This window comes from Alnus glutinosa, chromosome 7, assembly GCF_958979055.1.
Source record: "Alnus glutinosa chromosome 7, dhAlnGlut1.1, whole genome shotgun sequence".
Classification (NCBI taxonomy): Eukaryota; Viridiplantae; Streptophyta; class Magnoliopsida; order Fagales; family Betulaceae; genus Alnus; species Alnus glutinosa.
The window spans coordinates 1,661,188-1,805,366 of record NC_084892.1 but is presented as its reverse complement, the minus strand read 5'-3'; the positions used below and the strand labels follow the sequence as shown (position 1 = coordinate 1,805,366).

General features: G+C 35.9%; 10 protein-coding genes, 2 long non-coding RNA genes and 3 pseudogenes across 14 annotated transcripts; 4 read left to right on the top strand and 11 right to left on the bottom strand.

Annotated features, from left to right (window-relative positions):
- Window positions 1-3,654: 3,654 nt before the first annotated feature.
- Window positions 3,655-4,365, bottom strand: LOC133872604 (uncharacterized). The gene has a single exon (XM_062310173.1). The coding sequence runs from the start codon at window positions 4,363-4,365 to the stop codon at window positions 3,655-3,657; it is 711 nt and encodes a 236-aa protein (XP_062166157.1).
- Window positions 4,366-6,393: 2,028 nt separating this feature from the next.
- On the bottom strand, window positions 6,394-9,544 carry LOC133873910 (iridoid oxidase-like). Its single transcript, XM_062311713.1, has 3 exons — window positions 8,960-9,544; window positions 8,388-8,860; window positions 6,394-7,378 (listed from the first exon to the last, which is right to left on the bottom strand). Exons 1-3 carry the CDS (start codon window positions 9,411-9,413, stop codon window positions 6,749-6,751), a joined length of 1,557 nt encoding a protein of 518 aa, XP_062167697.1. The 5' UTR covers window positions 9,414-9,544; the 3' UTR covers window positions 6,394-6,748.
- Window positions 9,545-12,825: 3,281 nt separating this feature from the next.
- On the top strand, window positions 12,826-15,573 carry LOC133874376 (uncharacterized). The gene is made up of 3 exons (XR_009901255.1): window positions 12,826-13,040; window positions 13,126-13,260; window positions 15,280-15,573. It is a non-coding gene; the product is annotated as an uncharacterized LOC133874376 (long non-coding RNA).
- An 11,723-nt stretch (window positions 15,574-27,296) lies between these two features.
- On the bottom strand, window positions 27,297-30,373 carry LOC133872367 (cytochrome P450 76A1-like; annotated as a pseudogene).
- Window positions 30,374-42,440: 12,067 nt separating this feature from the next.
- On the bottom strand, window positions 42,441-45,507 carry LOC133873973 (cytochrome P450 76A1-like; annotated as a pseudogene).
- A 3,432-nt stretch (window positions 45,508-48,939) lies between these two features.
- LOC133873631 (cytochrome P450 76A1-like) lies at window positions 48,940-52,016 on the bottom strand (annotated as a pseudogene).
- An 8,639-nt stretch (window positions 52,017-60,655) lies between these two features.
- On the bottom strand, window positions 60,656-64,353 carry LOC133873719 (iridoid oxidase-like). Its single transcript, XM_062311465.1, has 4 exons — window positions 63,766-64,353; window positions 63,194-63,666; window positions 61,536-62,161; window positions 60,656-60,731 (listed from the first exon to the last, which is right to left on the bottom strand). Exons 1-4 carry the CDS (start codon window positions 64,223-64,225, stop codon window positions 60,671-60,673), a joined length of 1,620 nt encoding a protein of 539 aa, XP_062167449.1. The 5' UTR covers window positions 64,226-64,353; the 3' UTR covers window positions 60,656-60,670.
- A 7,902-nt stretch (window positions 64,354-72,255) lies between these two features.
- Window positions 72,256-72,777, bottom strand: LOC133872601 (uncharacterized mitochondrial protein AtMg00810-like). The gene has a single exon (XM_062310157.1). It carries the CDS (start codon window positions 72,775-72,777, stop codon window positions 72,256-72,258), a length of 522 nt encoding a protein of 173 aa, XP_062166141.1.
- A 5,254-nt stretch (window positions 72,778-78,031) lies between these two features.
- Window positions 78,032-84,662, bottom strand: LOC133874089 (uncharacterized). 2 transcript variants are annotated; one of them, XR_009901204.1, is made up of 3 exons: window positions 84,380-84,662; window positions 82,210-82,281; window positions 78,032-79,092 (listed from the first exon to the last, which is right to left on the bottom strand). It is a non-coding gene; the product is annotated as an uncharacterized LOC133874089 (long non-coding RNA). The 2 variants fall into 2 exon arrangements; XR_009901203.1 differs by lacking the exon at window positions 78,032-79,092 and adding an exon at window positions 79,324-80,425.
- Window positions 84,663-92,079: 7,417 nt separating this feature from the next.
- On the bottom strand, window positions 92,080-94,929 carry LOC133873957 (iridoid oxidase-like). Its single transcript, XM_062311768.1, has 3 exons — window positions 94,445-94,929; window positions 93,871-94,343; window positions 92,080-92,847 (listed from the first exon to the last, which is right to left on the bottom strand). Exons 1-3 carry the CDS (start codon window positions 94,905-94,907, stop codon window positions 92,206-92,208), a joined length of 1,578 nt encoding a protein of 525 aa, XP_062167752.1. The 5' UTR covers window positions 94,908-94,929; the 3' UTR covers window positions 92,080-92,205.
- Window positions 94,930-99,182: 4,253 nt separating this feature from the next.
- Window positions 99,183-108,947, top strand: LOC133872341 (probable 3-deoxy-D-manno-octulosonic acid transferase, mitochondrial). The gene is made up of 14 exons (XM_062309831.1): window positions 99,183-99,526; window positions 99,617-99,710; window positions 99,791-99,833; window positions 99,915-100,037; window positions 100,853-100,972; window positions 101,899-101,977; window positions 102,227-102,343; window positions 103,037-103,134; window positions 104,321-104,411; window positions 105,092-105,211; window positions 105,331-105,401; window positions 106,327-106,582; window positions 107,152-107,248; window positions 108,112-108,947. Exons 1-12 carry the CDS (start codon window positions 99,325-99,327, stop codon window positions 106,507-106,509), a joined length of 1,341 nt encoding a protein of 446 aa, XP_062165815.1. The 5' UTR covers window positions 99,183-99,324; the 3' UTR covers window positions 106,510-106,582; window positions 107,152-107,248; window positions 108,112-108,947.
- A 10,045-nt stretch (window positions 108,948-118,992) lies between these two features.
- LOC133873052 (leucine-rich repeat receptor-like protein kinase PXC1) lies at window positions 118,993-121,630 on the top strand. Its single transcript, XM_062310765.1, has 2 exons — window positions 118,993-120,452; window positions 120,653-121,630. Exons 1-2 carry the CDS (start codon window positions 119,099-119,101, stop codon window positions 121,324-121,326), a joined length of 2,028 nt encoding a protein of 675 aa, XP_062166749.1. The 5' UTR covers window positions 118,993-119,098; the 3' UTR covers window positions 121,327-121,630.
- A 531-nt stretch (window positions 121,631-122,161) lies between these two features.
- Window positions 122,162-128,361, bottom strand: LOC133873076 (uncharacterized). Its single transcript, XM_062310794.1, has 7 exons — window positions 127,375-128,361; window positions 125,593-125,737; window positions 125,394-125,447; window positions 125,207-125,298; window positions 123,910-124,145; window positions 123,478-123,648; window positions 122,162-122,762 (listed from the first exon to the last, which is right to left on the bottom strand). Exons 1-7 carry the CDS (start codon window positions 128,208-128,210, stop codon window positions 122,665-122,667), a joined length of 1,632 nt encoding a protein of 543 aa, XP_062166778.1. The 5' UTR covers window positions 128,211-128,361; the 3' UTR covers window positions 122,162-122,664.
- Window positions 128,362-133,203: 4,842 nt separating this feature from the next.
- Window positions 133,204-141,464, top strand: LOC133872792 (pyruvate kinase 1, cytosolic). 2 transcript variants are annotated; one of them, XM_062310396.1, is made up of 17 exons: window positions 133,204-133,435; window positions 133,638-133,734; window positions 133,853-133,950; window positions 134,785-134,940; window positions 135,262-135,339; window positions 135,488-135,619; window positions 135,727-135,807; window positions 135,939-136,010; window positions 136,129-136,218; window positions 137,017-137,161; window positions 137,413-137,501; window positions 138,853-138,948; window positions 139,136-139,203; window positions 139,466-139,565; window positions 139,998-140,057; window positions 140,384-140,443; window positions 140,918-141,464. In XM_062310396.1, exons 1-17 carry the CDS (start codon window positions 133,367-133,369, stop codon window positions 141,068-141,070), a joined length of 1,644 nt encoding a protein of 547 aa, XP_062166380.1. In that variant the 5' UTR covers window positions 133,204-133,366; the 3' UTR covers window positions 141,071-141,464. The 2 variants fall into 2 exon arrangements, with proteins under 2 accessions (XP_062166380.1, XP_062166381.1); XM_062310397.1 differs by lacking the exon at window positions 139,998-140,057 and having other exon boundaries at window positions 133,206-133,435.
- A 377-nt stretch (window positions 141,465-141,841) lies between these two features.
- On the bottom strand, window positions 141,842-143,812 carry LOC133874100 (uncharacterized). Its single transcript, XM_062311932.1, has one exon. It carries the CDS (start codon window positions 143,329-143,331, stop codon window positions 141,982-141,984), a length of 1,350 nt encoding a protein of 449 aa, XP_062167916.1. The 5' UTR covers window positions 143,332-143,812; the 3' UTR covers window positions 141,842-141,981.
- Between the last annotated feature and the right edge of the window lie 367 nt (window positions 143,813-144,179).

Below are 144,179 nucleotides of genomic sequence, written 5' to 3'. Positions count from 1 at the left end.
ATTTTAATCTTCTCCCCATTCCCTACTCTCCACATTAGACCTTCCTCCAACAAAGATCTTGCATGCCAAATACTTCTCCACGCAAACGAAGGCCTCTTCCCCAGATCTGAACCCATAAAATCAACCCCCGGATAATACTTATCTCTCATAACACGAGCTAACAGAGAATCAGGAAACTTGAGTAGACGCCAACATTGTTTAGCCAACAAAGCCACATTAAAACAATTAAGTTCCCTAAATCCCAAACCCCCAACATCCTTTTTCCGGCCCATATGCTTCCATGAAACCCAAGAAATCTTAGTAAAATTTTCTTTAAAACTCCACCAAAATTTTCTCATCATGGAGTTTATATCCTTGATCAAAGTTTTTGGAAGCCGGAAAACACTCATAGTGTAATTAGGGATAGCTTGGATAACGCTTTTCAAAAGGATTTCCTTCCCTGCATGAGTAAGGAACTTCTCCTTCCAACCATTAAGCTTTGCCCAGATTCTACCCTTAATGAAATTGAAGGAGGATTTCCTAGAGCGCCCTATTAAGGCCGGAAGCCCTAAGTACTTCTCAAATTGACTAACAGCTACAACATTCGCCTCCTGAAGAAGAACATCCTGAACCTCCTGCTTGGTATTTTTGCTAAAAAAGATTAAAGATTTGTCCTTATTAATCTTTTGTCCCGAAGCCACTTCATAAATTTCCAGAAGTTCTTGAATACACCTCCATTCTCTCAGGTTCGCTCTACAAAAAAGAATGCTATCATCAGCAAAAAACAAATGATCTACATGAACCCCCCTTCTGGAAATAGGAACACCGGAAATTCTACCTTCACTTCCAGCATTTTTGATCAAGGAACTTAAAGCCTCAGCACATAAGATAAAAAGATAAGGTGACAAAGGGTCACCTTGTCTCAATCCTCGGGAAGGGACAATATGCCCATAAGGCCGGCCATTTACCAAAATAGAATAGGTTACCATTCTAACGCACTGCATCACCAGGTTAATCCACCTGTGGGCAAAGCCAAGTTTTCGAAGCATAGCCTCCAAAAAATCCCACTCTAATCTATCATAAGCTTTAGACATATCAAGCTTTAAAGCCATATAACCTTCCTTCCCAAAGAATCTAGTAGTCATAGAATGGAGGGATTCAAAAGCTACCAAGACATTATCAGTGATTAATCTACCCGGAACAAAAGCACTTTGCTCCGGGGAAATAATATGGGGAAGGAAAATTTTCAGACGATTAGCTAAGACTTTTGAAATGATCTTATACAAAACATTGCAAAGGCTGATGGGCCGAAAATCAGTAAGATTTGAAGGAGAAGTCACCTTGGGAATTAGAACTATGTTCGTGACATTTAGGCTCGCATCAAACTGACCACCATTGAGGAACTCCAGCACTGCCTTGCACACATCCCCTCCCACCGTATCCCAATTCTTTTGATAGAAATTCGCAGGGAAGCCATCCGGACCAGGAGATTTGAGAGGAGCCATTTGAAAAAGAGCAGTCCGCACTTCCTCCTCTGTAAACGTGCTAAGGAGCCTGCTATTCATCTCGTCAGTGACCCTAGGAAGCACCTTACTAATACATTCCTCCACTCGGGAAGGGCCTTGGGAAGAGAAAATTATACTAAAATAATCCAAAAAAAATCCTGCAAATATCCCTTTTCTTCCTCCAAACCCGCCCCTGCTCATCACAAATACTCCGGATGTAGTTAATCTTCCTTTTATGCTGCGTCCATGAGTGAAAATAACCTGTATTTCGATCTCCATAACGAAGCCAATGTTGTTTAGCTCTTTGCTTCCAACGCACCTCTTCCTTTTCAAGAAGCCCTTCAATTTCCTGCTGGAGATGCTTGATTTGGCTTGCCACAGTCGGAGAATTAATATTTTGAAGAGACAGCAGATTTGCTGATTTTTCCTTAATTAGGTCCTCCATTCTACCATATTTACGGTGACTCCATCCCACTAAAGCTCTTTGGCAAGCAGACAACCGGGCCTAGACCCCTGCCATAGATCCTCCTTCTGGACAATCAGCCTCCCAGGAAGACTTTATGACATTTGTACACTCTGCATCCTGCTCCCACCAAGCTTCATATTTAAATCCCCTTCTATGTGAAGACCCCTCAGAATTTCTCCCAAAGAAAGACACTATTAACGGATTATGATCTGAGGCTCTAGCAGGCAACACCAACACTGACACTTTTGGGAAAATAGCACACCATTCAGGATTTGCCACAGCTCGGTCAAGTCTTTCTTTAGTAAACGAATGATCCATCCTTTGATTACACCAAGTAAAACGTGGGCCAATAAAACCCAAATCTCCTAGCTGACAGAATTCAAGCACTTCACGAAAAGGTTTCATCTAGGAATCCCTCTTCGTTAAAAGAACCCTCCTTCTCAGCTTGCTCCACAATTTCATTAAAGTCTCCCACACAAATCCAAGGGGCCGGTTGTAAAGAACTCAAGAACCGAAGAATAGCCCAAGATTCCTCTCTTTTGTTGCAATCCGGATGACCGTAGAAACCGGTCAATTTCCAAAGGGTCTGCCCCTCCCTATTATTAATCACTGCATGAATATGCCTACTGGAGAAATTATAAATTTCCAACTTATCGTTATCTTTCCAAAAAAGAGCCAGTCCCCCACTCCTCCCAACATGGTCCACCACAAACATATTGTCAAACTGTAGCTTAATTCTAATGCGTTCCATATACTGTTTCGAACACAATGTTTCCATTAGGAAAACAAAATTGAGCCTTCTTTCTTTCACCATTTGGTGAAGATCACGAACTGTCTGGGGGTTCCCAAGCCCCCGGCAGTTCCAACTTAATAGAATCATTGTAATTGGCGGGGCTGGGGACCAGCCACCGCCTTGACTTCATCAGTAGGATCCTCTACCTCCATTCTTCCCTTTTTCACATGCCTTTTAGTGCTCACCCCTTCTGCATATGCCACCTCATCATGCCCTCTTTTCCCCACCTGGACTATATTCTGACTTGGGCTCAAGTTTCTAGCCCTACGTGTCCACTTACGTGGAGCAACACTAACATTACTAGTATCCAGCACATCTTCCACTTCTTCTGATAGTAGAGTCATAGGGCATATGCTTTTTTGCATAGGGGTAGACCCATGTGGCAAAGCTTTTCCTTCCAAAAAGTTGATTTCTGAAGCATCCTGCCTAATTCTTTCATCCTGCTCCACCACGGGTTCCCCTCCTTTATCGCCCTGACAGATATCACCTTTGGATCCCACTAAATCTGGAAAATGACCTTCTGCCAAACCAGAATTTAATGAGACCATTAATTGCATGGGAACACTTTCCTGAATTACCCACTGGTCTTTGCCAATCTCCACTTTATCTCCCTGAAAGTTATCACCCGCTTGCTGGTCTTGTCCCAACTCCTCACTAAATTTGCTCCTGAAAGTCCGGTTTACATTAAAACTCCCCATAGTAGGTGTACTTCCTACCCTGACACATTCCTGCTTTTGCGTGGACAACTCATCTTCTCTAGTAACACTGTTCCGGACTTCCACCACCTTTCCACCACCGGTAGCTACCCCATCAAGATGAGACTTCATTTCTGGCTTCCGTCCGCCCCTCCACCCCCCTGGTGAATAACTTCCTGATGGATATCGATCATCTTCCGCCCGGAGCCACTCACCCTATGGCTTCAATGACCCCGTTACTTCCTGCCTAGCCCCCGAACTTCCACTGCATGGCATTTTATCATGAAAGATCCTTCCACAATTAAAGCAAAAATGGGGCAACTTTTCATATCTAAAAGACACCCAAACTTGCTTCCCGTTAAACTTCAAAACACGGCCACGCTCCAACGGTTTTGTTAAGTCCACTTGAACCCGCACCCTCAATCCTCGACTCCAACCCCCTCCATCCCCTGAAACTTTTACATCTTCAACCTCTCCAATAGAAGCTCCTATTTTAAGCCCCACTTCTCGGTTCATGCAAACAAGAGGCAAATCATGAATCTGAATCCAAAAGGGGGATTTAGAAAAATCCATCTGAAGAGGAGAAATATTTTCATCCACTTCCTTCAGCACAAGAACACTTCTGTCAAAAAGCCAAGGACTCCCTTCTTGAACTCTTTTCTTATCAGAAGTAGTAGAGAACTCTAACAACCAAATATTATCATATAATTCCTTGAAGACTACCTCACCTTCCATCCTCCAGAGACGAGCCATAAGAGTACATAAAGCTTCCTTCCGGATCTTCCTGTCAGACATGAGGCACCCTATAAGACAACGGCCACTTTTTAGACTTAAATCCGCTATGTCTTCCTCTGTAATTAATATTCCAGTCTGTTCCCCCTCCGAAAGTTTCATACTACCCTCCAAACTTTCTATTAACTCCTCCATTCCTTACCTTAAGACAAACGTACAACTGTCGAGGCCACAGATCAGACACTAAACAATAAAGACTAACATACACTCCTTGTTGACAAAAGCCAACCAGGGACTTCCACACACTCACCTCTTAAGCTTCCCAGGAGAGAAAACTTCAGAGAGAGGACTTGTTTTCTTTTTAAAACATATATGTATTAAATTGATATCGTTCCTAAGGAACACGTAATTTTAAAGTTTATTTATTTATTTATTTTAAATGCATTTAGTTTACCATAAAATTTTGTTCAAAAACTGTCATATAATGGTGGGGGGCTTAGCATGGATGCTATCCCCCTTTTTTTTTTTTTTTTCCTAAGCAAATAAGGAAGAGTATAATATGTTGTGACAAAAAATTAATGTCCAATTTTCACTGTCACATCATTATAATTATATGTAAATCGTATGAGAATCTTTTTCTTTTTTTGTTCAAAAACTATGTCATACAATTATGCGTAATTGTAATAAGTAGTTTGTTTTGTTCTTTTATTATAGATGTGACAATATAACAAATCACTTCTATTTGTAACTTTAACCATTTATAATCTCTTTGTATAAATGAAATACTATGATGATTTACAGTACTCCATGTACTCCAATATTACATACTTATCATTTCTTTTAAGCCAATAGTTGTTTCAAAATATTGTTTAAATGGAAATTTTAATCTAATATGTTATGAATATTGGATGATACCTCTTCTTTTATTTTTATTTATTTTTAATTTTCTTGAGCTTGGGTTATGATACCTCTTCACATGTTCTTTTATGTAAGTTTTCTAATATAGTTATAGTTAACTTTCACCAAAAGTCACATATTATTGGCATAAAAATCTATTGGAAAACCTTTATGCTCCTAGCCAAAGACATTCCTTGAACCAATATATAGTTATTTTACTAGAATATTGTCTTATATATTTCCAAAAGCTACAATTATTTTTTATAATTCTTTTTGAATAAGTTTATATTTCAAGGGTCTTAAGCTATTTAACTTTGATAACGATTCAATTTGAAATCTAAATAAGAGAATTTTTAGAGCGGGAAAAATATGATGGCTAGGAAACATATGATAAAACTTCAGCCGGTGATGATTGAGTTGATTATCCCCATAATACTCGAAGTCTATGCTAATGACCTTATCCTTCTTTCTCCTACTCCCACTCTACTACCAACTAGCCTTCAACGACCTTTTCAACTTGATCACGAGGAAATAACTTATATCCATCGTTGCCTTGAATTCACACTTAAAATGTGTGAAGCATCAAGACATATGGAGTTTTGTATTTCTACTAATCTTCTTAAATGTCTTTTTAATGACTCAATGCATCCAAAAGATTATGCCACCAGACTTTCCATTGCTACGATAAAGTGCGCTAATCTTTGTTCCCGGAAATTGAAACTTGTTGGCATCGCTCATGCAACATGTATAGTCGACTGCTATGAAAAGTTAATGAAAAAGCATTAAATATCAACATCTAGAATATATCATGAGCTCCAAGTTTGGTAAAATGTTCCCAACTACTCTCTCTCTTCAGGGATCATCATGAGTTGCTAGGCTAATCAATCGGTTAATTGGCTATGGCCAAAATATATTGTACGTCTCCATTGATCCTACCCTGTTGATCTCCATATTTCGTGCTAATCCACACTCCATATTTTTTGCTCAGAAAAAAAGAAAGAAAGAAAAAAAAGACTTCGTTCATACAAATATTGTTGTACTTTTCCTTTAACATTGTTGTCAATCCCATTCGTCAGTCAAGGAATGTCCACGTACTAGCTACTCTGTATTTGGTTTCTTATATATTTTCCAATATATACCACTGATCATGCATGCGATTTGATTTTATTGTTGTAGCTTGGACTAATCCCTTGAATAATAGGATGGGTCATAGCAACAAAACTACGTACAAAAGAAAGTTTAAGAAAAAGAAAATTCTATATTTACAAAGTCAATCATTTCATCAAGGTTTCTAGCTAGTTTAAGATTTTTTCACTACAAGATTCAAATTTCAAAGTCCCATTTTATTGTCCATATATAAATGATACCTGTTTGGGGATGACAATTGACAAGAGATCATAGCCACGATATATATTACAATCTCCACACTTTGTAAATCAGATCATTATATAGAATATATAGTTAAGATGGGTGATTGGTGCACCACTCTAGAGACATGAGATGAGTCTCACGTGAGATCTATGTGGTGGAACTCACTACATGAGACCTACTTCATGTCTCTAAGACCTTGCACAACAGTTGCACAAGAGTTATTTTTCTATAATTAATTAAAGGTCTGACTGATTGACAATCGGCAGTTACAGAAAAAAGCAGTAAAAGTTGTTTAACACACATGAACTTCTTACCAACACGTACGGTGTTGTTTGAAAGGTATTGGCACAACCTTCAATGGGACAGCTTTCCTGAGCGTTAGCCCCATCCTTTCGGCCATGTCCATCTTCACTGTCTTAAGCCCGTCGGCCAACTCCCAGTCAAACAAGTGCAGGAGAGTCCCTAGAGCCAGTGAAATCACACGGGAGGCTAGTGGCATGGCTGGGCACATGCGTCGCCCAGATCCAAAGGGTATGAACTCAAAATGGTGCCCCTTGAAATCCACCACTTTTGGCTCCAAGAACCTCTCCGGCTTGAAAACCAAAGGGTCGTCCCAAGTCTTGGGGTCTCGTCCAATCGCCCAAACGTTAACTAGGATTTGTGTTTCTTTTGGAATAGAGTAGCCGAGCATGTTGCAGGAGTCCATGGACATGTGGGGGAATAGGAAAGGGAGAGGTGGGTGTAGCCTTAGCGTTTCCTTTATGACAGCTCTGAGGTACGGGAGGTTCTCGATGTCCTTCTCTTCGAGCTTCTTGTTTGGGCTTATGGCGATCCTCAGCTCCGTCTGGACTTTTTTCAAAGTTTCAGGACTGTGGAGAAGCTCAGCCATTGCCCACTCTAGTGTGCTCGTCGTTGTGTCCGTCCCCGCCATAAACATCTCCTGAAACGTCCATAATCTCATTTTGACACCAGATGCGATATACATTTTTCGACAGTTTCTTTTTAAAAGCGAGAGAAGGAGAGAAAGACAGGAGAAAGGACGAATCCTCTTTTGACACTCTTGAGTTGTCTTAAAATAAAGCAAAACATTTTTTTTTAATGATAAAAAAGCTCGCCAAAGCAAGGCTCTTTGGACGAACTAATGCTATAAAAAGAACTAGAGTTATTTTTATGTCATCTCAAATGTTATGTGGCTTTAAAATTATCATTAGATCAAACTCCAATAATGATTATCTCAAATTCAATTGAAATTTTAAAAAGCATATGACATTTGAAAAGACATAAGAATAGAATTATTCCTTCAAACCTCACCTGTCAGAAGTACCATATACCAAATAATTTGGAAAAACTCCTAGTACATAATAAGACTCAAAATGTCTGACTCTACAACTCATCCCAAATCCGTCCTTTGACCGCTTGACTGCACCACGGTAGATATTATAAACAATACGACACTCCTCTAAATTAGGTTAGAATCTTGACATACATGTACTCTTAAAGGATGTAATTTCTCATATGCAATTTAAAACTTTTAATGAAAGATGTTACTTATCTTGTTCTAAGGACACTTGTCAATTTATTAGATGATTCTATTAAAAATGCGCGTAAGTAAAAATCACAAATTTTAAGAAAATATATTAGTCTAATATAGACTAAATTAAAGAAACTTTCTCTGACTCAATTTGGAAGAAAATTTTATCATAAATTATATATATTTCAGTGGATCTTAATTAATGGTATGGAGAGTAAAATTATATATAATATATTTTTTAAAACAAAAATTGAAAAAAATATAGATATTTTTATTTTTAAGAACTTTCGTCAATTTTAGAATATATAGTTTTAAAAGAAAACATATCATATGTGGCAACACCAAGAGATTTGCGTGGATATATGGTGTGCTAGCTGTGTGTGGAAGCTGCAAAAGATGGAAAGAAAAGATGGCTTACAAGCACTGCGACGTTGATAGCTCTTGAAGAAAGCCTTAAGGGTTCCTCCACACCATCACCACGAAACTCCAAAAGCACATCCAAGTAGTCCTTTCTCTTGATTTCTTCACCATTATGACCATTTTCCATGCTCTCCATCCTCTCTGCAATGAACCCCCCTGCGATTTCAAAGGCTCGTTCGCCATGGAACTGGGTCTTTCTTCTTATACCTTGTGGGTCAAGCCACCTAAGAATTGGCAAGAAATCCGCCACGTTTGGCTTCCCTGCCAACTCCATCACCTTGCCTGCATGGTAGAAGAACTTGGCCCCTCTCTCTGATTTGGGGTCCAGCAGGTCTTTTGAAAACATAAGGTTTCCTAAAAGATTGAAAGCCATCAAGAAGAAGAACCTCCCAACATCGATGCCGTTGGTACCAGATGCACTAGCGTCTTCTATGTACTGCACCATTTCATCGATGCACCTCCCACGAACACCTGTTTCAACATATATCAACAGTAAATTACAATGTTCTATATATAGCTAAAAGTTTATCAAAAATAAACATCGATCATGACTTGAAGGAATACCAGTACCTCTCATGGCTTCCAGACGGCTTGAGACGAAAAACTCCGAGGTGCACAAGCGCCTCAACATTCGCCAGTGAGATCCATATTGAGCAGTAATGATGGAACCCTCATTGCCATAGTCCCCCTTCAAGGCCTCGTAGATCTTCCTACCGGCAAGAACCACATCATGGTTCTTGAACATGTCTCGGGCCACTTCTTTGGACGAGATGACCACCGTGCTCATTGACCCTAGCCAAAGGGTCATGATGGGACCGTGCCGTCGAGCCAGCTTTGCAAAGGACTCGTGGGGTGCCCAACCCAACTGGAAAATGTTTCCAACCACTGGCCACGATCTAGGCCCTGGTGGGAGCTGATCACCTTGCTCCTCCAATCGAACGTGTCGGTCGCGGCGCTGTATAATTATTACCCATGCAACCCATAGCAATAGAGCTAGAATCAACCCCAGAGCCTCGTACTCCATGTTCTAATTATGTTGGGTTTTTTGGTTTGTTTGCTGGCTTGCAATTACTCTAGCTCCGGGGTCGGTTTTTATAGCGATTAATTCTGTCGCCTAGATAATGTGACAAATCTTGCGGAAAAAAATTGACAAAGTATCGTATAAAGCAATATTCTTCTTTGCAAGGACCCTTGGATAAGATATCATGGGTCTCTATTTATATAAAATTTTATATTTAAATTAGAATAACTTTACTTATAATCTTAATCTTTTATCACTTTTTAAATAAGATACTCAAATCTTAAAAAGTTTCAATTTAGGGTATCAATTTTTTAATTTTTGTCAATTTCAACCATCTGTTAAAATTTTTCATTAAATTCTATTAACATTTCTAAAATAGTCATGTGTTTTGTTTTAAAAAAAATTATAACTTTTTTTTTAAAGATTTAGGCATGAGTATTTTTGTAAATTCTATTAAATTCTGACCAACACCTAAATTCTTACAAATTTTTTTTTTCTTTTCCTAAAAAAAGGAGGGTTATTTAGGAAATTTTTATAGGGTGGAGAGTTGAAATTGAAAAAAATTGAAAGATAAAAGATTGATACCTTATATTGATACTTTTTAAAGTTTAAGTACTTTATTTCAAAAGTGATAAAAGATTAGGGCTTATAAGTGAAGTTTTGGCCCAGTAATAGATCCGCTACTGTGTACGATTTTAACAAGATTTTTCTTGAATCTAATTGGATTTGGATCTCCAGCAATTTGCCATTTCGATAGTTAAAGTGGGATCGATACACATGCCCAAAAATGTCAGCGGATTACTCGAGACTTACTTGAAGATTTGAATCTAATAAGACCTATTTCACATTTGTTGTCCAGATTACTATCTAGTAAATCGGGCAGAAAAATTCCGAAAATCTCTATCCGACCCAGCTACAAATTAATGTTTGACTTTTTTTTTTTTTTTTTTTCTCAACTAAAATTCGGAAAATGTATTATAGTTTTTAACTTTCTAGCACAATATCCTTACAAGCTTATATCTTAATAATAAAAAAAAGTTAAGTAATAAAATTTGATAGGTAAATTTCATTATTTAGTTACAAATGTTACAAGTGCCACATGTACTACCCTATCAATTTGTAAGAGACTTGTAGTAATAGCTGTAAAAGATTCTTACAATTTTAGAGTTACTAATTAACATGTGAGTAATTTGACCATCATATCCCATAAAAAGAGGGCACGTCTCCGAGTCATTCAATAAGCTAACTTACATCATATAGATTCTTCAGGGCGTGGTTTACAGGGATGAGGAATGCTGAAAATGGACTAGATGCATCAAACAAGACAGGTCCCTTGAGCATATTTGCCTAGTACTTATGAATTCGAGACTTGATGTTGAAAAAAAAAAAATATGAATGAATCCTGAAGGGAGGTGTTTATTTGTTCATTAAATTTAGTTGGGAGCTAGAAACAGGAAATGAAACTCCATCTTCTATTTATGATAATGTCTTTGTGTGTTTGTGGGTTTAAGTGTCTATACGATTACTTAAAATATAATTAGGACTCTATGTTTGCCCATCTTTTTGCGAATTTTCTTTTTTCTAATCTTCCAAGACACTAGTGCTTGTCTCCAAAATATATGCTTATTAGAGGCGCTATGGGATGATTTTTTTTTTTTTTTTTTGAAGCACACATCTTAGCATCGCTATAGCTGCTCAGATTTACCCAGGTAGAGTGGTTTTGGGTGTTTAATTTGAAGCTTTTCCTAACCCAGCACAAAGTTGAAAAGTTTCGTACTTGCTTAAAGTGCAAAAAAAAAAAAAAAAAAAAAAAAAAAAAAAAGAACCTGGGCAATACACGGAGACCAGTGCTAATACTTGGCCTAGTTTATATATTATTAAGTATCTGGATTAATTTGGGACAGGAAGATGGATTGCAATCCAAGAATACGACTGCTATGCCATAATGGAATTTCAATTTTTAATAGATCCGATTGGATCCCATTATTATATTAATCCACCACCTTTGGCTTTGAGCATGCTCTCAAAAAATCAACTGTTGTAATTATTGACCGAAGATGTTAAAAGCAATTAAGTACGTACCGGCCGGCACACATACGTGACATTAATAGTTTTGAAAATATACCTCTAGGCTTTTGACTTCTTGGGAGGGCGCCGGCAGTTAATTAAGGGCCTCTCTACCCTGAAGCTTTGGTTAAATTAATATTTGCTGCTCTCTCATTCAAAAGAAAAGTTGGCATCTGTCCTTCCTCTTCGACTAGCTTGCTTCACTTCATTTGTCCCTCCTCTAATCTTTTGCCTCCTAAAACACCCCGGAAGTTTAAAACAAAAATAAAAAAAGACTGCTTTTTGATTTTGCCTCGATCGTGTCCTTTAACGAAGTAGATCGAATTATATGAAAACGAGGTGAAAAGTCATCCTTTAAGGGTTTGTGTTTGGAACGACTTTAAGGTGTATAATTGGAGGAAAATCTGAACCTCCTCCCTCCTCTCTCGTCTATCATATATTTCTAAGATTCTTACCGGTTAGTTTGGCAAACCATTTTAAATCTCTATCTATTTATTTTCACTTCTCTAAAAAAATCAAGTAAAAAACATTCTAATTTTTTTACATTTGGTATGTCACATCAATAATGTTTTATTACTATTCCAATAAAAAAACTTATTACAAAACAAAACTTTTTCACCTTTTTATAGATCTTTTTCAAATTTTATATCACATCAATCACTTTTTACTACTATTCAAACAAATATTCCACAACACAATTACTTACCTAATAAACTCGTACAATTTTAGATTTACTAATTAACATGGCAGTAATTTGACCACATATACAATAAAAAGAGGACACGTACGTTTCCAAATCATTCAATAAGCTAACTTGCATCATATACATGCTATGCTAGACTACCGGCCAATCTAAATTTTAAAAACAATACTTAAAAAAAAAAAAAAAAACTGGCCAGTCTAATTTTTTTTTTTTGTTTTTTTTTGTGTCGTTTACAACAAGCGACATTAATTTTTGAGTTAGCATCTTTTCTTTAAAAACGACATAATTTTTACGTCCTTTACTTTTAAAAGACACAAAATTTAAAAATTTAGCGTCATTTTTCTATAAACGTCATGAACTAAATAAATTAGAACGTTTCGAACAACAAATGACATGAATAAAAACGTGAATTTACGTCCCTTCTTAAAAAATGACGTGAATTCACATCACTCTTAAAAGAGATGTGGATTCACGTCGTTTATTTGGAAAACGACGTGAATTATTTACGTCCTTCAATATAAAGGACAGGAATTCAGGTCGTTTGTTTAGCAAACGACGTGAATTCACGTCACTTTGAAAGCGTCATAATTTCACGTTCTTTCTATAAAAGGACGCCCGCGTTGCTTTCCCACGTTCACAGCACGTACAATCCCTTTAATTTAGTAAATATTCACTAGTAGTCTACTTCTAGTTAGGTTATTCACAATCTCCCCAACTCTCTCTCACTTTTCACAAGCTCGCACAATCTCTCACAAACTCCATCTAGGATCGTCTCTTTCACAGCTCAAGGGCGTACCGCGTCTATCCATCTCTAGCCGGCAGCCGCTCTCTTCGTCACTCTAGAGGATAACATTTTGCAGGTAACCCTCGATCTCTTCTCTCCCATTTGTTAATTCCCCTATTTTTGTTCTGGGATTGAAAACCCATTGTTTTCCTTATGAAAAGGAAAAAAATCAGTAAATCCCAAGTCGTCGAGGGCGATGGTTTAAAAACAGAGGCATTAGCCACGTTATGATTGCGCAATATATATGGCAATGTCCAGAGCAAACAGAAATCTAAGGCAAGGTGGTTTGGCCTATGGTAAGTATTCTGTAGAGAATTTTACCCACATTTTTAAACATATATTTTAGTAGGAGTTGAAAATTCAGACCAGTTATACAATACTATTGGAAATAGAAGCTGTAGACTTTGTAAGATGGAAAATAGATTTGTATATAAATAATTTTTACCAAAAATTGGCCCCCACTATAACCATTATCATCGAGACAGAAAAATAGAACAAAAAGAACAAATTTCTACTTTTGCTTCAACTCTGAAATTCACACTGCTGCTTCCTTTATGTCTAGAACCTGTTGTCTTTTTTTGAATCAGTTTGTGGTCTTCCAGTGAGTGATTTTTGGATTAATTTGTCAAATTGTCATGAGAAAATCCCATAGAGAATTTTGCCTATCATATGTTTGATGAAATGTTTGCAAACAAGACGCAATGGGAAAGATTTGCATATCATATGTTCAACTGAGTAGGAAGGAGGATACTTTGTTTATTGGATCTGGGTTGGAGTTTCAGACTTGAAAATTGCTAATCCGTCTCTTTTTTCATGAATATCTGAATATCATGTTTGTGCAAAAATTCTGCAGCTAGCAGAGATTCGAGAAACCTCTTGGCCTACATATTTTATTAGAATGTGTGGAAATGTTTCTTGGCCTACATATATTATTAGTAATATATGCACTAGTTGTAGTACATGTCGTGAAGGAGACAGAAGTAGCAGGGAATGTTTCTTATCCCGGAGACTAGAGACATGCATTATGTTTCTGGTCCATGAACTCATGTTTTTCTCATAATATCAGTTATTAAAGTTAAGAGGGGTTTTCTTAACCAATAATCTCTCAAGGTGACTTGTTCAAATTCAAAAGGTAGACTTAGACAAAAAGACACCAAAAGAGGGATTAAAGAGAGGTAAATGATACTATAACTTTAAATTAATTAATATTGCTAGTACCCCTCATGTTTGGAATTTTGTTGTCATTTGATCATCTACCGTTTTATGTTATATTAAAGCACTAGAGTAGGTTAGTCCATTGGTTGAAGTGTACCTTCTGATTCATTTTTGTTCCTTGTGTTTTCACATGCTAATTAAGAAACCATTTGTTTTTCTTTTTCTTTTCTTTTTTCTATGAATAAGATTCACTTTACTAACCAACAAATCAGAGTACAAACAAACTCTATATAAAATTGGAACTTAATTAGCTTAAAACAATAGCACAACTCAAACTCTAAATATCTACTATTTACGCTACAACCAAGACCAGCCCAACTACACCAAACCAACTTTTTTTAGCTGAATTGGTTTTGATTTGTTGTTTGTTAAGTTATGTGCGTAGTGCTTCTTGCATCTATGTGAAGTTCTCATCACGTACGTAAGGAAGTACTGTAAATAGTTTCCTTTAATTTCTAGCCAACAATTATCATGATTTTGAGAAACAAATTAAGAGGAGGGGAATGAAATAGTACTCATTCAACCCCTTAATTAATTCCCTCATCTCGATCTCAACAAGTTTGCATTTTGCTCTTGTTCTAGTATGTGCATGTATAGCCATTGCCCACATGGAACTAGAAATAAATAGAAAGGAAAGTAAGGGAGCTTCTTCCTGTTTTATTAAAATTACTGTGCCTGAGTTTTCTTTCTTCGATTTTGATAACAGATAGGTTATGCAATTTGTCTTCTGGTCTATTTTTTCACTTTTACAGTTCTAGCTCTTCTTGGTTTAGGTTAAGTACTTGTTGTTTATGAAACCTGGAAGCAATTACCCTTTTCCGTTTACTCGTTTCTTTGTGGGCTTGAAGCAATATTCATTAGATGAACTACAGAGATTTGAAGATTGTTTGTTTATACTTGTTCCACCCATGCATAGGCATCAAAACCAAAATGTTCCTTAGAACACACAGACAAATTAAAACGCTTACAATGGTTGTATGAAATAAAGATAGTGTCCATATATGTTAAGTTTGATGTCTAGTTGTAATGTTTTGACTACTAGTACTAATTTATTTGACTACTATATGGATGACCCTAACATTTTGTTCCCCTGATTGTAGGATTTAGAGCAATTGTTGAATTTCAATGGTGCAGAACAAGGCTTATATATATACAACATGATGTCAAGCAGAACATGCAATATGATGTTTTTTTTTTTTTTGTTTTTTTTTGTTTTTTTTTTTTTAAAGTATTTTGTGATTAAGGAATTGAAGCAATGGTACTACGAGTACATTGCTTTTAGGTGTTTGCTTATTTTGAAACAATGGTACTATGCATTGCTTTTAGTTGTTTGCTTATTTTGAAACAATGGTGCAATATATATATGACTACATTGTTGGCAATCTAATGATATATAGTATTTTGCCTATATGATTTTGTTTTCGATTAAGTTATTTTGCAGATGTTTTATGAGGTAAAAACAGATTTAAAAAATGAGGAAATTTCATATGATAATCAATTTGTTTTTATTTTTTTAAAAACAATTAGTTTGTAGAATGTTTATGACTTTTATCGAGTAAACGACATAATTTTGTGACACTTACCCAAAAAATGACATAAAATTTTAACGTCCTTTATACATTAGGCGTCACCAAATAATGACGTTTCATACATAAGTGTCATAAAATTATAAGCTACTTTATACCCTAGGTGTCACAAAATAATGACGTTTACTGTGTAAGTGTCACAAAAAAATGCGTCATTTACAAAAAAGCGACATTATTTATAATTTATGACGCTTACAGAAAAAATGTCATTAAAAAATAATTTATGACGCTTGCGGAAGAAGCGTCATGAATTTATGATGCTTCCGAAAGAAGTGTCGTGAAAAAAATTTCCAGACCTGTGAGCGGCAACACTTAGCAAACGACGCAGAATAAATGACACCAAGTGATTGGTGACGGTTTTTTGGTGAATAGTGACGTTTAAAAAGCGTCGCCAAAGGCCGGTTTTTTTGTAGTATATATCATGGGTCTCTATTTATATAAATTTTTATATTTAAATTAGAAGAACTTCACTTATAATCTTGATCTTTTATCACTTTTGAAATAAGATACTCAAATTTTAAAAAGTTTCAATTTAGGGTATCAATTTTTCAGTTTTTGTCAATTTCAACCATCTGTTAAAATTTTCCATTAAATTCTATTAAAATTTCTAAAATACTCATGTGTTTTGCTTTTAAAAAAATTATAACTTTTTTTTCAAAGATTTAGGTATGAGTATTTTTGTAAATTCTATTAAATTCTGACCATCACCTAAATCCTTACAATTTTTTTTTTTCTTTTCGTAAAAAAAGGAGGGGTATTTAGGAAATTTTTATAGGGTTTAACGAAAAATTCTAATGGAGAGTTGAAATTGAAAAACATTGAAAGATAAAAGATTGATACCCTACATTGACACTTTTTAAAGTTTAAGCACCTTATTTCAAAAGTGATAAAAGATTAGGGCTTATAAGTGAAGTTCTTCCTATTTTTTCGCAGGGGCCCAATAATAGATCCGCTACTGTGTATGTTTTTAACAAGATTTTTCTTGAATCTAACTGGATTCGGATCTTCAACAATTTGCCATCTCGATAGTTATCGATACCAATGCCCAAAAATGTCAGCGGACTACTCGAGACTTACTCGAACATTTGAATCTCATAAGACCTATTTCACATTTGTTGTTAAGATTACTAGTAAATCGGGCAGAAAAATACCGAAAATATCTATCTGACCCAGCTAGAAATGTTTGACTTTTTTTTTTTTTTCTTCTTAACTAAAATTTGGAAAATGTATTATAGTTTTGAACTTTCTAGCCCAATATCCTTACAAGCTTATATCTTAATAATAAAAAAAGTTAAGTAATAAAATGTGATAGGTAAATTTCATTATTTAGTTACAAATGTTACAAGTGCGACATGTACCACCGTATCAATTTGTAAGAGACTTGTAGTAATAACTGTAAAAGATTCTTACAATTTTAGAGTTACTAATTAACATGCGAGTAATTTGACCGGCCATCATATCCAATAAAAAGAGGACATGTCTCCAAATCATTCAATAAGCTAACTTGCATCATATAGATTCTTCAGGGCGTGGTTTACAGGCCGGCCGGGATGAGGAATGCTGAAAATGGACTAGATGCATCAAACAAGACAGGTCCCTTGAGCATATTTGCCTAGTACTTATGAATTCGAGACTTGATGTTGAAAAAAAAAATATGAATGAATCCTGAAGGGAGATGTTTATTTGTTCATTAAATTTAGTTGGGAGCTAGAAACAGGAAATGAAACTCCATCTTCTATTTATGGTAATGTCTTTGTGTGTTTGTGGGTTTAAGTGTCTATACGTTTACTTAAAATATAATTTGGACTCTATATTTGCCCTGAATCCATCTTTTTGCGAGTTTTCTTTTTTCTTATCTTCCAAGACACTAGTGTTTGTCTCCAAAATATATGCTTATTAGAGGCGCTATGTGAAGATTTTTTTTTTTTTTTTGAAGCACACATCTTAGCATCCCTATAACTGCTCAGATTTACCCAGTTAGAGTGGTTTTGGGTGTTTAATTTGAAGCTTTTCCTAACCCACCACAAAGTTGAAAAGTTTCGTACTTGCTTAAAGTGCAAAAAAAAAACAAAAACAAAAACAAAAAAAAAACATATGAACCTGGGCAATACACGGAGACCAGTGCTAATACTTGGCCTAGTTTATATATTATTATGTATCTGGATTAATTTGGGACAGGAGGATGGATTGCAATCCAAGAATACGACTGCTATGCCATAATGGAATTTCAATTTTTAATAGATCCGATTGGATCCCATTATTATATTAATCCACCACCTTTGGCATTGAGCATGCTCTCAAAAAATCAACTGTTGTAATTATAGACCGAAGATGTTAAAAGCAAGTACGTACCGCCACACATACGTGACATTAATAGTTTTGAAAATATACCCTAGGCTTTTGACTTCATGGGAGGGCGCCGGCAGTTAATTAAGGGCCTCTCTACCCTGAAGCTTTGGTTAAATTAATATTTGCTACTCTCTCATTCAAAAGAAAAGTTGGCATTTGTCCCTCCTCTTCGACTTGCTTCACTAGTTCACATCATTTGTCCCACCTCTAATATTTTGCCTCCTAAAACACCCCGGAAGTTTAAAACAAAAAACAAAAAAGACTGCTTTTTTATTTTGCCTCGATCGTGTCCTTTAACGAAGTAGATCGAATTATATGAAAACTAGATGAAAAGTCATTCTCTAAGTGCATTAGTAGCAGATGCCCTATAAGTAGTTCTATTCCTTAAAATAGGAAAAATTTGAAAAAAATTGCAAAAAACAAGCCACAGCAATTGCCTTATTTTAGGGCTCCATGCTTGGGTAACTACAGTACTACCCAATCCCTTATTTTAATAAAAAAAATCTCTCTCTCTCTCCTCTCTCCTCTCTGGCTCTATCCTTCATGCAGTGGAACTTGACTTCGACTTGAACAACTTTTGTTTAAGAACGATGTTCCCTGTTGCACTCTTCCTCTTCTTGCTCCTCTCTCTCCGCCTCTCTATCCTCCTGACTGCGTGTCTATTGTATTCACTGTTCTCTGCCGCATCTCAGCCTCCAAATCTGACGTGTTCCTCTTTCAACAATGGTAGAAACCATATTAGTGCTGAGATGGGTTTGGAAGCTGGGATTTAGGCAAATTGGGGTTCGGGATGAACTGGACCTGGGAGAAAAAGAAATAGCCGCGATTTTGAGCGAGAGAAATTGAGAAGAAGATGAAGAAGGGGTGTTGTGTTGAAGAAGAAGATGAAGAATGGGTGTTGGAAGGGACAAACAGGACGTTGATGAGAGAGAAATTGAGAAAGAAAAAAAAGAGTGAAAAGTAAAAAAATATTATTTTAATATATAGGGAAATATAAAGGGAAACTGTTGTGAAGTGTTTTTATATAGGGAGAAAAAAAGTAGTTTGATTCCCTAAATTTTCCCTAAAATAGGGAAAATGGTTGGGAACCTGCTGTTAGTACTCTAACGTTTTGTGTTTGGAACGACTTTAAGCTGTATAATTGGAGGAAAATCTGAACCTCCTCCCTCCTCCCTCGTCTATCATATATCTCTAAGATTCTTACGAGTTAGTTTGGCAAACCATTTTAAGTCTCTATCTATTCATTTTCACTTCTCCCAAAAAAATCAAATAAACAACATTCTAAATTTTTTACACTTTGTATATCACATCAATAATTTTTTTTATTACTATTCAAATAAAAAAACTTATTACAAAACAAATTTTTTTTACTTTTTTATAGATCATTCTCAAATTTTATATCACATCAAAAAATTCTTATTACTATTCAAACAAATATTCCACAATACAATTATTTACCAAATAAGCTCGTACAATTTTAGAGTTACTAATTAACATGGCAGTAATTTGACCATCATATACAATAAAAAGAGGACACGTTTCCAAATCATTCAATAAGCTAACTTGCATCATATACATGCTACGCTAGACTACCAGTCAATCTAAATTTTAAAAACAATAAAAAATAATAATAAAATAAAAAACGAGACTTTTCAATAAGAGCATTCCCAGCAGCTTCTGAACCATTTTCCCTAAAACTATTTTTTACTTGCCTATCAAAAAACACTCCACAGCAGCTTCCCTTCATTTTTTCTATATCATTAAATTTTTTTTTTTTTTTTTTTTTACTTTTACTTTAATTAAAAGTAGGAAATAGAAGATAAAGTAGGAAAGAGATAATATATTTTGTAAATAAACAATTGAATAGGAAGTGAATAGTGCTTCCTAATGCATTGGAAAGCACTATTCACTTTCCAAGGAAACAAAAATTTTAGCGAAACTGCTGTGGAATGGTTTTTGTAACTTTCTTGAAATTTTTCTTAAATTTTAGAGAACAGACATCTTTTAAAGACGTTGTTGTGAATACCCTAAGAGAATAATGGGCTCCACAAGGATGGGTAAAAATGGGGTAATTACCTTTTCCCCCCATGAACTACCGGCCTGTGTCATTTTGCCCTCACGAACTACCACTTCGACCAAAAGAGAGCATCAAACTACCATTTTTACACATTTTGCCCCCTTCTGTCAGTCTAATTCATGCAAAGACTTAAATGCCCTAACTCAATTTCAAAAATGACATAAATACCCTCATCTTAAAAAAAAACAAAAAAAAAAAAAAAACAAAAACCTGAAGGAAAAGGGGTGGCGGCAGCCGGGTGGCCGTGCGGTCTTTTCTAGGGTGGCCGTGCGGCCACCCCAGAGGCCGTGGGTGGCCCGCGAGCCACCCCTAAAGGTGGCTCCGGCCACCCCGGAAGCTGGGTGGCCGCGCGGCCACCATAGAAATGACCTAGGGTGGCCGTGCGGCCACCCCAGGTTCTGGGGAGGCTGTGCGGCCACCCCAGGTTCTGGGGAGGCCGTGCGGCCACCCCTTAGGCCGGGGTGGGCCGCGAGCCACCCGGCCACCTCAGGGTGGCGGCAGCCACCTCTTTTCCTTCAGGTTTTTGTTTTTTTTTTTTAATATATTAATTTTAATATTTTTTATTAATTACTGTAGAGGGTATTTTGGTTTTAAAATCAAAATTAACGGTAAAAAATGGTATATTCCATCCAAATTAACGGAATTCCTGACGGAATGGGCCAAAGTGTGTAAAAATGGTAGTTTGATGCTCTCTTTTGGTCGAAGTGGTAGTTCGTGGGGCCAAAATGACACAGGCCGGTAGTTCATGAGGGGAAAAAGGTAATTACCCCATATATTTTGTAAATAAACAATTGAATAGGAAGTGAATAGTGCTTCCCAATGCATTGGAAATCACTATTCACTTTCCAGGGAAACAAAAATTTTAGTGAAATTGCTGTGGAAGGTTTTTGTAACTTTCTTGAAATTTTTGTTAAATTTTAGAGAACAGACCTTTTTTAAAGAAGCTGTTGTGAATACCCTAAGAGAATGATGGGCTCCACAAGGGGCTGAGCGCACCAACCCTAGAACCTAACCACCAAGTACTAATAGCACCATGCAGAAGGGATGACAGTACTCACGAATCACGATGAAAACTAATTGCAAAGCAACCAGTAATTAAAGCCTAATTACATTCTCCGTGCGATATAATTAAATTCTAGTCCAACTAATCAGAAGAGAATATCAAAGAATACATTAATAATAATATTTACGAATCTATCCCTACATAATCTAGAGTTTCTCAAGTCAAATAACATACACAACAACTACCCAATTTTTAAGTTTTAATTTTGGTAGATTTAAATATTGTTTAGTGGAAAATGTAATAAGTCTCACATGTAAGTATTACCATATTAATTTGTAAAAAATTTATAATAATAATTAGGAAAAATTGTTTAAGTGGCCATTGAAATTTCACATTTGATCAAATTCTTCCTTCAAATTTAAAAATTTCAAATGACTTCTTAAAGTTAGAAAGGTATCAGTTAATTTTTTAAAGATAATTTAAGTAGCATCCAATATAAAGAAGACGCTTACCAATTTTTGTTTTTCTTAAACGTTGATTCTCAAATGATGTGTCAATTATCGATGAGATCTATTATTTTGAAAAATGTGTCATCATCTCATAGGATGGTGACACACCATTTGAGAACCACTTTTGGAAATGAAAATTTGGAAAATAGAGCATTTTCCAAATAAGACACTCACCTAATATGTTGTGACAAAACTAATTTTAGGGATTACTTAAGAAGCAAAAAATGACAGAATATAAAATAACACAATCACACAAGACTTCAAGATTTAAATGATTCCGCTTAATAAGCCTACATCTTTTGGTGGAGACGACCCGAAAGAAATTTACTCTCAAAATAGTGGAGTACAAAAAGTAGTACAAAGAAAACCACTCATATCCAAAAGCTCCAACATACTCAAATCTTACTTTCACACAAAAAAGAATTCAGAATTAAATACAAAAGATAAAAATAATCTCTTAATTCTCTAAGCCTTTCGGCACTTCGAACGTGAGATAACTCTTAAGTCTCTCTCTTTTTGGTTTTTTCTCTACTGAGTACTGCCCAAGGCCCCGAAGTTCCTGCCTCTCACTACTCTTCTTTTTATAAATTACCCAATATGTTAAGTCTTGTAAATAACTTAAATAAGTGAGTTGAGGTGAAGTGTTACGAAAACTTCTCCCCACAGGTGAGACAAAAGAAGTGAAAAAGATAAATAATAATAAAGGGAATGATACATATACCCACTATCACAAGGCACGTTAATGGGGTGGAACCCAATGTGTAGGCTCCACTCCATTGTGCCTTTTGGTAGTGCACTTGTTGGGCACTATAAGTATTTTGAGCATTTCTCTAATAATAATAAATAATAAAAACTGGAGCCCACCTCAAGACTTGTAAAATACAAGTCATCAACCTGTACACCTTAACTTAGAGTAATGTTTTTCCTTACAATTCCCACACAACTCTCACATAACCCCTTTTCATATTGTGTGCAAGGGCGGAGCTACCCTAGGCCTTGTCCCCCAAAGCCTAAGGTTTTACCCCCCAAAAAAAAAAAATATTCCTGAAAAAAAATAAAAAAATTTACCCATAAATTTTTTTATTTTTTTAGTTTTGGCCCCCCCATTTTTATTTTTATTTTTTAATTTGACCCCCCCAAATCTTAAATCTTAGCTCCGTCCCTAACTGTGTGGGTCCCACACGTAGGACATACATGCATGAGACCCACACAATGTAAGAGGGGTTGTATGAAAGTTGTGTGGGAGAAGTTGTGAGGGAATCACTCCCCCCTAATTAACTTATAGGGACATGATCCTTACATAACACACTACACAATTTTTACACAATACACTTACATGAGGTGAGACCTATGTGGTGAGTTCCATTCACATGAGTCCCATCTCATATAAGTGTGTTGTGTAAAAATTGTGTAGTGTGTGTTGTGTAAATATACTTTTCCTAACTTATATCATACGTTTGTTGATGGTTCTTTTATATAATAAGATATTTAAATATAAGTTAATGGTACGATCGTCTTAAGGAAACATAACCGACTGAAAACGTACATATAAAATAATTGAATTGGAGCTCAAATCGTATTTTATTTGGATAAACACATTCACAAAGAAAAAAAAATAAAGAAAAATTAATTATTCGAACAAGCAGGATCATACAAAAATATAAATACTTGATGATAACGACAAACACTTGTAGTGAAACATGCCAAGTGGAGAGAGATTTATTTGATTGTCAATATTTTATGTTATTTTATTTAACGGTATTTGTATGGTGTCCATATCACAAAACAAATTATTTTCATTTAAGATATCTTAATTCAGCAATTTATCGGTGTCAAATCAAATTTAAGCTCCGTTAAAAAATAAACGTAAGATGTTTTTTGTTGGGAGATATTTTCAACAATTTTTTTAAAAAAATTCTCTAAAAATATTTTTGGTGATTGGTTTGTACGTAAAACGATAAAAACATGGCCCAATTTTTGTTCTTTCTTTTTTATTTTGGGTTTAATTCTTGTAGAATAAAAATATGATTTATAACTTTATATATCATTTCTCTTTGTAAAATGATTGAGAATATATATGTTTGGCACGTGAAATGACTACCTACTACATCTTTAATTATCCTATGCAGAATTCCTCCGGCCATAGAAATATTGAAATGGATAATTTATTCACAAACATGTCTCTTTAAATATAGTATTCCATTAGATCTGAGAGAAGGAGGGAGCAGATCTACTCCCTCCTCTTCTCACTTTCCATTTCTATTCCTCACTCTAACCCTCCCCATTCCATTCTAGTTTTTTATTTTGTTTGTAGGTGTCCTCCGACCAGATTAGTAATTTTAGCATCTCCGTTATGCATTCGTCCATCTAACTCCGTGCTGTGCCATTCATTTCCTCCCTGGTCGTTGCTGCTGTTTGCTAGTTATGTTTTTGCTTTGAATATATAAGAGTTTTATTCTCTTTAGATCTGCCCGCATGGGTGATCTATGTGATGAAGATTAGTCAAATGTAAGAGGTTATCTCTCAAGGCCGGTTTTTTTTAAATATATATATATATATATATATATATATATATATATATATATATATATATATATATATATAGGGAGAGGGAGAGAGAGAGAGAGAGAGAGAGAGAGAGAGGGATATTTGGCTACCATTGTCTTAGATCTAGTCTCCTCGGAGCAGATATGCTCTTTAACTATTTTTGTACATGGGTTAGCGGAAGATGAAAGTCAGGTATAGTACTTTATTGTAAGAATTTTGTTTGTATCTATGATTATGTAATTTTATAGCATGTGTCTATGATTTTGTAGAGCTTTATGCTTTATGATGTAAGAGTTTTATGCTCGTGATCTTTGATCGATGAAATACTCAAATCTTTTTGTTAAAAAAAAAAAAAAAATAGTATTCCATTATTACCTTAGAAATAAATGGTAACGCCAACATTATTATTTTTAATCGATTGCGGCTCTCATCTTGCATGAATTAGGGAATCAATGAAATAAAATATAGCATAAGTATTACGTACGGGTTGACTACTATTTTAGTGATTCGTAGGGGTGGGCAAATTATCTGCCTACTACCTACCGACCGTTTATTGAACCAAACCGAAATTGACCGCCTACCGACTCTACTGACTAATTTCGGTTTAGTAGTCGGTATAAAATTTTGTTCATAAAGCCGGTTCGGTAACCGAACCGCATTTTATTCTGACCGATTAACCGAGCCGACATAAAATGAAATGGCATCGTTTTAGGAAGAACGAAACGTTTGATCTTCTTTTTCTTTTTTTTTTTAAAAATCAATACGACATCGTTTCCTTACCCATGTTAACCAAATGTTAACTGATTTAACTGATTTAACCGAAATAAATTCACCGACTGCATTCCGACAAAAGTCGGTTAACCGACCGAATTAACCACCTACCGAACCGATGCCCACCCCTAGATTTGACTAGCTATATAGGCATATCCTTATATAAAGAGAACATTATTATTTGAAATATATATATATATATATATTAAAAAAAAAAAAAAAAAAAAGAAAAAAGAAAAAGAAAAAGGAGATGGCTACTGTGTACATAACATCTATGAGTACTTTGGGCTCAACTGCATGTGAACCCATATGCTCGACCGATTTCTCCTCCAACTTTAACCTTTTTCAAGACAGCACAGGATATATATATATATATATATGATATCGTTCCTAAGGAACACGTGATTTCAAAGTGTTTTTTATTTTTATTTTTTTAAATGCATTGAGTTTAATTACCAGAAAATTTTGTTCAAAAACTATGTCATATAATGGTGGGGGGCTTAGCATGGACCGCTATCCCTTTTTTTTTTTTTTTTTCCTTAGCAAATAAGGAAGAGTATAATATGTTGTGAAAAAAAATTAATGTCTAATTTTAACTATCACATCATTATAATTATATTAAAATCGTATGAGAATCTTTTTCTTTTTTTGTTAAAAAACTATGTCATACAATTATGCATAATTGTAATAATTAGTTTGTTTTGTTCTTTTATTATAGATGTGACAATATAACAAATCACTTCTATTTGTAACTTTAACCATTTATAATATCTTTGTATAAATGAAATACTATGATGATTTACAGTACTCCATGCACTCCAATATTACATACTTATCATTTCTTTTAAGCCAATAGTTGTTTCAAAATATTGTTTAAATGGAGATTTTAATCTAATATGTTATGAATATTTGATGATACATCTTCTTTTATGTAAGTTTTCTAATATAGTTATAGTTAACTTTCACCAAAAGTCACATATTATTTGCATAAAAATCTATTGGAAAACCTTTATGCTCCTAGCCAAAGACATTACTTGAACCAATATATAGTTATTTTAATAGAATATTGTCTTATATATTTCCAAAAGCTGCAATTAATTTTTATAACTCTTTTTGAATAAGTTTATATTTCAATGGTCTCAAGCAATTTAACTTTGATAACGATTCAATTTGACGTCCAAATAAGAGAATTTTTAGAGCGGGAGAAATATGTCGGCTAGGAAACATATGATAAAACTTCAGCCGGTGATTATCATTGAGTTGATTATCCTCATAATACTCGAAGTATATGTTAATGACCTTAATTATCCCTCTTTCTCCTACTCCCACCCTACTACCAACTAGCCTTCAACTACCTTTTCAACTTGATCTTGAGGAAATGACTTATATCCATCGTTGCCTTGAATTCACACTTAAAATGTGTGAAGCATCAAGACATATGGAGTTTTGTATTTCTACTAATCTTCTTAAATGTCTTTTTAATGACTCAATGCATCCAAAAGATTATGCCACCAGACTTTCCATTGCTACGATAAAGTGCACTAATCTTTGTTCCCGGAAATTGAAACTTGTTGGCATCGCTCATGCAACATGTATAGTCGACTGCTATGAAAAGTTAATGAAAAAGCATTAAATATCAACATCTAGAATATATCATGAGCTCCAAGTTTGGTAAAATGTTCCCAACTACTCTCTCTCTTCATGGATCATCATGAGTTGCTAGGCTAATCAATCGGTTAATTGGCTATGGCCAAAATATATAAATTGTACGTCTCCATTGATCCTACCCTGTTGATCTCCATATTTCGTGCTAATCCACACTCCATATTTCTTGCTCAGAAAAAAAGAAGAAAGAAAAAAACGACTTCGTTCATACAAATATTGTTGTACTTTTCCTTTAACATTGTTGTCAATCCCATTCGTCAGTCAAGGAATGTCCACGTACTAGCTACTTTGTATTTGGTTTCTTATATATTTTCCAATATATACCACTGATCATGCATGCGATTTGATTTTATTGTTGTAGCTTGGACTAATCCCTTGAATAATAAGATGGATCATAGCAACAAAACTACGTACAAAAGAAAGTTTAAGAAAAAGAAAATTCTATATTTACAAAGTCAATCATTTCATCAAGGTTTCTAGCTAGTTTAAGATTTTTTCACTACAAGATTCAAATTTCAAAGTCCCATTTTATTGTCCATATATAAATGATACCTGTTTGGGGAAGACAGTTGACAAGAGATCATAGCCACGATATATTACAATCTCCACATGCTGTAAATCAGATCATTATATAGAATATATAATTAAGATGGGTGATTGGTGCACTACTCGATCTAGAGACATGGGATGAGTCCCACGTGAGATCCATGTGGTGGAACTCACTACATGAGACTCACTCCACGTCTCTAAGACTTTGCACAACAGTTGCATAAGAATTATTTTCCTATAATTAATTAAAGGTCTGACTGGTTGACAATAGGCAGTTACAGAAAAAAGCAGTAAAAGTTGTTTAACACACATGAACTTCTTAGCAACACGTACGGTGTTGTTTGAAAGGTATTGGCACAACCTTCAATGGGACAGCTTTCCTGAGTGTTAGCCCCATCCTTTCGGCCATGTCCATCTTCTCCGCCTTAAGCCCGTCGGCCAACTCCCAGTCAAACAAGTGCAGGAGAGACCCTAGAGCCAGCGAAAGCACACGGGAGGCTAGCGGCATGGCTGGGCACATGCGTCGCCCAGATCCAAAGGGTATGAACTCAAAATGGTGCCCCTTGAAATCCACCACTTTTGGCTCCAAGAACCTCTCCGGCTGAAAACAAAAGGGTCGTCCCAAGTCTTGGGGTCTCGTCCAATCGCCCAAACGTTAACTAGGATTTGTGTTTCTTTTGGAATAGAGTAGCCGAGCATGTTGCAGGAGTCCATGGACATGTGGGGGAATAGGAAAGGGAGAGGTGGGTGTAGCCTTAGCGTTTCCTTTATGACAGCTCTAAGGTATGGGAGGTTCTCGATGTCCTTCTCTTCGAGCTTCTTGTTTGGGCTTATAGCGATCCTCAGCTCCGTCTGGACTTTTTTCAAAGTTTCAGGATTGTGGAGAAGCTCAGCCATTGCCCACTCTAGTGTGCTCGTCGTTGTGTCCGTCCCCGCCATAAACATCTCCTGAAACGTCCATAATCTCATTTTGACACCAGATGCGATATACATCTTTCGATAGTTTCCTTTTAAAAGTGAGAGGATGAGAGAAAGACAGGAGAAATGACGAATCCTCTTTTGACACTCTTGAGCTTTCTTAAAATAAAGTAAAACATTTTTTTTTTAATGATAAAAAAGCTCGCCAAAGCAAGGCTCTTCGGACCGACTAATGCTATAAAAAGGACTAGAGTCGTTTTTGTGTCATCTCAAATGTCATGTGGCTTTAAAATTATCATCGGATCAAACTCCAATAAGGATTATCTCAAATTGAATTGTAATTTTAAAAGCCACTTAACATTTGGAAGGACATAAGGATAGAATTACTCCTTCAAACCTCACCTATCAGAAGAACCGTATACCAAATAATTTGGGAAAACTCCTAGTACATAATAAGACTCAAAATGTCTGACTCTACAACTCATCCCAAATTCATCCTTTAACCACTTGACTGCACCACAGTAGATATTATAAACAATACGACATTCCTCTAAGTTAGGTTAGAATCTTGACATACATGTACTCTTAAAGGATGTAATTTCTCATATGCAATTTAAAACTTTTAATGAAAGATGTTACTTATTTTGTTCTATGGACACTTGTCAATTTATTAGATGATTCTATTAAAAATGCGCGCAAGTAAGAATCACAAGTTCTAAGAAAATATATTAGTTTAATATAGACTAAATTAAAGAAACTTTCTCTTACTCAATTTGGAAGAAAATTTTATCACAAATTATATATATTTCAATGGATCTTAATTAATGGTATGGAGAATAAAATTATATATAATATATTTTTTAAAACAAAAATTGAAAAAGATTTAGATATTTTTATTTTTAAGAACTTTCGTCAATTTTAGAATATATAGTTTTAAAAGAAAACATATCATATGTGGCAACACCAAGAGATTTGCGTGGATATATGGTGTGCTAGCTGTGTGTGGAAGCTGCAAAAGATGGAAAGTAAAGATGGCTTACAAGCACTGCGACGTTGATAGCTCTTGAAGAAAGCCTTAAGGGTTCCTCCACACCATCACCACGAAACTCCAAAAGCACATCCAAGTAGTCCTTTCTCTTGATTTCTTCACCATTATGACCATTTTCCATGCTCTCCATCCTCTCTGCAATGAACCCCCCTGCGATTTCAAAGGCTCGTTCGCCATGGAACTGGGTCTTTCTTCTTATACCTTGTGGGTCAAGCCACCTAAGAATTGGCAAGAAATCCGCGACGTTCGGCTTCCCTGCCAACTCCATCACCTTGCCTGCATGGTTGAAGAACTTGGCCCCTCTCTCTGATTTGGGGTCCAGCAGGTCTTTTGAAAACATAAGGTTTCCTAAAAGATTGAAAGCCATCAAGAAGAAGAACCTCCCAACATCGATGCCGTTGGTACCAGATGCACTAGCGTCTTCTATGTACTGCACCATTTCATCGATGCACCTCCCACGAACACCTGTTTCAACATATATCAACAGTAAATTACAATGTTCTATATATATCTAAAAGTTTATCAATAATAAACATCGATCATGACTTGAAGGAATACCAGTACCTCTCATGGCTTACAGACGGCTTGAGACGAAAAACTCCGAGGTGCACAAGCGCCTCAACATTCGCCAGTGAGATCCATATTGAGCAGTAATGATGGAACCCTCATTGCCATAGTCCCCCTTCATGGCCTCGTAGATCTTCCTACCGGCAAGAACCACATCATGGTTCTTGAACATGTCTCGGGCCACTTCTTTGGACGAGATGACCACCGTGCTCATTGACCCTAGCCAAAGGGTCATGATGGGACCGTGCCGTCGAGCCAGCTTTGCAAAGGACTCGTGGGGTACAGGTGCCCAACCCAACGGGAAAATGTTTCCAACCACTGGCCACGATCTAGGCCCTGGTGGGAGCTGATCACCTTGCTCCTCCAGTCGAACGTGTCGGTCGCGGCGCTGTATAATTATTACCCATGCAACCCATAGCAATAGAGCTAGAATCAACCCCAGAGCCTCGTACTCCATGTTCTAATTATGTTGGGTTTTTTGGTTTGTTTGCTGGCTTGCAATTACTCTAGCTCCGGGGTCGGTTTTTATAGCGATTAATTCTGTCGCCTAGATAATGTGACAAATCTTGCGGAAAAAAATTGACAAAGTATCGTATAAAGCAATATTCTTCTTTGCAAGGACCCTTGGATAAGATATCATGGGTCTCTATTTATATAAAATTTTATATTTAAATTAGAATAACTTTACTTATAATCTTAATCTTTTATCACTTTTTAAATAAGATACTCAAATCTTAAAAAGTTTTAATTTAGGGTATCAATTTTTTAATTTTTGTCAATTTCAACCATCTGTTAAAATTTTTCATTAAATTCTATTAAAATTTCTAAAACAGTCATGTGTTTTGTTTTAAAAAAAATTATAACTTTTTTTTCAAAGATTTAGGCATGAGTATTTTTGTAAATTCTATTAAATTCTGACCAACACCTAAATCCTTACAATTTTTTTTTTCTTTTCCTAAAAAAAGGAGGGTTATTTAGGAAATTTTTATAGGGTGGAGAGTTGAAATTGAAAAAAATTGAAAGATAAAAGATTGATACCCTACATTGACACTTTTTAAAGTTTAAGTACTTTATTTCAAAAATGATAAAAGATTAGGGCTTATAAGTGAAGTTCTGGCCCAGTAATAGATCCGCTACTGTGTACGATTTTAACAAGATTTTTCTTGAATCTAATTGGATTTGGATCTCCAGCAATTTGCCATTTCGATAGTTAAAGTGGGATCGATACACATGCCCAAAAATGTCAGCGGATTACTCGAGACTTACTTGAAGATTTGAATATAATAAGACCTATTTCACATTTGTTGTTCAGATTACTAGTAAATCGGGCAGAAAAATACCGAAAATATCTATCCGACCCAGCTAGAAATGTTCGACTTTTTTTTTTTTTTTTCTTCTTAACTAAAATTTGGAAAATGTATTATAGTTTTTAACTTTCTAGCACAATATCCTTACAAGCTTATATCTTAATAATAAAAAAAGTTAAGTAATAAAATTTGATAGGTAAATTTCATTATTTAGTTACAATGTTACAAGTGCCACATGTACCACCGTATCAATTTGTAAGAGACTTGTAATAATAGCTGTAAAAGATTCTTACAATTTTAGAGTTACTAATTAACAAGCGAGTAATTTGACCGGCCATCATATCCAATAAAAAGAGGACACGTCTCCAAATCATTCAATAAGCTAACTTGCATCATATAGATTCTTCAGGGCGTGGTTTACAGGCCGGCCGGGATGAGGAATGCTGAAAATGGACTAGATGCATCAAACAAGACAGGTCCCTTGAGCATATTTGCCTAGTACTTAAGAATTCGAGACTTGATGTTGAAAAAAAAAAATATGAATGAATCCTGAAGGGAGGTGTTTATTTGTTCATTAAATTTAGTTGGGAGCTAGAAACAGGAAATGAAACTCCATCTTCTATTTATGGTAATGTCTTTGTGTGTTTTTGGGTTTAAGTGTCTATACGTTTACTTAAAATATAATTAGGACTTTATGTTTGCCCTGAATCCATCTTTTTGCGAATTTTCTTTTTTCTAATCTTCCAAGACACTAGTGCTTGTCTCCAAAATATATGCTTATTAGAGGCACTATGGGATGATTTTTTATTTTTTTTTGAAGCACACATCTTAGCATCCCTATAGCTGCTCAGATTTACCCAGTTAGAGTGGTTTTGGGTGTTTAATTTGAAGCTTTTCCTAACCCACCACAAAGTTGAAAAGTTTCGTACTTGCTTAAAGTGCAAAAAAAAAAAAAAAACAAAAACAAAAAAAAAAACATATGAACCTGGGCAATACACGGAGACCAGTGCTAATACTTGGCCTAGTTTATATATTATTATGTATCTGGATTAATTTGGGACAGGAGGATGGATTGCAATCCAAGAATACGACTGCTATGCCATAATGGAATTTCAATTTTTAATAGATCCGATTGGATCCCATTATTATATTAATCCACCACCTTTGGCATTGAGCATGCTCTCAAAAAATCAACTGTTGTAATTATAGACCGAAGATGTTAAAAGCAAGTACGTACCGCCACACATACGTGACATTAATAGTTTTGAAAATATACCTCTAGGCTTTTGACTTCATGGGAGGGCGCCGGCAGTTAATTAAGGGCCTCTCTACCCTGAAGCTTTGGTTAAATTAATATTTGCTACTCTCTCATTCAAAAGAAAAGTTGGCATTTGTCCCTCCTCTTCGACTTGCTTCACTAGTTCACATCATTTGTCCCACCTCTAATATTTTGCCTCCTAAAACACCCCGGAAGTTTAAAACAAAAAACAAAAAAGACTGCTTTTTTATTTTGCCTCGATCGTGTCCTTTAACGAAGTAGATCGAATTATATGAAAACGAGATGAAAAGTCATTCTCTAAGTGCATTAGTAGCAGATGACCTATAAGTAGTTCTATTCCTTAAAATAGGAAAAATTTGAAAAAAATTGCAAAAAACAAGCCACAGCAATTGCCTTATTTTAGGGCTCCATGCTTGGGTAACTACAGTGCTACCCAATCCCTTATTTTAATAAAAAAAATCTCTCTCTCTCTCCTCTCTCCTCTCTGGCTCTATCCTTCACGCAGAGGAACTTGACTTCGACTTGAACAACTTTTGTCCAAGAATGATGTTCCCTGTTGCACTCTTCCTCTTCTTGCTCCTCTCTCTCCGCCTCTCTATCCTCCTGACTGCGTGTCTGTTGTATTCACTGTTCTCTGCCGCGTCTCAGCCTCCAAATCTGACGTGTTCCTCTTTCAACAATGGTAGAAACCATATTAGTGCTGAGATGGGTTTGGAAGCTGGGATTTAGGCAAATTGGGGTCCGGGATGGACTGGACCTGGGAGAAAAAGACAAAGCCGCGATTTTGAGAGAGAGAAATTGAGAAGAAGATGAAGAATGGGTGTTGGAAGGGACAAACAGGACGTTGATGAGAGAGAAATTGAGAAAAAAAAAAAGAAAAAAAAAAAGAAAGAAAAAGTACCAGGTAAAAAAATATTATTTTAATATATAGGGAAAGATAAAGGGAAACTGTTGTGAAGTGTTTTTATATAGGAAGAAAAAAAGTGGTTTGATTCCCTAAATTTTTCCTAAAATAGGGAAAATGGTTGGGAACCTGCTGTTAGTACTCTAACGGTTTGTGTTTGGAACGACTTTAAGGTGTATAATTGGAGGAAAATCTGAACCTCCTCCCTCCTCCCTCGTCTATCATATATCTCTAAGATTCTTACGAGTTAGTTTGGCAAACCATTTTAAGTCTCTATCTATTCATTTTCACTTCTCTCAAAAAAATCAAATAAACAACATTCTAAATTTTTTACATTTTGTATATCACATCAATAATTTTTTTATTACTATTCAAATAAAAAAACCTTTTACAAAACAAAACTCTTTTATTTTTTTATAGATCATTCTCAAATTTTATATCACATCAATCACTTCTTACTACTATTCAAACAAATATTCCGTAACACAATTACTTACCAAATAAGCTCGTACAATTTTAGAGTTACTAATTAACATGGCAGTAATTTGACCATCATATACAATAAAAAGAGGACACATTTCCAAATCATTCAATAAGCTAACTTGCATCATATACATGCTACGCTAGACTACCGGTCAATCTAAATTTTAAAAACAATAAAAAAAATAATAAAATAAAAAACGAGACTTTTCAATAAGAGCATTCCCAGCAGCTTCCGAACCATTTTCCCTAAAACTACTTTTTACTTGCCTATAAAAAAACACCCCACAGCAGCTTCCCTTCATTTTTTCCTATACCATTAAAATATTATTTTTTTTACTTTTACTTTAATTAAAAGTAGGAAAAAGAAGATAAAGTAGGAGAGAGATAATATATTTTGTAAATAAACAATTGAATAGTAAGTGAATAGTGCCTACCAATGCATTGGAAATCACTATTCACTTTCCAGGGAAACAAAAATTTTAGCAAAACTGCTGTGGAATGGTTTTTGTAACTTTCTTGAAATTTTTCTTAAATTTTAGAGAACAGACCCATTTTAAAGAAGCTGTTGTGAATACCCTAAGAGAAGGTAGCGCTCCACAAGGGGCTGAGCGCACCAACCGTAGAACCTAACCACCAAGTACTAATAGCACCATGCAGAAGGGATGACAGTACTCACGAATCACGATAAAAACTAATTGCAAAGCAACCAGTAATTAAAGCCTAATTACATTCTCCGTGCGATATAATTAAATTCTAGTCCAACTAATCAGAAGAGAATATCAAAGAATACATTAATAATAATATTTACGAATCTATCCCTACATAATCTAGAGTTTCTCAAGTCAAATAACATACACAACAACTGCCCAATTTTTAAGTTTTAATTTAGGTAGATTTAAATATTGTTTAGTGGAAAATGTAATAAGTCTCACATGTAAGTATTACCATATTAATTTGTAATAAATTTATAATAATAATTAGGAAAAATTGTTTAAGTGGCCATTGAAATTTCACATTTGATCAAATTCATCCTTCAAATTTAAAAATTTCAAATGACTTCTTAAAGTTAGAAAGGTATCAGTTAATTTTTTAAAGATAATTTAAGTAGCATCCAATATTAAGAAGACGCTTACCAATTTTTGTTTTTCTTAAAAGTTAATTCTCAAATGATGCGTCAATTATCGATGAGATCTATTATTTTGAAAAATGTGTCATCATCTCATGGGATGATGACACACCATTTGAGAACCACTTTTGGAGATGAAAATTTGAAAAATAGAGCATTTTCCAAATAAGACACTCACCTAATGTTGTGACAAAACTAATTTTAGGGATTACTTAAGAAGCAAAAAATGGCAGAATATAAAATAACACAATCACACAAGACATCAAGATTTAAGTGGTTTCGCTTAATAAGCCTACATCTATTTGCGGAGACGACCTAAAAGAAATTTACTATCAAAATAGTGGAGTACAAAAGTAGTACAAAGAAAACCACTCATATCCAAAAGCTCCAACACACTCAAATCTTACTTTCACACAAAAGAGAATTCAGAATTAAATACAAAAGATAAAAATAATCTCTTAATTCTCTAAGCCTTTCGGCACTCCGAACGTGAGATAACTCTTAAGTCTCTCTCTTTTTGGTTTTCTCTCCACTGAGTACTGCCTAAGGCCCCGAAGTTCCTGCCTCTCACTACTCTTCTTTTTATAAATTACCCAATATGTTAAGTCTTGTAAATAACTTAAACAAGTGAGTTGAGGTGAAGTGTTACGAAAACTTCTCCCCACAGGTGAGACAAAAGAAGTGAAAAAGATAAATAATAATAAGGGGAATGATACGTATACTCACTATCACAAAGCACGTTAATGGGGTGGAACCCAATGTGTGGGAATCACTCCCCCCTAATTAACTTATAGGGACATGATCCTTACATAACACACTACACAATTTTTACACAATACACTCACATGAGGTGAGACCTATGTGGTGGGTTCCATTCACATGAGTCCCATCTCATATAAGTGTGTTGTGTAAAAATTGTGTAGTGTGTGTTGTGTAAATATACTTTTCCTAACTTATATCATACGTTTGTTGATGGTTCTTTTATATAATAAGATATTTAAATATAAGTTAATGGTACGATCGTCTTAAGGAAACATAACCGACTGAAAACGTACATATAAAATAATTGAATTGGAGCTCAAATCGTATTTTATTTGGATAAACACATTCACAAAGAAAAAAAAAATAAAGAAAAATTAATTATTCGAACAAGCAGGATCATACAAAAATATAAATACTTGATGATAATGACAAACACTTGTAGTGAAACATGCCAAGTGGAGAGAGATTTATTTGATTGTCAATATTTTATGTTATTTTATTTAACGGTATTTGTATGGTGTCCATATCACAAAACAAATTATTTTCATTTAAGATATCTTAATTCAGCAATTTATCGGTGTCAAATCAAATTTAAGCTCCGTTAAAAAATAAACGTAAGATGTTTTTTGTTGGGAGATATTTTCAACAATTTTTTAAAAAACATTTCTCTAAAAATATTTTTGGTGATTGGTTTGTACGTAAAACGATAAAAATATGGCCCAATTTTTCTTCTTTCTATTTGATTTTGGGTTTAATTCATGTAGAATAAAAATATGATTTATAACTTTATATATCATTTCTCTTTATAAAATGATTGAGAATATATATGTTTGGCACGTGAAATGACTACCTACTACATCTTTAATTATCCTATGCAGAATTCCTCCGGCCATAGAAATACTGGAATGGATAATTTATTCACAAACATGTCTCTTTAAATATAGTATTCCATTAGATCTGAGAGAAGGAGGGAGTAGATCTGCTCCCTCCTCTTCTCACTTTCCCTTTCTATTCCTCGCTCTAACCCTCCCCATTCCATTCTGGTTTTTTATTTTGTTTGTAGGTGTCCTCTGACCAGATTAGTAATTTTAGCATCTCCGTTATGTATTCGTCCATCTAACTCCGTGCTGTGCCATTCATTTCCTCCCTGGTCGCTGCTGCTATTTGCTAGTTGTGTTTTTGCTTTGAATATATAAGAGTTTTATTCTCTTTAAATCTGCCCGCATGGGTGATCTATGTGATGAAGATTAGTCAAATGTAAGAGATTATCTCTCACGGCCGGTTTTTTTAAGATATATATATATATATATATATATATATATATATATATATATATAGAGAGAGAGAGAGAGAGAGAGAGAATATTTGGCTACCATTGTCTTAGATCTAGTCTCCTCGGAGCAGATATGCTCTTTAATTATTTTTGTACATGGGTTAGCGGAAGATGAAAGTCAGGTATAATACTTTATTGTAAGAATTTTGTTTGTATCTATGACTATGTAATTTTATAGCATGTGTCTATGATTTTGTAGAGCTTTATGTTTTATGATGTAAGAGTTTTATGCTCATGATCTTTGATCGATGAAATACTCAAATCTTTTTGTTAAAAAAAAAAAATAGTATTCTATTATTACCTCAGAAATAAATGGTAACGCCAACGTTATTATTTTTAATCGATTGCGGCTCTCATCATGCATGAATTAGGGAATCAATGAAATAAAATATGGCATAAGTAGTACGTACGGGTTGACTACTATTTTAGTGATTCGTAGGGGTGGGCAAATTATCTGCCAACCACCTACCGACCGTTTACCGAACCAAACCGAAATTGACCGCCTACCGACTCTACTGACTAATTTCGATTTAGTAGTCGGTATAAAATTTTGTTCATAAAGCCGGTTCGGTAACCGAACCGCATTTTATTCCGACCAATTAACCTAGCCGACATAAAATGAAATGACGTCGTTTTAGTAAGAACAAAACGTTTGATCTTTTTTTTTTTTTTTTTTTTTTTTTTTTTTTTTTTAAATCAAAACGACGTCGTTTCCTTACCCATGTTAACCAAATGTTAACTGATTTAACCGACTTAACCAAAATAAATTCAATGATTGCATTCCGACAAAAGTCGATTAATCGATTGAATTAACCGACTACTGAACCGATGCCCACCACTAGATTTGACTAGCTATATAGGCATATCCTTATATAAAGAGAACATTATTATTTGAAATATATATATATATATTAAAAAAAAAGAAAAGAAAAAGGAGATGGCTACTGTGTACATAACATCTATGAGTACTTTGGGCTCAACTGCATGTGAACCCATACGCTCGACCGATTTCTCCTCCAACTCTAACCTTTTTCAAGACAGCACAGGATATACATATAATTGATATCGTTCCTAAGGAACACGTAATTTTAAAGTGTTTTTTTTTTGTAATTTTTTTTTTAAATGCATTGAGTTTAATTACCAGAAAATTTTGTTCAAAAACTATGTCATATAATGGTGGGGGGCTTAGCATGGACCACTATCCCTTTTTTTTTTTTTTTTTTTCTTTTTTTCTTTTTTTTTTCTTTTTTTTTTTCCCCTTAGCAAATAAGGAAGAGTATAATATGTTGTGAAAAAAAAATTAATGTCTAATTTTAACTGTCACATCATTATAATTATATTAAAATCGTATGAGAATTTTTTTTTTTTTTTTGTTCAAAAACTGTCATACAATTATGCTTGCATAATTGTAATAATTAGTTTGTTTTGTTCTTTTATTATAGATGTGACAATATAACAAATCACTTCTATTTGGAACTTTAACCATTTATAATCTCTTTGTATAAATGAAATACTATGATGATTTACAGTACTCCATGCACTCCAATTTTACATACTTATCATTTCTTTTAAGCCAATAGTTGTTTCAAAATATTGTTTAAATGGAGATTTTAATCTAATATGTTATGAATATTGGATGATAAATCTTCTTCTTCTTTTTTTTCTTTTTTTTTTTTTTTAATATTCTTGAGCTTGGGTTATGATACCTCTATCTTCACATGTTCTTTTATGTAAGTTTTCTAATATAGTTAACTTTCACCAAGAGTCATATATTATTTGCATAAAAATCTATTGGAAAACTTTTACGCTCCTAGCCAAAGACATTACTTGAACCAATATAAAGTTATTTTACTAAAATATTCTCTTATATATTTCTAAAAGCTACAATTAATTCTTATAACTCTTTTTGAATAAGTTTATATAATGGGATGGAGCCAAACATTTTAATGGGAGGGGGCCAAATAATTTTTTTTCTTAAGTAGGGGTTAAAGTATATATATAAAGGCAAATTTTAAGTAAATTAAACATAATCCAGTTTTGATATTTTTATTATTCCATTCAAATTAAAAATCAATAAGCAAAAGTGAAAAGAGTTTTTAGAAAAAAAAAAAAAGAAAAAAGAAAAAAGTAAAGAAAACCGCTGTCCAAAGATTCAGAAAATAAAAAATAAAAATAAAAAAGGTCTTAGTAATTTTTTCCACACATTCTTAGGAAATCAAGCTTGGTCAAGCTTGTGACTCCTCAAATCTACACCTGTCTTCTTCCAATGCACTACTTGACTAAACCCTTTTCCTTTACTTTGAACAAAGCATCTACAACTTTGTAAAGATCATTCCATTGTTACCTTCTCAGGCATGTTCATTGCTACCCGTGAAATTTTAAAGAAAAAAGTTTTGACAATAGTTGAACGGATGATAAAAAGGGAAGGGGCCAAGGAAAAAAAAAAATCTTGCTAGGGCTAATAGGCAAAAAAAAAAAAAAAAAAACCTTTATTTGATTCATCTAAAAAAAAAATACCCTTTTTTTTTTTTTTTTTTTTTGTTTTACCTTAATTAATTAATTTATTTTCTTAAGAGTTGAGGGGGGGCCATGGCCCCCACCCGCCCCCCCCTCTCTCCGTCATTGTTTATATTTCAATGGTCTCAAGCTATTTAACTTTGATAACGATTCAATTTGACATCCAAATAAGAGAATTTTTAGAGCGGGAGAAATATGATGGCTAGGAAACATATGATAAAACTTCAGCCGGTGATTATCATTGAGTTGATTATCCTCATAATACTCGAAGTCTATGCTAATGACTTTATCCCTCTTTCTCCTACTCCCACTCTACTACCAACTAGCCTTCAACGACCTTTTCAACTTGATTTTGAGGAAATGACTTATATCCATCGTTGCCTTGAATTCACACTTATGCTCCGTTTGTTTCGGCGTAAAATGATTTCTGAAAAATGGTTTCGGTATTTTTCGGTGTTAGGTAGGGGCAAAAATAATGATCAACCGGAAAATGATTTTCGTTTGACCAAAAATGCTTAATAAATTTCGGAAAATGATTTACGCTTTTTCCGTAGATGGTAGATACAGTTGACTTTCTTTTAAACAACGCAGTCAACCTTTACGTTCAAGCAGTTGATCATTGCTGAATTTCGACAAGTTAGATTCCGACTTCAGTCGATGCCGGAATTCAACAAATTAAGCCGGAATCCGGCGACGTCCGGCAGATGTCGCTGGATTTCGAGGATACCATTCCAGATTCCGGTCATACTGGCCGGAATCTGGCCAGAGCGGCCGGATCTCCGGCTATCTCGCCGGATCCCGGCACGGATCCGGCCAGAACGTCGGATCACCGGCCATCTGGCCTGAACGGCCGGACCCCCTGCATCTGGCCGGATCTGGCTGTTCTGGCTGAATCTCAGACCAGCTGGCCGGAAATTGGGCAGGACGGCCTGCTTCCGGTCAACTAGCTGGGATCTGGCCGTTTTGTGCGGATTCCTGCAAAGATCGCCAGAATCCGGCAAAAATGGCCGGATTCTGGCAACTTTTGCCGGAATATGTATATGTCAAATATAAAAAAATATTTTTATATTATTTTATATTAATATTTTTTATTTTGTGAATAAATTTGATTTTTTAAAATTAATATGATTAAATTAAAATATAAAAAATTTTGTAATTTTCTGTACGTGCCAAACACCGAAAAATGATTTCGACGGAAAATATTTTTCTGAAAAATGATTTTCCTGAAACTATTTTACGACGGAAACCATTTTACACTGAAACAAACGGAGCATTAAAATATGTGAAGCGTCAAGAAATATGGAGTTTTATATTTCTACTAATCTTCTTAAATGTCTTTTTAATGACTCAATGCATCCAAAAGATTATGCCACCAGACTTTCCAATGCTACAATAAAGTGCGCTAATCTTTGTTCCCGGAAATTGAAACTTGTTGGCATCGCTCATGCAACATGTATAGTCGAATGCTATGAAAAGTTAATGAAAAAGCATTAAATATCAACATCTAGAATATATCATGAGCTCCAAGTTTGGTAAAATGTTCCCAACTACTCTCTCTCTTCATGGATCATCATGACTTGCTAGTCCAATCAATCGGTTAATTGGCTATGGCCAAAATATATATATTGTACGTCTCCATTGATCCTACCCCGTTGATCTCCATATTTCGTGCTAATCCACACTCCATATTTCTTGCTCAGAAAAAAAAAAAAAAGAAAGAAAAAAAAGACTTCGTTCATACAAATATTGTTGTACTTTTCCTTTAACATTGTTGTCAATCCCATTCGTCAGTCAAGGAATGTCCACGTACTAGCTACTCTGTATTTGGTTTCTTATATATTTTCCAATATATACCACTGATCATGCATGCGATTTGATTTTATTGTTGTAGCTTGGACTAATCCCTTGAATAATAGGATGGATCATAGCAACAAGAGAAATGCTAGGGGTACTTACAAACCTTTACAAAGAGAAGCTTACAAACTCACGTGGCATCCTACATGGAATAAATGTTAAATCACAAAAATGCCCTTCTCTCCTCCAACCATCGTTCTCCCCCTCCAGTCGCCGTTCCAGACGCTGTTCTCCCCTCCAGTCACCGGCCGTCAACTTCCATGTCCTATTCTTGAGCTCCAGTCGCCGGCCGGCCGTTTGGACCAACAAAAACTACCGGATCTCGGTTTCTGAATGATCTCTTAGTAAATCATCTCACCGAAGCATCTGGATTTCCGAAAACCACATCGGCTAGATCTCTTAACCCAAAAAAACCCACGTCGATCTGGGTTTGCTGTTCGGATCTCTCCACCAAACAAAACCCATACCAGATCTGGGTTTCCCGGCCGGATCTCTCAAACAAACAAAACCCACGCCGGATCTGGGTTTCCTGACTAGATCTGGGTTTCCGGCCAAACCAACCAACCCGACGCCGGTGTGCATGGGTATCCGGTAGGATCTCTGGCCGGAAACCCACGCACACCGGCGTGGGTTTGGTGGAAGCCGAAAAGTCCCGACCCCGACCACGGGCTGCTTGCATGCAGTCCTCTCCCGGGATCTCTCCCCTCTTGCCGGTCGTCCATCTGTCCCAACCTCCCATCGTCGGCCGTTCATCTGTCCCAACCTCCCATTGCCGGCCGGCCATGTATGGCCTTCGGGAATGGAAGCCATGGACAGGCAAGTCAGCTTGTGAAATCCAACCTTCCACCTGGATTTAGTGTGGACGTGGAATCCTAGTGTTTAATTTTTTTAGTTAATAAAATGCCACATGTATGCCAGGTCAGTTTGTAAACTCTTTTGGTAAGAGTTTGTAAGTACCCCTAGCATTTCTCTAGCAACAAAACTACGTACAAAAGAAAGTTTAAGAAAAAGAAAATTCTATATTTACAAAGTCAATCATTTCATCAAGGTTTCTAGCTAGTTTAAGATTTTTTCCCTACAAGATTCAAATTTCAAAGTCCCATTTTATTGTCCATATATAAATGATACCTGTTTGGGGAAGACAATTGACAAGAGATCATAGCCATGATATATATTACAATCTCCACACGTTGTAAATTAGATCATTATATAGAATATATAATTAAGATGGGTGATTGGTGCACTACTCTAGAGACATGGGATGAGTTCCACGTGAGATCCATGTGGTGGAACTCACTACATGAGACTCACTCCACGTCTCTAAGACCTTGCATAACAGTTACACAAGAATTATTTTTCTATAATTAATTAAAGGTCTGACTGATTGACAATAGGCAGTTACAGAAAAAAGCAGTAAAATTTGTTTAACACACATGAACTTTTTACCAACACGTACGGTGTTGTTTGAAAGGTATTGGCACAACCTTCAATGGGACAGCTTTCCTGAGCGTTAGCCCCATCCTTTCGGCCATGTCCATCTTCTCCGCCTTAAGCCCGTCGGCCAACTCCCAGTCAAACAAGTGCAGGAGAGACCCCTAGAGCCAGCAAAAGCACACGGGAGGCTAGCGGCATGGCTGGGCACATGCGTCGCCCAGATCCAAAGGGTATGAACTCAAAATGGTGCCCCTTGAAATCCACCACTTTTGGCTCCAAGAACCTCTCCGGCTTGAAAACCAAAGGGTCGTCCCAAGTCTTGGGGTCTCGTCCAAGCGCCCAAACGTTAACTAGGATTTGTGTTTCTTTTGGAATAGAGTAGCCGAGCATGTTGCAGGAGTCCATGGACATGTGGGGGAATAGGAAAGGGAGAGGTGGGTGTAGCCTTAGCGTTTCCTTTATGACAGCTCTGAGGTACAGGAGGTTCTCGATGTCCTTCTCTTCGAGCTTCTTGTTTGGGCTTATGGCGATCCTCAGCTCCGTCTGGACTTTTTTCAAAGTTGCAGGATTGTGGAGAAGCTCAGCCATTGCCCACTCTAGTGTGCTAGTCGTTGTGTCCGTCCCCGCCATAAACATCTCTTGAAACGTCCATAATCTCATTTTGACACCAGATGCGATATACATCTTTCGATAGTTTCTTTTTAAAAGTGAGAGGATGAGAGAAAGACAGGAGAAATGACGAATCCTCTTTTGACACTCTTGAGCTGTCTTAAAATAAAGCAAAACATTTTTTTTTTAATGATAAAAAAGCTCGCCAAAGCAAGGCTCTTCGGACCGACTAATGCTAAAAAAAGGACTAGAGTCGTTTTTGTGTCATCTCAAATGTCATGTGGCTTTAAAATTATCATCGGATCAAACTCCAATAATAATTATCTCAAATTCAGTTGTAATTTTAAAAGCCATTTAACATTTAAAAGGACATAAGGATAGAATTACTCCTTCAAACCTCACATGTCAGAAGAACCGTATACCAAATAATTTGGGAAAACTCCTAGTACATAATAAGTCTCAAAATGTTTGACTCTACAACTCATCCCAAATCCGTCCTTTGAGCACTTGCCTGCACCACGGTAGATATTATAAACAATACAACATTCCTCTAAATTAGGTTAGAATCTTGACATACATGTACTCTTAAAGGATATAATTTCTCATATATATGCAATTTAAAACTTTTAATGAAAGATGTTACTTATTTTGTTCTATGGACACTTGTCAATTTATTAGATGATTCTATTAAAAATGCGCGCAAGTAAGAATCACAAGTTCTAAGAAAATATATTAGTTTAATATAGACTAAATTAAAAAAACTTTCTCTAACTCAATTTGGAAGAAAATTTTATCACAAATTATATATATTTCAATGGATCTTAATTAATGGTATGGAGAATAAAATTATATATAATATATTTTTTAAAACAAAAATTGAAAAAGATTTAGATATTTTTATTTTTAAGAACTTTCGTCAATTTTAGAATATATAGTTTTAAAAGAAAACATATATATCATATGTGGCAACACCAAGAGATTTGCGTGGATATATGGTGTGCTAGCTTTGTGTGGAAGCAGCAAAAGATGGAAAGAAAAGATGGCTTACAAGCACTGCGACGTTGATAGCTCTTGAAGAAAGCCTTAAGGGTTCCTCCACACCATCACCACGAAACTCCAAAAGCACATCCAAGTAGTCCTTTCTCTTGATTTCTTCACCATTATGACCATTTTCCATGCTCTCCATCCTCTCTGCAATGAACCCCCCTGCGATTCAAAGGCTCGTTCGCCATGGAACTGGGTCTTTCTTCTTATACCTTGTGGGTCAAGCCACCTAAGAATTGGCAAGAAATCCGCGACGTTCGGCTTCCCTGCCAACTCCATCACCTTGCCTGCATGGTAGAAGAACTTGGCCCCTCTCTCTGATTTGGCGTCCAGCAGGTCTTTTGAAAACATAAGGTTTCCTAAAAGATTGAAAGCCGTCAAGAAGAAGAACCTCCCAACATCGATGCCTTTGGTACCAGATGCACTAGCGTCTTCTATGTACTGCACCATTTCATCGATGCACCTCCCACGAACACCTGTTTCAACATATATCAACAGTAAATTACACTGTTCTATATATAGCTAAAAGTTTATCAAAAATAAACATCGATCATGACTTGAAGGAATAACAGTACCTCTCATGGCTTCCAGACGGCTTGAGACGAAAAACTCCGAGGTGCACAAGCGCCTCAACATTCGCCAGTGAGATCCATATTGAGCAGTAATGATGGAACCCTCATTGCCATAGTCCCCCTTCATGGCCTCGTAGATCTTCCTACCGGCAAGAACCACATCATGGTTCTTGAACATGTCTCGGGCCACTTCTTTGGACGAGATGACCACCGTGCTCATTGACCCTAGCCAAAGGGTCATGATGGGACCGTGCCGTCGTGCCAGCTTTGCAAAGGACTCGTGGGGTACAGGTGCCCAACCCAACCGGAAAATGTTTCCAACCACTGGCCACGATCTAGGCCCTGGTGGGAGCTGATCACCTTGCTCCTCCAGTCGAACGTGTCGGTCGCGGCGCTGTATAATTATTACCCATGCAACCCATAGCAATAGAGCTAGGATCAACCCCAGAGCCTCGTACTCCATGTTCTAATTATGTTGGGTTTTTTGGTTTGTTTGCTGGCTTGCAATTACTCTAGCTCCGGGTCGGTTTTTATAGCGTTTAATTCTGTCGCCTAGTCAACTGTTGTAATTATTGACCGAAGATGTTAAAAGCAAGTACGTACCGCCACACATACGTGACATTAATAGTTTTGAAAATATACCTCTCGGCTTTTGACTTCATGGGAGGGCGCCGGCAGTTAATTAAGGGCCTCTCTACCCCGAAGCTTTGGTTAAATTAATATTTGCTACTCTCTCATTCAAAAGAAAAGTTGGCTTTGAATATATAAGAGTTTTATTCTCTTTAGATCTGCCCGCATGGGTGATCTATGTGATGAAGATTAGTCAAATGTAAGAGGTTATCTCTCAAGGCCGGTTTTTTTTTAAATATATATATATATATATATATATATATATATATATATATATATATATATATATATATATATATATATATATATAGGGAGAAAGAGAGAGAGAGAGAGAGAGAGAGGGATATTTGGCTACCATTGTCTTAGATCTAGTCTCCTCGGAGCAGATATGCTCTTTAACTATTTTTGTACATGGGTTAGCGGAAGATGAAAGTCAGGTATAGTACTTTATTGTAAGAATTTTGTTTGTATCTATGATTATGTAATTTTATAGCATGTGTCTATGATTTTGTAGAGCTTTATGCTTTATGATGTAAGAGTTTTATGCTCGTGATCTTTGATCGATGAAATACTCAAATCTTTTTGTTAAAAAAAAAAAAAAAATAGTATTCCATTATTACCTTAGAAATAAATGGTAACGCCAACATTATTATTTTTAATCGATTGCGGCTCTCATCTTGCATGAATTAGGGAATCAATGAAATAAAATATAGCATAAGTATTACGTACGGGTTGACTACTATTTTAGTGATTCGTAGGGGTGGGCAAATTATCTGCCTACTACCTACCGACCGTTTATTGAACCAAACCGAAATTGACCGCCTACCGACTCTACTGACTAATTTCGGTTTAGTAGTCGGTATAAAATTTTGTTCATAAAGCCGGTTCGGTAACCGAACCGCATTTTATTCTGACCGATTAACCGAGCCGACATAAAATGAAATGGCATCGTTTTAGGAAGAACGAAACGTTTGATCTTCTTTTTCTTTTTTTTTTCTTTTTTTTTTAAAAAATCAATACGACGTCGTTTCCTTACCCATGTTAACCAAATGTTAACTGATTTAACTGATTTAACCGAAATAAATTCACCGACTGCATTCCGACAAAAGTCGGTTAACCGACCGAATTAACCACCTACCGAACCGATGCCCACCCCTAGATTTGACTAGCTATATAGGCATATCCTTATATAAAGAGAACATTATTATTTGAAATATATATATATATATATATATATATATATATTAAAAAAAAAAAAAAAAAAAAAAAAAGAAAAAGAAAAAGGAGATGGCTACTGTGTACATAACATCTATGAGTACTTTGGGCTCAACTGCATGTGAACCCATATGCTCGACCGATTTCTCCTCCAACTTTAACCTTTTTCAAGACAGCACAGGATATATATATATATATATATATATGATATCGTTCCTAAGGAACACGTGATTTCAAAGTGTTTTTTATTTTTATTTTTTTAAATGCATTGAGTTTAATTACCAGAAAATTTTGTTCAAAAACTATGTCATATAATGGTGGGGGGCTTAGCATGGACCGCTATCCCTTTTTTTTTTTTTTTTCCTTAGCAAATAAGGAAGAGTATAATATGTTGTGAAAAAAAATTAATGTCTAATTTTAACTATCACATCATTATAATTATATTAAAATCGTATGAGAATCTTTTTCTTTTTTTGTTAAAAAACTATGTCATACAATTATGCATAATTGTAATAATTAGTTTGTTTTGTTCTTTTATTATAGATGTGACAATATAACAAATCACTTCTATTTGTAACTTTAACCATTTATAATATCTTTGTATAAATGAAATACTATGATGATTTACAGTACTCCATGCACTCCAATATTACATACTTATCATTTCTTTTAAGCCAATAGTTGTTTCAAAATATTGTTTAAATGGAGATTTTAATCTAATATGTTATGAATATTTGATGATACATCTTCTTTTATGTAAGTTTTCTAATATAGTTATAGTTAACTTTCACCAAAAGTCACATATTATTTGCATAAAAATCTATTGGAAAACCTTTATGCTCCTAGCCAAAGACATTACTTGAACCAATATATAGTTATTTTAATAGAATATTGTCTTATATATTTCCAAAAGCTGCAATTAATTTTTATAACTCTTTTTGAATAAGTTTATATTTCAATGGTCTCAAGCAATTTAACTTTGATAACGATTCAATTTGACGTCCAAATAAGAGAATTTTTAGAGCGGGAGAAATATGTCGGCTAGGAAACATATGATAAAACTTCAGCCGGTGATTATCATTGAGTTGATTATCCTCATAATACTCGAAGTATATGCTAATGACCTTAATTATCCCTCTTTCTCCTACTCCCACCCTACTACCAACTAGCCTTCAACTACCTTTTCAACTTGATCTTGAGGAAATGACTTATATCCATCGTTGCCTTGAATTCACACTTAAAATGTGTGAAGCATCAAGACATATGGAGTTTTGTATTTCTACTAATCTTCTTAAATGTCTTTTTAATGACTCAATGCATCCAAAAGATTATGCCACCAGACTTTCCATTGCTACGATAAAGTGCGCTAATCTTTGTTCCCGGAAATTGAAACTTGTTGGCATCGCTCATGCAACATGTATAGTCGACTGCTATGAAAAGTTAATGAAAAAGCATTAAATATCAACATCTAGAATATATCATGAGCTCCAAGTTTGGTAAAATGTTCCCAACTACTCTCTCTCTTCATGGATCATCATGAGTTGCTAGGCTAATCAATCGGTTAATTGGCTATGGCCAAAATATATAAATTGTACGTCTCCATTGATCCTACCCTGTTGATCTCCATATTTCGTGCTAATCCACACTCCATATTTCTTGCTCAGAAAAAAAGAAGAAAGAAAAAAACGACTTCGTTCATACAAATATTGTTGTACTTTTCCTTTAACATTGTTGTCAATCCCATTCGTCAGTCAAGGAATGTCCACGTACTAGCTACTTTGTATTTGGTTTCTTATATATTTTCCAATATATACCACTGATCATGCATGCGATTTGATTTTATTGTTGTAGCTTGGACTAATCCCTTGAATAATAAGATGGATCATAGCAACAAAACTACGTACAAAAGAAAGTTTAAGAAAAAGAAAATTCTATATTTACAAAGTCAATCATTTCATCAAGGTTTCTAGCTAGTTTAAGATTTTTTCACTACAAGATTCAAATTTCAAAGTCCCATTTTATTGTCCATATATAAATGATACCTGTTTGGGGAAGACAGTTGACAAGAGATCATAGCCGCGATATATATTACAATCTCCACATGCTGTAAATCAGATCATTATATAGAATATATAATTAAGATGGGTGATTGGTGCACTACTCGATCTAGAGACATGGGATGAGTCCCACGTGAGATCCATGTGGTGGAACTCACTACATGAGACTCACTCCACGTCTCTAAGACTTTGCACAACAGTTGCATAAGAATTATTTTCCTATAATTAATTAAAGGTCTGACTGGTTGACAATAGGCAGTTACAGAAAAAAGCAGTAAAAGTTGTTTAACACACATGGACTTCTTAGCAACACGTACGGTGTTGTTTGAAAGGTATTGGCACAACCTTCAATGGGACAGCTTTCCTGAGCGTTAGCCCCATCCTTTCGGCCATGTCCATCTTCTCCGCCTTAAGCCCATCGGCCAACTCCCAGTCAAACAAGTGCAGGAGAGACCCTAGAGCCAGCGAAAGCACACGGGAGGCTAGCGGCATGGCTGGGCACATGCGTCGCCCAGATCCAAAGGGTATGAACTCAAAATGGTGCCCCTTGAAATCCACCACTTTTGGCTCCAAGAACCTCTCCGGCTGAAAACAAAAGGGTCGTCCCAAGTCTTGGGGTCTCGTCCAATCGCCCAAACGTTAACTAGGATTTGTGTTTCTTTTGGAATAGAGTAGCCGAGCATGTTGCAGGAGTCCATGGACATGTGGGGGAATAGGAAAGGGAGAGGTGGGTGTAGCCTTAGCGTTTCCTTTATGACAGCTCTAAGGTATGGGAGGTTCTCGATGTCCTTCTCTTCGAGCTTCTTGTTTGGGCTTATAGCGATCCTCAGCTCCGTCTGGACTTTTTTCAAAGTTTCAGGGATTGTGGAGAAGCTCAGCCATTGCCCACTCTAGTGTGCTCGTCGTTGTGTCCGTCCCCGCCATAAACATCTCCTGAAACGTCCATAATCTCATTTTGACACCAGATGCGATATACATCTTTCGATAGTTTCCTTTTAAAAGTGAGAGGATGAGAGAAAGACAGGAGAAATGACGAATCCTCTTTTGACACTCTTGAGCTGTCTTAAAATAAAGTAAAACATTTTTTTTTAATGATAAAAAAGCTCGCCAAAGCAAGGCTCTTCGAACCGACTAATGCTATAAAAAGGACTAGAGTCGTTTTTGTGTCATCTCAAATGTCATGTGGCTTTAAAATTATCATCGGATCAAACTCCAATAAGGATTATCTCAAATTGAATTGTAATTTTAAAAGCCACTTAACATTTGGAAGGACATAAGGATAGAATTACTCCTTCAAACCTCACCTATCAGAAGAACCGTATACCAAATAATTTGGGAAAACTCCTAGTACATAATAAGACTCAAAATGTCTGACTCTACAACTCATCCCAAATTCGTCCTTTAACCACTTGATTGCACCACAGTAGATATTATAAACAATACGACATTCCTCTAAGTTAGGTTAGAATCTTGACATACATGTACTCTTAAAGGATGTAATTTCTCATATGCAATTTAAAACTTTTAATGAAAGATGTTACTTATTTTGTTCTATGGACACTTGTCAATTTATTAGATGATTCTATTAAAAATGCGCGCAAGTAAGAATCACAAGTTCTAAGAAAATATATTAGTTTAATATAGACTAAATTAAAGAAACTTTCTCTTACTCAATTTGGAAGAAAATTTTATCACAAATTATATATATTTCAATGGATCTTAATTAATGGTATGGAGAATAAAATTATATATAATATATTTTTTAAAACAAAAATTGAAAAAGATTTAGATATTTTTATTTTTAAGAACTTTCGTCAATTTTAGAATATATAGTTTTAAAAGAAAACATATCATATGTGGCAACACCAAGAGATTTGCGTGGATATATGGTGTGCTAGCTGTGTGTGGAAGCTGCAAAAGATGGAAAGTAAAGATGGCTTACAAGCACTGCGACGTTGATAGCTCTTGAAGAAAGCCTTAAGGGTTCCTCCACACCATCACCACGAAACTCCAAAAGCACATCCAAGTAGTCCTTTCTCTTGATTTCTTCACCATTATGACCATTTTCCATGCTCTCCATCCTCTCTGCAATGAACCCCCCTGCGATTTCAAAGGCTCGTTCGCCATGGAACTGGGTCTTTCTTCTTATACCTTGTGGGTCAAGCCACCTAAGAATTGGCAAGAAATCCGCGACGTTCGGCTTCCCTGCCAACTCCATCACCTTGCCTGCATGGTTGAAGAACTTGGCCCCTCTCTCTGATTTGGGGTCCAGCAGGTCTTTTGAAAACATAAGGTTTCCTAAAAGATTGAAAGCCATCAAGAAGAAGAACCTCCCAACATCGATGCCGTTGGTACCAGATGCACTAGCGTCTTCTATGTACTGCACCATTTCATCGATGCACCTCCCACGAACACCTGTTTCAACATATATCAACAGTAAATTACAATGTTCTATATATATCTAAAAGTTTATCAATAATAAACATCGATCATGACTTGAAGGAATACCAGTACCTCTCATGGCTTACAGACGGCTTGAGACGAAAAACTCCGAGGTGCACAAGCGCCTCAACATTCGCCAGTGAGATCCATATTGAGCAGTAATGATGGAACCCTCATTGCCATAGTCCCCCTTCATGGCCTCGTAGATCTTCCTACCGGCAAGAACCACATCATGGTTCTTGAACATGTCTCGGGCCACTTCTTTGGACGAGATGACCACCGTGCTCATTGACCCTAGCCAAAGGGTCATGATGGGACCGTGCCGTCGAGCCAGCTTTGCAAAGGACTCGTGGGGTACAGGTGCCCAACCCAACGGGAAAATGTTTCCAACCACTGGCCACGATCTAGGCCCTGGTGGGAGCTGATCACCTTGCTCCTCCAGTCGAACGTGTCGGTCGCGGCGCTGTATAATTATTACCCATGCAACCCATAGCAATAGAGCTAGAATCAACCCCAGAGCCTCGTACTCCATGTTCTAATTATGTTGGGTTTTTTGGTTTGTTTGCTGGCTTGCAATTACTCTAGCTCCGGGGTCGGTTTTTATAGCGATTAATTCTGTCGCCTAGATAATGTGACAAATCTTGCGGAAAAAAATTGACAAAGTATCGTATAAAGCAATATTCTTCTTTGCAAGGACCCTTGGATAAGATATCATGGGTCTCTATTTATATAAAATTTTATATTTAAATTAGAATAACTTTACTTATAATCTTAATCTTTTATCACTTTTTAAATAAGATACTCAAATCTTAAAAAGTTTTAATTTAGGGTATCAATTTTTTAATTTTTGTCAATTTCAACCATCTGTTAAAATTTTTCATTAAATTCTATTAAAATTTCTAAAACAGTCATGTGTTTTGTTTTAAAAAAAATTATAACTTTTTTTTCAAAGATTTAGGCATGAGTATTTTTGTAAATTCTATTAAATTCTGACCAACACCTAAGTCCTTACAATTTTTTTTTTTCTTTTCCTAAAAAAAGGAGGGTTATTTAGGAAATTTTTATAGGGTGGAGAGTTGAAATTGAAAAAAATTGAAAGATAAAAGATTGATACCCTACATTGACACTTTTTAAAATTTAAGTACTTTATTTCAAAAATGATAAAAGATTAGGGCTTATAAGTGAAGTTCTGGCCCAGTAATAGATCCGCTACTGTGTACGATTTTAACAAGATTTTTCTTGAATCTAATTGGATTTGGATCTCCAGCAATTTGCCATTTCGATAGTTAAAGTGGGATCGATACACATGCCCAAAAATGTCAGCGGATTACTCGAGACTTACTTGAAGATTTGAATATAATAAGACCTATTTCACATTTGTTGTTCAGATTACTAGTAAATCGGGCAGAAAAATACCGAAAATATCTATCCGACCCAGCTAGAAATGTTCGACTTTTTTTTTTTTTTTTTCTTCTTAACTAAAATTTGGAAAATGTATTATAGTTTTTAACTTTCTAGCACAATATCCTTACAAGCTTATATCTTAATAATAAAAAAAGTTAAGTAATAAAATTTGATAGGTAAATTTCATTATTTAGTTACAATGTTACAAGTGCCACATGTACCACCGTATCAATTTGTAAGAGACTTGTAATAATAGCTGTAAAAGATTCTTACAATTTTAGAGTTACTAATTAACATGCGAGTAATTTGACCGGCCATCATATCCAATAAAAAGAGGACACGTCTCCAAATCATTCAATAAGCTAACTTGCATCATATAGATTCTTCAGGGCGTGGTTTACAGGCCGGCCGGGATGAGGAATGCTGTAAATGGACTAGATGCATCAAACAAGACAGGTCCCTTGAGCATATTTGCCTAGTACTTAAGAATTCGAGACTTGATGTTGAAAAAAAAAAATATGAATGAATCCTGAAGGGAGGTGTTTATTTGTTCATTAAATTTAGTTGGGAGCTAGAAACAGGAAATGAAACTCCATCTTCTATTTATGGTAATGTCTTTGTGTGTTTTTGGGTTTAAGTGTCTATACGTTTACTTAAAATATAATTAGGACTTTATGTTTGCCCTGAATCCATCTTTTTGCGAATTTTCTTTTTTCTAATCTTCCAAGACACTAGTGCTTGTCTCCAAAATATATGCTTATTAGAGGCACTATGGGATGATTTTTTTTTTTTTTTTTGAAGCACACATCTTAGCATCCCTATAGCTGCTCAGATTTACCCAGTTAGAGTGGTTTTGGGTGTTTAATTTGAAGCTTTTCCTAACCCAGCACAAAGTTGAAAAGTTTCGTACTTGCTTAAAGTGCAAAAAAAAAAAAAAAAAAAAAAAAAACATATGAACCTGGGCAATACACGGAGAACAGTGCTAATACTTGGCCTAGTTTATATATTATTAAGTATCTGGATTAATTTGGGACAGGAAGATGGATTGCAATCCAAGAATACGACTGCTATGCCATAATGGAATTTCAATTTTTAATAGATCCGATTGGATCCCATTATTATATTAATCCACCACCTTTGGCTTTGAGCATGCTCTCAAAAAATCAACTGTTGTAATTATTGACCGAAGATGTTAAAAGCAATTAAGTACGTACCGGCCGGCACACATACGTGACATTAATAGTTTTGAAAATATACCTCTAGGCTTTTGACTTCTTGGGAGGGCGCCGGCAGTTAATTAAGGGCCTCTCTACCCTGAAGCTTTGGTTAAATTAATATTTGCTGCTCTCTCATTCAAAAGAAAAGTTGGCATCTGTCCTTCCTCTTCGACTAGCTTGCTTCACTTCATTTGTCCCTCCTCTAATCTTTTGCCTCCTAAAACACCCCGGAAGTTTAAAACAAAAATAAAAAAAGACTGCTTTTTGATTTTGCCTCGATCGTGTCCTTTAACGAAGTAGATCGAATTATATGAAAACGAGGTGAAAAGTCATCCTCTAACGGTTTGTGTTTGGAACGACTTTAAGGTGTATAATTGGAGGAAAATCTGAACCTCCTCCCTCCTCCCTCGTCTATCATATATCTCTAAGATTCTTACGAGTTAGTTTGGCAAACCATTTTAAATCTCTATCTATTTATTTTTATTTTTCTAAAAAAAGTCAAATAAAAAAAATTCTAATTTTTTTACATTTGGTATATCACATCAATAATGTTTTATTACTATTCCAATAAAAAAACCTATTACAAAACAAAACTTTTCACTTTTTTATAGATCTTTTTCAAATTTTATATCACATCAATCACTTCTTACTATTATTCAAACAAATATTCCACAACACAATTACTTACCTAATAAGCTAGTACAATTTTAGATTTACTAATTAACATGGCAGTAATTTGACCATCATATACAATAAAAAGAGGACACGTTTCCAAATCATTCAATAAGCTAACTTGCATCATATACATGCTACACTAGACTACTGGCCAGTCTAAATTTTAAAAACAATACTTAAAAAAAAAAAAACTGAGACTTTTCTATAAGAGCATTCCCAGCAGCTTTCGAACCATTTTCCCTAAAACTACTTTTTTACTTGCCTATCAAAAAACACCTCACAGCAGCTTCCCTTCATTTTTCTTATTTCATTAAAATATTATTTTTTTTTACTTTTACTTTAATTAAAAATAGGAAAAAGAAAATAAAGTAGGAAAGAAATAATATATTTTGTAAATAAACAATTGAATAGGAAGTGAATAGTGCTTCCCAATGCATTGGGAAGCACTATTCATTTCTCAGGGAAACAAAAATTTTAGCGAAATTGCTGTGGAGAGGTTTTTGTAACTTTTTTGAAATTTTTCCTAAATTTTAGAGAACATGCCCCTTTTAAAGAAGCTGTTGTGAATGTTCTAAGAGAAGGTAGAGCTCCGCAAGGGGCTGAGTGCACCAACCCTAGAACCTTACCACCAAGTACTAATAACACCATGCAGAAGGGAAGACTGTACTCACGAATCACGATGAAAACTAATTGCAAAGTAACCAATAATTAAAGCCTAATTACATTCTCTGTGCGATATAATTAAATTCTAGTCCAACTGATCAGAAGAGAATATTAAAGAACACATTAATAATAATATTTATGAATCTATCCCTACATTATCTAGAGTTTCTAAGTCAAATAACATACACAACAACTACCTAATTTTTAAGTTTTAATTTTGGTAGATTAAATATTGTTTAGTGGAAAATGTAATAAGTCTCACATGTAAGTATTACCATATTAATTTGTAAGAAATTTATAATAATAATTAGGAAAAATTGTTTAAGTGGCCATTGAAATTTCACATTTGATCAAATTCTTCCTTCAAATTTAAAAATTTCAAATGACTTCTTAAAGTTAGAAAGGTATCAGTTAATTTTTTAAAGATAATTTAAGTAGCATCCAATATAAAGAAAATGCTTACCAATTTTATTTTTTATTTTTCTTAAAAGTTGATTCTCAAATGATGTGTCAATTATCGATGAGATTTACTATTTTGAAAATTGTGTCATCATCTCATGGGATGGTGACACATCATTTGAGAACCACTTTTTGGGATGAAAATTTGAAAAATAGAGCATTTTCCAAATAAGACACTCACCTAATGTTGTGACAAAACTAATTTTAGGGATTACTTAAGAAGCAAAAAATGACAGAATATAAAATAATACAATCACACAAGATATCAAGATTAAAGTGGTTCTGCTTAATAAGCCTACATCTGCAGGCGGAGACGACCCGAAAGAAATTTACTATCAAAATAGTGGAGTACAAAAAGTAGTACAAAGAAAACCACTCATATTCAAAAGTTCCAACACACTCAAATCTTACTTTCACACAAAAGAGAATTCAGAATTAGATACAAAAGATAAAAAACAATCTCTTAATTCTCTAAGCCTTTCGGCACTCCAAACGTGAGATAACTCTTAAGTCTCTCTCTTTTTGGTTTTTTCTCTACTGAGTACTGCCCGAGGCCCCGAAGTTCCTGCCTCTCACTACTCTTCTTTTTATAAATTACCCAATATGTTAAGTCTTGTAAATAACTTAAATAAGTGAGTTGAGGTGAAGTGTTACGAAAACTTCTCCCTACAGGTGAGACAAAAGAAGTGAAAAAGATAAATAATAATAAAGGGAATGATACATGTACTCATAGTGTACAATCACAAGGCACATTAATGGGGTGGAACCCAATGTGTGGGTCCCACTCCATTGTCCCTTGTAGTAGTGCACTTATTGTGCACTATAAGTATTTTGAGCATTTCTCTAATAATAATAAATAATAAAAACTGGAGCCCACCTCAAGACTTGTAAAATACAAGTCATCAACCTGTACACCTTAACTTAGAGTAATGTTTTCCTTACAATCCCCACACAACTCTCACATAACCCCTTTCATATTGTGTGCAAGGGCGGAGCTACCCCAAGGCTTGAGGTTTTCCCCTAAAAATTAAAAAAATTAAAAAAATTAAAAATTAAAAATTAAAAATTTTACCAATAATTTTTTATTTTTTTAGTTTTGGCCCCCCCAATTTTTTATTTTTTATTTTATTTTTATTTTTTTAATTTGACCCCCCCAAATCTTAAATCTTAGCTCCGTCCCTAATTGTGTGGGTCTCACACGTAGGACTTACATGCATGGGACCCACACAATGTAAGAGGGGTTGTATGGAGGTTGTGAGGGAATCACTCTACTCTAACTTATAGGGACATGATCCTTACGTAACACACTACACAATTTTAACACAATACACTCACATTAGGTGGGACCTATGTGGTGGATCTCATTCACATGGGTCTCATCCCATAAGAGTATGTTGTGTAAAAATTGTGTAGTGTGTGTTGTGTAAATATATTTTTCCTAACTTATATCATACGTTTGTTGATGGTTCTTTTATATAATAAGATATTTAAATATAAGTTAATTGTACGATCGTCTTAAGGAAACATAACCGTCTGAAAACGTACAAATAAAATGAATGAATTGGAGCTCAAATCGTATTTTATTTGGATAAACACATTCACAAAGAAAAAAAAAATTAAAGAAAAATGAATTATTCGAACAAGCAGGTTCATACAAAAATATAAACACTTGATGATAAAGACAAAAACTTGTAGTGAAACATGCCAAGTGAAGAGATTTATTTGAATGTCAATATTTTAAGTTATTTTATTTAACAGTATATGTATGGTGTCCATATCACAAAATGAATTATTTTCATTTAAGATATCCTAATTGAGCAATTTACCGGTGTCAAATCAAACTTACTCTCCGTTAAAAAATAAACGTAAGATGTTTTTTGTTGGGAGATATTTTCAACAATTTTAAAAAAAGAAATTATCTAAAAATATTTTTTGGTGATTGGTTTGTATGTAAAACGATAAAAACATGGCCCAATTTTTCTTATTTCTTTTTGATTTTGGGTTCAATTCCTGTAGAATAAAAATATGATTTATAACTTTATATATCATTTCTCTTTGTAAAATGATTGAGAATATCTATGTTTGGTACGTGAAATAACTACCTACTACATCTTTAATTATCCTATGCAGAATTCCTCCAGCCATAGAAATACTAGAATGGATAATTTATTCACAAACATGTCTCTTTAAATATAGTATTCCATTAGATATGAGAGAAGGAGGGAGTAGATCTGCTCCCTCCTCTTCTCACTTTCCCTTTCTGTTCCCCACACTTACCCTCCCCCTCCCATTCTGGTTTTTAATTTTGTTTGTAGGTGTCCTCCGACTAGATCAGTAATTTTCGCATCTCCGTTATGCATTCGTCCATCTACCTCCGTACTGTGCCATTCATTTTCTCCCCGGTCGCTGCTGTTGTTTGCTGGTTGTGTTTTTGCTTTGAGTATATAAGAGTTTTCTTCTCTTTAGATCTGCCTGCATGGGTGATCTATGTGATGAAGATTAGTCAGATGTAAGTGGTTATCTCTCACGGCCGGTTAAAAAAAAATAAAAATAAAAATAAAAATAAAAATTATAGGATATTTGGCTACAATTGTCTTAGATCTAGTCTCCTCAAAGCAGATATGCTCTTTAACTATTTCTGTACATGTGTTAAGGAAAGATGGAAGTCAGGTATAGTACTTTATTGTAAGAATTTTGTTTGTATCTATGACTATGTAATTTTATAACATGTGTCTATGATTTTGTAGAGCTTTATGTTTTATGATGTAAGAGCTATATGCTCGTAATATTTGATCGACAAAATACTCAAATCTTTTTGTTAAAAATAAAAATAAAAATAGTATTCCATTATTACCTAAAAAATAAATGGTAACGCCAACATCATTATTATTTTTAATCGATTGTGGCTCTCATCATGCATGAATTAGTGAATCAATGAAATAAAATATAGCATAAGTATTACGTACAGGTTGACTACTATTTTAGTGATTCGTAGGGGTGGGCAAATTATCTGCCTACCACCTACCGACCGCTTACCGAACCAAACTGAAATTGACCACCTACCGACTCTACTGACTAATTTCGGTTTAGTAGTCGGTATAAAATTTTGTTCTGAAAGCCGGTTCGGTAACCGAACCGAACCGAACCGTATTTTATTCCTACCAATTAACATAACCGACATAAAATAAAACGACGTCGTTTTAGTAAGAACGAAACGTTTGATCTTCTTTTTCTTTTCTTTTTTTCTTTAAAAAAATCAAAATGACGTCGTTTCCTTACCTATGTTAACCGAATGTTAACTGATTTAACCGACTTAACCAACCACCTATTAACCGCTTAACCGACATAATCGAAATAAATTCACCGACTGCATTCCAACAAAAGTCGGTTAACCGACCGAATTAACCAACTTAACCGCCTACCGAACCGATGCCCACCCCTAGATTCGACTAGCTATATAGGCATATCCTTATATAAAGAGAACATTATTATTTGAAATCTATATATATATATATATATATATATATATATATATTAAAAAAAAAAAAAAAACAAGAAAAAGAAAAAGGAGATGGCTACTGTGTACATACCATCTCTGAGTACTTTGGGCTCAACTGCATGTGAACCTATATGCTCGACCGATTTCTCCTCCAACTCTAACCTTTTTCAAGACAGCACAGGATATATATATATATATTAAATTGATATCGTTCCTAAGGAACACGTAATTTTAAAGTGTTTTTTTTTTTTTTTAAATGCATTGAGTTTAATTACCAGAAAATTTGTACAAAAACTATGTCATATAATGGTGGGGGGCTTACCATGGACCGCTATCCCTTTTTTTTTTTTTTTTTCGTAAGCAAATAAGGAAGAGTATAATATGTTGTGAAAAAAAATTAATGTTTAATTTTCACTGTCACATTATTATAATTATATGAAAATCGTATGAGAATGATCTTTTTCTTTTTTTGTTCAAAAACTATGTCATACAATTATGCATAATTGTAATAATTAGTTTGTTTTGTTCTTTTATTATAGATGTGACAATATAACAAATCACTTCTATTTGTAACTTTAACCATTTATAATCTCTTTGTATAAATGAAATACTATGATGATTTACAGTACTACATGCACTCCAATATTACATACTTATCATTTCTTTTAAGCCAATAGTTGTTTCAAAATATTGTTTAAATGGAGATTTTAATCTAATATGTTATGAATATTGGATGATACATCTTCTTTTATTTTTATTTATTTTTAATTTTCTTGAGCTTGGGTTATGATACCTCTTCACATGTTCTCTTATGTAAGTTTTCTAATAAAGTTAACTTTCACCAAGAGTCACATATTATTTGCATAAAAATCTATTGGAAAACCTTTACGCTCCTAGCCAAAGACATTACTTGAACCAATATAAAGTTATTTTACTAAAATATTCTCTTATATATTTCCAAAAGCTACAATTAATTCTTATAACTCTTTTTGAATAAGTTTATATTTCAATGGTCTCAAGCTATTTAACTTTGATAATGATTCAATTTGACGTCAAAATAAGAGAATTTTTAGAGCGGGAGAAATATGATGGCTAGGAAACATATAATAAAACTTCAGCCGGTGATTATCATTGAGTTGATTATCCTCATAATACTCGAAGTCTATGCTAATTAATGACCTTATCCCTCTTTCTCCTACTCCAACTCTACTATCAACTAGCCTTCAACGACCTTTTCAACTTGATCTTGAGGAAATGACTTATATCCATCGTTGCCTTGAATTCACGCTTAAAATGTGTGAAGCGTCAAGAAATATGGAGTTTTGTATTTCTACCAATCTTCTTAAATGTCTTTTTAATGACTCAATGCATCCAAAAGATTATGCCACCAGACTTTCCATTGCTACGATAAAGTGCGCTAATCTTTGTTCCCGGAAATTGAAACTTGTTGGCATCGCTCATGCAACATGTATAGTCGACTGCTATGAAAAGTTAATGAAAAAGCATTAAATATCAACATCTAGAATATATCATGAGCTCCAAGTTTGGTAAAATGTTCCCAACTACTCTCTCTCTTCATGGATCTCTCTTCATGGATCACCATGAGTTGCTAGTCTAATCAATCGGTTAATTGGCTATGGCCAAAGTATATTGTACGTCTACATTGATCCTACCCTGTTGATCTCCATATTTCGTGCTAATCCACACTCCATATTTCTTGCTCAGAAAAAAAAGAAGAAAGAAAAAAAAGACTTCGTTCATACAAATATTGTTGTACTTTTCCTTTAACATTGTTGTCAATCCCTTGAATAATAGGATGGATCATAGCAACAAAACTACGTACAAAAGAAAGTTTAAGAAAAAGAAAATTCTATATTCACAAAGTCAATCATTTCATCAAAGTTTCTAGCTAGTTTAAGGTTTCTAGCTAGTTTAAGATTTTTTCACTACAAGATTCAAATTTCAAAGTCTCATTTTATTGTCCTTATATAAATGATACATGTTTGGGGATGACAATTGACAAGAGATCATAGCCACGATATATATTACAATCTCCACACATTGTAAATCAGATCATCATATAGAATATATAATTAAGATGAGTCCCACGTGAGATCCATGTGGTGAAACTCACTACATGTGACTCACTCCACGTCTTTAAGACCTTGCACAATAGTTGCACAATAATTATTTTCCTATGATTAATTAAAGGTTTGACTGTTGACAATCAGCAGTTACAGAAAAAAGCAGTAAAAGTTGTTTAACACAAATGAACTTCTTACCAACACGTATGGTGCCGTTTGAAAGGTATTGGCACAGCCTTCAATGGGACAGCTTTCCTGAGCGTTAGCCCCATCCTTTCGGCCATGTCCATCTCCTCGGCCTTAAGCCCGTCGGCCAACTCCCAGTCAAATGAGTGCAGGAGAGACCCTAGAGCCAGTGAAAGCACACGGGAGGCGAGTGGCATGGCTGGGCACATGCGTCGCCCAGATCCAAAGGGTATGAACTCAAAATGGTGCCCCTTGAAATCCACCACTTTTGGCTCCAGGAACCTCTCCGGCTTGAAAACCAAAGGGTCGTCCCAAGTCTTGGGGTCTCGTCCAATCGCCCAAACGTTAACTAGGATTTGTGTTTCTTTTGGAATAGAGTAGCCGAGCATGTTGCAGGAGTCCATGGGCATGTGGGGGAATAGGAAAGGGAGAGGTGGGTGTAGCCTTAGCGTTTCCTTTATGACAGCTCTGAGGTACGGGAGGTTCTCGATGTCCTTCTCTTCGAGCTTCTTGTTTGGGCTTAGGGCAATCCTCAGCTCCGCCTGGACTTTTTTCAAAGTTTCAGGGTTGTGGAGAAGCTCAGCCATTGCCCACTCCAATGTGCTCGTCGTTGTGTCCGTCCTCGCCATAAACATCTCCTGAAACGTCCATAATCTGATTTTGACACCAGATGCGATATGCATTTTTTGACAGTTTCTTTTTAAAAGTGAGAGGATAAGAGAAAGCCAGGAGAAAGGACGAATCCTCTTTTGACACTCTTGAGCTGTCTTAAAATAAAGCAAAACATTTTTTTTTTAATGATAAAAAAGCTCATCAAAGCAAGGCTCTTCGGATCGACTAATGCTATAAGAAGGATCAGAGTCATTTTTGTGTCATCTCAAATGTCAGGTAGCTCTAAAATTATCATCAGATCAAACTCTAATAATGATTATCTCAAATTCAATTGTAATTTTAAAAGCTACGTGACATTTAAGAGGACATTAGGATAGAATTACTCCTTCAAACCACACCTGTCATAACCGTATATCAAATAATTTAGGAAAACTCCTAGTACATAATAAGACTCAAAATGTCTGACTCCACAACTCATCCCAAATCCGTCCTTTGACCACTTGACTGTACCGCGATAGATTTTATAAACAATACGACATTCCACTAAATTAGGTTAGAATCTTGACGTAAATGTACTCTTAAAGGATGTAATTTCTCATTTCCCTTTCTCATATGCATTTTAAAACTTTTAATGAAAGATATTACTTGTCTTGGTCTAAGGATACTTGTCAGTTTATTAGATGATTGTATTACAAATGCACGCAAGTACTGAAATAAGAATCACAAGTTCTAAGAAAATATATTAGTTTAATATAGACTAATTAAATTAAAGAAACTTTCTTTAACCCAATTTGGAAGAAAATCTTATCATAAATTATATATATTTCAATGGATCTTAATTAATGGTATGGAGAATCAAATTATATATAATATATTTTTTAAAACAAAAATTGAAAAAGATGTAGATATTTTTATTTTTAAGAACTTTCGTCAATTTTAGAATATATAGTTTTAAAAGAAAACATATCATATGTGGCAACACCAAGAGATTTGCGTGGATATATGGTGTTCTAGCTGTGAGTGGAGGCTGCAAAAGATGGAAAGAAAAGATGGCTTACAAGCACTGCGACGTTGATAGCTCTTGAAGAAAGCCTTAAGGGTTCCTCCACACCATCACCACGAAACTCCAAAAGCACATCCAAGTAGTCCTTTCTCTTGATTTCTTCACCATTATGACCATTTTCCATGCTCTCCATCCTCTCTGCAATGAACCCCCCTGCGATTTCAAAGGTTCGTTCGCCATGGAACTGGGTCTTTCTTCTTATACCTTGTGGGTCAAGCCACCTAAGAATTGGCAAGAAATCCGCGACGTTCGGCTTCCCTGCCAACTCCATCACCTTGCCTGCATGGTAGAAGAACTTGGCCCCTCTCTCTGATTTGGGGTCCAGCAGGTCTTTTGAAAACATAAGGTTTCCTAAAAGATTGAAAGCCATCAAGAAGAAGAACCTCCCAACATCGATGCCTTTGGTACCAGATGCACTAGCGTCTTCTATGTACTGCACCATTTCATCGATGCACCTCCCACGAACACCTGTTCCAACATATATCAACAGTAAATTACACTGTTCTATATATAGCTAAAAGTTTATCAAAAATAAACATCGATCATGAGTTGAATGAATAACAGTACCTCTCATGGCTTCTAGACGGCTTGAGACGAAAAACTCCGAGGTGCACAAGCGCCTCAACATTCGCCAGTGAGATCCATATTGAGCAGTAATGATGGAACCCTCATTGCCATAGTCCCCCTTCATGGCCTCGTAGATCTTCCTACCGGCAAGAACCACATCATGGTTCTTGAACATGTCTCGGGCCACTTCTTTGGACGAGATGACCACCGTGCTCATTGACCCTAGCCAAAGGGTCATGATGGGACCGTGCCGTCGAGCCAGCTTTGCAAAGAACTCGTGGGGTACAGGTGCCCAACCCAACTGGAAAATGTTTCCAACCACTGGCCACGATCTAGGCCCTGGTGGGAGCTGATCACCTTGCTCCTCCAGTCGAACGTGTCGGTCGCGGCGCTGTATCATTATTACCCATGCAACCCATAGCAATAGAGCTAGGAGAAACCCCAGAGCCTCGTACTCCATGTTCTAATTATGTTGGGTTTTTTGGTTTAATTTGTTTGCTGGCTTGCAATTACTCTAGCTCCGGGGTCGGTTTTTATAGCGTTTAATTCTGTCGCCTAGTTAATGTGACAAATCTTGCGGAAAAAAAATTGAAAAATTATCGAATAAATCAATATTCTTCTTTGCAAGGACCCTTGGATAAGATATCATGGGTCTCTATTTATATAAATTTTTATAATATTTTATTAGTTAGAAGAACTTTACTTATAATCTTGATCTTTTATCACTTTTGAAATAAGATACTCAAACTTTAAAATGTTTCAATTTAGGGTATCAATCTTTCAATTTTTGTCAATTTCAACCATCTGTTAAAATTTTCCATTAAATTATATTAAAATTTCTAAAATACTCATGTGTTTTGTTTTTTAAAAAATATCAATATTTTTTGAAAGATTTAGGCATGAGTATTTTTGTAAATTCTGTTAAATTCTGACCAACACCTAAATCTTTGCAATTTTTTTTTCTTTTTCTAAAAAAAGGAGGGGTATTTAGGAAATTTTTATAGAGTTTAACGAAAAATTCTAATAGAGAGTTGAAATTGAAAAAAATTGAAAGATAAAAATTTGATACCCTACATTGACACTTTTTAAAGATTGAGTATCTTATTTCAAAAGTGATAAAAGATTTGGGCTTATAAGTGAAAAGTCATCTTCTAACGGTTTGTGTTTGGAACGACTTTAAGGGGTATAATTGGAGGAAAATCTGAACCTCCTCCCTCCTCCCTCGTCTATCATATATCTCTAAGATTCTTACGAGTTAGTTTGGCAAACCATTTTAAATCTCTATCTATTTATTTTCACTTTTCCCAAAAAAATCAAATAAAAAACATTCTAATTTTTTTACACTTCTTATATCACATCAATAATTTTTTATTACTATTCAAATAAAAAAACTTATTACAAAACAAAACTTTTTCACTTTTTTATAGATCATTCTCAAATTTTATATCACATCAATCACTTCTTATTACTATTCAAACAAATATTCCACAACACAATTACATATCAAATAAGCTCGTACAATTTTAGAGTTACTAATTAACATGGCAGTAATTTGACCATCATAGATAATAGAAAGAGGATGCGTTTCCAAATCATTCAATAAGCTAACTTGCATCATATACATGCTACGCTAGACTACCGGTCAGTCTAAATCTTAAAAACAATACTTAAAAAAAAAAATGAGACTTTTCTATAAGAGCATTCTCAGCAATTTCCTAACCATTTTTTCTAAAACTACTTTTTACTTTCCTATCAAAAAACACCCCACAGCACCTTCCCTTCATTTTTCTGTATATCATTAAAATATATATATATATATATATATATATACTTTTACTTTAATTAAAAGCAGGAAAGAGAAGATAAAGTAGGAGATAAATAATATATTTTGTAAATAAACAATTGAATAGGAAGTGAATAGTGCTTCCCAATACATTGGAAAATACTATTCACTTCCCAGTGAAACAAAAACTGTGGAGGAGTTTTTGTAACTTTCTTGAAATTTTTCCTAAATTTTAGAGAACAGACCCCTTTTAAAGAAGTTGTTGTGAATACTCTAAGAGAAGGTATGGCTCCGCAAGGGGCTGAGCGCACCAACCCTATAACCTAACCAGCAAGTACTAATAGCACCATGAAGAAGGGAAGACTGTACTCACGAATCACGATGAAAACTAATTGCAAAGCAACCAATAATTAAAGCCTAATTACATTCTTTGTGCGATATAATTAAATTCTAGTCCAACTGATCAGAAGAGGATATCAACGAATACATTGATAATAATATTTATGAATCTATCCATATAAAATCTAGAGTTTGTCAAGTCAAATAACATACACAACAACTACCCAATTTTTAAGTTTTAATTTTTGTAGATTTAAATATTGTTTAGTGGAAAATGCAATAAGTCTCACATGTAAGTATTACCATATTAATTTGTAAGAAATTTATAATAATAATTAGGAAAAATTGTTTAAGTGGCCATTGAAATTTCACATTTGATCAAATTCTTTCTTCAAATTTAAAAATTTCAAATGACTTCTTAAAGTTTGAAAGGTATCAGTTAATTTTTTAAAGATAATTTAAGTAGCATCCAATATAAAGAAGACGCTTATCAATTTTTTTTTTCTTAAAAGTTGATTCTCAAATGATGTGTCAATTATCGATGAGATCTACTATTTTGAAAAATGTGTCATCATCTCATGGGATGGTGACACATCATTTGAGAACCACTTTTGGGGATGAAAATTTAGAAAATAGAGCGTTTTCCAAATAAGACACTCACCTAATGTTGTGACAAAACTAATTTTAGCGATTACTTAAGAAGCAAAAAATGGCAGAATATAAAATAACACAATCAAACAAGATATCAAGATTTAAATGGTTCCGCTTAATAAGCCTACATCTACAGGCGAAGACGACCCGAAAGAAATTTACTATCAAAATAGTAGAGTACAAAAAGTAGTACAGAGAAAACCACTCATATCCAAAAGGTGAGACATAAGAAGTGAAAAAGATAAATAATAATAAGGGGAATGATACATATACTCATAGTGCACAACAAGTGCACTATCACAAGACACATTAATGGGGTGGAACCCAATGTGTGGGTCACACTCCATTGTGCCTTGTGGTAGTGCACTTGTTGTACACTATAAGTATTTTTAGCATTTCTCTAATAATAACAAATAATAAATAATAAAAACTGGAGCCCACCTCAAGACTTGTAAAATACAAGTCATCAACCTGTACACCTAACTTAGAGTGATGTTTTCCTTACAATCCACACACAACTCTTACATAACCCCCTTTCATATTGTGTGCAGGGGCGGAGCTACCCCAAGCCTTGGCCCCCCAAGGCCTGAGGTTTTCCAAAAAAAAAAAAAAATCCTAAAAAATTAAAAATTAAAAAATTTTACCCATAAATTTTTTTTTATTTTTTTAGTTTTGGCCCTTCCAATTTTTTTTTTTTTTTAATTTGAGCCCTCCAAATCTTAAATCTTAGCTCTGTCCCTAATTGTGTGGGTCCCACACGTAGGACTTACATGCATGGGACCGAAACAATGTAAGAGGGGATGTAACACACTACACGGTTTTTACACAATACACTCACATTAGGTGGGACCTATGTGGTGGGTCCCATTCACATGGGTCGCATCCCATATAAGTGTGTTGTGTAAAAATTGTGTAGTGTATGTTGTGTAAATATATTTTTCCTAACTTATATCATACGTTTGTTGATGGTTCTTTTATGTTATAAGATATTTAAATATAAGTTAATTGTACGATCGTCTTAAGGAAACATAACTGACTGAAAACGTACATATAAAATGAATGAGTTGGAGCTCAAATCGTATTTTATTTGGATAAACACATTCACAAACAAAAAAGAATAAAGAAAAATGAATTATTCGAACAAGCAGGTTCAAACAAAAATATAAATACTTGATGATAACAACAAAAACTTGTAGTGAAACATGCCAAGTGGAGAGATTTATTTGATTGTCAATATTTTACGTTATTTTATTTAACGGTATTTGTATGGTGTCCATTCACAAAACGAATTATTTTCATTTAAGATATCTTAATTCAGCAATTTAATTACCAGTGTCAAATCAAACTTAAGCTCCGTTAAAAAATAAACGTAAGATGTTTTTTGTAGGGAGATATTTTCAACAATTTTTTTAAAAAAAATTCTCTAAAAATATTTTTTGGTGATTGGTTTGTGCATAAGACGATAAAAACATGGCCCAATATTTCTTCTTTCTTTTTGATTTTGGGTTTAATTCATGTAGAATAAAAATATGATTTATAACTTTATATATCATTTCTCTTTGTAAAATGATTGAGAATATATATGTTTGGTATGTGAAATGATTACCTACTACATCTTTAATTATCCTATGCAGAATTCCTCCATCCATAGAAATACTGGAATGGATAATTTATTCACAAACATGTCTCTTTAAATATAGTATTCCATTAGATCTGAGAGAAGGAAGGAGTAGATCTGCTCCCTCCTCTTCTCCCTTTCCCTTTCTACTCCCTTCTCTTACCTTCCCCCTCCCATTCTGGATTTTTATTTTGTTTGTAGGTGTCATCCAACCAAATCAATAATTTTGGCATCTCCGTTATGCATTTGTCCATCTACCTCCGTGTTGTGCCGTTCATTTCCTCCCTGGACGTTGCTGTTGTTTGCTGGTTGTGTTTTTACTTTGAATATATAAGAGTTTTATTCTCTTTAGATCTATTCGCATGGGTGATCTATGTGATGAAGATTAGTCAGATGTGAAAGGTTATCTCTCACGGCCATTTTTTTAAAAAAAAAAATAATAATAAATAAATTATAGGATATTTGGCTATCATTGTCTTAGATCTAGTCTCCTTGGAGCAGATATGCTCTTTAACTATTTTTATACATGGGTTTGCGGAAAATGAAAGTCATATATAGTACTTTATTGTAAAAATTTTGTTTGTATCTATAATTATGTAATTTTATAACATGTGTCTATGATTTTGTAGAGCTTTATGCTTTTTGATATAAGAGATTTATGCTCGTGATCTTTAATCGATGAAATACTCAAATCTTATTGTTAAAAAAAGAAAAAAAGAAAAAGAAAAGTAGTATTCCATTATCACCTCAGAAATAAATGGTACCGCCAACATCATTATTATTTTTAATCGATTGCGGCTCTCATCATGCATGAATCAATGAAATAAAATATAGCATAAGTATTACGTACAGGTTGACTACTAAACTACCAGTTAGTCTAAATTTTAAAAACAATACTGAAAAAAAAAAAAAAAAAAAAAAAAAAAAAAAAAAAAAGAAGAAAGAAAAAAAAAGAGACTTTTCTATAAGGGAAGGTAGGGGTCCGCTAGGGGCTGAGCGCACCAACCCTAGAACCTAACCACCAAGTACTAATGGGGTTGTTTGGCAAGAATGTGAACGGAACACAGTAGTGCATTTTACTGTTCACGTACTTTCTTTCTTTTTTCTTTTTTCTTTTTTTTTTTTTACTTTTTCATATTTTCTAATAAAGATCAACATCAAAACATTTCCACTTTTTTTTACTTTTTATATCACATTAATAATTTTTTATTACTATTCAAATAAAAAAAAAAATCACTACAATACAAAACTTTTTCACTTTTCTATACAATTTTTTTTTTTTTTCCTTTATATCACATTATCACTTTCTACTAATTTCAAAATTAACAACCCACTACTCTGTTATATACCTGTTTTTGCCAAACAAGACCAATAGCACCTTGTGGAAGGGAAGACAGTACTCACGAATCACGATGAAAACTAATTACAAAGCAACCAATAATTAAAGCCTAATTACATTCTCCGCGCGATATAATTAAATTCTAGTCCAACTGATCAGAAGAGAATATCAAAGAATACATTAATAATAATATTTATGAATCTATCCCTACAGAATCTAGAGTTTCTCAAGTCAAATAACATACACAACAACTACCCAATTTTTAAGTGTTAATTTTGGTAGATTTAATTGTTTTATGGAAAATGTAATAAGTCTCACATGTAAGTATTACCATATTAATTTGTAAGAAATTTGTAATAATAATTAGGAAAAATTGTTTAAGTGGCCATTGAAATTTCACATTTGATCAAATTCTTCCTTCATATTTAAAAATTTCAAATGACTTCTTAAAGTTAGAAAGGTATCAGTTAATTTTTTAAAGATAATTTAAGTAGCATCCAATATAAAGAAGACGCTTACCAATTTTTTTTTTTTCTTAAAAGTTGATTCTCAAATGATGTGTCAATTATAGATGAGATATACTATTTTGAAAAATATGTCCTCATCTCATAGGATGGTGACACATCATTTGAAAACCACTTTTGGGGATGAAAATTTAGAAAATAGAGCATTTTCCAAAGAAGACCCTCACCTAATGTTGTGACAAAACTAATTTTAGGGATTAGTTAAGAAGCGAAAAATGGCAGAATAACACAATGACACAAAACATCAAGATTTAAGTGGTTCCACTTAATAAGCCTACATCTACTGGCGGAAACGACCCGAAAGAAATTCACTATCAAAAGCCGCGACACACTCAAATCTTACTTTCACACAAAAGAGAATTTAGAATTAAATACAAAAGATAAAAATAATCTCTTAATTCTCTAAGCCTTTCAGCACTCCAATCGTGAGATAACTCTTACGTCTCTCTCTTTTTGGTTTTTTCTCTACTGAGTATTGCCCGAGGCCCCGAAGTTCCTGCCTCTCACTACTCTTCTTTTTATAAATTACCCAATATGTTAAGTCTTGTAAATAACTTAAATAAGTGAGTTGAGGTGAAGTGTTATGTAAACTTCTCCCTACGGTTGAGACAAAAGAAGTGAAAAAGATAAATAATAATAATAATAATAATAATAATAATAATAATAAATAATACAAACTGGAGCCCACCTCAAGACTTGTAAAATACAAGTCATTAACCTGTATACCTAACCTTTTTCTTTTTCTTTTTTCGTTTGTCCACATAAGTAGGGAGGGAGGATTCGAACTAATGACCTCCACTTCATGAGGCATGGTCTCCAACTGATTGAGCTATCCTTTGGGGACACCTGTACACCTAACTTAGAGTGATGTTTCCCTTACAGATCCGGCTTCGGTGCTGTAGTTTAAAACTGTAGCACATCTGCTGTAAAATAAATGGAGGTCTGAGATGGTTTTGGATATTTTTTTAAACCAAACTATGTCGTTTTGGTAAAATCTAAGGAATTTCTGAACCAAACCTTTGAAGCAAATGTTTTCTTCCTTTTACGTTGTTTGGGAGGAAGTGGAATGTCTATTTAGATTCTCCCTTTCTAACTTTTCACTCTTTAGATTCTCTCTCTCTCTCTCTCTCTCTCTCTCTCTCTCTCTCTCTCTCTCTCTCTCTCTCTCTCTCTCTCTCTCAAGAATAACAATGGTTGGGGTAGAGAGATCCACAGATCTGAGTGTCAAACATCCCTCAAAAGCTCAAACTGTGACAACCCCACTTCGGCATTTCCTCACAGAAATGGGGCTGTGATTATGCTGCCACTACCATGCATTCGTAGTCCATGATTGCTGCCTCTTCCATCTACGAAATTGTATACTAAACAGAATCATAAAATCCTGGCTGGGTCAAAACTCTTCAGAAGAAGACAGCTTATTCCAGACGAGAACTCGCTTTTTGTGTTCAAACTCTTGTACGATTAACTAAAATGACAACCAAAAAAAAAAAAAATGTTTTTATGAATACTCGGATTGTGCATGGGATGCAGTTGATTTTGTTTCTTAAAAATCTTGTTGGTTCCTTTTTTGATAAACACGACATATCCCCCTAGTAGTCACTGACTTCTATTCACCTTCCCATAATTCCAGACACGTACCCATGCCCACTACCTCAAGTAACTGCAAAACAAAGGAAAGGGAGATACATGGAAAGAGTACTGTATTTATAAAAGGAAAGGGAAGACTAATATTTAGACAATATATAACCGTTGGCCATGTAAGGGAATATATGGATGTTGGGAGGATGCTGCTGCTAATTGCGTGATTGTAGGTTTGTGATACATGGGATTGTGAATGGACTGAATGGATTGCTGGTTGCTGGCTGCGCAAGGTAAGGAATTGCATGCAGGATTTGAGGTGCCTTTGGACAGCATGGTCATGATCTAGTGCATATTGGACAGCTGGGGTTCCATGACCTGCGACACCTTGGACAGTAAGGACAGTTGTCTTAACAGCCCCCCGCAAGCAAATGGGAGGGGCAACGACCATGAGCTTGTCACGTAGAAACAAAAAACAGGCAAAGGTAAGCCCTTTGGTGAAGATATCAGCGTGTTGGTCATGAGTGGAGATGTAGTTAATGGCAATGTCTTTGTGGAGTACCTTTTCACGGATAAAGTGGTAGTCAACTTCGACGTGCTTGGTTCGAGCATGATATATGGGGTGTAAGGCCAGGGCAATGGCGCCTATATTATCACACTAGATCTTGGGAGGAGTAGGAAGCCAGACCTGAAGTTCTCTAAAAAGCATCCTTAGCCAATAAAGTTCGGCAATGGTGACGGCTAAGGAGCGATATTCTGCTTCGGTGCTAGAGCGGGAGACCACAGGCTGCTTCTTGGCATGCCAGGAAATCAAGCTAGAGCCAAGAAACACCCCATAGCCACCGGTGGACCTGCAATCTGAAGGGTCCCCTGCCCAGTCCGAGTCACAGTAGGCATAGAGGTGCAGGGAGCCCTTGGTGAAGAGAAGACCAAAATCAGAAGTCCCTTTCAAATAACAGAGCATACGCTTAGCAGCACTAAGATGGGTGGGTGTGGGACAATGAAGGAACTGACACAGCTGGTTGACTGTGAAGGAGATGCCGGGCCTTGTAAGCGTGCAATACTGAAGGGCACTAATGATGTGGTGGTACAGGGAAGGCTCAGGGAGAGGATCACCATCTGATGCAATGAGCCGCTTGCCAGAGGTACACGTGGCCGAGTAGGGCTTAGTACCATCCATGTTGACATGCCGCAGCAGGTCCACGATGTACTTTGATTGACTGAGGTGTAGATGCTAAGTGTTGTGGTGCACATGGATGCCAAGAAAGTAGGACAAGTTGCCAAGGTCCTTAAGCTTGAATTCTTCTTGCAAACTTGAGATCAAGGTGTTAATAGCAGGTAAATTATTTCCTGTGACAATAATGTTGTCAACATATACAAGAAGAAAAATATGAACAGTAGAACCATGAAATAAGAATAGGGAAGTGTCCACCTTAGAGCCAACAAAGCCCCTGTCAAGAATGGCCTCAGATAGTCTTTGAAACCAGGCTTTAGGGGACTGCTTGAGGCCATAGAGTAACTTACCGAGTTTGCAAACATGATTAGGGAAGTCGGGATGAACAAATCCTTGAGGTTGTTCCATGAACACCTCTTCGGTGAGCACTCCATGCAGGAAAGCATTGGAGACATCGAGTTGTTTAAGCAGCTAGTTGAAGTTGAGAGCAAGAGCCAAGATGAGCCGAATGGTGGCAGGTTTGATGACGAGACTGAAGGTCTCATCGTAGTCAATACCATCACGTTGTTGGAAGCCCTTAGCAACAAGGTGGGCTTTGTACCGATCGATTATCCCATCAACGTTTTGTTTCAGTTTGTACACCCACTTGTTCTTGATAATATTGAGGTGAAGGGGTCTCGGGCAAAGGGTCCAAGTGTAATTGTCTAGCAAAGCTTGAAATTCAGATTACATAGCAGTACACCATTTGGGATCGGAGAAGGTCTAAAGGTAAGTGGTGGGCTCACGGGGTAAAGTGTGGGCTAAGAATGATCTTAGAGGGTGTTTGGCGGCAGTGTATAGTTTAAAGTCATGGAAGGATTTGGGTTTCAGGTTCCCAATTTGGGAATGGGTGACACGATGAGTGATAGGTGTTACGGTGGTGCTGCTCGGAGGAGGAGGTGCCTGGGAAGTGGCAGGGACCAAGCCTATTGAGGGAGGATCCTGAAAGGAATGAGGTGTTGGAGACTCTTGTAGAGGAGAGGCAGGCTGGTCTACTGGGGGAAAATCGATAGGCAGGGCAACTGCAGAAGGGTCTGCGGCAGAACTGGCTACTAAAGGAGAAGAGGCTGGCGCTAGTGATGGGAGGGGATGGTCTTCCAAGTTCTCGGATGAGGGTGTGGTAGGTTCAGTAGAATGCAGTGAGAGTCCTATAACATCAGTAGGACAAACAGTAGTGTCTCGTGTGTGACTAGTAGGCAGTGAGTTAATAGAGAAAAAATGAGATGGTAGTAGCACAATACCTGGTGGAGGAGAGTGATCCTTTGCAGAGGGCAGTGTAGCAGTGGCCTTTGTATGAGCAGAGAAAAGATTTTCATCAAAAACAACATTTCGGGAGAGATAAATTAGAGAGGTGTTCAGATCCATGCATTTATAGCCTTTATGGTTGGAGCTATAGCCAAGAAAAATACACTGTTTACACTTGAATTCTAACTTGTGTTTATTGTAAGGCCGAAGGTGTGGATAGCATGCACACCTGAACACTCTCAATTCTGAGTAAGAGGGTTCAGCCTTAAATAGCTTGGTATAAATGGTGAGATTCTGCAGTGTGTGTGAGGGCATGCGATTTATGAGGTACACAGCCGTGAGACAAGCTTCCACCCAAAATTTAGGTGGTAGATGGGATTGTGCAAGGAGAGCTAGGCTAGTCTCAATGACATGTCTATGCTTCCTTTCAGCAATCCCATTTTGCTGAGAGGTGTGTGGGCAAGTAATTTTGTGGTGTATGCCGTGAGTAGCAAGGAATTGTTTAAAAGGATGAGAGTTGTATTCACCACCTCCATCAGTTTGAATTTGTTTGATTTTACAAGATAGAAGATTTTCCAGTAAGCATTTAAATTTAATAAAACATGTAAGCACATCAGGTTTTTGTTTGAGAGGAAACAATCAAGTATACAGAGAGAAGTCGTCAACAAAAATAACATAGTATGTGCATCCACATATTGAAAAAATTGGAGATGTCCAAACATCACTATGAACAAGCTCTAAGGGGAATTCACTAACAGTTTGTGATTAGGGAAGGGGAGTCGTCGACTATTAGTGAGATGACAGTCAATACAAACTGAATTAGTCTTAGAGGTTGTTACATGGAGCTGGTTTGAATTTATTATTTGCTGAAGGATCCGAAAATGTAGATGGCCAAGTCTTCTATGCCAGGTAGAAGATGAGGTTTTTACTCCTAGAAAGGCAGTGAACCGACGGAGCTTATTCTTAGAAAATTGTTTCAGGTTCACTGGGTAAAGGCCTCCTTCACTGGGCCCCTACAGAAGGATCTCCCTGGTTAGATTGTCCTTCACAAGAAAATAGGAATCAGTTAGTTTAAAGAAACAACTATTATCCTTACAAAAATTTTGTATGGATAGCAGGTTTGTAGAAGCTTGAGGGCAGTAAAGAACATCTTTAAAGTGTAAAACAGTGTTTGGTGTTTTAAAAGAAGTGGAACGAGTATGTGTAATTGAAAGACCACTACCATTACCAACAGTGACAGCTTTTGTTCCATTGTAGGGTTGGTTGATGGAGAGGTTTTCCAGGTTTATGGTAATGTGATTGTTGGCTCCACTATCTGCAAGCCAGTCATCTTCTTCAGAAACAGCATTAGAGTGAGCGACCATAGCAGCAACTCACTTGGGGCATGTCGACCTTGGAAGGCATAGTCCATTCAATGGAAGCAATCTAGTGCCTGGTGGTTATTTTTTCCACAGATTTGACAAGGAGGTCAGTTAGACTCTTGAGAATTGAAATGACCAGCATTGGACTTACTTTGGGGTGAGGAAGTTCTTGGAAAAAATTTCTTCTGAGGTGCGTGCTACTGAAGCAAAAATTGGGATGAGAATCGGGTATGGTTCTGTTTTGAATTGGGGATCAAGATTGGTTCTTCCTGTGAGCATTGTTAAACTTCGGCTTGCGTGGGTTGTGATTTGATTTATGTGCATGTAATGCAAAGGAGGAGGAGACTTCAGCATCAGCATTCTGATTATTGATGAGTTGTTCATGACTGAGAAACAGGGTCTGGAAGTCTTCTAAGGGTATGGATTCATCCTTTGTCATCAGAGCAAAGGATGTGATGAAAGCATTGTATCGAGGTGTCAGTCCACCAATGATATAAGATATGATATCCTCATCGGTCACTGGCTTTCCAACCATAGCCAGGTGATCTGCCAAGCTTTTTGCAATATGAATGTAATCAGAACAGGTTTTATTACCTTGGCGCAATCCTTGCAGTTGGCGTCTCAGCTTTTGGATCAATGATAAGTCTTGAAATATTCTATTCAAGATCCCTTAATTTACATTTGTTATGCCTAGTTTGTGTTGTAAATATAATATTTTGTTGTGTTTTAGTATTTTGTCTTATTTTCAGGTCTTAATTGAAATAGAGTTCAAAACACCCGAATTAGACTTAAAAATACATCAAGGGCGATTTGGTCATTTCCAGAGTTCAAAGTTGCTCCTGCCAAGTGAAGAATCAGCTAAGGTAAATCGATCGATCAGTCGAAGAAAAATCGATCGAGACAGGGCAACTACAAATGCGATCGATCGAATTGGATATTTTCGGAACAATCTGGAACAATGTTGACATGTCACTCTTCCTTGATATTTTAAATATCCTAGATATTTTTAGATATTCCTCAGATATTTGTAGATATTCTTAGATATTTTCAAATATCTTAGATATTTTCAAATATCTCTTATCCTATCATATCCTATCTTATCTTATCTTATCCTATCTTATCATATCCTATCCTATCCTATCCTATCTTATCTTATCCTATCTTATCCTATCATATCTTATCTTATCTTATCTTATCTCTTCTTTAGATATTATTTTGTAATCTCATCATCTATATATATGAGGCATGGGTGAGAGAGATAACCATGCATCTTTTGAGAGCTTCGATTTTCTCAGGTGTATCTTCTTAGTTAATTTTAGTGCTTTTTATTTCCTTATGTAATCCGAATTCCATACTTTCAATATATTGTTTTTAGTTTATTTTGATCGTGTTTCTTTATTATTTTTATGCTTAAATTAGTTTAATCATGTCTAGCTAAATTAGTTCTTAGGGTTTGATCAAAATCTTTTTCAAAAACCATGAAGTGTTTTTGATGTTATCAGGATTTTCTAGATGTGTTTGATGATTGTGAAGGGCTAGAGGATTGCAAAACCCATGCTAAAAGGTTTTGTCTTCAAGATTCCAATCCATTTATTCATGAAAAAAGGATTTGCTTGTCTATGAGTTTTCTTGGATTCATGAGTAAAATTAACGTTCTTGAAAGAAAACAATGTCTTTTGCAATGGCTCTATTTGACATGATGTGTGTTTACCTATTAGAGTCACCTTATAGGGTATGCTAGGGAACATCGTTCATTTCATACCTTTGGTAGTGTAAAACGTCTTTCTATTGTAGTTTAATCTTTACATGGAATAGATCGGTGTGAAACTAGATACCTTATCATTGTGGCCTAATTAGGGTTTTCATGTATCGTGTATGCTTATTAGGATGTTTTATAAAGTAGTAAGCTAGGGAGCATCAATCCCCCACACCTTTGGTAGTATAAACTTTTTTCAATTATAGATTAATCTTTATGTGGTAAGTGTTTGATGTGAAACTAGGTGCTTTATAACTACGTTCTAACGAAAGTATTTTCATGACGAGGTCGTCATAATGGTTAACGCCCATTACGCGCTCATATCATGCATGTTAGGAAGATCCATATAGACTTTAAGCATTTCATTGGTTAAGGATTAGATGAGATCAATACCCTAAGTTTTTTTTTAAGTTTGTTTCATTTTCTAGTTTTTAATCACTTGATTTGTTGTAGCTATAATTCTACAACCTTTACTTTGTTTTTACTTTTAAGTTAAGTTAAATACGCTCTTTAAGTATCTTGTTACGCAAAACAACCCCCAATCTCTGTGGTTCGATAACCCTTACTATAGTACAATTGATTCGTACTATTGCGAAGTGGTAAAACTTATAAATTTAAAATCCACGTAGTCGAGTTGACTACCAATCCGAGTCTTGGATGGAGCAGCATAGCGATTTGCTAGAGCACACCAAACTTGTCGTGAGGTGTCCAAACCATAGACGGTGGAGAGCACCTTTTTTGAGAGAGTGGCATTAAACCAACTGAGAAGGTATTGATCCTTCTTTTTCCACACAGTGAATGCAGGATTCAGTTGTGCAGGGGAGTCCACTGTCGGACCAGGAATGAACTTAGGTGGGCATGGCTCTGAGCTATCAACAATACCCATTAAGTCATTTGTGCGGAGGATGGGTCGAAATTGAAAGACCCAGGCCATGTAATTCTGTTCATCCTGAAAATATTTATTGACTTCTAATTTAAACCAAGTGTGTGTGTTTGTGTGCAAACAAATATCTTAAATGCGGAATTTAAATAAGACAAGATATTTGTTACAAATTGGAAACTCTATGAAGAGAAAAAAACCACTCTGGGGCAGCCAAACTCAGGAAATCCACTATTCAAAAACAAAGCTAGTTACAAGACACTTGTACTCACATAACCCTATGCAGTAGTCATACCTTTAACTCTGACGTGTAACCCAACACGAATGCTTCCCAACCAGATCTTCCACCTGAAAGGAGTTTTTGATGGATTCCTATACCCTAGGGCTGACCCCTAAGATAGACTTCACACAAACAGTTGAGCACATACCGGTAACGGCTTGAGAGCTAGCGGATATTCGATTCTCCCTAAACACCCTCTCAAAGCACTATGGAATTTACTGTCGAATTATGTACAAAACACTAGCCTAGAGCCCTCTATTTATAGGCTTCAAGAGACCTCAAAAACTGTTGAGATTCAGACTCTGACTGGCGAGCGTCCGGACGGAAAATAGCCTCGTCCGAACAGTTTTCTGCGATATCATTTCAGAAACAACGCAATTCTATCTTTATCAGGTTCACGTCCAGACGGCTTGACCGAGCGTCCTGACGGTCTTCGCTAAAATCCTTTCCGCATTCGAACGGAACTCTGGAATATTCTGAAATACTGGACATCATCCGGACGTGTTGCCATGTCGTCCGGACGGCTTGCAGAGACTTCCCAAACAGTGTCGAATTCTGAAATCAAACTCCTTGTTGAATACTGATTGACCTAGCGTCTAGACGGTGTTGCTCTGACGTCCGGACGGCTTCATCGTTATCTACTGGACACTGAGGAGCGTCTGGACGCCTTCAAAGGCCCGTCCGGACTGTTGCACAGGAACCGGTTGTTTTTGTCTTGAATTTTGCAAGGACTCTTCATGGACATCTTTAACCGACCATCCTGTTAAAACGCAACCATTACATCAAGGGCATTTTGTTTTATCCAGAATGTTGCCAATATAAAATACTAACAAACTCCCATTTTCGCCATTCAGGGACAAAACACTTGACCAGCTTGGAAACACATTCCCGGTCTAAAAAAACCAAAAAATACTCCCCTTTTTGTCACACAATTACAGAGGGTAAACAAAATATTAATTAAAAACTGTAAGTGTTTAAACAAAATGTCAACACAATTTTAAAATTTTTTACATACAAGCAAACAACAAAAAGAACAATAATAATAATAATACTAATAATAATCAGTCCTCATCATCAGCCGTGGGGTGATGGTACTGTAGGCACTCGCAAATGTCAATCTGACATTGTTCCACATGCTTTCCAATAAGAGTAACTTCACGCTGGAGAGCTCCCATGGATGACATCAGTTGAGAAAATGCAACCTTTATATCGAAAGTAGGGGGCACAGCCTGGGATGATGATGATGCAGTTGCTGGTGGAACTGATGGAGGCTGAGGAACACCGCCTTGAGCCTCATGCCTCAACTGGGCATTAGACTTCATGAAAGTCTGTATGCTAATGGGATCTGGAATCCGTGAGCGGGGCTCCGATTCTGAAATATCTGGCACAACCTGAAGGCAGATTTGAGTGATTAGACACCCAAAAGACAAACTCATGTTCTTCTCATCTCTAACCTCGAGCATAGTGTGCAAGATGTGCTTGCACAGGCAAAAAGAATTCTACATCACGATGGCATATAGAAGGGTGGCCTTCTTGAGGGTAAGCTCACTCCGCCGAGCTTGAGGCCAAAGGTTTGTGACAACAACCTTTGCTAAGAATCGGTGCATAGGAGCAAAGGCACCGATGTTGATCTAGGAGTGGGACTTGTCCTCGCGCTGTGGTCTCGTCCCAAAGAAGTCATGTAAAAACTCAATGCTGGAAGCCTCATCAGGAAAAGGAACTCCAGAGACTGGTAGAACAGGGATCCCAATCACAGAACTGATAAGCTGGGGGTCTATCAAAATTGTCTAGCCTCTGACCATAGTCTGCATGATCAGTCCTCTATCATCATTCTCAGAGTAGTAAGACTGAGAATCCTCCTTATCTTCATGTGGGGCTACAAATGCCAGGAATTTTTCTTCCACAGGAGTTTCTTCTTCTTTCTCAGACTTATCGCTGAGAGTTGCATTAAAGGCTTTCCCTATTTGTTTCTTCAGATTTGCACATTCAGTCCCGATGTGGCCAAAGCCTGAACATTCGAAGCACTGGGGACCCCTCGGATCTTTCTTTTCTGCTTCTTCTGTATCAGTTGTGTGGGGAGCCTTTGTGACAACCTTTTTTTTTTTTTTTTTTTTATACAAAACATTTCATAAACATTAATCTCTTAAAATACAAATGGATCCTCACAGTGGCACGACGATATGTCGCAAAGCCAACATATGGTACATACCCCATAATATGTACCTGGTAAATCAGAGTACAACATCTAACTACTATGCAACGGAGAACATAAACCTAATAGCAGAAATCACATCTTAAACATCTATTATAAATTAATAACAACAAGAGCCATTTAACATTTATGTGTTTAAGTCTTTCCTCAATATAAATACATAACTGAAATGGCTTTATACAATAACAAGTGACACAGGCGTCACAAGCCATAACAAAACCTATTAAACTGAGTACGCCCATAGTCCCGCAACTATGACCATCGTGGCGAGCTTTGGTCATAATATCTCAAATGCACGTCTACAACCCCATCAACTACGACCCGAGTACTTGCAGCCAAAGGGACATCATCTATATGGTTGTGGGGGTTTGCCACATCCGTATAGGTGAAATAATGAGTTTACCGCCTCAGTACATGATACCGAGATCTCAGTGATATTAAACTAACTGAGTTTTCACAATGAACCAACTTTTCTTTTTAGTTTCTCGTACACTATAACAGCTACCAATTTATAAAATTTTGTTTGAAAACTCCCATAGCTGATATAACGAACACCGATTATCAGAAAACATTTAAAACATACTATGTAATTGGACTTATACGTAGAAGTTCCAATGGCTTGGAAGCAACTACGTATACGCCCACCTACAATAATACTTTTATGTTGGTAGCTTAAATGCACAAAGAGCTAACGTTACTAACGATGATATCATCGTGCATCAAGGCATTACAGCTTCATGTTTATGGCACATAGTTGTCCATGCGGTTACTAGAGTAAAACTCTGATATCCAAGCACTTCTTACTGATGTACCACAACAATCCATCTACCTACTCCCAAGTCACACTGATATCACAACCAATAGCATCACAACCAAGTACACCAAGCTTAAAACATGTCATCTCGCTCTTTAGTACGAGCTTACTATCATTTTCCAAATATGGTTAACACCAAATCCTAAGCATTACAACTTCATGTCTATGGCACATTGTTGTTCATGCGATTATTAACGTAAGACTCTGAGATCCAAGCACTTTTTATTGATGTACCACGACAATTCATCTACCTACTCCCAGAACACTGTATTACTCATACCGAACAATGACTATACCCTTGCACCTCAAAGCTCAATGTTCTTAAATCATGCAACTAGACGATAGCAATATACTTAAGCTCTTTGCCATTAAAACTCTTAGGTATATTAATACGTCTAGCATAAAAACTACAATATTCTATATCATGAAAATATCATACAATTTAAATCATATTATGTATGCTATGTATGCTACTGTGCTGCTGTTAAACTACTGAACTGAACTGTTACTAGGCTGCTGTTGAGTTACTGCTGTATTACTGCTGGGTTACTGTATGCTTTATGCTATATGCTATATGTTCTATGTTCTGTGCTTGACCAGTAAGTATTGTCTTATTGTATCATGCTGTTAAATCATACGTTGCTAAACAATTCAATACTTCATCCAAATCATGCAACACACAATACTAGATTTTGAAACTATCATTGATATATTTGAACATACTCTAAAGTACTCAAATCAAGCAAAACAGATATATTCAACATACAGTTGGTTCGGATTTATAAAACAACATATATATTTTGCAATTCTATAATATATAAATAAAAGTTTCTCAGTGAGTAAAATATCACCTGGCTGCATTGGACTCACGACTCGAACTCAACATTGGAAAACGCATTGAAATCTCCAATTATGACACGACCCTGCAAATACGAATAACGTTAGACAACGCTATGGAACTTTATACTCTATGAGACTTAGACTACTCGTGTGCTCACACGTTACGTTACCCGCTTCAAGAGTTAACTAAGTACCTTGGCTACCATTAGGTTAACCATTGGTTCTACTCTCCTATTTTATCTTGTTTATAAACTAGAAGACGTATTTACTATTTCATTGGCTCATTTATTATTGTTGTATCACATTATCATTGTTAATCATTTTTTATAGCTTCTTGTTTATTTACCAAGTTAACAATATATATATATATATATATATATATATATATATATATATATATATATATATATATATATATATATATATATATATATGCATATGTATAAATATATACATATACACATATAACACTTAACCCTAATCCAATGATACACTAAAATACTATGTGTACATGGATAGGGGAATTAACTATTAAGTTGTCACATAATGGATTCATATTACATTTACGTGTTTCTATAAGCTTACTAACTTATATTTATTAACTTAGGGTTATTTGGGTAATCTATAACTCTTTGACATCCTAATCGTTGTCCCCCTATGATATAGATCTTAGGCTTTAGGTTTGTAGCTTATTTCGTTCCTTATCCTTAAATACAATTAATAATATATTTAATGCTTTATCCTTATTAACTACTAACCATGTATATAGTTTAGATTTAAGACTTTAATCTTATTTAACATACTATTTAATAACTCTTATTAAACTAGATTACAATTACACTTGTAATATATCCATTTACCAAAGCTTGAAGCATATACATAAACTCAAAGCTAAACATTACACTAAGAATTGATTTATTAATAATCCATATTTCTTATAAACTCTATTCCAATATTAGTTATGTTTATATTTCAGCCGCATTAGACGTTTACACTAAAGGATCTAAACATATTAGCTTTTTAATTACTTATTTTCCCTATCTTATTCCTCATTTCTCATTTAGTAACAAGATGAAGACTTTAATTACTAATTGACAATTCATTGTCCTTTAAGCATCCAAATAAACCATAATAAAGAATCTAACTTAATTGAATCAACCTTATCTAACATATCATCGAAATCCTCATATGACAAATTCGGCTATTTCAACTCACACGGCTAACATCCACACTCAACCAATCTCAATAAATTTAACCATTTAACATCCCTTACATAAATGGCAATAGCATATTTTCTACCAAAACCTTATAGCACCAATCATCAACAACCAATAACAAACTATGTTCCGATCTCCAAACAAACTCCCAAGTCTCTAGACATCAATTAATCCAATAAAACAATTCAAGAGTCAACTATAATTTAACCTCTTGATTTGTAAACAACAACCAACAATTAATCTACATCAAGCCCTTCACTTAACAGAAAATCCACAATCCAAAATTAAAGGCCAATCGGCCAACCAAGCAAGACACCCCTTCAACATCGCCAAAACTCCATAAAATCACATAGCCATATCTATAGGCTTTACACCAATTCATAATCAACCCAACACAAATAAACTCATAAATCCTTTACAACTTTCCAAAACCGAAACCCCGCAAAACTAAATCAAAATATCAATAACAATCAAACACTTAAATTCGGATTCCACAAAAATGCCCTCAAGAATCCATTTTCGGTTAACATTAATCCAACAACACAAGTCCAAATTATAACCTAAACAGAAAATCTACACCAAATTCACAAACCCACAACCAAATTTGGATTTCTATCAAAACCACACTATGGAAACTTAATAAAATCCAACAACTCATTTTAGAGCATTACACACAATCTAAAATCACTAAAAACCAAAACCCCCAAGAGAAGAACACTATTCGGCCATCCCCTCTAAAGACACCATTAAACCCTAGATTTTATCTCAACAAAATTCCAATCAAGTTTCCATCCAGCATTTAGCACAATTTTTAAATTATAAACATAAACCACAAATCATAAAAACCCTAGAACATCATCTAAATTAAAACCCCAAAAGACCCATACGGTTTCTTATGGAAATTCAAGGGAAACCCATATTTAAAAATCCGAATTTAAAAGCTAAAAAAGGACGATTTCTTTACCTGATTTTCATGGGTTTTCCCCCATAGCCGAACTCTCCATCTCTAAATCTCTCTCACAATCTCGGTCTCTCAGTGTTTCTTCCTTCTGGGCGTGTGCGTGCGAGTGATGTGGTGAGAAAAGGAAGAAAGAAAATGGGAAGGGGTTGTGTGTGCGTGTGGAACAGAGAGGAGAAGAGAGAAAAAGGAAGAAAAAGAAAAGAAAGGAAGAAGAAGAAGAGAAGCGTGCGGTGAGGGGGAGAAAAATGGGGAAAATGAAAAGAAAAGAAGGAGGAAGAGAGGGAGAGAGATATCCAGATGGTCAAAAAAGAGAGGGGAAAAAGGAAGAGAAGATATGGGGGGCCATGTGTCACCTTGTGGTTAGTTGAGAGAGGATAATGTAATCTTCTCTTAACCAACCCGGTGGTGACATGTGGCAAGCTAATATTTCCTTTTTATAAAAGCCCGTAACTATAATAAATTATATTAGGACCCCATCTTATTTTATTTCTATCATTTATTAATTAACACTTTGCCTCACATATATTTAAACTACACTTTAATTAAGGTAATTGAATATTTATTCAACTAGGACCCACTATAATAATTAATTTAATTCTACTATTTTATTTTAGACTTATTTTATTTTCTTAACGTAAATACTATCACCTAAAACATAATTATTAGTCTCATCATTTAATAAATACAATTTATTAAATGCTAAATTCCTATTAATTTTTCTTGGTCTTTACAACCTTTCTTAATCTGTCAGAAAACTTTTTCTTGAATTTATTATTCTTCATAAAACGCTCGAAGTTCTTGGCTAACATTGCCACTACATCTTCATCAACATCGGAGTCTTCGTCAGATGAGACTTTGGATTTCTTCTTGGATGCCTTAGATGCCTTGAGGGCAATTGTCTTTGCCTTTTTGACTGGAGGTAAGGAATATTCGTATGTCTGAAGAGATCCTACCAGCTCTTCAATCTTCATCTCCTCCAGATCTTTGCTTTCTTCTATTGTTGTCACCTTAATCCTGAAACACTCAGGCAAAGATCTTAGTATCTTTCGGACGAGTTTTACATCCGAGATTTGCTTCCCAAGACTCACCATCGAGTTTCTTAGGTCGCTAATCTTAGTGTAGAACTCTCCCAATGTCTCATCTTCTAGCATCTTAATTTCTTCAAATTTAAAAATCAACATTTGAAGTTTGACAGATTTTACTAGTTTTGTGCCTTCATATGTTGTTTCTAGAATTTGCCATGCATCTTTAGCAATTTCACAATTTGAAATTCTTGCAAATTCAGATAGTAAAAGTGTTTGACATAGTGAATGGAGGGCTTTATCATTAGAAAGCCTTTCGCTTGTTTGAATAATAGTAATTTCGTCTGTTTCTTCTAGTTTAATCCAACTAGTTTCAACAATTTTTCAGACGTCAATAGATTTTAAAAAGAAGCGCATTAGGGCTTTCCAATAGCCATAGTTCGTCTCATCAAAGGGCGGAACAGAATTAAGATTTTGAGACATAATAATCAAAAACAGAAGTCAAAAGGATACACTCAAGAAATAAATCTAAAAACAGAGTGTACCAAGCTCTGATACCAATTGAAAATATTTATTAACTTATAATCTAAACCAAGTTTGTGTGTGTGTTTGTGTGCAAACAAATATCTTAAATGCGGAATTTAAATAAAACAAGATATTTGTTACGAAGTGGAAACTTTATGAAGAGAAAAAAACCACTCAGGGGCAGCCAAACCCAGGAATCCACTATCCAAAAACAAAGCTAGTTACAAGACACTCGTACTCACATAACCCAATGCAGTAGTCATACCTTTAACTCTGACGTGTATCCCAACATGAACGCTTCCCAACCAGATCTTCCACCTAAAGGGGTTTTTGATGGATTCCTTTACCCTAGGGCCGACCCCTAAGATAGACTTCACACGAACAGTTGAGCACATACCGGTAACAGCTTGAGAGCTAGTGGATCTACGATTCTCCCTAAACACCCTCTCAAAGCACTATGGAATTCACTGTCGAATTCTTTACAAAACACTAGCCTAGAGCCCTCTATTTATAGGCTTCAAGAGACCTCAAAAACTGCTGAGATTCGGACTCTGGCTAGTGAGCGTTTGGACGAAAAATAGCCTCATCCAGACGGTTTTCTGCGATATCCTTTCAGAAACAACGCAATTCTATCTTTATCAGGTTCACGACCGAGCGTCCAGACGGTCTTCGCTAAAATCCGTTTCGCATTCGAACGGAACTCTGGAATATTTTGAACTACTGGACATCATCCAGACGTGTTGCCACGTCGTCCGAACGGCTTGTAACGACTTCCCAAACAATGTCAAGTTCTAAAATCAAAGTCCTTGTTGAATACTAATTGACCTAGCGTCCGGACGGTGTTACTCTAATGTTCGGACGGCGTCATCGTTATCTGCTGGACATTGAGGAGCGTCCGGGCGCCTTCAAAGGCCCGTCCGGACTGTTGCACAGGAACCGATTGTTTTTGTCTTAAATTTTGCAAGGACTCTTCATGGACATCTTTAAGCAGCTTGTGATCAGTTATTGTCTTTGACTTGATCATTGTCTGAATACATGAAGATTCTGAATTGAAAACCGACCATCCTGTTAAAACGCAACCATTACATAAAGTGTTTTTGTTTTATCCAGAATGTAGCCAATATAAAATACTAACACATCCAGTTGCACTTTGGGTGCAATGTGGGAATGAATGTTGGGCACAGTAAGAGATGCAGTGGTGTTTTCTGTCATAAGAGGGGCAGTATGTGGTTGAACTGGTGTTGGTGAGGGGATGGGTATATTTGCGAAAACGTGAGAGTCGGAAGAGTCAGCCATTGGATCAAGAATGGTGTGAACCGAATGGTGCTCTGATACCATGCAAAAACAGAGGAATACAAAGAAAAACAGACTTCGAAGCTTAAAGCTTTAAGCTGCTACATGTCTTTTATTTATACTGGTTTACATAATCTGATAAGAAAGGAAGGTTACAATGTTGCCGATTTTGTACAGCAAGTAAAGGAGATACATGGAAAGAGTATTGTATTTACAAAAGGAAAAGGAAGACTAATATTTAGAAAATATATGACTGTTGGCCATGTACGGGAATATATGGATGCTGGGAGGATGTTGTTGCTAATTGCGTGATTGCAGGTTCGTGATACACGGGATTGTGAATAGACTGATTTGGTGTAATTGCATAATCATTGGATTGCTGGTTGTTGGCTGCACAAGGTAAGGAATTGCATGCAGGATTTGAGGTGCCTTAGACAGCATGGTCATGATCTGGTGCATATTGGACAGCTGGGGTTCCATGACCTGCGACACCTTGGACAGCAAGGACAGCTGTCTTAACAGTAACTACCCAGAACAACACGTATCCATGCCAATTACATCTAAGCAACTACCCACGTTTCTCTTAATCCTCTGTTCACCCCTGTTTTACTCTACTGAAACAGAGACCATCTCCTCCACGGTTTCTTCATCTTTTGGTGTTGCAGTTACATCAAGTTAAACTTTGGTTAGTTTATCCAAATATTTCGGATTGGTTTCCTTACTGCTAGCTTTTTTTTTTAATTTTTTGTTTTTGTTTTTGTTTTTAATTTTTTGTTTTCATGAATATATAAGCAATTTCATTCAAAACAACTAATCCAGTTTACAAAACAGGCCAAACAAGCAAGCTAAAACCAAAATAAATTAGAAATAGTACAAAGGCCTGCAAAGAAGAAACTCTGTTACAACTTTCTCAACCAAACAACAAAACCAGAAGTGAAAACAAAAGCTGACATCAAACCAGCAGCTAGCTTGCCTTAGGGCCCATGCCATTTTTGTTAGGAAGTGGGACTGTCACGGTTTGAGGGATGTTTGACACCCAAACTAGGTCTCTCTACCCCAGCCACTGTTATTCTTCATAGATAAAGACAGTGAGAGAGAGAATCTAAACAGATGTTCCACTTCCTCCTAACGGCGTAAGGAAGAAAACATTTGCTTCAACGTTTGGTTCATAAATTCCTTAGATTTTACCAAAACAACATAGTTTGGTTTAAAAAAATTATCCAAAACAATCTCAGCCCTCCATTTATTTTACAGCGGATGTGTTGTAGTTTTAAACTACAATACTAAAGCCAGATTCTTCCCTTGCAATCTTCACACAACTCTCAAATAACCTCATCTCACATTGTGTGAGTCCCATATGTGAGACTCACATAGTCACATGCATGATACCCACACAATGGGGTTCTGTGGGAGAGGTTGAGAGGGAATCACTTCCCCCTAACTTATAAAGACATGATCCTTACACAACACACTATACAACTTTTACACAACACACTCACATGAGGTGGGACCCATGTGGTGGGTCCCATTCACATAGGTCCCATCCCATGTAAGTGTGTTGTGTAAAAATTGTTTAGTGTGTGTTGTGTAAAAGAGGTGCTTCTTGCACAACAACCATAAACAACAATTACACAACTCTACTCACATGGAGTGGGACCCATGTAGTAGGTCCCACTCACATAAGAGTAGAGTTGTGTAATTGTTATGTATGGTTATTGTGCAAGAAGCATTTTCCGTTGTGTAAATATATTTCCCTAACTTATACTATACGTTTTCGATGGTTCTTTTATATAATAAAATATTTAAATATAAGTTAATTGTACGATCGTCCTAAGGAAACATAACCAACTGAAAATGTACATATAAAATGAATGAATTGGAGCTCAAATCGTATTTTATTTGGACAAAGACATTCACAAAAAAAATAAAAATAAAGAAAAATGAATTATTCGAACAAGCAGGTTCATACAAAAATATAAATACTTGATGATAACGACAAAAACTTGTAGTGAAACATGCCAAGTGGAGAGATTTATTTGATTGTCAATATTTTACGTTATTTTATTTAACTGTATATGTATGGTGTCCATACACAATGAATTATTTTCATTTAAGATATCTTAATTCAGCAATTTACCGATGTCAAATCAAACTTAAGCTCCGTTAAATAAACGTAAGATTTTTTTTGTTGGGATATATTTTCAACAATTTTAAAAGAAAATTCTCTAAAAATAATTTTTGGTGATTAGTTTGTACGTAAAACAATAAAAACATGGCCCAATTTTTCTTCTTTCTTTTTGATTTTGGGTTTAATTTCTTTATTTTTTTCAAAGGCCACATGTTAAAAGGTGGGGGAGAAGTAAGTCGAACCTCTGGTCGACCTAGATATATAAAAAATCCTCGATGTAGAGAGAGATTTGATATTCCATAAGTAACTCAATGAGTGCTTGGTCTGGAAGAAGGAAATGAAATATGATCAATTGTGCCGGTCGTAATAGGTCGACTTTTATGCTAGTTCTCAATGACTTCTAGCAATTTTCGGTGGTGGTCTGACCAAAGTTCGGGGGAAGTCCAGTGATGGCAAGGTATATTTCAGCGATTTGAGAATGAGAAACTCAAACTCAAAAAATAGTATACGGTTTAACAAAGCAAAATCATTTTACGAAAGTTAGAAGAAGCTTTTCCGGTCAAACCAAAAATGTTTTTCATTTGACTATTATTTTTGTCGCATCAAACTCTGAAAAAATACAAAAATATATTTTCTAAAAATCATTTTACACCGAAACAAAACGGAACCTCAGATCGAGTAAGTAATTTCATTTCACTAATCTTATAAATTTGAGGGATGCAAATGCAACAATTTAATACTAGAATTGAGAGTTGCATCACAAAACAGTGACAATAGATTTGCATTGCTTTAACCAATGAAACCATAACACGTCAAAATAAGTCTGGCATCTGATACCATTTTTGGAAGCTTTGAAGTATTGAAGCAGTCGGCCAGTAGGTTTAGATGATGCCTTGCGCGTGTTAATTTGGACTCATTTTATTTGCAAATCCTATTTAACTGTAGCATATATATAACTTTAATCTATGCCATCTGGACAAGCATGGCCGCATGCCACTACAGAAAAATGGCTTTTTCTTGACGGTTTTTTTCTAGACGGTTTTCAGAACCAAAAAACGTCTAGAATTATAGTTTTACAGACGGTTTTTTTAAAATCGTCTCTAAATTTCCAGACGGTTTTATTAAAACCGTCTATATATTTTAATTTTCAGACAGTTTTATTGTAACCATCTGTAAATTTACAGACAATTTTAATAAAACCGTCTCTAAATTAAAATTCAGATAAATTTAGAGACGGCTTTTTTGAAACCGTCTGTAAGTTACTGACAGTTTCAAAACAACGTCTCTAAGTTACAGACGGTTTCAAAAGAAACCGTCTGCAACATTTGTTTTTTTTTTTTTTTGTGTTTTTTCTTTTTAAAACAAAATCTGCATCTCCGAAAGACCATCTTCGAAGAAATCCTAGAGCTCTCTCCCAAAAAAACCATCTCTCTCTTAGAGCTCTCTGTCATTCTTCTTCCTCTCTCCCCAAAAGCATGCTTTGTAATCTCTCAAATGTTTCTAACAAGCTTAATTTAATTGTTGATGATTTAAGTACTTCTACTTCACATGATTTTGATTCTGAATTAAATTCTATTGATATTAAGCATGTGATAGAAGATACAGCTTGTTTAGATCATTCTTGCTTAACTAATCATGTGATGCCTAAATCCAAGGAATCAGGAATACAAGATAAATTTATTTCTAAGTGTCATAATTGTGGGAAGATTGGTCATATTAGGCCAAATTGTTATTTGTTGAAATCCTACAGGCCTTGGATTAAGCAGGATGCTCTGAGAAAAAGTGAAATTGAAGATTCTTCCTCATCAAAATATGTCCCTCCGTATAGGAGACATATAAAAGGTAAGGGCAATATTGTTTGTAAGAATGCTAACCATATTTCTGCAGAGAAAGTCAAGCAGTATTCCAACAAAAAGAAGCCTGCCCACCTGTCATCACTGCTGCATCACCGATCACATCCGACCCAAATGTCCACAGCTCCAAGTCCAAAATATCGAAGAAGGCTCAAAGTGTACTTTTCCTTTTATATTGTGGTCAATCTCATTCGTCAGTCAATGAATGTCCACTACTTTGTATTGGGTTTCTTATATGTTTTCCAATATATATTTGATTTATTGCTGTAGCTTGGACTAAACCCTTGAATAATAGGATGGACGGCAACAAAACTACGTACAAAAAAAGATTAAGAAAAAGAAAATTCTTTATTTACAAAGTCAATCATTTCATCAAGGTTTCTAGTTTAAGATTTTTTCACTACAAGATACAAATGTCAGACCCATTTTATATTGTCCATATATGAATAAGAGAAATGTTAGAACTCATTTTAGTATTTATTTTTTTTTTTTTTGGTCTTTTTATGTTGATATAACATTCTGTTTTTAATAAAGAAAAATTACAGCTTGATTTATCTCTCTTATTTTTATTAAAAAATATAGGATGACATGTCAACATAAAAAAACCCTATAAAGACACTAAAAAGAGGTCTAGCATTCTTCTATAAATAATACTTGTTTGGAAACGACAATTGACAAGAGATCATAGCCACGATATATATTACAATCTCCACACATTGTAAATCATATCATTATGTAGAATAATTAATTACGAGTAATACTACACATCATCCCCTTGTCCTCTTTTTGTCACCCTAAAATTGATGTGGCTCTTAAAATTACCATTGGATTTATGATAGATCACCATTGGATTTTGATCCAATGGTGATTTTAAGAGCCACATCAATTTTGGGGTGACAAAAGGAGGACAAGAGGATGATGTGTAGCATTACTCATTAATTACAGGTCTGCCTGATTGACAATCAGCAGTTAAAAAAAAAAAAAAAAAAAAAAAGGAATAAAAGTTGTTTAACACATGAACTTCTTACCAACACAGTGCCGATTGAAAGTTATTGGCACAGCCTTCAATGGGACAGCTTTCCTGAGCGTTATCCCCATCCTTTCGGCCATGTCCATCTCCTCCGGCTTAAGCTCGTCGGCCAACTCCCAGTCAAACGAGTGGAGGAGAGACCCTAGAGCCAGCGGAAGCACACGGGAGGCGAGTGGCATGGCTGGGCACATGCGTCGCCCAGATCCAAAGGGTATGAACTCAAAATGGTGCCCCTTGAATTCCACCGCGTTTGGCTCCAGGAACCGCTCCGGCTTGAAAACCAAAGGGTCGTCCCAGGTCTTGGGGTCCCGCCCAATCGCCCAAACGTTGACTAGGATTTGTGTTTCTTTTGGAATAAAGTAGCCGAGCATGTTGCAGGAGTCCATGGACATGTGGGGGACTAGGAAAGGGAGAGGTGGGTGTAGCCTTAGCGTTTCCTTTATGACAGCTCTGAGGTACGGGAGGTTCTCGATGTCCTTCTCTTCAAGCTTCTTGTTTGGGCTTACGGTGATCCTCAGCTCCGCCTGGACTTTTTTCAAAGTTTCAGGGTTGTGGAGAAGCTCAGCCATTGCCCACTCAAGTGTGCTCGTCGTTGTGTCCGTCCCCGCGGTAAACATCTCCTGAAATGTCCATAGTAGTCCAATTTTGACACCATGCGATATATACACATCTTTCTCCTGTCATTCTCTTATTTTTCTACTTTTAAAAATCACTACTAATACTGTAGAACTCATATGATAGATTGTACTGATCCAATAATAATTTTTAAAAGTGAGAAGATGAGAAAAAGACAAAAGGATAAATAAATCATTTCTCTTTTAGCACTCCTGATCTGTCTTAAAATAAAGCAATTTTTTTATTATTATTTTTTTTAATGATGAGAAAGCAAGGCTCGCAAAAGCAAGGCTATTGGGACCGAGTAATGCTATGACTTTAAAATATCATATGATTTTAAAATTACCATTAATTAATCAAACTTCAATAATGAATTTTCAAATTTAATTGTAATTTTAAAAGCCACATGACATTTGAGATGACACAAGCATAAAATTACTCATTCAAACCTCACCTGTCATAAACGCATACATAATCAGACTCAAAATGTCTGACTCTACAACTCATTCCAAATCCATCCTTTGACCACTAGATTGCACTATGATAGGTATTATAAACGATACAACATTCCTGTAAATTAGGTTAGAATCTTGACATGTACGCTTAAAGGATGTAATTTTTCACATGCATTTTAAAATTTTTAATGAAAGCTGTTACTTGTCTTGTTCTAAGGATACATGTCAATTTATTAGATGATTCTATTAAAAATGCAACTAAAAATCACAGGTTCTAAGGAGATATATCAATTTAATATAGGCTAAATTAAAGAAACTTTCTCTAACCCAATTCAAAGAAAATTTAATCACAAATTGTATATATTTTAATGGAACTTAATTAATGGTATGGAGAATAAAATTATAATATATTTTTAAAAAAAATTGAAAAAGATATAGATATTTTTACTTTTAAGAATAGTTTTAAAAGAAAACATGTCATATGTGGCAACACCAAGAGATTTGCGTGGATATATGGTGTGCTAGCTGTGTGTGGAAGCTGCAAAAGATGGAAAGAAATTAAAGATCGCTTACAAACACTACGACGTTGATAGTTCTTGAAGAAAACCTTAAGGGTTCCTCCACACCATCACCACGAAACTCCAAAAGCGCATCCAAGTAGTCCTTTCTCTTGATTTCTTCATCATTATGACCATTTTCCATGCTCTCCATCCTCTCTGCAATGAACCCCCCTGCAATTTCAAAGGCTCGTTCGACATGGAACTGGGTCTTTCTTCTTATACCTTGTGGGTCAAGCCACCTAAGAATTGGCAAGAAATCCGCCACGTTCGGCTTCCCTGCCAACTCCATCACCTTGCCTGCATGGTAGAAGAACTTGGCCCCTCTCTCTGATTTGGCGTCCAGCAGGTCTTTTGAAAACATAAGGTTTCCTATAAGATTGAAAGCCATCAAGAAGAAGAACCTCCCAACATCGATGCCTTTGGTACCAGATGCACTAGCGTCTTCTATGTACTGCACCATTTCATCGATGCACCTCCCACGAACACCTGTTTCAACATATATATCAACAGTAAATTACACTGTTCGATCTATAGCTAAAAGTTTATCAAAACTAAACATCATGAGTTGAAGGAATTAATAACAGTGCCTCTCATGGCTTCCAGACGGCTTGAGACGAAAAACTCCGAGGTGCACAAGCGCCTCAACATGCGCCAGTGAGATCCATATTGAGCAGTAATGAGGGAACCCTCATTACCATAGTCCCCCTTCATGGCCTCGTAAATCTTCCTACCGGCAAGAACCACATCATGGTTCTTGAACATGTCTCGTGCCACTTCTTTGGACGAGATGACCACCGTGCTCATTGACCCTAGCCAAAGGGTCATGATGGGACCGTGCCGTCGAGCCAGCTTTGCAAAGGACTCGTGGGGTGCCCAACCCAACTGGAAAATGTTTCCAACCACTGGCCACGATCTAGGCCCTGGTGGGAGCTGATCACCTTGCTCCTCCAAACGATTCAAACGAACGTGTCGGTCGCGGCGCTGTATCATTATTACCCATGCAACCCATAGCAATAGAGATAGGATCAACCCCAGAGCCCCGTACTCCATGTTCTAATTATGTTGGGTTTTTTGGTTTGTTTGCTGGCTTGCAATAACTCTAGCTCCTGGGTCGGTTTTTATAGCGTTTAATTCTGCCTAGTTATGTGACAGATCTTGCGGAAAAAAATTGAAAAATTATCGTATAAATCAATATTTCGTCCTTCTTTGTAAGGACTCTTGGATATATAAGATTATATCATGGGTCTCTATCTATATACATTTTTATAATATTTTATTTGAAGAATTTTATTTATAACCCATGATCTTTATCACTTTTGAAATGAGGTACCTAAATTTTAAAAAGTTTCAATTTAAAATATCCATCTTTCAATTTTTGTCAATTTCAACCATCCGTTAGAATTTTCCGTTAAATCCTATCAAAATTTTTAAAATATCCCTGTGTTTATAATAATTTTTTTTTTCAAAGATTTAGGCATGAGTATTTTTGCAAATTCCGTTAAATTCTGACCAACACCTTAACTCTTGCAATTTTTTTTCTTTTTTTTTTTCTTAAAAAAATGAGGGGTATTTTGAAAATTTTTACAAGATTTAACGAAAAATTCTAATGGAAGATTAAAATTGAAAAAAAATTGAAAAATGAATGTCTTAAATTAACACTTTTTAAAGTTTAGATACCTTATTTTGAAAGTGATAAACGAACGTGGTTGTAGATAATGTTGATCGATAATAAGATAATATATTAAAGAATATAGATGCACTCATTAACTTGCGAAAATAATTGAGGACAAATACATTTGAGAATATTAAAAATAGAAAATATGTTTGAATAAAGGTGCATGCAATGTAAAGTGTTGTATGGTATGAGCGTTGAAATAGTCATTTAGTATAATACTGTAGAGTTTTTTCCTTTCTATTTTGAGACTTCTTCTAATTACTTTCTATTTTCTTCGCTTATATATATGTTAATACAATAATTAATGAAATCACCAGGGTGGGATTGAAAAAGAGAGAAAAGACGGGAGAATTGAAAGAGAATTCTTCCTCTTGTCTTGTTACTCTCAAGATTGGCTCTTCTATTAAAAAAAAAACTCAACAAGGACATTAAAATCAGCAATATTTTCTACTTTTTTATATCAAATATTACTCTTTGAGACAATTAAGCTCCCAAATTTGCAGACACCATTGACCATATATATATTGCCGGTTAGTCCAAGGTCATGTTATATGTATTTTTCTGACAAAAAGTGATGATTAACGGTACTATAATTTTTGCCACAAATTTCTTACGATGGTAGTTCATGTGGTATATATCATGTCGGTCTCTAAAATATAGATTGTTATAATGTGGCAGTTCACATTACATTCATTTTTATAAAATATGAACCTTTTTTTAATTTTACGTTAATTTATAACAAAAATTATAGTATCTCAAATATTTTATTTTCTGAGTTTCAATATGCATTAATTTAGACGGACGTCGTCATGGCTCCATCTTAACTAATTAAGATACTTCTCGTTAGAGAACAAAGCTCTATCTGCTTGTGCATGGGTTAAAAGTGAGGGGACCGTGGTCCATGCATGCATAATCATGTATAACAAAATTTATATTTCTTCTTTGTCGTCGTTGCAAGGCGACACATATTTGAATGTACGAAATAGCATATATATATATATATGATAGATATATTAATTAATTTATATTAAACACTCCTTCAAACAAATTATTATATTTAAATTGCATCATTAAATGTACGGTATATATATATATATATATATATATATATATATATATATATATATATATATATATATATGAGATCTATGAATACATCCTTTTGCGCGGGACAATGGCTGATTTTGAGGGCCTGAGAAAATCCGTTTAAGTTGCGTGATTAGCTGGGGCATGCACCCGGCCAGCTGCGATCTATTGCTCAAATATATATACTTTTGGGTAGTTTTCGTCGGGCCCTTGCTTGATTGGCCCTAATTGCACGGGGATTGTGCTTTTAACGGAGATAACCCTAGTAAATCTGAATAATGTTATTCTTTAAGCTCATTTATCACACTTATTTTAAAAGGACGTGTCATATTTTAAGTAACTTAATTTTTAATTTTTTTATGAGGTTAATCGACATAAAAAATCATTTAAAACATGCATGTAATTAATATCGTTCGATGTGAAATAGGTATGAGAAGTAGCATTACTTGTTGTTGTGGGAACCAATTGGCCAAAAACAGAGTTAATATGAATATGATTGGAAAATGAGGTAATGTGCGTCGACCATGACTTTTGGAAGCATATTCTCGTATACTATCATCCAATCCTAATCAAATAATTCGATTTTAAAACCCATATAATTGCCATTAATTATGATCTGGATTCTGGACCACGCAATGTCACTGCTGAGCAACGCGTAGTGCAATACTTCAAGGTAGATCTCGAATTAATTAAGCTTCAAAAGTATATACAATATAATAGTAAAAATAATTAATATTTGAGTGTTGTTACCGATTCAACAACTTTTATTATAAATCATTTACGTATAACTGACGTCATAGTTTACGTAACACTTATTATGTCAGCCTACATTAAATTGTGATAATTAAATGTCGCATTAGTTAGTGGCATTTCACATGCATCGACAATCACGTCAATTTATAAGAGGGTTACCACAAAAGTGATACTACTCTTTATACCCATTTATAACACTTATTTTACATTAGTTGACGTGATGTGTTTTAAGTAACTTCATTTAAAAAATAAATAAAAAATGAAAAGCCACTTAAAATATGTAAGGTCAGTCGGTGTGATAGAAATATGATAAATGGGTATGAAAAGTAGTGTTATTCTTGGTCATGTTCTTGTCACAAGGGAACCGGATCCTATCCAATTCAAATGAATTGGAGAGGAGCCGGTTTCTTAAAAAAGAGGGGCAAATTTGTCATTACAATTTTGCCACTCATTTTTAAGGAACCGGATTTGAACCGGAGAGGATCTGATTTTAGTCATAAGGTCCATTGGTACTTTTGAGTTGCTACTAAAAAATGAGATTATTATCTTCTGATATTACACCTTCTTTTGCTAGCTCTTTATTCTTGTCGTGGATTTGGCTTAGATGCTATAAAATAATAAATTAAAAAAAATTATAGGATAATTTTTTTTGTAATTTTTTCAACGGCTTATATTTAATTCTAGATTTTTCATGAGAGAGAGAGAGAGAGAGAGAGGGAGAGAGAGAGAGAATTGAATTAAATTTGGACCGTTGAAAAAACTACAAAAAAAATCTTATATAGGATTTTTTTTTTAAAAAAAAAAATAAATAAATAAAAAACCTAAGCCATATCATTTTATTATAAAGTACAAATTAATGATTCTCATACTAACAAGGAATGAAATGGGAGCAACCCTGTTAAATTACTGGTTATCTATCACGCGTAGAACCAAACAACTAATAGAATATTTTAATTGAAAATTGGGATAATTAAAAGTTCAAACTCAATACCCATTTTAAGATTAATACTATTTAGTATATTATTATACGACTGTTATACAACTGGATGATGTTTCAGTAAAAATTAGCCGAAAGTTTAGTTAACCAAAAATACATCCCAACTTGAGTAGGACATGTGAAATCCCGCATGAATCAACAAGATCACCTTGCAAACGTGCTCTTGGCCTCTTGGGTGACTGATGGTGAATTAGTAGTATACAAGTATGGTGTTGGGTGAAAAAAGAATATGAAAAAAGCACATCAAGAAAATATAGCTAGCCTTCAAACCAATTATTGATAGGAAGATAAACAATCAAGAAAAGTATCTAATGGAATATTAAAATACAACACGATAACAACTTTGTTAATCTAAATATCTTAAATCTATAAATTTATACATGCTTATGGTTATGTGATAATAACTTTTTTGTAACTATTTTCTAATAGAATAATGCTAGAGACAATTTCATTCAACTCTCTCATATCTACTCCATCATGTGAGAGTGTCACGTAAAGACAAAACAAATTTATTTCCTATCTCTTCGTTAGCGCCATTTCCACCCACCATGCGAGTTAGGTGGGTCAGGACTCAGGAGTCAGGACCATAAGATTGAAGAAGATACGGTGGTTGTAGCCACTAGATCAGATCACCTCACCTATGGTGGGTAGACAATTATTTTTGCTGATGTGACTGGCAAAAAGTGGACATATAAACCAATCATGCCCATACCAATGACCAAGGTCCGAACCCAAGCCCAAATGCCGTCTGGCCATTTTCTGTGACTTATTACGTATGGTGTACGAAAATGTTTTGTTTGAACTTTAAACAAATTCTGTATAAAATCAGGCCCCGTTCGCGCAGCTTCGCGCTCCGGCCCTACCGAGCCCACTGAGGATCGAAATAAACCCACAAGCAGCCAAACCCCGAGAACTTAAAAAGAAAGTTTGTAGCGTGCGAAAATTTGGGAATTGAAATGGCGGCAACAGAGAGTGGGAAGCTGATGTACAAGATCTACAGGGCGCTGAGCTACGGTGTATCGCCGGCGCTGAACCTTCACCTACGCTATCGCAGGCTCCGAGGCCGCGAGCACCCTGACCGCTGGACCGAGCGCCTTGGCCGGGCCTCTCTCCCACGCCCCCCCGGCCCACTCCTCTGGTTCCACGCCGTCTCTCTAGGTTCTAATTTTGTTTGTTTATTTATTTATTTAATTAAATTACGTATTTCCTTTTTGTTTTTGTTTTTGTTTTTGATTTTTGAAAATCCAGGTGAAGGAATGTCGGCGATTCCTATAATCAAACAATGCATAAAGCAAAGCCCTGATTTGAATATCTTGATGACAACAACAACAGTATCCGCATTGTAAGAAATAATATTGTTTATTATATGCAAATTTTTTAAATTCGTGGGGCTTATATGTGCGAGCTTTTTGCTTGGTGCAGCGAAGTAATAGATAAACGGCTTCCGAGTGGTGTGATATATCAAGTACTGTATAAACTTTGATGCATTACTATTTGTCTTTGTGACATTTGTGTTGATGTGGTCTAATCGTTGCGGTTGAACCAGTTTGCGCCAATTGATACTCCAACTGCAGTGGGCGCTTTTCTTGACTATTGGAAGCCAAACGCAATTGTCTTAATAGAGAGTGAATTGTGGCCAAATCTTATTATGAGTGCTTCAGAAAATGGTGTAAGCCATTCCTTTCTCATTGGCTCTCCTTTATATTACTTTGTTAAAGAATTAATTTAATAATTAAATTCACTATTTTCTATTGGCTCTTTTAAGAGCGATTTAACATGGTAATGGAATCAAGGTCCAAAGTTCGAATCTTTACTTCACAATTTATCCTCATTTTCAATTAAAATATTCTCTGTGTTGTTTGGTCCACACATGAAAGGGAGTGCAGAGTATTAAGCCTTTAGAATAAATGGTGATTTAACATATTTCTTGAAAAGAAAATAAAGGTTGTTTGTCCTTGCGCTTTTAGTATCTAAAACCAGCATTTCAAGGAAGAAGGTTGATTTAAAGACATGATGGTTTGTAGAGTAGGGTTGTTTTTTTAGGATTAAGATCTTCTAGATTTCTTAGGATAATTCCACAGTGGTAATCTTTAAATCTCAACCATTATTTTTAAACTAATTGATTCAAATTTTATTGCCTCAACATTTATCACATGAATTAGGATGCAGTGAACTCAAGAAAATTAAGGATCTCTTAAACATGGTAAGTACTGTGGTGGTAATATATGGACCATTAGATTTGAATAATAGTTGAGATTTTAAGAGCTTTGCCGCGGAGTTACCTTAGGAAATATAGAGATCCTAGTCCTGTTGTTTTATATGTATGCTTAATTGTTTGTTTTACAAGCCTATTTTCGCAATCATGTGCCTGTCGTAGTGTGTATATATATATATGTATGTATGTATATGTGAAAAATGCATTTTGATGTATCTTGCATAATGTTATTGATTCTCATAGCTTATATGCCTCCATTATCTCTTCAGATAGTTTTGGCACTATTGAATGCTCGGATGTCTACAAAATCCTTCAAGCGTTTTTCCGGACCCATGCTACTTCCACTTATTTCATTGATGCTTTCAAAATTTTCTTTGATTGTCCCATTGGTATGTAGACCAAGTTTTTTATGGTTTGATTTGTGTTGTGTTGTCACTATTAAAGTTTTAATTAAATTATTGAATTTACTATTTTCTATCAGTTTAAGCCTTATAAGTAATAATTTAACATAGTATTAGAATAGAGGTCATAAGTACGAACCCTAACTCCATAGTATATTTCCCATTTCAATTAAGTATTCCGCATATTAGACCTCATTTGTTGATGAGCAATTTGAACCCACATGTGAGGAAAGTATTAAAGCATTAATTAACTGATTAAATTCAACATTTCCCATCAGTTTAAGCTTTTATGATAAGTGGTAATTTAACATAATCTCAAAGTAAAGGTCCTGAGTACAATCCTTGACTCCATAGTTTATTCCCAATCATTGGTGGTTCCAAAGAATAAGGAAAAGAAAAACTAAACAAATTTTTAATTTTTTGTTCATTAGTACGGTGAATGAGCACAGGATTTCTACTAATTTCCCCATGCGACAAAAAATAGTAAAAAAAACAAGGTAACAAAGGTTGTTATTGATAGGATATGATATCAAACTCTCATAACACACACCAAATAAAGGCACAAGACAGGAAATAAACAGCAGCTAACCTATGACGCTTTTCTTTTCCCTCTTTTTTCATGGACCTTATAACAACAATTGTAATAGCAATGAATAAGCTCTGACCTAATCCTTGTACGTCATCTCAAACATCAGGAAGATAAGCATGTCAAAGGATGACGAAAACTTCTCAACATCAGTTTAAGCTTTTAGAATAAATGGTATTAAATGATTATTCTACATGTTGAGCCTCAACATTTGTTGAAGGGGAATGTTAAAATATTAATTAAATGATTAACTTCACAATTTCCTATCAGTTTAAGATTTCAGGATAAATAATAATTTAACAATTGCTAATTTTGTTCTATGACACAGAGCACTATGCAGGCAATCCACTTTCAGCTACTACAAGCCCCTCCCTTTGTCATAAACTTTTCTGGTGACTTGAAATATGGTATGCCTGTCAATTAGGAGTACAAATCCTTTTAGTAATACTAAATGTTGATCCTTATAAATGATGATCCCTAATGAAAACAATTACTTTTCTCTGACTTGGTATTACAACACTTCTGATAACTAAGTTGCTGTCATTCAAATTCCTTATTTTAACTTTTGGAAACTTTCTGATAAATATATTTTGACAATTATAGAAAAAGATGAATATAGTCTATTCTAATCAGGTGTTACTATTTTTTCCATTCAGTGGTAGAAGATTTTGATGTTTCTGGGGGGTATTCAAGAAGTATAGAAGATCTGAAGATACAACTTGCCCAGAGGCAGGTTTGGATGGCGTCTTCCATACATAGGGGTGAAGAAGAAAGTCAGTTCTCATTTGTCTGTCTCCAATAGTATACGTACTCTAGATTGTTGTCATTTTGAGTCAGAATTTTATGCAAAGACCTCATCTCCTTGTTATGGCACAACCTTACCACGTTAATAGCGGTTGTTGCTTTATAAAATTTTGATTTAACACATAATTCTGGACTCCACAAATGTAATGCAACTGAAAGAATTGACATATTGGGGTATTTTGATGCCAACAACGTTAGCTATATCATTGTTATGAAAATGATTTCATTTTGTTTTTCCGCTTTGTACTACTAGCTAGTTTTCTTGAATTTGCAGCATTAATTTCGTGTAATACATTACTTCGTTTTCATATTTTCTAGGTCATTTTTGCAAAAAGGAGAACTAATTGACCAGCAATGATTTCGTTCAATGTTTGAGAGTTTGGCTTCTTCTTCTTCGTCTTCTTTTTTATTTTATTTTATATATATATATATATATATATATAGAGAGAGAGAGAGAGAGAGAGAGAGAGAGAGTTGTGTCATTTGTGCTAGTTACAGATTTGATATTACTGGTTTTCTCTGGGGCATTATAGTTAGTTTCTAACATATTTATGGACATGTTCTAGCAGTTTCTGGGTTCTTTCTTCTTTACTATTTATGCTGTTTTATTTTTATTCGCTTGTTTTAAGAAAAGTTGAAGTGCTCACAAATGCTCTCTGCAGTAATGCTAGGAGTTCATAGAGTGCTCACGCAAATCCATCCAGATATGGTCACTATACTTGTGCCTCGAGATCCACAACATGGACTTGAAATTGCTCAGGTATGATTCTGTTGCAATACCAGTTATCAGTATGATTATATTTCAATTCTTTATAATTTCTTCTTTTGCGTGTGTATATTACGATGCTTTGTATTTCGATAGTTGTAGCACATAAGAAAATAAAACACATAAAATACCCCTTTAGAATGCTTTAATATGAAGTATGGAAATATCCAAGAAAGATTAGACAAAACAGAGGAATTAGGGTTCCTACGAATAAGACCTAGTCGATCGAAGGGTAAGCCCGATCGACCGAGATGTTGACACATGGCAGGAATCAGATCTTTTTGGAGGTCGATTGACCGATATATGTGTCGATTGACCAACCTCTACTAGAAACTTTTGTGTCAAACTGATTTGACTTAGAATTGACCGATTTTTGACTCGCATTAAATGCAAGTCATGATGGTCTGATTGACCGAGACACGTGGAGCCCATAAATGGCGTTATGATGCTCGTGTAGTGTCGTATATATGTATAGTTATACTATAAGAAACATATTGACAATATTGTGATAACCACGTGAGTGGTTGTATTATCGTAATGAGTTGTGTTAAAATAGAGTTTTATAGTTATTTTCATAGAACCAAGTAAAAAGGGCTTGCATGCACTTTGGAAACGCACATAAATGAGTTGTTATGCTCCGACTTTTGTTAGAATGCAAGAGGCACGTAATGTTAGTTTTTACAAAAACTAGGGTTCTCTTAAATTTAAAAGTTAGACACTTTTCAACCTTTTCAATCAGTAGATTTCATTGTATACTTGTTGTATATGGGGTGTACAAATCCGTTAAAGTGAAAAGAGGTCGAAAGATGGGGTTGAGGGCAGATTTGGAGAAACGAGTTACTGCCAGGACCCCTTTGGTCGATTGAGACATAGGCTTGGTCAACCGAGCTTGAGGCAGTAGCTCCATTGAGCCTCGATAGATGCCTCGGTCGATCCCCGGTCAACCGAGCCTGAGGCAGAAAGTTCAATAGGGTTTCAATGACCCTCAATCGATGCCCGGTCGACTGAGCTTAGTCAAAACAAACCCAAACAGCATTATGCAGCTAACTTAGGTTGCCATTGAGCTTCGGAAAATGTGTATAATTCATGAACCAATGACTCATAAGATTCAACACGTAAGAGGTAGACCTCCAAATATTTTTGGATTTTTTTTCAAATTCTCTTGCCTTAAATAGTGCAGGAATTGCAGAAAGAAGGGCAAAATGTAGCATTGAGGTCTCAGCATGAAAAACTTGAGGCAGGAACTAATATATATGTCGTGGACACATTAGGTATTTCTTTTACTAATTTTTTCTCTATTATATTTCTTTCCTACAATGATGCCAAATAGATCATTATTAATTCACTTAAACTCACATTAAAAGTGTGGGGCATTCATGAGGCACATGCCATGTACCTAGAAAGAGAGTTTCCACCTTAAATCCTTTATTAGTTATGATAGATGATGTAATGTGACTCTTATTTATATTCATGTTTTCTCCACATTGTCCATTCTATGTGTTTCCTATAAATTCGACACATTTTGGTACCGGTGGTACCGGTGCCTGCTATTCATATTGAGGTTTAAACTGCATGGTGGGAGCAAACGTCAAAGTTTCACCTGCCCTATGCTCATTAATTCATTTTAATTGGTGGTGTCTAAGTTTGTATTTGACAGATCCTGGATAAATGTTGTTACCTTCGGTTTTCATTTTCCATTTTTTTGGTTTGTGGAGTTTACGTAGTGCCCAATTAATTGACATTCAGTTTGTGCCTGCTGATATTCTTGAACTTGGCAGGTTTGACAGTGAGGCTTGAGTAAGAGACAATAACATGTTGTGATACATAGCTCAGTACTCCTTTAGGCCATTCCTGTGTGAAAATCATACTTCTTAAGGGTGCAAATGTTATGCATGCTTTTGGGGAGATTTGGTCCATAATGTCACTATATCCTTTCGAATTTGTTTTGTAGGTGAGTTGAGACAACTTTATAGTTTAACCCCAATAGCTGTAGTTGGAGGTTCGTTCTTCCCTGGTTTAGCTGGCCATAACATATCAGAAGCTGCTGCAGCTGGCTGTGCTGTTTTGACTGGTGAACTTTTTTTCTCTTGTACCTTATTGGGAACAATTAATTTTTTAGTTACTTTTTTTTTTATAGTTTTTTTTTGTAATTACTATTATAGAAACTTTTGCCTTTTTGGCTTATATCAGGTCATCATGTTGGGCATTTCTCACACATGGTACTTGAGATGCAGCGGTTAAACCCTTTGTCTGTTCTTCAGGTTTGAAGAACTTCTTGATTATATTATTTTCTTTAAAATTTAGTTGACATTGTTTGAAAGATCAGTTGAAACTCTTTCTGGAATCAATTCTCCAAAATGACAATGGATGTTTCTACTGTTTGATAAGATAATTGTGATATGAGAAATCTGGTATAAATAAAGAAATATATCAACTGATTTGCATATCTGTAGTACCCCATATGAAGTTAGTCTATTTGTACCTGAGTTGTTCCATGATCGCTTGTAGCGCACAGATAATCCACAAGTGGACTCCACCTATTTAGTTGACTTAAATATTCTTAGATGATTTAATGTTAGCAATAATGGATTATTATGATGGGACAGAAATTTCCTACAAACCGGCTTGTAGGAAATATCCTACAACCCACATTTAAGAGTGACGTGTTATTTAAACATGTGAGAATCACATGTTTTTTAATTAATGCTATTAAAAAAACATTTGAGAAGCACATGCTATTAAAACAACATTTACTTCTCACATGCCAAGGGACACATGTTACTCTTACATGTGGGTTATAGGAAATTTCTGTCCATTATGATGTAGGGATGAAGTCTCACCACTTGTATGGTTCTTTAGTTGTTTAGTGGTTATAGAAAAAATCTAGTAACATTCCCTGCTACGGTGAACTCTTTGAGAAAATCCATGAATTAATTCACTTACTTTGAACCATATGGGCTGAAGGGGCTTAAATCCAGCTTAATTTTAAGCTGAATCTATTAGGCTTCTATCTGCTGAAATCATAATATGAGATAGATCGATCAAATACTCATTCCTAATAAAAAGGCCTCTTGGATTAAATAAGGACTTCTGTACCGTTACAACAAATAACTGTTCTGTATTTTTTCCTCTATGAATTATATGGAACTTTTCAATGAGGGTCTTTTATTGTGACTGCCCATGCAGGTTTCTGGAAAATTAGAGCTTGAGAAAGCACTCAAAGAGCTCTTCAGTGATGCTAAAGTTCTGGAAGCGCGTTGCACATCTGCGAAGCAAGCATTTCATGCTTTGTCCAGTGGTATTGTCACCAATGTTTGGAATCTACTAAATTCCCATGTTCTCAAAGGGCTCTTTGCTAGAAGTAAATGAAGTCTGGCATGCAACACAAGTAAATGTGACAGTTAAGGTTGTGCATTCTACAACAGTGAAGTACTTGTTGATGGTATGCCATTACTGTGACTGAAACCTATTACGGTTCTTCATTATCACACAAGAAATTTATGGAAGCTCTAGCTGTATCTTTCAAGTCACAATGATCTATCAAATCTCACTCTGCAAGTGCTATATTGGTGGTATGCTTTCTGTTTGGGTACACACGATTTGGGAATCAACTTTTTCCTGTAGGAGAAGGTGAAAGAGGAATTAAAGTTGCCCTGTAATCAAGTCTTACCTTGTATCAAAGCTGCATTTGGCCTAGGGTTGGATAAAATAGAAATATAATTATGCAACTTCAAACTGGACCAAAAAAAATTTTGTCGCTTGCTCTATCTACATTTCTTTTACTTCTGTTTCTATGAAATCTATGTATATTGAGCTTACACTTTTTTATTCATGTATCTACCTACTTCAAAAGGTACTGTTTCAAAACTATACAACTATTGAGGGAATTATTTTCTTCTCTTTTTGTCTTTCTTTGTTCTTTTCCCCATAACTTGAGAAGTTTTGGTGCTCCAGCATTCATGTTTTGGAAGCTTCAAGGTGTGATATAATCTTCTTTCAAATCTGTTGTAGTGTTGGCCTCTAGCGGCTTGGATCTAGCAAACTTTCTGATCTACCTGTTTTTCTGAATTTCAAGCCTGGGAGCTCAAAACATTGAATAATAGAGAAGGTAATAAATTCAACTTGTTGTATACATCTTTCAGTTTTAGATGTGTAATTTTATTTCTGCTGGTACATGACAATCAATTTTCTTTCCTTTTCGTTCTGGTTAGAGAACAGATCATCTAGTACCTCCATTCTGCTGTTTAGGACCATTTACAAGATATGTTTCAGGCTTTGAGCATTTTCACTATTCTATAATTCAAGACAATACTTAAATGAATTAAGGAAAGATCTGCATTTATAAAAGTTGACTGATTTTGGATTTGGGTTATGTTTCAGCCATAGCTGGATTTTGCCTATTAAAATATTTACACTTACGGGGAGTTCTAGGTACCAGTCCTATGTTGTCACTTAGGTTCCTGTATAAAATTGATGGTATTGATTAATATGTAAGACTAAATTGTATATCTTACATCATTCTAAATTTTAGGCTACGTGGAAAATATTTCAGTTTAATTAAGGGGTCTAATGCTTTATTTTCACTGCTCAGAAACAAGTTTCACTTGACTGGAGACAAATTTGATGCACTTTATCTGCATTTTTATCTATATGTTGTTTCTTCTGGATCACAGAAAATCTAATTGATCTAAAAAAGGTTTGAGATGTCACTCTATTATATTATATGGCCCTTGATATAACTAATTTTGTAAATGAAACTTCTACCCCTATGATCCATTGGTTAAATTCCATTCTTTCCTGTGTTCTATGTGTTTATTTTATATGATTTTTTTTTTTTAAAAAAAAAAAAAAAACTTTGAATGTGAAAGCCATAAACATGTACTCTATTTCAATAACATACGGTAATATGTTATAAACCTTTCATTAGCAATTGTTAAACAATGCTGCTTGTCAATCTTTAATGGTCAGCAGGAGACAGATTGCCTCTGCCGTGTTGCTCCTTCCCCTACTGCTGCAGCTGCTGCTCTAGCATGTCGATCTTCTTGCAAGGCCTTGAAGAAGTGGTATAGAGTCCCTCCGTGAGAACAATCCCAGCTTTTACACAGCCACATGACAAGAGAATCTATTCATGTTCAGACCGCCTCCAAGGGACTGGATTATCTCTTAGAAGTGAAACTCGTCGCAAGGTATGGCCAGTGGACCACTCTTGCTGTGACCATACTCTTCATAAGCCTGGTCTAGCAACTCTCGAAATACTGGGTGGTTCACGTAATCTGCTCTTATAACAAACCTTCGGCTAGCTTCTCCCACTATAACGGCCAAGTGGCCCGGAGGAACATCCCAGGGTGGTTTCTTCTCATCACCTCTGGCAAACCTCCGCCACATGCAAGCTATCCTTTCAAGCTTCACAATGTTACATATGTCACATCTGGAATGCTCAGTAGGAGCAGCCATTGCATGAGGTCTCAAGTATTCATGTGAAGGATTTAGGAGCGTAGAGTGGACATGGTGGTGTATTTATCAGGGAGGGATTTATCCTCTGCAGTAAGGTCCTGTACAGTTTGTTCTTTTACATATCACTAGGACCCATATATTTAGTAGTTACGCAGCCCTTTGTCCTTTTTAGAGAATGACTGAAGGGATCCCTAGCTTTTGTCAAAGTTTGATTACTGCATGACTAGCATGCATGATGCTATCAAGTGATTAGGGTTTCCCACGGTAGCTTGTCACTGTTACTTTTGCAATTCGTTTTTTCAGACAGTTTTCCACTTCTCACATGCTCTAAAGTTGAATTGAGGTCCCAACAATCTCGCTGTTCGAATTGTTGAGAGATTTCTTATGGAACTCATATGTCCAAGCTGGTTTTAGGACAGGCCATCCCTCTTTGGAGCAAGCAAGCTCCATAGGAGAGCCCACTTATATTTGTTATTCGGATTGCTAAAAATTCGAACAGCAAATTGTTAAAGATTTGAATTCTTCTAAGAATATATTATTAATTTAATAGACCAAATTAAAAGAATTTTTTTCAATCTAATTTGAAAAAAAAAAAATTGTCGTATCATTTTTGGAGGTTGAAGTGATCCATGCCAGTTTAGTTGCCTTTGAATGCATATATCTCCTGTTCTCTCACATGTTCGTTGACAAGTTTTTCCCAACATGTCAAGTGGTGATAACGGTGAGCATTGCTGCCCTGACAAAGTACACCATGGGAACCAGGAAGGCAGGAATTATACTACTTCTATTAGTGGTGGGACTTTGGGAGCTGCATAACGAGGAAACGACCCGTGTGGCACGTGTTTGGTCGGAATCCGTTGCTTTCTTTCATTTGCCGTCGCATGTGGTGCCCCGCCAGCTAGGACTGATATTTCTACTTCTAACACTTGTCATGGGAGCCACTTTTTGATGCACTTCTGCCGTTTCTGGGGGATAATAGTCAGTAATCTATAACTTAATACACGGTTTTTACTAGGGAGTAAAAGCTGAACAAAAAGATGCTTTAGATTTTCTTGGATAACTCAATTATGGATTTCTTAAATTTCTATCAGTTACTTTTAGTTAAATAATTTAGATTTTCGCATAGAAAAAAACTAGTTTATATTTTCTTACATAAACATATAATTTAATGAGATACATGATTTGAGTAAGACTTATAGATTAGGTAGGGGTCATAAATAATAAGGGAAATCAACCAAGACCCCGTTAGTAGCAGCGAACGAGAGCGAAATGGGGGTTTGAAGAAAAACAAACACAAAGATACAATTGAGACTCTTTAGTCTCAACTAAGTGGTTCTCTACTTTGTCAGGGCTTAAGGGATATTTTTTCTCCAAAGGAAAAACCGAAGAAGGAAAAGTATTGAGTTTGCTTGGTTTTCGCTCGCGCGGAAGGGCGGGCTTCACGCCTTCCCTTCCCGATGCTGGTGTCTCCCCTTAGCCTTTAGGGTTAGAGTGGTTTTTTTTGTTCCTCCTTGGCTTGTTTTCAGGGGTGGATGGTCTTTTTCTCCAAGCTTTAGGGTTGTTGGAGCTTTGTTCTTCACGGTTGTTTTGAACCGGTGGAGGTTGTTTTTTGGTTTGTTGGTTCTTTGGTTTTTTTTTTTTCTGTTGTTTCTCGGTGCCAGCAAAGATTTTCAGGTGCTGGGGCTTTCCGGTGAGCTCCGTGGTGAGGGAAGAAGGCGTGTGTTGTGTGTTTTTGGAAGATTTGTTTAGATCGAAATTTTAGGATCTAGATCTATGCTTCTCTCTCCATTATTGCACGACACTGGCCTCACCTTTGGGTTCATCGGCGTCCTCCGAGTCCCCCAACGTTCAGCATGTTCCCCACCGCCCCCTCCATATCGGCGCATGGCATTCATGCGCCCGGGACCTTCCTAGCTCGTGTTGGCCACGCGCCACTCTCCCGGCTTCCACTACCACGTCGGACGGCGGTTTCTCGGAAGATCAGGTGTTTTCCTGCTGGCGGCTCCTCCCTCCCCGCACCGAGGCTCTGTTTGGGTGGTGTTTTTTTTTTTCTGTTGTTTTGTTTTTTGGTTTTCTTAGTTGCAGTTTTCCAACCACCTTCGTTTGTGGGGGTGTTGTTTGTCAGATGATGTGTTCTTTAGTTAGATCTACAAGGTGCCTATTAGATGCTTGGATTTTATTTGAGTTTTTCGCTTTATAGCGTAGATCAACCATCTTTTTTTAGTAGTGGTGCTTATTTGGTTAGGGTGGCTTCCAATGTTTGTTCTTGTAATTTTTGGGTTTTTTTAGGTAGTTTGCTCTCAAATTATAAATTAGTTCTGATTTTATGTTTAGGGAGTCATGGTATTCCTTAACAATGTAATTGGACATTTTGGTCTTTGGTTTTTTTTTAATGAAAACAGTACTCTTTCTTCAAAAAAAAAAAAAACTAAGTGGTTCTCTTTGAAAATTGAGAAATACTAATCCGATAAAGATCTCAATTCCCTGAAATTTTCAGTCTGAATTTCAAGAAATTCGGGTTGGGAATGAGAAATGAAATTTCAGGGCCTGAAGTGCTTGGGATACAAGGTCCATTTGCCCAGACATCTCAGGTTTTGTAAATTTCAGAAAATTTCAATTCAGTCCCGTAAAATCCAAGTCTTCGTGGATCTTTTAAGTTTTAATTGAAGTTGTATTTAAATGTAACATACTCAGAATTACTTCTTTACCCAATTGGAGGGGTTTGTTGGCTGGCCAAGTCCAAGTTCCAGACTGAATCGGGTAGATTTTCCTAAAAAAGGATTGTATGGTATATGAAGGTAAGACTTGATGCTAAGTTACCCTGTAATAGTACTAATAGAGAGGTAAGAGACTTTTAAAATGAGTGCTCACAGGGATGCTTAACAAAAATGAAATAGTTTACATTTACAGTTGAATTTTTTAGTAAAAGATTTAGTATTTTTAGTATTTTTCAAAGTTAATTAGGGTTAGCTGAACCACCTTTAATCGCCAAAGGGTAGTTCGGTCACCTTGTACGGTGGCACGATGATGAAGAATGTGACACTATATAGGAACTCAACGATGGTGAGAAAATAGTGAAAGAGCTAAGTGAGGTGATGGTAGTTTTTTTTTTTTTTTTTGAATGACCCGACTACAAACCATCTTGACTTTTATGCAGCTTTTCCTCAAAGGAAGATCGAAAGTTTGTTGGGGATAACTCATTTGGCAATTGGCAGAAATGGCAGGATATATTAACGGGTGTTGGTATGTGTCAGTTCAGTTGCTTATGATTTATTTTGGACTAATTTGGGATAGTCCAGCACAATTTCCCAGCGGGTACTATTGTTAGGTGTGAGTGCCAGGTACAAGAGAGTTGGGTATTTGGTACTTTTGTTCTGCCTTTTCCTTCTTGAGTTAATAAATGGCTCAGAAGATGAACATTTCATGTAAACATATATGTTATAGGACTACCCAAGCGATCTCCAGTCAGTTCAGGTAGAGCAAAGTTGTGTGTTTCACTGTTTTCAAGGTCGTAATGTTTGAAGTACCAATATGTACCTATCAAGAATTCAGATCCCAACTAATTTTGTTTGTCGGAAGGGTATGTTGATATGCAGTTTGAATTAATTTTTAGATTTTTTTTCTTTTTTTAATAAGGATTGATCCAATGGACCATCACGGCTCACATCAGCATTATATAATAGTTATGAGATAAAAATATGTTTCTAGCATTATCTTTTATCTGAATTGCTAGCAAACTGGATAGTTAATTGTGAGAAAATCTTCGTAGGGTCTACCTGCCTAGACAAGTGCTTGGGCAATCTAAGATCTATCTAAACAGTTGGGTCGTATAAGAGTGTCTCTTACAATAACATTCGAAATTTCTAGCAATTTAAGTAAATAATTACCATTGATCATTATCCATGCCTAAACTAGACTTTGATTGAAAAATGTTTTCATTCTCCATATTATTTTTTCTTTTCAAAACAAAAACATTATTAACAAAAACCTCTCCCCATGATATTTTGTAGAGAAAATGAACATGTCGTGTGGAATGAAGGGTTCCAACTTCCAAATATGGGGGATAGATGGACAACTTAAATGAAAGCGTCTCAACCGACGACCTCAAGCCACATCAATTAGAGGCCATAGAGCTAACATATGTGCATCGTTATTAATTTATTTTCAACATCCCAATATTTAGCACTAATGTCTACCTAAATTATTGGTGTTGTTTGGCAAATACTTGTACAGAACAAAATAGTGGATTGTTAATTTTGAAATTAGTAAAAAGTGATGATGTAATATAAAGTAAAAAGAATTTGTAAAAAAAAAAAAAAAAAATTGTATTATTGTGAATTTTGTATTTGAATAGTAATAAAAAAAATTATTAATATGATATAAAAAGTGAAAAAAAAAATTAGAATATTTTGATGTTGATTATTATTGGGAAAAAAAAAATGAATAGTGACACCCACTATTCTGTTTCGTTCCTGGCTTTTCCAAACAAGCCCATTGATAAGTTACAAAACAGAACAGCATAATGTTGTTACTGTTCATGTACCTTTTTTTCTTTTTCTTTTTTTATATTTTTTACCACCAATCAACATCAAAACATTTTCACTTTTTTCACTTTTTATATCACATCAATAATTTTTTATTCCTATTCAAATAAAAAAATTCATTACAATACAAAACTTTTTCACTTTTTTATACAAATCCTTTTTATTTTATATCACATCATCACTTTTTACTAATTCTAAAACTAACAACGCACTACTCTGTTCTGTTCTGTACATATCTTTGCCAAACAAGCTCATTATTACAACATCAGACCCATCCCACTCAATTAGTTAGTTATTAATGCCGTCTAGTTGTTTTAAAAGTTGTGATTTAAAAAAATAACAATATTTTAAAATATACAGTAAGTATTTAGTAAAATTACGATTGAGTTGTTGAAATTACGATTCAACTTTTAAAATTGTGCATAGTTAAAATTGCATTCTCTTGCATGCAACCGTTATTTTTTTCAAATGAGACAAATATAATTTTGTTTAAAAATGTATATTTGGATTACAATCTTAAACCAATAATCCCATTATCCAAAATTCCACATTAGAGCGGGACTTTATATGAAAGTGCAAAATGCTTGGTCACATTCTTAGCTTCTATTTAGCCTATGGCTTAAGGTGTACAGTTTTTTTTATAGAATTTTTGATAATTTTATTATCCGAATTGCTAGTCATTTAAGCGGTAATTGTGAGAATTTTTATGAAATTTACATATCCGAATAGGTGATTAAACAATTTAAAATTTATTTAAACAAGTAAGATTCATATAACTTTCTCACAATTGTTGTCTGAACGAGATGGCTAAATAACCCAAAATTTTATTTAAACAAGTGAATCTCATATCAATTTGAAGAAGAAGAAGAAGGAGGAAAAAAATAAAAAATAAATAAAAAAATAAAGTTTGAAAGTCGGGATTGACCCACAAAAGTTGAAGTGACTTTCGATTAAAAAATAAAAAATAAAGACCGACATTCTAGTCAGGCTCAGAAAAAGAAGAAGACCAACAAGCAGTCAGATTAGCTTTTATCTTTTTTGTTTTTTATTTTTTGTTTTTTATTTTTTGTTTTCTGGGGCAGTCAGATAAAACTGCAGTCTCAGGCTTCTGCGTTCGCTTTATTTGGGTCTAGAAACATCTTTAAATCCCTGCGCGTCGTTTCATTTCCAATGAAATAATTTTGTCAGAATTGTTTTTAAAGAAATTAAATTGGAAGGCATTTCTTTAATTTAATTTATTAAACCAACATATATATTCCAAGATAATATAATGAGATAATTTTATTGTTGATCTTTAAGGTTGATCATAATTATTTTTTACTCCATGTGGTTCAAAAAGTTCATTAGAAGTACTCGTGATAAACAATAATTACAAATCACTTCTTAAACCAATTTTTCATCTAATAAATTAATAAATTTCGTTAGTCAGTCACATCACACCCAATAAAAAATCGATATATGTTCATTACAATAAATAAAAATATTAATTTTTTTAAAATAATAAAAATAAAACAAAGGGGTGGCTTTTGGCCCGGCCAATGGGGTTGGTTGCGTGTCACCCCCGGCCATTCTCAGGGGTGGCTCGCACCCCCAGTTAGATGAAAAACAGACAACTCCTTGGCCAACCCGTGACTTGAAACGAACAGAATCCACCTGTTTTCATCTTATCATACTTTTAACGCCACCCCAAGAACCTCCCTTTCCACAACCCTCTTGTTAATCAACAAAGAAACCCATCTCAGAAATCACAAACGTTGTCCAAGTAAGACGACAACAACAACTCCAGACAGATGCAAAGTGGGTCTTCTTTGTTCTTTCCTGATCCTAAAGATTTATATACAAGCAAAGAAAATGTAAGACGAACCTACCCGCAGTCCCAGCAGAAAATCTTGCCCCAGATTCCCAAATAATTGGGATATCAAAGGGAAGCAGGCAGACTCTGAAAGGAAGAGAGAACAAAGAAAAGAGAACGAAAGATTCTCTTCCCCTTTTTCCTCGATCTCCTGGGATTTAGGTTTTGGTGAAGGCAAGGGACTTTTCCCTGTGATTAAGTTTGATGAATGATTAAAGGCCACGGGGTGGCTGACCCCTTTGTGTTTTTTTTTTTTTTTTTTTTAAAGAATATATATATATATATATATTCATTTATTTATTTATTTTTATTTTATTTTATTTTTATTGTAATGGACACGTGTCAACTTTCTATTGGGTGTAACGTAACTGACTAACGGAATCTGTTAACTTTTGGATGGAAAATATGTTCAGGACTAATTTGTAATTATTGTTTACTACGAGAATCTCTTATGAACTTTTTGAACCACAGGAAGTGAAAAATAATTATGGCCAATCACAGGGACCAACAGTGCATTTATCTCTATAGAATTTTTAAATATATTTTTAATAAGATTAACACACCATGTAATTAACATCAATTTAGATTTTAGGATTGTTAATATTTTACACAATTTGTGAACCCAATATGAAATTAACGGGTTAGGGCTGAAATGTCTGATTCGTTAATTAAATTGGTCAGGTTATAATCGATTTATATAAACTTATACACAACATATTTAGGGTTTGCAATTTAATTATATAAATTTATAGTCTTATACTTACATCTCAGTACGATTTATATCCAACACACGAACAAAAATTACTACATTGACACGACCCGTATCCAACATGTTAACACAAATTTTCATCCCTCCACGTGTAAGTCTCATGCTTCTGCATGCTCACCGGCAGCTGACTGGGTGAATGGCAGAAAATTAGAACGCCAATCCCGCCTTCAATTTCTCCTCTCTCCTTTTCCACTTTATTGCAATGTGTTGGTAAGTAGAGGGCAAAACGCATCTTTATGAATCAGAAGATCGAATTAAAGAAAAGAAAGCTGAAGCAAGTCCTTCACTTTTTGCGACAGCATTACTATATATATACTCATGAAGATGAAGGCTGAGAGTTGGGAGTGTGTACCACCAATGAGCCCACCATGTGGCATTGAAAATCAGAAAAATTTAAATTTAAATAAATGATTTCTTTTTTTTTTTTGGATTAAAAACAAAACTTTTGAAGATAATTCTCCAGCTGGAAAGGTAACAATTGTATCAGGGTTTGCTCTGAAAAAACAGTAACCTGAAAATTGCCTAGATTTTGACCTAGTTTAGGCTTGGCTAGCTTCCTTTGAACGTACGTAGCTAAATTCAATTATTCAAAACAACAGTGACAGGTACAATAGTTCACTATTGATACACCTGGAATTTATCCCCAGCTAGCCTTGGCCAGATAACTCATTTTAGGTGTTGACAAGTCCAGATTCAAATCGGCCTAACAACATCATTTCAACGGCTGTAAAAGAATCATATTAGACTGCTGTATAGTACTTAATTAATCACTATCTTCGTTAAAAAAGTTTATACTTCTATGCATGAACGAGTTCCGAACAATTCACGCTGAATGTGGTATGGAAGCATCACTAGATATAATCTCCTTATGTGACAAACAGTTAATATTTAATGTCATTTGACTCGCGCTAAAAAAAGAGATAGGAGACGGTCCTTTAAAGTATATCAACATTTTATCCCATGCAATAAAGTGCTGCATATTAATCACACTAATTCTTTGTGAATATATATGTTAACCCAATTGGATTTGGACGTTCTACATTAAGAAAAAAGTGTATAAATTAATTAATCGAGGTGTTAAGCCATGTCTGTTTCCACGATATTCCGATCATCATTATGGGGGCAGTAGATCGAGCAACTTTGCTTTCTGATGACTTAAAGTTGTGTGCTTTTTCCTTCCACGATATGATGGAAAGGAAGGAAGAGGGAACAGCAGACAAATCATTATGTATTATATTCAATTTATTCTCTTTTGTGTTTTTTCTTTCCTTTTCTTTTTCCCTAGTTCTATCTTTACGTAATTTATAACCTTAAAAAAAAAAAAAAAAAAATTCTTCTCAGAGAAAATCCTTCCAATTGATATATATATATATTACAATCTGTTAAAAAAAAATTAATGCTATCTATTAAACTTACATTTATTCTTATTAAAGTATGCGATTTTCATATATTTTTAATAGAATTACTCAATTAATTATCAAATCAAATGCATTTTATGTAACATTAAGAAATGTACGTGAGACTATATTAGAAAAATCTTAAACTAGTTTAAAGGAAATCTTTCCCCAAAACCTATGTATATATATATATATATATAGTTTGTTGGCCTTATATGACATTGACTCTGGAGGGTGCTGCGTGCACCATTGAATTTGAATACTTCTTCTTCCCCGAAAAAAAAAGTCTAAGGTGATAACTTTAATTGTATATTAATTAACCCATCTGCCAATATGGTCTGATCATTACTCTTTACTATGGAACTCATTGTGGCAGGGATCGATGATGCATGCCCATTTGTCAAGATTATGAGCTATCTCATTGCCTCATTGGTGCTTCGATCAGAGACTGCTTCTTGGAACTTTCTACCATGTCAAAATTTAAGTATTGTAGGTCTATTTCAATCCACTGGTTGGTCATGGTTCTAGCTAGCTCGATCATTGGTTTTGATACCAATTTTGCTTCATTACAATTGGGTAGGAGTGATAATTTTTTACATGACCCACGATTACAATACGAATCCAACACAAAAATTAACGGATTAATTAGGGTTTAAATATATGACCCGTTTATATAATTAAATGGACTGATGATTTATAATTAACCTATATAGCAATACAATTAGACTATCCTGACAAACTGTATCGCTGCGACTGGAAATTTGGCGACCAATTAAGAGGATGGTTAGTGAGGATCATGCTAATTCGTGCTCCTTGTAGGCTCCATTTTCTTCTTGTAGGGAAATAACTTGATTATATGCAAAAGTAATAAAGCAGCTGTGGATTCTGTTGCTGATTGAGAATTGATGAAGGGCGAAGGGATTAAAATATATAAATATAGAGTGACTCTTTGTTATTATGTAGAAAGAAACCAGCTTGAGTCAACCCTACCGACAGTTGTAATATGGAATCCATTCAATTGCTAGGAGCTACCACATGCAATAACCGTGCTCTAAGCTCTTGAGCTCGATCTTTGGAATTCGCAGGATCAAAAGTCACAGTAGAGAATCCATAAATCATAATTTAATAACCATGGCATGATCTTCTTTTTTTAAGGGAACAGATCCTTTCATTCTTCTTGGAACTTAAAAAAAAAAACTATTTGATGGTATTAATTAAATTTACAGCATTTAACCTTGTCTATGTATACCATTTAATGTAAAATCTAATCTTAACATGAAATAAAATGATTTTTTTTTTTTTTTTCATTTCACTTGAAATTAAGAGGATCTTAATTCTTTTATAATTTTCTACACGTAGACTGTCTACGTGTGATTAGAGTCAAAAGTTGTCAGCATTTAACATTCTTTAATTTCATGCTTACACTTATTAAAAATTATAAAGATATATAAATATAGCATTTTTCTGATAAAAAAAATTTGCAATTTAGGGCTCCCTACTCCCTGGCTAGTGGCTACTATGCATGCAAAATATGCAGGGCACCCAAAATGTTGAATTGGTTAAAGAAAAAGAGAAAAAAGAGAAGACTCCCCCACTCATTCAATTTGAGAGGAGTGGGAGGGAAGTGCAATCATTCTCCCAACCACCCCCCACAGTCATTCCCATAATATTAATTATTATTGTCACCTTTAATCATACCCACTCCCTCCCACCCTTTAATCATCATACCTCTTCCCCTCACTAGACCACCATGACATGAGAAAGAAAGCATAGATACTGTTTAATTTTCTCATATATTATTTTTTAACTTAGGAGAGAGAGAGAGAGAGAGAGAGAGATGACTCATAAGGTTGAGGTTTGAACATAATTATACAACAATTTTTAAAACACTCTCCTCCTTGCCTACTCTTCCCGCTCACACACCCAAAAACACCAAGCGAGGATGAAGAAAAATCCTTATCCCTTACTCTTAGCCTTAGCCTTTGCCTTGGACTTCCTTTCCCTCTCTCTCTCTCTACCAAACGACACAGACGCACTCACCCGCTTTCGCCTCCAGACCGACGCCCACGGTGAGCTCCAGTCCAACTGGAGCGGCGGCGACGCCTGCGCCGCTGCATGGCTTGGTGTCCGCTGCTCCTCACACCACAGCCGAGTCATTGCTCTCTCACTCCCTTCGCTCAACCTCCGCGGCCCGCTCGGCTCTCTCGCCCAGCTCGACCAGCTCCGCTTTATAGACCTCCACAACAACCGAATGAACGGCACCGTTTTACCCCTCACCAACTGCACCAACCTCAAGCTCCTCTACCTCTCGGGCAACGACCTCTCCGGCGGGATCCCACCGGAGATATCCTCCCTCCAGCGCCTCCTCCGCCTCGACATATCCGACAACAACCTCCGAGGCCCGATTCCGAAACAATTGACTTCCTTGACTGGGCTCCTCACGCTTCGGTTGCAGAACAACGCGCTCTCTGGGGTGGTTCCCGACCTCTCTGTCTCTCTGGTGAACCTCAAGGAGCTGAACCTGACGAGAAATGAGCTGTACGGTCGGTTACCGGACGGATTGCTGAGAAAATTCGGCGAAAAAAGCTTTTCCGGGAACGAAGGGCTATGTGGGTCGAGCCCGTTAGCGAATTGCTCGTTCACAGATGTTCTTCCGGCGTCGGCTTCGTCTCAGACGACAGTGCCGTCGAACCCGAGCTCGTTTCCCCAAGCGCCTGCGACAAGTCAAAGCAAAGGAAGATCGCGAAAGGGGCTGAGCACCGGTGCAATAGTGGCGATTGCGGTAGCGAACTGCGTGGCGTTGCTAGTGATCGTGTCGTTCGTGGTGGCGCATTACTGCGCGAGAGACCGGAGCTTCTCGAGCTCGATGACCGGGAGCGAGAGTGGGAAGAGGAGGAGGAGCAGCTATGGTGGGAGTGAGAAGAAAGTGTATGCGAACAATGGAGGTGGAGATAGTAGCGATGGGACTAACGCTACGGACCGAAGTAAGCTCGTGTTCTTCGACAGGAAGAAGTTTGAGCTGGAGGATTTGCTGCGTGCGTCGGCGGAGATGCTTGGGAAGGGGAGCTTGGGGACGGTGTACAAGGCGGTTCTCGATGACGGGGGCGTCATGGCGGTGAAGCGGCTCAAGGACGCGAACCCGTGTGCGAGGACGGATTTTGAGCAGTATATGGATGTGATTGGGAAGCTCAAGCACCAAAATATTGTGAGGTTTAGAGCTTATTACTATGCCAAGGAGGAGAAGCTTCTTGTCTATGATTATCTTCCCAATGGGAGCTTGCATTCACTTCTTCATGGTCAGTATGTTTTAATAAACAAAAAATGCATGTCATAATTACATACATTTTGGACTCTTCATAGACTGAATTGAAGAAAATTCTTCTGATCCGGCAAAAACTTTGTTCAATTAGTTATACTTCTTCATATATATATTGTGGTATGTTTGAATAACTATGTTGTGTGGTTCTTGATATATGTTTGGTTTATACAAATTTAGGGAATCGGGGTCCCGGGAGAATTCCTTTGGATTGGACTACGAGGATCAGCTTGGTGCTAGGAGCGGCTCGAGGGCTTGCAAAAATTCATGAAGAGTACAGCATATCGAAAATACCTCATGGGAATGTGAAATCTTCGAATGTGCTCCTTGACAAGAATGGCGTGGCTTGCATTTCTGATTTTGGACTCTCGTTGCTTCTAAACCCCGTTCATGCCATTGCAAGATTAGGAGGCTACAGGGCTCCTGAACAAGCAGAGGTCAAGAGGCTGTCTCAAAAGGCAGATGTGTACAGTTTCGGGGTCTTGTTGCTGGAGGTTCTTACAGGGAGAGCTCCATCCCAGTACCCTTCACCGACTCGGCCACGAGCCGACGAGGAGGAACAGGCTGTGGACCTTCCCAAATGGGTTCGATCGGTTGTGAAGGAAGAGTGGACCGCTGAAGTGTTCGATCAGGAGCTTTTAAGGTATAAGAACATTGAGGAAGAGCTTGTGTCGATGCTTCATGTGGCGTTGGCCTGTGTGGTGCCACAGCCTGAGAAGAGGCCAACAATGGTGGAAGTGGCAAAGATGATAGAGGACATCAGGGTGGAGCAGTCCCCTCTTGGGGACGATTACGATGAATCGCGCAATTCACTTTCGCCTTCGCTTGCCACCACTGAAGATGGCCTGCCTTGAGGCATCCTCATCTTAAATTGCCTCAGTAATTTCCCAGTACTAAATCGGTTGCTTCTATCCTCATTTATATCCTCCATTTTTCATTTGCATTATCTCGCTGCAAATTCTGGCTGTTGCAGACAATCTTGTTAGAACCTATGGTTGCTCTCTGTAATATTTGTAAGCTTTATGTTTTCCAGCTTTGTTGGTGGTGGAGATATCTGATGGTCTCGTTCATTACCCAACAACACAGTTCTATTATTAGTCTTGTGTTATGTAATTTAGTTTTGCTATTAGTTATTTTCAAAGCAAGAGAATCTCAGGACTGGTGGTTGTCCAGGCTGAGTTTTTTGCTCTCCCAATGGCCTACTTACCCTGCAAGCTCCCGTGCCTCCGAAACTTATCTCCAGAGGAGGCAGCACTCCTCAATACACAAACAATTTTCACATTTATGTCAAATTAATACACTTTCAAAAAAAAAAAAAAAAAAACCCCTCCAAAACACGTTAACACCTCTTTGCTCTTTGTCCATCCTCTTGAAACACAAATTTGATAATCAGCCTACCAACATGGAAGAGTGGCATTAGTTCCACTCATATTCCTCACTTTCCACTCTTCAACAGACAACCTAATACTGGAGAAGGCTAAAATAAACCAAATCCTGATCATCTACAGTAACCCTTCAAATTCCAGAACCTCAATAGTTTCTGAGGTTTAGATCCTTCATCAAGTTTTAAAAATGAACTATATACGAACACAATCATCTCACAGAATGCGAATATTTCAATCATACAGCATTCTACACCCCCCCCCCCCCCCCCCCCAAAAAAAAAAAAAATTACAATATTAGGAAGCATTATTTAGCAGTTCAATAACACATTTAAAATTTAAAATATCCGAATTCCATCGTTCCTGTTACAGTAAAACAATTACAATCTATAAGGACACTCATGACTTTGAACTGTGTATCTTGCTCTAACACCCACTATCAGTACACTCACTGTTAATTATTCGCCCGAATTAACTGTTCTATCCCAACTAATGCTTCTGTTAAGTCAACAACATTTACAGATATAAAATACAAGAAAAATCGGCACCTCACTAATAAGATGCAGATATCAAACAGAGCAAACAGTAAATAATCAACGAATAGCACAGGCCTTGCCGAACCTTTAACCACCTCTCATGTGCATTACAGGTGGCAAATTATGAATCAAGAGAACCATCCAAGCCTCGGTAAAGAGTAGCCGGCAGCTGAACTAAAGGCGCCCACCAACTTTTCTAAGAAGGTCTATTAACTTGACATAGCATCTGAGGTTACAAGACCTAATAATGCATCAGATAAGAGTCTCATAGATATTAGCTAATCCTTCCGGTTTGATCAATCAATGTACCAACTTGCTCTCCACAGAGTGCTTTTGAGATGTTGCCAGGCTCAAGAAGATTAAAGACCACAACTGTACATAAAAAATAAAAATAAAAAATTAATTGGTATGGGATTCAATCATGATAAACAACCCCAAAGTACTTTTCGGTTCATTTGATTACTATTGACAGCTTATCATACCCAGTAACCCAGGATGGTAACTCACATACTTTTACAACAAAAGTAGACAATTAGATAACATAGTGCATGTAATCTACTTAGCCGCTTCCTGCTGTATTCTCCCAGTGTACTAAAGGGCGCCTCACGTTTTTTATAAGATTGGCTTATTACTTATCCAAAAAAAAATAATTGTTAAAACAGATAGGACTAATTTTCTGTGAAAAAATGAACTGAGATAAGTGACAAAATGAACTCAAAATGTCTATCAATATAAACAACCCCAAAGTACTTTTCGGTTCATTTGATTACTATTGACAGCTTATCATACCCAGTAACCCAGGATGGTAACTCACATACTTTTACAACAAAAGTAGACAATTAGATAACATAGTGCATGTAATCTAGTTAGGCGTTCCCTTCTGTATACTTCCAGTGTACTAAGGGGCGCCTCACATTTTTAATAAGATTGGCTTATTACTTATCCAAAATAAAAATAAAAAAAATTGTTAAAACAGATAGGACTAATTTTCTGTGAAAAAAATGATGAACTGAGATAAGTGACCAAATGAACTCAAAATGTCTATCAATATAAAGATGCACCCCGAACCAAAACAAACTACACAAACCAGGAGTGTTGTTCTCTTCACAGTAGTTAAGTGCCATTGCGTCCATGGGGGTGACTCCCCTGGAGGCCAAATCCCTGAAAGATATGTGCTCAAATGTAAAATTGTTGTCCCGGGAGGTACAGTCATACACACCATCAACATTGGTACCCTTGAGGACTGCCTCTGCATGAACTGAGGAAAAAAAGAGCACTAAATTCACATAAGATCTAAAAGGTGTGTGCAAACATGTGCTTGCCTGTTGCGTCTGCATAAATTTACATGTCTGTGCATGTGTGGGTGTTAGAGCACGCACATGCATGAGAGAGAGAGAGAGAGAGAGAGAGAGAGAGAGAGAGAGAGAGAGAGAGAGAGAGCATGTGCACCAGTATGATTCAAAATTTTGGTAATTTGAGAAAATTAAATGCATTAACTTTTGATGAGGTAGATACATACCCTCTGTAGCTCGAACAGCCGCAGCAGTGTCAGTGGTGAAGGGTGGATTTCCAAAACTGGCACCAGTACCACCAAAAATTACGACTCTGCCTTTTTCCAGATGCCGGATGGCCCGTTGCCTATTGTATGGTTCAGCAACTTCCAGCATTGCAAATGCAGTTTGCACATGTGTCTGAACTCCCATCTTCTCTAATGCTGACTGGAGCAATACGGAATTCATCACAGTTGCCATCATACTGGTGCATATTATGAGTTAGAACCATAAGACTTTATCATGGGAAAAAAAAAAAACATAAAACAATGAAATATATTTATGTATATATCTGTTAAGTTAAAATGTGTATATATATATAGAGAGAGAGAGAGAGAGAGAGAGAAAAGAAAAAAAAAAAAAACACAGCCGAAAATGTCCTCCTATGCAACAGAAAATTATTATTTACAGTTCCTCCTAATCAGGGAGGCAATATCAACTCAGCCATATGTAAGTCCTCAGCTTACAGACATTATTATCTACCCCCTCCTTATCAAGAGCAAAAGCAAAAAGGAAAGCCACTTTTGTCCAATAGAACGAGAGAGAGAGAGAGAGAGAACTGCTCAAGCATATGCTCAAGCACCACATCCGAACCAACCCTCCCAACAGTATACATATGTTCAACACTCCCCCAGAGAACCCGCTCAAGTATGAGAAGCATAAGACGCCTTACGTACACAGGAACAAACAAAACTACCCACAAGAAGAAACCCAAATAAACTCTCAACCCTAAGACCCTCATACCCAGAACCCACGTGTAATGCTCTGAGCCAAGTAATAAGAATATTACGTAATGCTCTACAGAAGTATACATGTAACTGATGTAAGGGAATTAAGAATTCAACTTTGCTACTGAGTGGTTACACGGACAGTTTGTTATGCATACAAATCAGATTTAAAACCAAAGAAAAACCCGTTATCTTTTCATTGCATTTTTAGAAGCTGTCTTTCAATGCACCTTCTCCTGTTTTATTCTAGATCTATTTAAACAGAACAACATTCAGCAACAGATAAAGCAGTGGCAAATGGGTTTCAGAACAGATGCAGCCAAGTTCATAAAATTTTATTAAGACAGTTGAATAAGATGTATAGCATATTGTGTGACAATTATCAATTTATCATCACTAGACCCCCAAGAAAACTTCAAAAAAAAAAAATCCTAAAATTTCATCTTACGCACTTCATTTTCTTCAGGTATAACCATAACTCAAAAGAAAAGGCACTATAATTCCAGAATGCAAAGCCTTCTAAAACTAACAACATTACCCAATTTGGTATGCAGTACATCTTTCTAAACCTGTTGCATTTACCCATGTATCTCCGCAAAAAAAGTTACGACCGCCTATAACAATTGCCACCTGGGATATCACAAAAAAAGAAGCATGTTCAACGTCAGCTCAAACAGTCAGCAAAAATCCCATGTTGCAGAGAGCAATCAAACCAAAATTAATACCTCTACACCAAGGCGGGAAGCCATTGCAACTTCTCTTGCAATCAACATTACAACCTGACAATCAAGAAGAAAATAATAATTTAACTTCAGTTCACAGCCCAGATAACACATTAGGATTAGACTATTTACTCACTAAAGAGGTCAATATTCAAGCTTATACCATCAATGTTTCTATATCTATAATGGGATTACACCAAACCTTTGGGTCAATATTGTTAGGGCCAGTGCCAGCAAGAGCAACACCACTAACTTTGAAGACTACTCTCCGCCATCTAGGGTTTGATATTGATTTTGATTTGACATTGTTTACCTGACCTAGAGGACCAGGCAATGCAATTGCAGATCTGCAAAAGCAAATTTGATATAACACACTAAGTATTAAAATGGTACATTAGCCTCATGATGTTCACAATAAACAAGAATGCAAACAATAGTTCATCCAAACTGACATAATTTAATATATAAACTAGGAAACCAGTATTCAATATGAAAGTCAGAGATAGAGAACGTCAAAATTTTGAAACTATCAAACTTGGGATCAAATCATACCGATGGCAATAAAACCAATTATAACCAAAGTCCATGCCAAGTAAACAACCAGGCCCCTACAAGTAAAATTTACCTCAGACCTTAATGGCCCTGAAACTGGAATGGGGAGGACTACTTGATACATTGGCTATCACACAAGGAATTATGCAATTCAAAATCTTTCCAAACACAAAATATGGTCTTCTTCTAATCAAGAGAAAAATGCTGATAAAAAACTCAAAAGTAAAAGCAATTCACTGTATTCACACCTATTGGATCCAGTTCACTAAGTTTTACATTTCCTCATACAAACTGATCAAGTAGAAGAAGATATAAGAATTAATGATGCATGGAACTCGCAACAGTGCATAATTAATAATGCCTAGTTTAAGTTTCAGCAAGACTGTGTTGAACCAAAAGCATGAAGTGAAGGATTGTAGAATTCCCGTTTATAAGCATATATAAATTGTAAATAATCATATGATGATGAAAATTAAATACATACTCGCTGAAAAAATAAGCAATATCCTTACATATGAAAACAATTCAGATGGTGTGTATCAACCGCATCAACAAAAGTACAAACGCATAAAGCACAAATGCTTGAAATTTACATTTATATACATAGAGTTGCACATACCAACAAAGATTGCCAACAAGTACATACCCTACACCAGGGTGTCAATTATAATCAATTGGCATCCACACAACCAACAACAAAAATATAAGTTCTAGGAGCATGAGGAGACCAGCCATGTACATTTTTCAGGATAGGCACCCGTTAGTTTTCAGACACCTGCTTATAAGTTCAGCTGCAGCTAGGTGCTTTTCCATCTAACTACTTATCCATTTTCACAAGCAGAGAGCACCTCTAAAATCTCAGCTGGTTGCTGATAGCTACTTGTAAACATTCCAAAGAACACGATGATGTATAAACATTAGTCAGAGAGAAAGTGGGAGAGCAAATTCATGCTCCTTAATTTGCAAAAAATATTTGTTTCTAATTATGAATATTGTATAAAAAAAATACTGTTTATTTACGTTTCTGTTGCTCCTATTGCATTTTATGCTACACTGGAGCTACAAATAAAACCAGTTACTAGGATTATTCCATAAATCCTTCCTCGTACTTGGTTGCGCCCTTTCGCTTTAAATAAATTTAGTGTTGTACTCGCTAAAAAAAAAAAAAAATTGGTGGCGAGACTGTGAGAGCAAGACTAATAATGTGTACCCAAAACATTGGGAATCAATATCCCCGATCCACTAGCACCATGCTAAGAAAACTGGACTCTCAAATCACTTACTCCTACCAATTTTAGGCAGAATTTCTTATCGAAAAACCAAAAGCATAAAGCATTTTCTGCAAATTGCTATCTCACAAATGTAGAATAAATAATAACGCCATTGTAAACAGATTCAGCAACAGCGTTTGCAAACAGCGCAAATAATATACCTCTTCGATTGCCTAGGGGTGCTTGTGGCCGAGCCACCACCTTTATCGTCATCGGTAGCGGTCTTTACCGGCAGCGAATTCCCGACTATGAGTTCCATCTGCTTGAACCACGGCCAGTGGCTGACCGAAACGCCGCCGTTGCTCATCCTCTGGCGCTCGAGCTTGTAGCGCTTCTTCAGATTGTCCACCTTGTTCTTGCACTGTTCCACGCTCTTAGTCTGCTTCTCGCACCGCTCGCTCACCGTCGCCGCGACCTCCTCCCAGTCCCTCCCTCGCAGGTTCCCTCGGTTCAGCTGCGTGAACTTCTCCGTGTACGCGTCGAGCAGGCAGGAGATCGCCGCGTCGCTCCACTCCTCCCTGTCCTTCCGGTAATCACCGCCGCCTGACGTGCCCGCACCGCCGGAAGAAGATTTCGATTTCTTGTTGTTATTGTTGTTGTTGCTGTAGCCGTAATTGTTGGTAGCTCCGTCGCTGAGCTCCTCACGATCCTTCCTCTTATCGCTCCGTACATCGACGACTCTAACCCTAGCCGGATCGGAGCCATTGTCGAACGCGTTCGAACACAAAACGGCGTCGTTGTAGTCTTCTCCGTCGTCATCTTCCTCTTCTTCCCCGCCACTAATTCTCTGCGGGCTCCCGGCGGCGGCGGATGAGGGGGAGATGATCGGTTGGGTCGGAGGTGGTGGCGCGTGGACCGTAGTCGCCCTCGCTCCGAAGCGGTGGGACGCGTAGGATTGGTGGAGGTGATGAGAGTTTGGGATTTGGGGATGGTTAGGGTTTGATTGGTGGTGGTGGTGATCGTCATCGAGGAGAGAGAAGTCGTCACAGGAGGCCATTAGAGGACGTTAGTCGGGGTTAGGGCTTGGGGAACGACGACGTTAGCGGAGAAGGATGGGAAATTGGGAACTCGGAGGAGGTGTCTTGACGGAACCGTCAGAGTTGGTGGGGGATGGCCCGTCACAGCTTCTGACGGTCCCGTTAAGTGGTTGATAAAACGTACTGGCGCGTGGAAAGTGAGTGGGACCCGGATAGGTGAGAGTGAGAATCGGCATCGTACATCTTTTGGTTTTTGCATGCTGATCAAATCATGTGCTTTTGTTTGCCCTGCACTTGTACTCCGCTTAGCACTTGCACTTGTCCTCCGTCTAGCACCGTCTAGGCATCTTGGAGGGCTGCTACACTTACGCCCAATTCCTCACATTCAAATGCGTACATTCTGATGTGGCATTACATATTAGATTTCTTTTTTTTTTCTTTTTTTTTTTTTCTTTTTTTAACATTTTTCATTCTCCAATTTTTTTTTTTCCCTCCTTATCTCCTCTCCCGTGCTCCTCCATCTTCCCTCTCCCTCCCACCTTCTGCCGAAAGCCACCCACCGACGACCATCAAAACCCAAATCTTGGGGTCCAGTATTGCCTTTGCCACTGCTTCGACTCACCAAAGTTGTCCCACCTCATAGTATATGTTATATGTGCATACAGTTTTACTCCCAGGGTATCATGTTATAGACGATCCGAATCATATATGTGTTATGTGGATAGCATGGCAACCACACGGAATGACGAAAGTGTGAGCTATCGGCCGGGCGGCCTTCACCTAGAAAAATTCCAAACCCAGTACAACTCTCCATTGTGACGACAAGATGAGCCCATAATTGTCCTTTGGGACGAGCCAAACGTGCACCGCTCATGATTAAAAGCGGAATTGGGCCAATGGAGGTTAAAACTTACATGTTATATAAATGATACATGCATTTGATCTAATTATATTTAATTTAACTAATTCTTTATTTGTAGAAGTATTTAAACTCCATTTAGAATTTCTGAAAAAAAAAAAAAATTACATTATTATTATTGTGTTTTCCTTACTAAGTTGTCAAACTCACCCATTTTTCTCCCTAATCTTTTCAGATGACACTATAGACTGGAGTCTTTTCTTTATGGATGGCATAGAACCCACCCATAAGAGCAATAGATCGATAAAGACCGGCCTAACTTTTGTATTGTGCATATTTTTTTGAAATTCCTAAAAATATGATGTAATAACTAAAAAACTACTATATATATAATGAAATATAGCCATGTGCTATTCCTGAAAAAAATGTGTGCATGTTTTAAATTATGGGGATGTTTTATAACTCTAAGTTCGTGTTCTCCTTATATTCCAAAACGGGGGACGTGATAGTGCGTGTCATGGAAAAACCAGTCGAAGTGAGCAGATATGACTCCAAAGAAAAAAAACCTAAACAAAGAAAAACCAAGTAAAAAACTTCGTAGGAAAACACATCAGAAAGTTGCTCCCCAACCAAAATCCCATGAAGTCTTCTACTGGAGAAGATTAACCACTAACGAATTTAACCCGAGGAAACAAAAACTCTAAAGCCCAAAAACTCCACTAACTCCAGACAGAAAAGAGCAATAAACCTCCTCCACCCTATAAGGACGAGGGGGAAAAACTCCACTGGAAAAAGGAGGCGTTGAAACCTTCCCCCCTGAACACCTAACAAAACTGCTTTTGCTATCTAGGGCCGGCTCTAGGGAGAAAGATTGTGACTTTTACTATTGCTATTCAAGTCACGATTATAATTGTTGAACGCAATCACTATTATTGCTAGATCGCTTCTATTGTTTTTGATAAACGCGCAACTTTTATTACTTTTGAACTTTCAATGCGCATCCACTAATACTATTATTGGTCAACGCACAATTTCTATTACAGCTGAGAATGACATTACCATCACTACCGAGCTCACCAATATTACTGTCACTGAACACGTACGTATTATCACAACTGATTTGGGCTAAAAAAGAGTTGTCCGCCTTATTTATAACACGTGGACAACAACCAAAAAAGTGTCCCAACATATTCTAACATCAAATGTCACGCAAAATACATTATTAAATGAACATGTACCTCATCTAGCTTAGGGCCTACGCATTATATGTCGAGAGTCAATTTCTTTTTTTTAAAAAAAGAAAAAAGAAAAAAAGAAAAAAAGTCTTGTTGTGGCGGTGTAGACGATAACTAGTGGGATTATAAAAACTATGCACCATTAATTCAACTATGGCCTACGAAGTATGCTAAAGCGTGCCTGCCGCAACCTAAATTGCCAATTGGACCCTTCAAAGTGGACAGCATATTTAAATGTTTGATTCTCCCTTTTGCTCTAAATCAAAAGATATATTCTGAAAAATCACGACTAAAAATACTATAGTACATTTGTTTAATACTATATTTATTAAATAAATTTAATTAAAATTAATAAATATTTAATATTTTTTGATCTCGAAACTACCATCCAATTTTTATATATGAAACTGAATTTTTACGGGTATAACTTATCTTAAAAGTTTTAAAGATAGAATAACTCGGATCCGAATTTTAACAATTTTATTGTTCGAATTGTTAATAATTCAAAAAATTAGATAATCTCTAAGTCTCTTATATGGTCATATTTACTATCAAATTGCTAACAATTAAGATAACACCATTATTGAGAATCTCTGTCCCCAAACCTTTACCTAACTTGTTCTTATTAGCTTAAAAATGGGATAATGGACAATTTCTTACGTGGTTTTTTTTAAAAAAAAAAACATGAGAGGTAATTTTGGTTATTTTATCTATTCGTTTTAACTTAAAAATTGATTTGGACAAAGAAAATAAATCGAAGGTGATACTTTGAATTAGAGTACGGTTGCGATAAATTTAAAATATATTTACTCTAGAATTTGTTAATGGTTGAAGGTCATTTATTCGAACATTTCCCTTTCCCTAAAGTTACTCGCGAAGAAGAAAAGACTATGAAGATGAAAAGAGATTCATGGATTATACACGACTTGGTGGAGTGCGGGAAGTTATAAATTATTATTAGTATTATTATTGTTGTTGTTGTTGGTATAGTTTTCGGTACGACGTGAACGATAAGTTATTTGGTGCTCTTCGCGCTCTCACGATCATTGCAAAACAACTAAAATCAATAGACATTTTTGAAAATCTCGCTCTAATGCATAAATTAGCTTATGATAAAAAAGTATCCTCAATTAACTTTCATATGTAAATGTTCATTGTAACAAATATTTTACTTTGAATCATTTGCTATAAAGTAGAGAGGGCTTATATTGACTAAAAATAGCTAATATGAGTCATTTTAAAGCATTTGCAGAAGATGCTGCACCTAATTGTTATTAAGTGTAATCTCTTATGTGTGTACTACAAAAAATTAAGGCATCTATGTCATTTTAAAAAAGTCTCAAACCAAAGAAAAAGGACATTAAAGCGCTGTATGACCTTTTAAACAAGCCTATTTTAGATAATGATCTAGAATAAAAATGCATGCAAATTAAGTTTTATTCCCATGTGTTTGGCATAGAGGCCTACGTTAATATAATATCCTTCCATTTTAATATATTTTCAGCAAAATAGGTAACAAGAAGAGGTTAAAATCCTGATTCTTTCACTGTTGAGACGAGAGTGATCAAATTCGTTGCAAAATCTTGTAATGCCTTTAAAAAAGTGGATTGGCTACCCAAGCCTATGCAACATGGAAGAGTGCAAACAATACTATTTAGGAAGATTGTTAAAATGGTTTAATTACCGTTTATGTGGTTTGATCTTATAACAAATAAATCAACGTATTTTTAAAATGAAATTTTATAAATTATTTTGCGCTTTTATAACAAAATGATAAAATTCGTATAAATTCCAACCATTTTTTAATAGAGACAATATGAAATTATAATTTAAAAATTAATCAAAACATTATATAAAAACAAAAATGAAAAACAAAACAAAAAACATTCGCTTTTGGGAGTTACCAAACCACTCTAAAAGGCTATAAAAGTAGTTCAATAACCTATAAAATTAATAAGAGGGAGTGGTCCGACCGGTCATTGCTAAGGAATTGAAGGTGATTCGCTACACCTAGAATCGACATTCGAAGGTTACTAAATCACCTTTAACAATTGGCCAAAGAGGTAGCCGACCACTCCAAAGGTATATAGAGATGGTTTGGTTATCTTTGAATGAATATTTTTTTTTAAAAAAAAAAACGTTTTATTTATTTTTCTTTTTGTTTTTTATGACATTTTGCTTGAGAGTGAAATTATAATTTTATAAGGGTTCAGTTGAGAAAATAATTATTTGTTATAAAGTCGTATCATAGGAATTTATACTTATTTTGAAACGAGTTGGATTTATTTATTATAAACTCAAATAACAAGCATTAATTTTAATAATTTTTCTTAAATATTTGCAGCCAAGACGCACGCACTACGACCGTACTAAAGCGACAGCCCACAGAAATTGACCGCTCGAGGACCACTCTAGAAGCGAAAGGTGAAACCAGGCTTCTGATTTTCGTGGGGCGCAGGCAGTATAACGCCAATTTTACTTTCATCTTTACCGCTTCGCCAAAACTCACAAAAAATCAACAACAACAACGACAACACGCGCGCCCCTTTCCTTTGCGGTACTTTAAAAGCCACCTACTTACGTGAGCACGTGTTTTTTTTTATTTTTAAAACACGCTCCCTTCCTAACGCATGCAAACCACGCGCCTGGCATGGACCTGTCCGGATCACTCCCGGTCCGCACGCATCAAGCACTCGCGCGTGGCCTCTCGCACATTCTCCTTCCCCCACGAAACCCCAGCTCGTGCGTAGTTACGCGGGTCCGGTTGTTGGATGACCGCCACGTGTGATACCTAATTTCTCTTCGAGACAGTGAAGAGGTCTTCTAGTTCTGGCCTCTGGGAGTCTTTTTTTTTTTTTTAAAAAAAAAAAAATTTTAATAAGTTAGTTCTGGGAGTCAAATATACAGAAAACATTTATCTTAATCAAAAGTGGTTTAAAAAACGAACACAAGTAGAAAAGCATATTCTGGGATTTACAGAGAACTTCAATAAAATCCCTTGCGTACCTGGACTCTGATCGAAGGCTCTCTTTCTCTCTCTCGACCTTTCTCTTCGCTGCTGTGTTTGATTGTGTGAGCGAAGATGCATTCGAGTCACTTGCTTCTAGAGGAGCCGATTAGGATGGCTTCGATCCTCGAGCCATCCAAGGCGGTAAGCGTCTTCAATCTGCTTTTTGTTTTGTTTTGTTTTTTTTGAACGAAAGCCTTTTCCTATTCTGTTGTAACGTGGATCTGTGCCGCAATCTCGTTGATAATTTTTGTTTGGGAACAAATAGCCAATGAAGTTTGATGTGCCATTGCTGAACCGTTTAGTTTTGATTTGTGATTTGGGATTTGTTTATTGGTTTTTTCAGAATTTCTTTCCTGCAATGACGAAGATCGTAGGCACGCTGGGACCCAAATCTCGATCCGTGGAGGTTATTTCGGGCTGCCTCAAGGCTGGAATGTCCGGTATGATAGGCTTTTGCATGCTTTTTTGTTCCATTACACACGCACACACAGATGGTCTTGTAAGCTTTGTTAGTAGGATTGTGATGGTCTTGGAATTGGTTGGTGCTTTGATTGGCAGTGGCCCGGTTCGACTTTTCGTGGGGAGACCCGGAATACCACCAGGAGACTCTGGAGAATCTGAAGGCGGCTGTGAAGAGTACTAAGAAGCTTTGTGCTGTATGTTATGTTATGTTATGTTGTGTTATGTTTCTAAGGTTCTGATAGCAAATGTTCTAAGAATTTCGTTTCCTAAGTATTTGTTTGGGTGCTGAATGGATAATAGTATTGGTGCATTTTAGTATTAATTGATATGGAGTAAAGTGGGTTGGTAAATGAATGTCTGAGAGTTTGAATTTGTTAACTGTGCAGCCTGACTGGTTTTGTTCTATTTAAATTTCTGGTAAGGTATAGATTAAAGTAGTAAATGAGAAAGCAGGATATTGCATCTTGATCGAATAACCGTTATTGAGAAAAGAAGAAAAAAAAATCTAAAGAAGCCAATGTATTTAGCTCATTGCTTTATACGGGTCCGAGATTTACCTGACAGGGTTGTATACATAAAGTGGTCCTGCCTTGTATGGGTTTCTCGTCATATAAAATAATAATAAAAAAAGTACTAAGCTCATTGTACGTTTTTATTTTTTTATTTTTTATTTTTTTAATAAACCTGTGTTTGTTTATTTTTCTTGTTTTCTTGGGTTTATTTAAGGAAAAAAAAAGGCACAGAGAGTGAATGTTTACTCATTTGGGCCCTCTGTAATTTATTAGGCATTGTTTGGTTAGTTTTTTTGAATTACTTTTATTGCTTTTGGAAGTGCTGATTTTGATATTTGGCTATTGAAACGAAAAGATCGGGAGCGAAATGCTAACCAAACAATAATGTAGTTTTTGCTAAATCTTAGTATTCAAGTAGTATTTGCTAATTGCTTTTGCAAAAACAGTGGGATTTGTCCCTTAAGTGACTGCTTTTATGAAAAGGAATTTAGCAAATTTCACTTCTTTGCATTTCAGGTTATGCTAGACACAGTGGGCCCTGAGTTGCAGGTTGTTAATAAAAGTGAGAAATCTATTTCACTTCAGGTGGATGGTTTTGTTATTCTGACACCAAATCAAGAAATAGAAGCCTCTTCGGAGCTATTGCCCATCAATTTTGATGGTCTGTCAAAGGTATGACAACAATATACATGAAACAATGTGTGCCTCATGTGGGTTTTGGGTTTAAGGGTTTTAGGGTCTAGCTGGTTTGTTGGGTTTCTTTTTTTTTTTTGGCTGGTATGGTTGTTCCTATGTACTTATGGGTGCCTTACGTTTTTTTTAAATATATTTTTGTTACTTATAAAAAATATATATACATGAAACAATGTGCATCAGTTTTATCTTTAATCAGATGAAATCTGTAACTTCATTGTAATGTTGCCTCTTTGTGGTTATTCTTTTTCTTAGTAGATTCTAGAATGAAGAACAAAGCCTTGAATTTGATTTTTGCAGGCAGTGAAGAAGGGAGACACCATTTTTATGGGTCAATATCTGTTCACTGGAAGTGAAACTACTTCTGTTTGGCTGGAGGTAAGAGCTAGGCCTCCTAGAAGGCCAATGCCATTTGAATATCTTAGAATTGTCTTTCATTTTCTTTACAAGGAGAATTTCTGACACAAGCATGCATGGAACTGATTAACTTGCGGACAACTGATTAGTTATATCTGGAGTTGAGCAGGTCTATGAATTGAAAGGAGAAGATGTTGTTTGTGTCATAAAGAATTCTGCAACCCTGTCTGGCTCATTGTTCACTTTGCACGTGTCTCAAATTCCTATTGATCTGCCTACTCTCACTGATAAAGATAAGGATGTATGGGCTACATTGCCTCCCTCATATTTTTTGTTAACTCTCTTCTTCTTTTTTATTTTTTTATTTTTATTATAAGTGCATTTTGTGATATTTATTGCTCATATCAGGTTATAAGTACTTGGGGAGTTAAAAATAAAATTGACTTCCTCTCTCTGTCATATACCCGACATGCAGAAGACGTTCGCCAGGTAAGTAATTTTTCTTTGATGTATTTGCCTTTTACTCTGGCTTTCTAGAATGGATATTGTTTCTTTATATTCTAGTTATTAGGTTTCTTTGAATATCTTACACTAACAGGCTTCTTTATGCTGAAATGCAGGCTCGCGATCTGCTTTCTAAGTTGGGTGACCTCAGTCAGACTCAAATATTTGCAAAGATTGAAAATATAGAGGTGAGTTGCATATCTTATTAGCTCATAATATTGACTGAGTTCTTTAGACAAATCCAATTTGATTTCAATAGCAGTGCTGAGTGGATTTCTATTTATGCATTTATGTTTCTCTTTTCAGGGGTTAACCCATTTCGATGAGATCCTACAAGAAGCAGATGGTATCATTCTTTCTCGTGGGAATTTGGGGATTGATCTCCCTCCTGAGAAGGTCAGTTTCCTAACTTGGACAAAGTAGTCATATTGATGATGTTAAGCTTTTCTAGTGCGAAGTTAATCTTTTGCAGTTGTGAATTAGGTAGCTAAGTGAGATGTATATAATTCTTCTTTTTTTCTCATACATCGACAAATTGCCTGCACATGTAGATAAGAAGTCATATGCTTCTCTCTTTACCTCTATTATTATATTCTCATTTACATACATTTCAATCTTCCAATTTATCGGAAATAAAATAAATGGAGTTTCACTGTACTCTTTATCTGTGATGTCTAATGTTTTGTTTTAGCTTATGGTTTAGGTTCCAAGCCCTGATTTACAAGTACCAAGATTTTAAAAGTTTACATGCCATAGAAAACTCATAAATGCCCTTTTTCACTTTAAAAGTCAAAAAGATAATTTGTCTTTGTGCTTCCTTAGAGTTTGAAACAAGTGATGTTTGGTTTTATGTAGCATGGAGAAATTATATTTGTGAAGGGGAAAATCCAAGAGAAATCCCTTCAAATTCTTTCTCGCTTCCATAGTACTTTTGGGCCATTAATAAATCTCCTATTATTAAAAAATGTCTGTTTAGACATTTTTTTTTGCCTTAAATTGTCAAAAATATTGGCAGGGTCTCTGAACACTCAAGATTTCCATACTACAAATACATTAAACGCTGAAGGGCCTGTATCTAAAGGGTTAGCATACAAAATATGTCTAGTTGTGTGTAGCATACCTTGTATGCTGTAACTGAATAAGCTTCATGTCATTACTGAAGCCTACTGCTAATATATCTGATATACCTTGCAGGTGTTTTTGTTTCAAAAAGCTGCCCTTTACAAGTGTAACATGGCTGGAAAGCCTGCAGTGCTTACTCGTGTTGTGGACAGTATGACTGACAACTTGAGGCCAACTCGTGCAGAAGCAACTGATGTTGCCAATGCTGTATTGGATGGTATTTCACTGTTTTTATGATTTAACAGTTGTTGCTTTAGAGGCCTTTGAGGCCAAAGTCATGGATTTCCTTGATATGGAATTGCATATAATACGTGATTGTATGTGAAATACTACAGTTGTGTTTGTCAGATTTACGTCAATCTTATGGTTCCTCTCCTCTCCTTTAGTTTTTATGGTTTCCATTTGACATTTTTTAATGTTATGACATGCTGGACTTTCTTTTTCTGACACATTTTCTAATGGGTGCAGGAAGTGATGCAATTCTTCTGGGTGCTGAGACTCTGCGTGGGTTGTACCCTGTTGAGACTATTTCTATTGTTGGTAAAATTTGTGCTGAGGTATATCTTTTCTTTGAAGTGTCATTTATAATTTTGTTGAGAAAAGTAATTTTGTTTTTGAATTTGAGCTTCGAACTTATGCAAATTGAAATTATTGACCTCATTGTACCTTTTAGTGAGTTGAATTCCGAAATTTTGCATTTGGAAAGTTTTGGTTGTCTTATAAACTTTCGTAGCATTATTTTCTGGTGCTCATTTTGTATTCTCTCTGTTTGGACTTGGACGGGGATGTTGACTTTGCATCGTTTATATAGACAAAAGTTTGTTATTTTCTATTTGTTCTTGGAAGTCATGAACTCCTCATGGATGCCTACAGATCTTATTATGGGTCTTCATACCTATTTTCTTAACGAAGCCAATGATTCACCCTTCTTAGAGGTTCTTCTCTTTGGACCCTAATACTATTTTGGTAGGTTTTCAGTAGGCTACCCTTGTACAAGGTTGGATCCTTGTATTAGCTATTCACATGCACATATCCGTGCATGCGTTATGATTGTGGGTGCTAGCAGTGTTCTTTTCCTTAGAAGGGAATTGTCATAGTTCTCTATCTTGTTCATTTTTTCTTACTGAATTGTGATGTTGACATTAAGAGTTGAAACACAAGGATTTGGATGGAGAGCCAATACTCAGCAGCATGGGTCTGGGATGTTATCTGCTGAACCAGTAAGACCCTGAATGGTTGAGAATGATAGCATCCAAACGAAACCAAGCTGTACCTGGCCTTATGTCCAACATGTTGACACTCCTGTTAACAAATATAGTATCTTTACATGTGTTCATTGACATTTTCAAGGTACTAATTGCGTAAAATGCCAACAATTGTAATTTGCTGCTGCTGTAGTTGTGCAATTCATGTTGACACTCCTGTTAACAACTATAATATCTTTACATGTGTTCATTGACATCGTTGAGGTACTATTGCATAAAATGTCAACAATTGTAATTCGTTGCCACTGTAGTTGTGAAATTTTGAAATTGGAATTTGGTGATTATTACATACGTACCAAGCATTCCCTACCATTGCTTGGATTATTTTTCTTATATTAATGTCTTATTTCAGACTGCTGATGTGCACAAATTTCTTCTAAGTTGCTTTGAGAAGAAATCAGTTTTTGTTTTAATGTGTTATCATAAGACACTACTAATTTCCATTTTGGTGTGGATACTTTTCATATTGCTGCATGTCAAGTACTCGGGGTGATTAGTTATGGTGGACTTGCCATCAATATGTATATATTATCAATGCTATCTGAATTGGAAATAACATGTATTATAATTCTTGATTTTTGTCAGCACACTTGTACAACGTTTTTCATAATGTTGTTTTTTCCCTCTGAAATAATCCTCGTAGGCAGAGAAGGTTTTCAACCAAGACCTTTATTTCAAGAAGACTGTCAAATACGTTGGAGAGCCGATGACCCACTTGGAATCTATTGCTTCCTCTGCGGTATTCACTTTTTAATGTTGCTCTTTTATTTACTAATTTATTTTGTTATTAACTTTTTCTTCTTTTTTTTTCTTTCTTTTTTATGAGTATATTTATTTTGTTAGTAACTAAATTTGTGATTGTAGCTCTGGTTGAAATTTATGTGCTATTAATTGCATGTCTTATAATCCGATATTCACTTGTCTAGGTGCGGGCTGCCATTAAGGTGAAGGCATCTGCTATTATTTGTTTCACTTCTTCAGGAAGGGCAGCGAGGTAATTTCTTGGTGGATAGTCACATACAAGTGCATCTCCTGGGCATCCTCGAATATTAAATGTATCTGTTTGTCCTTCCAATTTATGATCGTGCAAACTTCATTATATATATATATATATATATATATATATATATATATATATATATATATATATTGTGGGGGTTGGGTTTGCATCAATAATATTGTTCACATTGTAAATTCATGTGCAGCCTTTTGTTTTGACCCTACAGAATTTCTAAATAAATTACATGTATATTCAGATTGATTGCTAAGTATAGGCCAACAATGCCAGTTCTGTCTGTTGTCATCCCCCGGCTTAAGACAAATCAGCTAAAATGGAGCTTTACTGGAGCCTTTGAGGTATGCTCTTGACTCAGAATTATCTAGTGCACATTTACTGTGAAGTTTCTTACTTCGCTTCTACAGTGCTAGTGATCTTATAAAAAAAAAAAATTACTTTGTTGTTTTGACTTCAAAGAATTTATTTACTTATTTTTGTGGTAAGACAAAATATGTTGAAGAAATTCCTTCGAGTAACCAAATTCTTTTTGTTCAAATATTTGTGAGGTTTGAAATGATAAATTGGTTTCCCTCTTATTTTTTAAAGGATTCTGCTCTTATAATGTTAAGCATGTGAATAAAAGCCAGATTAATCACTAGTTCAATGACCATATAGGGGAATGGATGCTTATTAAAACTTTGTCTTATGCTGTTCTTTTTATGTTTATGATATCTTTCCCTCGTGTTGTTGGTTTGAAGCTCAGGTTGATATCCTCTTGTTTTCTTGTCCAGGACCCACTGTGTAATCTATCAAATCATATGTGGGAAAGCCTGTTGTACTACCCCTTTAATGTAATACTCCTTTAATGTATTCTTATTTAGTTCTCACTGGATTATTACTTGTAACACCAAACTCGTTTAATATCAAGAAAGTGAAGCTAAATCTAATTATGCCTTGGTTTTTTTACTAAAAGTATCGCCTTAATTTACAGTATGACTGGATATTGTTATCTATGGCTTTAATTCTACTTTGGTAACTAATTTCCAGCAACATGTTTTCTTTTCTGAACTCAATTTTCGTCTTCTCTCAATTTGTTGCAACTTCATGGCCATTTTTACTTTGTACGAAGTCTTTATATCCAAGCTAATGAATCTGTATCTGTTTGGTTAATTGTTAGGCAAGGCAATCACTTATAGTGAGAGGCCTGTTCCCCATGCTTGCGGATCCCAGACATCCTGTAAGTTGATTTTATTTTATATTTTGTAACTTGATAAATGTTATTGTTGGAAATTATCCACCAAAAAGAAAAACTCTTGTTGGAGGAAGGAGATGTTTTTATGGTAGGGTTCTCCTCCAGTATCATGATAAAACTAGTCTTCAGTGAAGACCTTTATTTTAATGCTGGATTGCTGATTCCAATTACTTTCCAGGGATCAACTCTTGGCTCTTGCTATAAGTTTTCTTCGACATCCAAAGATGCCTTCCTCCGTTTGTTAAAATATATTTTTTTCTCAAAACAAAAACGTTAACAAGGAATTCAAACACAAAACAATCAAAGCTCCTTTTCAAATGAAAAACAAAAACACCCTCCAAAACACATTAACAAACATAACTAGAGCACGTTATGAAAACACCCAATGTTTTCTTGGTTACTTCGGTCTTGATTGATTTCATTTGAATAAAATTCTCAATCTCCTATATGACTTTGCAGGCGGAGTCGACGAGTGCAACAAACGAGTCAGTTCTAAAGGTTGCCCTTGATCATGGAAAGGATTCAGGAGTCATAAAGTCACACGATCGGGTTGTTGTTTGCCAGAAAGTTGGGGATTCATCTGTGGTGAAGATAATTGAGCTTGAGGATTAATATGCTTTTCTTCTTGCCCTCAGTTTGAGGTGTTACTTATTGTTTTTTTGAAGCGGCGGAGGACTGTTGCTGTCACTTATAAAGTATATCTCCAGGTTATGGAGAATAGCTTGCGACTTTTGACATGTATTAAGAAATATTTACAGTCGGGCAATTATTTTTGTTTACTGAAGTTAGTCATGGGAAATATGCCTGTGATGTCCATTTTTACTTTGTTATCAAACTCTCATCACATCCGTTGATAGTTATAGTAGAAGAGTAATCCTACTCTTGACACTCGTTTCATTTTCGGCAAAACAAAGGACTCTGAAAGGATGTTTAATAAATGGCATGGCTGTAATTAAATTGGTGTATTTTTGTCGGTTGGTAAATAGAAGTTTTTTTTTTATGGAGATATATGAGTATCATTTCTCTTTTCTTAAAACATAATTTTGTGTGTTTTTTATACCACAAAAAAGTGCTTTGGATTGTTTTACCAAACGGATTTTTCCGCTCTGAAAGGTGTTAAAAATAGCGCAAGACCAAACAGCCCTAAACACAGGTGCGCTTATTCAGAATCTATGGGTGCGATCAGCAGAATTACCTTTTCGTCTACCTAAAATGGATAGGCATGAACGCATCCAAAACCAACTGCTACTTTTCTATGCTTCAAAAAAAAAAAAAAAAACTGAATTCAGAACAACATTTTACTGATTAAAATGCCTTGAAAGAAGTTTTATTGTGTTATATGTCAAAATAAAGACCAACTTCAATGATAAGATGTAATCGAAATGGAGGAACAAGAGCCTGAATACATACAGAACTACCCAAATTCACAACAAAATTTGGAAAATCCAAACTGAACAAGACAAAACAATTTTTTTTTTTTTTGGTCTACCTAACCTATCTTGTAATCTAAGCTATACAACAATTCAACCAGTAACAGAGGATGGTTCACCCAGCTTGTTACAAGAATGTTGTAGCTGTTGCTGTGGTTGTTGAAGATGAAGCAACTCCATCTCTTTCTGGCGGACAAGCAAAACCATCCTCTCATTCTCAAGCCTTCTCCGCTCGTTCTCAAGCTTAGCTTTCTCCATCTCCCTCTCCTTCTTGCTGCTAAACTTCACCCACTTCAACCGCTGCTTCTCTAGCTCAAACGCCTGACCTTGGTAGCTCACTTGCTGCTCCTCCAGCTGTAACATCCGCGCCCTCATCCACTGCTTTTTCTCCCACGGGCTCTTCCCCACATCGTGCAGCACGCTCATCACCTCGCCGCTCAGTTGCTGCATTAACTGCGACGATATACAAAACATTCCCTTTCTTGATCTTTTCCTCGAACACCCCTCATCGTTGGAACCGCTTTCCACTCCATCCTCGTCCTCTTCCTCATCAGAATCATCATCATCCTCCTCATAATCCTCCTCCTCCTCTCCACCAATTTTCGACCTCTCAGCCGCCATAACCGCATTCTCCGACGAATGGAAGCACCGTTGCTGTTGAGCCTGCTGCTGCTGAGTATGAGATGGCTCAGTGGCGACCTCCGGCGACGGACTTGCTCCTCCACCAGCAACCCCGTGACTGCAACTATTGTGGTACGCGCACATTTCCCTGAAAAACAAGTGCTTCGAATTCAGCAACTTCCGAACCTCTTCTTTCATCTTAGGTGACAAGTCCATCGTCTCCAACAAGCTCTGGTTTTCCACTACCTTGCAAGCCGTACCTTTCCCAAGAATATCATTCACTCTTTTATACCTCTTGTTCAAGTCATTGAACTTGTCCTCGCACTGCTGCGGAGACACATAGAACCCCTTCTCCATCATAGCCCGAGAAACAGATTTCCACTTCCCTTTCTTCTGCAACAACCCCGCAGTCTTCTTCTTCCCCGTTGGATCGGTCCCTTCGGACCCAGCTTCGTCGCCGATGTAATACACCGCCATTATCAGCAGCCTCACCATGGTGTCTGTCCACTTCATTCTCTGCCACGGTGACATTTTTCTCTTGGCATCCCCGGAGTTGCTGTCGTCGGCAGCAAAACCAGGCTCGTCTTCATCACTGAGGGCCGGCACAGATATCTTGGGTTTGGGGGCAAATGGGTATTTCGCGGATTGCTGAGATTGTGATGGTTGGTGGGGGTGGAGGAGGTGGGAAGGGTGGAGGTGGTGGTGAGGGTTTTGTGCGTTTGTGGGGCTTTTTTGTTGTTGATGCTGCAGAGGCAGTTCTAATCCTAGCATCCCAGAACCAATGTTAGGAAACATCCCGCCACCTAAACCATTTGGTTCCATCGGAAACTAAGACTGGTTATCAAAGGTTGTTCTCTCTTGAAGACAAACACAAACACCCAGGTGAGAAAAATTGTCACCGCCTACTGGCTGAGGAAAACATTCAGGGAAGTGGGTGAAAGCATACCCGCTAATTCAATAGATAAATTTGAACAAAACCCAGTAAAGGAAACTGCCCAAATCGCTAAAATCCGAAAGATTGGAATCCAATTGTCACATCACCAAGTCCTGAAGCTGCCCAGACCGATGATTGCCTTCCTGCAGATACAGAATCCACAACACAGAGAGAGAGAGAGAGAGAGAGAGGGAGAGAGAGAGGGAAATGGTGGGAAATGCATTAGATTGAGTGAACGGATAGATAAGGACAGACTATATACAGAGAGCGGAGCAGCCGGTTTTAGAATGGCAGGTTTTGTTTGGGCGGACAGAAAACTGCCCATGGTTTTGCTTCTCCCTGCTTTGTATTGGGAAACCCACAGGATTTCCAAAACAAAAACCAATGTACCACCTAAAATGCCTATTAAGATTTTTGGTTACATGTCATCACCCCGTTAATCAAAGGAAAGTCAACTACTTTATGAGTCGACACATTTGATGAAAAAATTTAAATAATAAAATGTTTAACTTTTTTTTCGTGTGTTTTTAGAGGCTTATTTTTATTTTGTTTTTTGTTTTTTGCAAAGGTTTTTAGAGGCTTAATATTAATATATATTTGATCAACTTAAGCTTGATATTATTTTAATTAGATTGATCCATTTGCTCTAGTTTTTGGTAACGTATTCTAAAAGTATTTCCTGTTTTAGAGAAAAAAAAACACACTTTATTAAAAAACTAAATTATGAAGAAAAAAA

What these genes read in the sequence shown, in the direction of transcription:
- LOC133872604 (XM_062310173.1), bottom strand. Translation starts at nt 4,365, where the DNA reads ATGGAGGAGTTAATAGAAAGTTTGGAGGGTAGTATGAAACTTTCGGAG.
- LOC133873910 (XM_062311713.1), bottom strand. Translation starts at nt 9,413, where the DNA reads ATGGAGTACGAGGCTCTGGGGTTGATTCTAGCTCTATTGCTATGGGTT. An exon ending in CCGTCTGGAAGCCATGAGAG is followed by an intron (nt 8,861 to 8,959) that starts GTACTGGTATTC and finishes ATGTTGAAACAG; the next exon opens with GTGTTCGTGGGAGGTGCATC. An exon ending in CTATCAACGTCGCAGTGCTT is followed by an intron (nt 7,379 to 8,387) that starts GTAAGCCATCTT and finishes TGGACGTTTCAG; the next exon opens with GAGATGTTTATGGCGGGGAC.
- LOC133873719 (XM_062311465.1), bottom strand. Translation starts at nt 64,225, where the DNA reads ATGGAGTACGAGGCTCTGGGGTTTCTCCTAGCTCTATTGCTATGGGTT. An exon ending in CCGTCTAGAAGCCATGAGAG is followed by an intron (nt 63,667 to 63,765) that starts GTACTGTTATTC and finishes ATGTTGGAACAG; the next exon opens with GTGTTCGTGGGAGGTGCATC. An exon ending in CTATCAACGTCGCAGTGCTT is followed by an intron (nt 62,162 to 63,193) that starts GTAAGCCATCTT and finishes TGGACGTTTCAG; the next exon opens with GAGATGTTTATGGCGAGGAC.
- LOC133872601 (XM_062310157.1), bottom strand. Translation starts at nt 72,777, where the DNA reads ATGGATGGTACTAAGCCCTACTCGGCCACGTGTACCTCTGGCAAGCGG.
- LOC133873957 (XM_062311768.1), bottom strand. Translation starts at nt 94,907, where the DNA reads ATGGAGTACGGGGCTCTGGGGTTGATCCTATCTCTATTGCTATGGGTT. An exon ending in CCGTCTGGAAGCCATGAGAG is followed by an intron (nt 94,344 to 94,444) that starts GCACTGTTATTA and finishes ATGTTGAAACAG; the next exon opens with GTGTTCGTGGGAGGTGCATC. An exon ending in CTATCAACGTCGTAGTGTTT is followed by an intron (nt 92,848 to 93,870) that starts GTAAGCGATCTT and finishes TGGACATTTCAG; the next exon opens with GAGATGTTTACCGCGGGGAC.
- LOC133872341 (XM_062309831.1), top strand. Translation starts at nt 99,325, where the DNA reads ATGGCGGCAACAGAGAGTGGGAAGCTGATGTACAAGATCTACAGGGCG. An exon ending in GTTCCACGCCGTCTCTCTAG is followed by an intron (nt 99,527 to 99,616) that starts GTTCTAATTTTG and finishes TTGAAAATCCAG; the next exon opens with GTGAAGGAATGTCGGCGATT. An exon ending in ACAACAACAGTATCCGCATT is followed by an intron (nt 99,711 to 99,790) that starts GTAAGAAATAAT and finishes TGCTTGGTGCAG; the next exon opens with CGAAGTAATAGATAAACGGC.
- LOC133873052 (XM_062310765.1), top strand. Translation starts at nt 119,099, where the DNA reads ATGAAGAAAAATCCTTATCCCTTACTCTTAGCCTTAGCCTTTGCCTTG. An exon ending in CTTGCATTCACTTCTTCATG is followed by an intron (nt 120,453 to 120,652) that starts GTCAGTATGTTT and finishes ATACAAATTTAG; the next exon opens with GGAATCGGGGTCCCGGGAGA.
- LOC133873076 (XM_062310794.1), bottom strand. Translation starts at nt 128,210, where the DNA reads ATGGCCTCCTGTGACGACTTCTCTCTCCTCGATGACGATCACCACCAC. An exon ending in ACCCCTAGGCAATCGAAGAG is followed by an intron (nt 125,738 to 127,374) that starts GTATATTATTTG and finishes TTGCTTTTGCAG; the next exon opens with ATCTGCAATTGCATTGCCTG. An exon ending in CTAACAATATTGACCCAAAG is followed by an intron (nt 125,448 to 125,592) that starts GTTTGGTGTAAT and finishes CTTGATTGTCAG; the next exon opens with GTTGTAATGTTGATTGCAAG.
- LOC133872792 (XM_062310396.1), top strand. Translation starts at nt 133,367, where the DNA reads ATGCATTCGAGTCACTTGCTTCTAGAGGAGCCGATTAGGATGGCTTCG. An exon ending in AATCTATTGCTTCCTCTGCG is followed by an intron (nt 138,949 to 139,135) that starts GTATTCACTTTT and finishes TCACTTGTCTAG; the next exon opens with GTGCGGGCTGCCATTAAGGT. An exon ending in TCTTCAGGAAGGGCAGCGAG is followed by an intron (nt 139,204 to 139,465) that starts GTAATTTCTTGG and finishes ATGTATATTCAG; the next exon opens with ATTGATTGCTAAGTATAGGC.
- LOC133874100 (XM_062311932.1), bottom strand. Translation starts at nt 143,331, where the DNA reads ATGGAACCAAATGGTTTAGGTGGCGGGATGTTTCCTAACATTGGTTCT.